The following is a 130,932-nucleotide window of genomic DNA, read 5'->3' as shown; positions in this document are numbered from 1 at the left end:
CTCTCCAACCCAACAATATATCAAACGGCATTTTAGTGTTATTCTCTTTTTTTGATACAGTGTCACATCATATTTGGTGCAACACTATTGCAGACATCAAAATTTCTTTTTGTTTGTTAAAACTGTTTATTTATGTATTATTTAATTATATTTAATTACATTTGATTTGTATGATTAGTTTACAATTGAATGAAATTTTTTAATTATATCACCATTGTTTTGTTATATTTTAATTGTTATAAAATATTAGGTTTTATAAAACAAATATAAAATTAATTTTAAAATACATAACAAAGTCTAATTCAAACATTTGTAGTTGGAATATTATAACATTTATATCTAAATATGTTATAATTTAACTTTTTCATGTGTGTTTAATTAATTAATATAACATTATGTATTAATAATAATGTTATTATATAATGTAAATACATTTAAATATAATTATTATTTTCGTTAGAATTTTAATATTAGTTAATATATTTTAGTTAATATATTTTAGTCATAAAATTATTAATATTTATCAAAACTATTAAAAATAAAAGAATTTGATTAATAGTAAAATAATGAAAATATTCCTTTTTAGTTTAACATTTGGTGTTGTGGTTGGAGACACACAAAAAAAATTACACTAAAATAATGTGATTTTTGACACTAAAATGGTGTCATAGGTTGGAGATGCCCGAACTTCTCCCAGTTTACAAAAATAATAATAATAATGAAAAATATTAGATGAGTTTGTCATGTTTTGAGATAAAATTTTTTTTGTTATTTATTCATCTATCAAGACAATTATACTCATATCCCCTGTTCGGGAACGCGCTAGGTGCTAATCGGGCGGTCGGCTTGAGCCTAGCGTCTAGAGAGAAAATCAGGGACTAAGCGGAAATTATGCAGGGCATAATTTTTAGATTGTTCAATATGTTATAAAACATTTTAATCTTTAATTGTATATAACATTAATACATTTTCATGTTTAGGACTGTATAAACACATAAATAGAATATATAAACTTAATATAGTGTAATTTCATCAAAATTATAAATATAAATTATATTTATCAAATTTAAGTAAAATAAATAAATAAAAATATTATTAAAAAAAAAGATTAGGCGGCCGCCTAGATGGTTAGGCGGTCATCTAGGCGGATAAAAATTGAACATCCGATTTTTCAAACCGATTTGGTATAAATCAAAGTGGATGAATGACACCTAGCGACTAGGCGGCCACCTAGGCCGCTAGGCGCCGATTTTTAGAACATGGCTCATATCCAAATGAGGTTGTTCTTAGGCTCAGTGCATGTATATCCTTTAATTTTTTGTTTTCTTAGTTCTTTAGAGGTCTCAAAATATTTATCATGTCAACGGTCATTTATAAGTTGATCGCTTGGTTTGACCGTCGAATATAGTAAAATATTATCTACAATCATGTTATATAGATTTCTTTATAATCATGTAAACATCTTATTGAAACACACGATGTAGTATGGTAAAAGAATAAAACAAAAAAAATGTCGACGCTGTAGGTCAATTGGTTAAGGTGCCCCCATCAGTTCTCGTGGACATAGGTTCGATTCTTCTAAATTCCATATTTTACTAAGTTCAAAAAAAAAAAAAAAAAGAATAAAACAAAATCAAATGTTATTTTCGTTTTTGCTCAACAGTCAAATGTGTTTTATGTCAAAATCGGGGATAGACTTTCTCTGCATGCACAAAATTCTACATGATTAACTTATGTGGCAACTCAATCCCTAATTGTAAGCTAAATAATTGGCGCATAGAGGTTTTACAGAAATTTTAATATTTATAACATTAGATCTTGCATAGAGGTTTTACAGAAATTGTAAGATCATTTTTAACTCCATGCTTAGACTTTTCTCTCCTTTTTTCAATACTTTTCTGTCAATGATGTTCTCTTACATGCCACCGATGATTACGATGATTACGATGATAGAACACATTTCACATATTTGTAGCCATATGCTCGTGTGGGTTTGGTTTCGAGTTATTTTCAAGAATCATGTCACTAATTTTATTTCAATTTACATAATCATATCGGCCAATATGAGTCTTACTTCACACGCATAAACTTTATAATAATTATTGATTTACAAGTTTTCTTTTAATATCTAGTTAAGACTCGAGAAATACCATAGCTGACTCACTACAAAGTTCCTACTTCAATTTTTTCTTACTGTTGTGTATATAGAGTGTAAAGGATTATTTGTATTGATCATACAATGTACATATTTATACAGAGAGCGTATGTGTAAGAGTGGAAACAGAATCAGGAGTAATCACAATGAATTGATACACACGTGATATGCAAGTAATGCATAATAGACTCCTTTCCTTAATATTCCCCCTCAAGATGGAGGTGCTTGTGCAACACCAATCTTATCGGACTGTGTCTTGAACGGTGATCGTGATAGTGGCTTGGTAAGGGCATCAGCTAGTTGATCTTTAGTGGAAACATGGACAACCCGAAGTGAGCCAGAAGTAATCTGATTCCTGATGAAGTGATAATCCAATGCCAAATGCTTCATTCTTGAATGAAAGATAGGATTGGCGCATAAATAAGTAGCTCCCACATTGTCACAATAGATCACTGGTGGGGCTGGAATCTTGATGCCAAGTTCAACAAGGAGCGAACAAATCCATATTATCTCAGCGGAAGTGTTAGCAACAGAGCGGTACTCTGCTTCGGTAGAGGAGCGTGCAACTCCCTTCTGCTTCTTCGAGGACCAAGAAATTGGATGTTTGCCAAGATAGATGATATAGGCATTCGTTGAAACAAAATCATCAGAATCACCAGCCCAATCTGCATCTGAGAAAGCATGTAGAGAGGAGGGATTGTTGCGACTGAAAAACAGACCATGAGATGCGGTGCCTGCAAGGTAACGTAGCAAACGCTTAGCGGCTTGCCAGTGCTCGGAAGTCGGCTGATGCATATACTGAGAGAGTCGGTTAACTGCATATGAGATGTCAGGTCGTGTGAAAGCAAGATATTGAAGACTACCAACTGTTGACCGATATTCTGATGGATCGGCTAGACGAGTTCCTGATTGAGCGGTGAGCTTAGGCGTGGTAGCCATTGGTGTCGTCACAGGCTTTGCATCCGACATTTTACACTTGTGTAGAAGATCCAAGATATAACGTCGTTGTGTGAGATGCATTCCCGATGAGGTTCTGCAAGCCTCGATGCCAAGAAAATAATTCAAATCTTCTGGATCCTTGACTGAGAACCGAGTTGCAAGTAACTGCAATGTCTGATCCAAAAGAGCCTGATCATTCCCAGTGACAATAATGTCATCAACATACACCAAAATATAAATAAGACTATTCTGACGTCGGAGAATAAATAAGGACGTATCAGCAAGAGAGTTGGTAAAACCAGACTTGAGAAGATGATTGCTGAGTTCTCGGTACCAGGCGCGAGGTGCTTGCTTCAGACCATACAACGCTTTGTGTAAGCGACAGACATGATGAGGATGATCTGCATCGACAAAACCAGGAGGTTGTGTGGTGTACACTTCTTCAGTAAGAGTTCCTTGTAGAAAAGCGTTGTTCACATCTAGTTGTTTGATTGGCCAAGATAGGCTGACAGCAATGTTAAGCACAAGGCGTATGGTGGTTGACTTGATCACAGGACTGAAGGTTTCAGTATAGTCAACACCAGGAACCTGCGTGTAACCACGAGCAACCAGTCGCGCCTTATTCCTGCGCACAGACCCATCAGGATTATATTTTATAGTAAAAATCCAACGACAGCTCACAGTGTTCTGATTCAACGTGGGTGGAACCAATGAATAAGTCCCATTCTGTATAACAGAGTTGAACTCGTCAGTTACTGCCTTTCGCCAACGTGGATCAGCTAGAGCCTGAGCAATTGTCGTTGGAATGAAGTGAGTCTGTCGCTGAAGTTGAGCATTGTTAGCGTATTTGATGTTGGGTTTTGATATCCCCTTTTTAGCACGAGTGGTCATCGCATGTTGATTGGGCGCAGCTTCAGGAACAATTTGTGCCGGTGGCGGTTGAGAGGTTTGAGAAGAGCTGTTCGTAGTAGTGTTGTCGTTGTTGACTGATGCACTACGAGAGCTCGGAGAAGTGGCAGACGGTGAGAGCTGTTGTTGATGAGTTGAAGTAGCCACCGGGGTTCCTGTCCTTGGAGACAATGGTTGTACCGTCTCCTGTGAGACCGTAGGCAACATAGTAGTAGGAGAAGAAATTACCTCATCATTTGTAGGCGAAAGACCAGTGCTCAGGGGTGCCGATTGTGTTGAAGATGATGGCGATGTGAGAGGAGAGTTGACTACTGTGACTGGTGTAGTCCAGGTAGTTGATGATGCTGCAGCAGTAGGTATTGGAGCAGACAAAGATGGGAATGGAAAGGTCTGTTCATCAAAACGCACATGACGTGAAACAAAGAGACGATTTGTGGAGGGATCAAAGCAGAGATAGGCACTTTGGGTTAATGAATAACCAAGAAACACACAAGGTGTGGAGCGAGTTTGGAGTTTGTGAGTCCGATATGGACGAAGCCATGGGAAACATTGGCAGCCAAATATTTTAAGCTTAGTGTAGTTGGGTTGGTTTCTGAAAAGAAGAAAGTATGGCGAGTTAAGGGATAGAACAGGTGTGGGCATTCTGTTTATGAGATAAACTGCAGTAGAGAAAGCATAAGACCAGAAGGTGTTTGGGATTTTAGCATGATGAAGAAGAGAGAGACCTGTTTCAACAATATGTCTGTGTTTTATTTCAGACAGACCATTGTGTTCAGGAGTATGAGGAGGAGAGGTAAGGTGAGTGATTCCAGAAGCTGAGAGGAAGTCTCTTAAGGCAATGAATTCACCACCATTGTCTGAAAACAGAGTTCCTAGTTTTGTTTGGAACTTATTCTCAGTAAGAGCTTTGAAACGAATAAAAGTTTCTTTGACATGAGATTTGAGTTGAAGAGGATAAAACCATGTATAATGGGTAAAGTGATCAACAAGAATAAGGTAGTGTTTGTATTTGTCGACTGAGACAACAGGTGAGGTCCATAAGTCTGTAAACACATATTCAAGTGGTCGTGTGGAAGTGATTGAAGTGCGAGAAAAAGAAAGCTTATGACTTTTATTAGAAAGGCAATCAACACAAGAGTATGAATTTGAAACAGAATCTGAAAGCGGTAATGAAAAAGAAGATAAGATAGTTTTAAGGATAGAGGGAGAAGGATGGCCAAGTCTTGAATGCCAATCAGAGAAAGTGGTTTTGACTGTGGGTGTGGCGAAATAGGAGGCTGGTGCAGCATTCACGATCGGCCATTCATACAACTCCTTATTGGTATGACCTTGGAGTAACCGGACCCCCGAGCTCAGATCTTTCACCTGAAAATAAGAGGGAAAGAATTCTACTGAGACTTTGTTGTTGTTGCACAAACGATACACAGATACAAGGTTCTTATGTATAGTAGGAACATGAAGAACATTAGAAAGAGTAAGAGGGCGTGAGTAGGAGGACAGAGATGTTGAACCCGTATGTGAAATAGGAAGCCCACTGCCATCACCGATGAGAACTTCTTCACCGCCAGTGTACGGTTGATGAAGGGCAAGGTTGTTCAAGTCAGAGGTGATGTGGTGAGTTGCTCCGGAGTCCATGACCCACGGATGAGAGCCAGATGCAAGAGTGAGGTTTGCACGTGGGTTCCATGCTGCTGGAGGAAACGTAGGAGTAGGCAAGAGACCTTGCTGATTGTTTTGTTGAAACTTCTGCAGCTGATTGCATTGTTTCGCTGAGTGTCCTTGGATCCCACAGATTTGGCATCTCCCTTGATAGCCCTTTGAAAATCGTTGCTGATTGTTATTGTTGTTGTTGTAGTTCGGATGCGGTGCAGAGGAGCGCTTGTGGTGTTTTTGTTGGTAGCGTGAGGCACTGGTGTAGTTCGCAGAGATGGGAAGCGAGACTGCAGGTGCAGCTGTCACAAGCTTAGCTTCATGATTTATGAGCTTCTCATGAAGTTCAGTGAGAGAGGGAGGTGAATCACGGCCTTCAGTTTGCTCAATAACTGATTTGTAATCCTCTGGTAGCCCCTGAAGCACGTAATCAAGCTTGTCTTCATGATCAAGAATCTTTCCAAGCAGCGCCAGTTGATCAAATCTGGATGTGAGACCTTGCACATATTCATCAATGGTCTTGGTGTCTTTGGTCCAGTTCTTTAACTGCTGTAGCAGTTGCTTGATATGACCTCGGGTGGGCTTGGCATATGTAGAGGCTAGCGTGAGCCAGACATTCGCAGCTGTGGCCGCAAGAGAGACAAGCGGCTGGATTGTGGGAGAAAGAGCTCCAAGGAGAGCACTGAAGATGAGCTTGTCCTGTCTTTTCCAAAGGGTGAATGCAGGATTTGGTGAGGTGACGTCATCAACGGTGATCGTCGGTTCTGGTTGTGGTGTAGACTCATCAAGATGCGAGGCTAACTCATATCCATCCAGAAGCGCATGAACTTGACGGCTCCAGACAAGGTAGTTGGTCGCCGTGAGTTTGACAATGTTTGTCATGTTGATGTTGAGAAGAGCGGAGGAGTTAAGCGGAATCACGTCGATAGCAGAGGTAACAGCAGGATTAGCCGAGCTATTGTTTGATGTGGACATGTTAAGGGAGGAGAAGATCGAGAGAGGTATGAAGAAGAAAAGAAAATAAGGGTTGACGGCTAGGTTAAATTAAACCTGCTCTGATACCATATAGAGTGTAAAGGATTATTTGTATTGATCATACAATGTACATATTTATACAGAGAGCGTATGTGTAAGAATGGAAACAGAATCAAGAGTAATCACAATGAATTGATACACACGTGATATGCAAGTAATGCATAATAGACTCCTTTCCTTAATAGTGTATTTATGTATAGGAACATGAAAATTATACTTTCGTTCACAGAAAATGATACTCATGCTTAGAAGTGTTGTGATTAAACCTCATTCGTAGCATTTCTAAATCCTTTGGGCGTCACTAAACTTAAGAAGTGTTGTGATTAAACTAATTTTGAAGCAAAGAGACTAAAATCAATTAAATTAGTTTAATTGTGATTAAACTAAAATAATTTTGAAGCAAAGAGACATAACTAGTACCAAATTGTAGTTCATCATTTTTATAAAACACGCTTATAAAATCGATTCTAGTTGATTGTACACTACTTGAACACCATGGTGGCAATAAGTATGAATTTTAATATAAGCGGCTACAGCCTACAGACGCCGCAACTATTTAAGATAGTATGGATTAAAGAGAAGGTAAACAAAAAAAGTGGTTGTATTCAGCTTTTCTGCTCGCCAGAACAACGTATAAATATACAAGTAGTCACAACCAAAATAACAAGCAAGAAAATGGTTTAGTGGCATGTTATCCCCTTGGGATGGACCAGTTCTCCAAAAAAGAAAAAAATACAGAATCTAAACCTCGTCCTAGGAAGTTGTGTCAACGGATCCAAAACCTTCTAATCACTAAAAAAATCATTCAAATGGCAGAAGAATATATTGATGAAGAGTTAAATAGATGACCAAAGCAATCTATAATGGGATTGGTTGTAGTGGCATCATAAATCAACTTGGTTGGATCCGGAGTATCTGCCATAAGATTTTCTTTATTTCAAAATGTCCCCAATCTTTAGTCAGTTCATAATTAGGGACATCATTAGTATTCAGTTGACTAATTAAACCTAATTCAAACAAGACGCATTCAATCAACCACTCAACGTGGGTCATATAATGATTCTAATCCACTCCTTTTAATATAGTCGATAGCCTGCATTGGCCAAGTTGGATTATATATATATATATATATATATATATTCTCTCAATCTCAATTATTGATGATTAAAGAAATGAAAATGTTCCAAATGATTACGACTTTGGCCAATATAGGAAATGATGATCTAGTAAAGTCATATAAATTACATTAACAAACAGAAGTCAAATCAGTCCGTAATAAGGAGGTTACATGCTAAATTATTTCTAAAAATGAAATAAATCAGTCAAACGTTATGGATAATTGTATTGTACCGCATAACTAGCTAATGCATTTTCCTTGCGAATAGATTAGAAACATAGAGTAAATAGATCGAATATACAAACTAGAGATTTGATTAGAGGTGAAATTCGGTTGATCTATGCAGAGCCGCCCAACACGAAATGATGCATAAGCTTATAAAAATTATGCACCGGTACTCTTCTAAAATATTGTGTTTTCTGAAAAAACACACATAGAAATTCAGTATTCCGTGCTACACCAGTTTCTCATTATTTATGCCCTCAAATTTTTGAAATTTTTTTGCATCTAAAACCCTTGCTCATTGAGATAGATATATGTCAGGGACGGATCTGAATATACATATATATATATATATATATGTATGCGGAATATAACATAAAATTTTTTTATAAAATATGCAGATAATGATGACATGAATCACAGCATGTTAAAGCGATATGAATCTTGGGAATGAAACAAGAGCGGGCATTCGGCAATAGTTCCCATGTGTGCTTATGAAACCAACAATGTTGTAGTAAGGGCCATACTTAATTGAATGTAGGGATGCTTATTAGATAAACCCGACCAACTATATAAAGGATCACCAAGGAGCTGCCAGGGAAATATATAAATAATTCATAATTTGGATATTTTTGTGCGTGAGACATAAACACAAAATGGGTATGAAAAGAAAATTTGATTGGTGGATAGGAAAACAAATTTCATATGTCTAAAATGATTGTTGGATTCAACCCTTTCCCCTTTGCAACAAAGTGGAAATGCATGTCCTACACATCACATGTCTCATTCATGTGTGTCCTAAAATGATAATAGCAAACTTGTGGGATATCTGTAAAAACAATGTTTATTTTGTTTTCGGTTACTTAAATACATGTGTAGTCCGATTAAAGTCTAATCGATCGAGATAAATAAATGAAAGTAGCTACAGTGATGAAATTTTGATTATTGAATACTTTCAAATAACTTGGTAGATGTATAGACCTGAGGATTAATTTTAGTGTGTATTTAACATCATACAGTCTGATCAATAGGACAAGGAAAAAATGTAAAGAAACAACATGTTTGGTAGAATTTGTTATTTCTGACAAACAATAATATTTTAAGGAATACTATGCATATATATATCTATAAGATCATTATTATCGCGGGAGATTAGTAGATTTCTTAACAAATTTTTTGGTTTAGGCTCCACAAAAATCTCTAAAATCGGTTTTAGAAATCGTGAAATAAAAATCGATTTTGGTCTGTTTCTTGCACTATTCGCAGGCCCCACTGATACGTGGCGACCCACGATTAGTGAATTTTTTTGTTTTTAGTCAGATAAATAAATAATAACAAAATTGAGCCTAGGAAACCGTACACTACGGTTATAGCGATAATGATGGTCTAATCTAATACCATTCACCTTGTTTAACCCCAAAAACTTGCATAAGATTATGTCAAGGATTTTATATAAATAAATAAGAAATGCAGAATGTCGGCTCCTTTGTGTCATCACTGTCATGTACTTGGTTTCATTGTTTTGCCATATCCATATACAAAGTTCGATCCAAGCTTTCGAACCCACAACCATAAATGCCATAAGCTAAAAATGATATACAAACCCAGCAGAAAAATTATGTAGGGTCATAAGTTGTGAAATTTAAAAAAAAAATAATAGAAGGGGTTGTAAAAAAAGTAATAGAAGGGGTTGTTAGAAAGGATTGAACCTAGTATTTGTGAGTTCAATACAGAATTTTTCTATCACTGCGCCACAATTACTTAATAAACAATATGATACAAACTGAAATCTATAATATTTTTGTGTTGTCAGTTGATCCCACATCCTCTCAAGTGGGTTCACCTCTGACAAGCCGTATTGTGTTTAGTTATTCTATATATACATATGATACAAACATTGGAAAACAAAAGATACAAACACTGAAAACAACACTTAAAAAATATGTTGTTACATTTCCTTTAAAAAATACCAAACAGTTAAAAGGATTATTCATATTAATCAATACTAAAATACACGAGTTAAGTATCTGTAATTTTAATAAGTAATTATGGTTTATTTTTCTTTTAGAGACTATTCTATATTACAATATACAAATACAATATATTTATATATGAAAGTGCAAGATAGATATGATACATAGAGTAACACGTACAATTACTATGCTTTATTTATTTAAAAAGGTATTATAGTAGAAAAATAGTAAGGCTTTGAATGTGACACAGACCAAAAGCAGTATAAACGAAGGCCATTTCTAATACAAATTGAATTGTAATTTTTGTTGCCATTCAACTTTGCAAATGCAGAACATAAGAAAATCATAAAATAAAAAATAAACTGCATGCATGTTAAATTTGGTTATTAAATTAGTGATCTGCGAGAGAGAAAAATAAATGTATCAACAACTTGTTGAGGGCCAATGGGATTAATTTGTTTTGTTTGTTACCTATAAATACACTTGTTTGGTATGTTTCTTTCAGTTTTAAATCAAATAGTATATTTCATCTCAAAAGTATATTTAATATATTGTTTCAGGTTTTCATTTTTATTAATAATTTTATAATTAAAAAAATTATTAAATTTTATATATTATCTTCTACCAATACATTAATAGAAAATTATGTATACGTAGATTACATATTCACAATTTTATAATTTCCTTATAATAAATAGTTATGCATGTTATTTTTATATAATCTAACAATACATACATATATATATATGTTATATTTTTTATAACTAATAATAATTAACATAAATAAAATAATACTGATTTTATGGTTGAGGCAAATGATATGAAAAACAAAAATTAGAAAACCCCTCTTTTTATCTTGTGTATAATTAATTTCTATATTTTAAAGGTGTCTCACATATCTACATTTATTAAAAACAATTCAAAAATCAATGTATGTTTTAAAACAAATATTACACTCTTTCATTTTCAGCTTTCACAAATTTAAAAATCCTCTGAGGATTTAAGTTTTGTTTTGTTTTCTTTTTCTTTTTATATATAATTTAAAGATTATATTTTTGATAAAATGTATACCATGATATATCGTTTCTTTATATATATATATATATATATATATAAGTTCTCTAAAATTTCATAAGCACTTAAATATATATATTCATAAATTTTATGTATTTTTCTGTAATAATTATTTATACAATTTGTTTTTGTATGATATGAAATATATATAAATACACTAAATAATCATACGTAATATTTAGGTAAACTGAAAAATTAATTAGATAATAATTTGTACTTTTGTTTTAGATATTTAGCTTACAAAATTGTTTTAACATTTAGTCAAATATGTTAATTTGTAAATTAGTTTAACTAGTTAGATATGCATTTGTTCTACTTGATCTACTAGATTTGCATTTGTTCTCTTTGATCTGTATATTTTTGTTTTGCATACCATTCGAAGCCTACCGAGAGTTTCTCTTACAAAAAAAAATTGTATTACTAAAACTTTTTTTCAAGTTGATTTACATGTCACACTCAAACAAAAATAGTAACCTAACACGTTCAAGGATCTATTCTTAACCCAGGAACCCCTCAAGATCCTAGCCCTTATGTGTTGTGTTCAAACACATTGAACACCAAAAATCTTATGATTTGATCTTTTTGAAGTGGTACATAATACAAAGCACAAGTCTTTTACTTATACTAGTAGATTTTGTGGCTCGAGAGGTGTTTGAAGATGTTTAAGCTCCGCCTTTGCTTTCTCATGTTCAGAGGTTTCTGCTGCCCTTTGGTTTTCTTGCTGCATATCTCTCAAACTATTTCAGTGAATCATGACTGGAGTCAGGAGCTAAATATCCGCCTATGTTGTCCCTGAGATCCTCATGTTCTTAGTTGGTAGCAATGGTTTTTTGTTTTGGTGGATTCCCAAAGTCTCTCTGATGGGTTTCAGGATAAAGAATGTTAGGAGTAGACTCTTCTGCAAGGACTGGAGTTGGGAGCTAAAACTCCACTTGTTTTTAGTTGGAGCCTCTTTTGGGTTTGTTTCTTTTGAATTTTGTCCAATAGCTAGTCGATATGCAGGTTTTACCGGCGTTAAAGATTGAATTATTGGAGTCCATTGCTATGATGCTTTATATAATCTTTGTTTAATTTCTTCTTTATGTCGCAAGTAATTGGAAGAACTTAGATCTTGTGCAAATAGTCTTTTTAGCTTTTTGGGGTTTTTTTTGTTACTATTGTCTATGGTAATTTTTGATTGGATTTGTATTAACTATTTCAGCTGCACATTCTCATGAATAAAATTCCTTCTTTATGTCGCAAGGAATTGGAAAAACTTATATAGCTCTTCTGCATAGAGTCTATTTAGCTTTATGGAGTTTTTTGTTACTATTGTCTATGATAATCTTTGATTGGAGTTTGTATTAACTATTTCAGCTGCACATTCTCATGAATAAAATTCCTTTTTTATATCGCAAGAAATTTGAATAACTTAGCTCTTGTGCAAAGAGTCTTTTTAACTTTTTGGAGTTTTTACGTTACTATTTGCTTATGGTAATCTTTGATTGGGTTTGTGTTAACTGTTTTAGCTGCACATTCTCATGAATAAATTTCACATATAAGTTCACATATTTATTAAAAGAAAAAAAGCAGCTTTAGTTTGTTCCTTGTGAAATAGAATATAATAACCAAAAATAAAATTCACGTGAACTATGCATGTGGGTTTGTCTTTGCATGTATGCGATGTGTAAACGGTTTGTCTTTGCATGTATGGGTAAGTGCCGTAAACCCTCGATCGCCAAAATAATTTAAATGTCCACATTAAAATAAATAGTCTCTGCTCCACCATGTGAATTAACCAATAAGGCGCCACTCTTAGATTGACATATCAAGTTGGATTTTGCGAGACCAAATAGGTCCCACTTTATGAGTGGCAGAGTCGTATCTACCAAAGTAACATATTGACGTAATGTATATGTCAATTGTCAAATACTCAAATATGATGCATTAAAACTTGTCAGAGAAAGACGTACGTAGCTTATTTGATCGATCGTATTCGACTGGGCACGGTTTGATTGTGGTTTAAACCGAACCGTTTAATCTTGGGCCCTTTTCTTAATAAATAGTTCTACTCCCTTTGAAGTTTTTGAAACAATCTATACTATTATTTGCGAAGTAAATTTTCGCAATAGAGCTCTCACGTTGAAAGTTAGAGTGGTTAATATCGTTTATACCCTTAATGAATAAAATGTATAAATAAATTAAAAAATAAAAATGAAATTTTAATTGATTTTGATTAGATAATTGATTAATATTAAGAATAGTAAGAATTATCCAAAATCTGAAAATATAATTTAAAAAAGAGATAACTTTTGTATATATTGTATTGTTATCTGAAAAAATATTTTAGTAAAAAGTTAAAACATAAATTATATAATTAAATATTAATCAAATAATTTTTTTTAATTATATAATTAAAATATAATATTAGGTTATTTTAAGATTTTTTTTAGTAATGAATATAGTGTACAAAAAATCTTTCAAAAAATTATGAAAATGTAAGCCCGCGTCGCGGGTAAAACACCTAGTAATGAATATAAACAAGAGAAAAAGACTAGAATAGCACTAAACCAAGTTTTTGTTCCTAAACTAGTACTCAAGGCTCAAAGTCACAAAAATAGGTTTCATTAAAGAAGTAAATATACACTTATACCCTTTGGGTTAATTAATCTAACCTTAGGGTTTAGAGTTAAGGGGGTGCAGTTTTGGAATTAGGGTTTAAAATTTTATAAAATAAAAATAAATACTAAAAAATTAAAAATAAAAATTAAAAAACAGTTTCAAAAAGTATTTTTGAATTATAAAAAAAATTTGGAAAAAAAAATAAAAAAAAGTTCGAAAAAAAAATTCAAAAAAATTAAAAAAAAAAATTGAATCTGAAAACATATAATCTGAAACTATAAAAAAGTTTTTTTTTTAATTTTAATTTTATTTGTTTTTATTTATTTTTGTTTGTTTATTTAATTTTAAATCAAGAATATTAGAGATATTTTACCCTTTAATGAATGTCGTTTTTGTGACTTTCTCTTTTTAGTACTATTTTTGAGACAAAAACTCAAAATGTGCTATTAATAACAATTGCCCTATAAACAATCTTGGGCTTTAATTTTATCCATTTAAGGACCAAGCACAATAAGTTCGGGATCCACAATGGCAATAGCCTGCTCTCGACCGGGCTTAGGCTTTATAAATACGGCCACACGACATATTAAAAACAAAATTAGATTAATCTCAAGATACTATTTGCGTAGATATTTGTTTATGGCACCATATTCATTTCAACCAAAAATGACATATATTTAGAAAAATGTGATATATAATTTCCTTTATAAAAATTATTTTTGCGAGATTTTCTATATACAATAATGACAAAAAACTTCTATATCACTATTAAAGTAATTTTTCTATACAAATACTAGAAGTTAATCCGCGCTACGCGCAGAGCAATTTTGATTTTCAAATATTAACTATATATAGTTATTATTTTGGACATTGTATTCTGAACAACAACAAAATTCTGAATTGTATGTGTGAATATATATTTTCTTAAAAAAACAATAAAATTATACATTTTTCAAATATATGTTTGATATAGTTTTCCATTTCTTATATTATATATTTACTTATTATATATTTATTTTATATTGTAAGGCAATTCTCTCAAAAATAAATATTTTTAAGTTTTTGTCACAAAAATAACTTTCAATAAGAAAAATGACCAAAAATAGTTCCTTTTAATTTTAAAAATCAAATGGCTATCCTAGGAAATTTCTCTATATTGTATATTTATTTATTCTAATTTTCTTGCTTTTATATCAGATGGTAATATTATGATAGATGTTTAATGTAATATTTTTATTTCTTATATTGGACATTTGCTTATTATTTATTTAACTATACATTTTCCATTTAGCTATACATTTTTCAGATATATGTTTATTTAGTATTTTCATTTATATTGTAAATATCTTGATATATCAATTATAATGTTATGATATATATTTGATGTAATATTTTTATTTCTTATATATTATATTTACTTATTATTTTTTTATTTTATTTTATATTTACTTATTATAACATGTAACATTTCTATTTTTATATTGTATATTTACTTATTATTTATTTCTTCCTATATTGTATATATATTTAATTATAAAAAGATTCGTAAATAATAAAAATGTAAAACAATATATTTTTCAGATAGATATTTAATGTAGTTTTTCTATTTCTTATATTGTATATTTATTTATTCTAATATTATGATATATGTTTAATGTAGCTAGTATTTGTGTTTCTTATACTCTATATTTACTTATTACTAGGTATTTGCCAGCAATTTTGCAGGTAGTTATATTATATAAAGAAATATATATTATCTTTACACTGTTATAATTTTTGAATAATAATTATAAATTTTAATTTTAATTTTTAATTTCAAATATTTAGATAATTAAAAATTTCAGTATATATTTTTAAAAGATATGTGAGATTTAAAATAGTTCAAAAATATAAACCTTAGTCATTAAAATCTTTCTCTTCCAGAAAGAATATTATAATTAATTCAGATAATTGGTTATATAATTACTTTATATTTTATTTTAACACATGAAAAACTGAAATACTCTCGCTCTCAAGAAGAAAAAAAAAGTGTGTTTTTTTGTGTAACTCCAATATGACCAATACAATTATCGGAGGCTTTTATCATAGAAGATCTTTTGTAAACAGTTTTGTGTGGGCTTTAAAAACATAAAAGTTATAATAATTCCTTATTTGCAAATATAATTCTTTTATATAGTAATATATAACCATTAAATTTATTTCTATAAGAAATGCTAAAGTATTTTATTTAATTATATATAACTAGCCGATAAAAATAAAGAAATTGATAAAACATATATATTTTTTCTCTAATTCTACAATTAGTTACAATAAATCATTATTTGTAATATCATTTGTGTTATTTGGTAATGTGTATTAATTATTCTAGAGTTAATTTTTATTTTTAGATCTGATTAAAATAATAACTATTAAATGTTAACAAACAATCAAATTATAACTATTTTTTAAAACTTAACCTTTTAAAGACACATAATCAAAAGTCAATTAAGTGGCTTCTAAATTAATATATATTAGGATTTATATCTTGGGAAATTGCCACAAATACCACATTCATAGTACCACTTTTCATGTTTACACTAACAACTTTTACCTTCATTTTTAATGAAGGGTAAAATACAATTACACACTTAGGATTAACTAATCTAGACTTAAGGTTTAGAGTTGAGGGATGGGGTAGGGTTTTTGGAATGTGAAATTTATTATTCTAATAAATATATAAATACTTAAAAAATAGTTTCAAACATAATTTTTCGTTTTTCAAAAAGAAATTTGAAAAAAAAAATTTGAAAAAAAATTCAAAAAATTTTATTTATCAAAAAGTTCGAATTTGAAAAAGTATAATTCAAAAACATAAAAAAGAAATTTACATTTTTTTAATTTTTTAATTTTTTAATTTTTAGTTTTTTTATTATTATTTTTTTTTATTTTTTTATTTAAATAATAATTTATTATATATATAAATAACAATGGCATAAAAGTCTTTTGCCACTTAATGAAGAAGGTATTTTTGAAAATGTCTCATTAGTGGTAAAAATGAAAAGTGGTACTATGAAAGTGGTAAACATGTAATTTTCCCTTATCTCTTTAAAACTAAGGATAAATTTGGTTAAAGTAAACATCAAAACATATATTAGGAAAATGGTAGTTTAAGCAATTTTTCTCATAATTTGTTCCAAATCACATTTTTCACTCTTTTTCTTTTATAATGTTTAACATAAAACTCAAATGGGTTAAGCAATAAATTCTTCCTTAAATTATCTCTTATCATCACACTATTTTATCAAACACTAACTCATTCAACCAAATGTTTTTAATTAAAACTAATCATAATTTACATATCTTTTAAAATTATTGTTTTAATTTATTTTAAATTAAATTAAAACATACCTATATTAATTAAATCTGATAAACTAATCAGAAAAAATAATATTTCAATTTTTAAATAACCAAATATCGTTATTTTAGGCATATATACTTAATATTAATGTGAGATCCAATATTATATGAAATAAAATGTTTTTATTTGTATAAATCTTGTTAAACTTTTATTATAGTACATTTTAAAATTTTATTATAGCGTAAAAATACACCTCATTAATTTTTAAATAATTTTTTCTTACTTTCAATTTACATTATATTTTCCATCTTTAACTTTAAAAATTGTAGAGATGGTCATTTTTATTGAACTTCCTTACTAAATTTATCTTAACATTTTAAAAACACATAAAACTAATTTGTTCACATTTATAGTAACACAAAAAGTACATAAACTTCGACAAACAAATAAAAATTAAATACATATGAATATAAAAATACCAAGAACACAACAAACATATTTTATCATTCTTCCCTCTTGTTCTTTTATTTATGTCTGTCTTTTTTCCTATTAAAAATAAGCATTCTAATTTTATTATAAGCCAAGCTATATGAATTATATTAATAGAGTATTAACTCTAAAAAATACTTTGATTAATATAATTAAGTAACTTACCCTCTAATAAATTAAATGAATTACCAAATAATATAATTTTAAGTGACTTACCATATAATAATGTTAATTTATCTGCTTATAGTAATAGATGGATTAAATAAACTTTTTAAATAACTTACCATATAATTTTTATATTTTATATTTTAAAATATAAAAATATTTTAATCATTTCTAAAAATGATAACGCATATATGATATCACATTGTCACTGGAAATGATTGGAATTTTTTAGAATTATATATTTGACTGTTTTGCATTCATTTGATACATTTTTGTACTATATATATAGTGAATGAGTGAATTTAATTAATATTATTAAGTTTTGATTAATTAGTTTTCTAAAATCTATGATTTATTTTATGGAGAATTTGCCAAAACTAACCCACAACTTGATTTTAACCCCAAACCTATACTCAAACTTGAAACAAATGCAAAACTAACCTAAAAGCTTTGTGAAATTACAGCGCAGCCCCTTGTGACCAAACAAAAAAACATAAGCTATTTTTACGAATATAGCCCTAGTAAGTCATCTGAGTCGTCTGAGATGTTGAAAGTCGTCTGGACAACTTCAAAGTAAGTCTTCTGATGTAGTTGATCTTAAAAATAATTTTTAAATTTTTAAAAAAATATTTTGATAAGCGAAAAATTAAAATCATGTAATTATAGATAGTTTTAAGTGATATAAATTAAAATATAACAACTTTGAATTGTTTTCAACATAGATGAGTGTATGTAGTGAATCATGGTATTCTTTGGCCTAGAGTTTGGCAACATATGTTGTAGTATTGTATGTATTCTTAGGGTTAGATTTTGGAAAGCTTGAATTTATTTTTGAAAAATTAATTTTTTACATATACGTGTTTATTTTTGTGTATAGTAAACACTTTTGCAGTTTAATTTGATTTCATGAAGTGTTTAGTTAGTTAATTAAGTTTGGGGGTTATGTTTAGGGACTAGACGACTTACATTTCAGTCGTCTGGTGAAGAAATTAAAACAGACGACTTACATGTAAGTCGTCCAAATATTCCCGCCTAAACTTTTTTTAAAAAATTATTTTCCCGCTTAAATAATTTAAACCAGACGACTTCTGGACGACTTACTTGTAAGTCGTCTGGAAAGTCTTCTATTTTAGTTTCCCGCTAAAAATATTTTAATTTTGCGCTAAAAATATTAAACTCTTCTGGACGACTTACAATTAAGTCGTCCAGAAGTCGTCTGAATCAAAAATATTTAACCTAATTGGATTTTTTGTCTCTCTATATAAAGAAAAATTTACATATTCTCTCTCCTCCTCTCAAATGGCTGCAACAAAAATGTAATGTTCATCATTCTAAAACTCTCCAACCTCTCTCTAATATTTTTGACTTGAAAACACCAAACTTTATATGAATTTTTCAGTTTTGTCTCATGTATTTCTTACTAATCTATCTCTTTTGCAGGTTTTTAATCAAATGGTACTCATCTTCCACTAATTTAAAGGTAGATCTATTAATTTTAGATATGTATTTTTGTGTGTTCTATAAATGTAGATTTATCTAATCTTCCACTCATTTTCTCTATTTTTAAATCATTTGAACGTTTTTGGATATGCAGGTTTTTCAGATCTGGATCTGGAAGTCATCTGGACTTCATGGAAGTCTTCTAACGAAGTCTCCCTTTCATAATAGATCTGAGCGTTTTGGTAAGTTTTTATGTCTGATTTTTCTTCACTTAGTAACTTTTTGTTGTATAAAGTTCTTACTTCTGAAATAATTCAGTCAAATGCAAAACTAACCTATGACCACTGAAATGTAAGTCATCTAGGTTCTTTGGAAATTTTTTTGTAACCAAACAAAATCAGACGACTTAACTTTCAGTCGTCTCAGAAAACAGATTTCAAAGTCAATTGCAAAAATAACCTCTGCGTTGACCAGACGACTTCCAGGTAAGTCGTCTACTGCCAGACGACTTCCCATGTAAGTCGTCTGACGAACAGATCTGGAAAAAAATTCGATTTCATACCTTAAATTGGTGAGATAACTTCCTTAGCACACATAAGGCTTCTCCAAGCACACAAAATCTCAAACGAAAGTGACCCACCCATAATCATTAGCTTCTATGACTTTCTGAACCATAAAAAATGTAAAATCAAAACCTTGGGTTTTTTTAGCTCAATGTGGAGAGAAAGTGAGAGATATGTTGTGTTTAGTTCATAAGAATGGAAAAAGAAGAAGGGTAACTCGATTTTGGGAGCATTAAGAGCTTCAAATTGGTTGTTCATGGTGGTTAGGGTATTGATGACAATGGTAATCTTGTAATTACTTGAAGATGATGAGGGTGAGAGAGCAAAAATGTCATTTTCGAAAAGAAAAAAAATAATTTGATGGCATTTTCCTAAATTATATGAACTTGTGGGGTGAATAGGGCAAAACCAATTTTCAAAAAAAAAAAAGGTTAGTTTTGTGTTTGACTTTAAGTTATAGGTCAATTCTGCAAAAAACCCTTATTTTATTCACTACTAATTTAAACATAATAAAACTCTTTTTATAATTGTTTCTATAGTATCATATGTTTTTATATGTATCTTATCAATTTATATAATAAGTAATCTAGATATTAAGTTATTTCTATAAACAAATATATTAATTAATCTATATTTAATATGCTTAATTGTATGTATGGAAACATAGATTAGATTACGTAATTCTATGAATAGTTTTCTTTTAAAAACTTTAATTAAATAAATAAAAAATGAAAAACCATCAACCAATCAAATTATATCAATTAATTGAAGAGTTTTTATATGAGCAACACGTCATCATAAATCACTAAAGTGACTCATCAATTAATATATAAGAGGATTTATTTTACTATACCTTTTACAGATAGATGTCTAATTTAATTTTTCTAGTTATGATATTGTATATTTACTTATTGTGTATTTTTTCTTATATTGTATATTTACTTATTCTAATATTACAGTAGATTTTTAATATAATATTTATATTTCTTATATTGTATATTTATTTCTTATTTATTTTACTATACACTTTTGAGAGAGATGTTTAATTTTTTGTTTCATTTCTTAATTGTATTTTACCTATTGCGATAGATGACCAAATTAGCTCTTTTTAATTTTGAAAATTTTAATTTTAATTGTTTATTTTTATAATTTGAATTATATCTTTAAAACTCCATCCATTAACTCTAAACCCTAAGTTTAAATTAGTTAATCCTAGGGTATAAAAGTATTTTTACTTTTTAAATAAAACTTCTTTTGGTAATTTTTCTTATTGAAGGCTATTTTAGGACAAAGAAAAATTAAAATGGCTATCCTAGAAAATTTCTCTATATTGTCTATTAATTTACTCTAATTTTCTTTCTCTTATATCAAATGGTAATATTATGATAGATTTTTAATGTAGTATTTATATTTCCTATATTGTATATTTGTTTATTATTTATTTAACTATACATTTTCCATTTTTTTTTTGTCTGGTTAGTTATGCTATTACAAATTATGAGAAACATTATATAGACAATATTACAGCCGACAATTCTACCTGCTTTATGAGGATTCACGCCTGACTGCATCACCCTGAGTAGCTCTATGAGATCAATTCCTGACGGTACTCCTTGCGCCATGCTGAAGATCTCTTGTAAGCATTTTCTCTAATTTTCTACATAATTCGCTTTTTCCGGGAATTGAAACTCAGACCTCTTCTTGTAGAAATTGTATTGTCTGGTGTTTGAACCCCAGACCTAGATACATTTTCCATTTAACTATATCTTTTCAGATACATGTTTAATTTAGTTTTTCTATTTTTATATTGTATATGTACTTACTGTTTATCTTTTTTTATTTTATATATTTATTTATTCTAAATTTCTTGTTATATCAATTATAATATTATGATATATATTTAATGTAATATTTTCATTTTTATATATTATATTTACTTATTATTATTTTTTCTTTTTTATATTAAATTATTATAATATGTCATAGTTGTCTAATTTAATATTTTAATATTGTATATTTACTTATTATTTATTTAACTATACATTTTTCAGATATATTTTTAATTTTGTTTTTTCTTTTTTATATTATATATTTACTTATTGTTTATCTTTTCTTATTTTGTAAATTTATTTATTCTTTTTTTTTTGCTTTTATATCAATGATAATATGCTTTTATATCAATGATAATATTATTACAATATATATTTAATGTAACATTTTTATTTCTTATTTACTATATTTACTTATTATTAATTTCTTATATTTTATATTTACTTATTCTAATATTATGATAAATGTTTAATATAATATTTATATTTATTATATTGTGTATTTCGTTATTATTTATTTTACTATACATTTTTCCGATACATGTTTAATTAGTTTTTTTCATTTTTAACTGTATATTTACTTATTTTATTTTTCTTGCTTTTATATCAAATGATAATATTATGATAGATGTTTAGTGTAATATTTATATTTTTTATATTGTATATTGTATATTTACTTATTATTTATTTTCTCTTATAATGTATATTTATTTATTATTGATTAATGTAATATTTCTATTTCTTATATTGTATATTTACTTATTATTTATTTTTCCTTATATGTACATTTACTTATATATATTTTTTAATAATAATAACATGTGTCATCTTTCAGAAGAAGTATTTTTCGCTGATGTGGACGCTCTATGAAGCCTAAAAAGATCCTTTTTATTAGTATAGACAAGAGATTTTGCCAGGGCTACGCCCGGGCTTATACAAATATTATTATATATGTTAAATATATATATTTAATGTATGTTATAAAAATAGTAAATTGAATTAAATAAGAGTGAAATTTTATTCTGTATTTATATGAGTTGATGTCAGTTACTACGATGTCTTCATGACTGATGCCCGTTGTAAAACAACCTTCAAAAACTGACATCAATATTTGTTTAATACAAAATTTAAAATGTTTATAAACTTAAAATACCATTATTTTTAAAAGTAATAATTATAAAACAGATTCTATAATTTATTTTCACACATGTTGGTTCATTACCAGAGTTATTATTTTGATTACGTTCTTAGGAGTTTGTTTTATATTTTTGTGTACCACCATCTCACCATCTTAAATTTCTAATATATCACCCAACATGTATATTTTCTAAAATATTCCAATTTGTTTTGTGTGGAAACAGTTTATTTAAAATCTCAGTATTAAAACTAAATTGTAGAGAATTTATATTTATTTAAATATATTCTAACCGACTGTATATTTCAAGAAGATTCTATTTATTATTTTACATAGTGATAAGTAACTGAATATTTTTTTAAACCAAAATGCATGACTAAATTATTATTTAGTTTCTTACAATAATATCTACAAATAATAAGAGTAAACTTTAAATAATTAAAGAATTTAAATTTTTATTTCTGTATATTCTGAAAATAAAAACACATTCAATATCTACCTAATCGCATAAAAATTAAAAACAATCATCAAAAATTAAAAACTTCATCTAGAATATGAGCGCTCAAGAAAATACATACTAAGTATCCCTTAAACGTTGGTTATTTAAATGTTTATTTTAATTAGATGGAGTTTGTTTCTTTAAATCAAATCTTCACTTTATATTTTTAAACTATGCATTTTCTTATATTTTTAATATAATTTCTTAATAATATAAAAATAGAGATTTACAAAATTAGATTGATCAAGTTATCTATATAACACAAAAAAATAGATTTAACTTCGTATATTTGACTGTAGTTATATATAACTGTTTATTAGAAAAGATTTTCATTGTTTTTATTTTATTTTTACATAAATATTAAAACAAGATCATTAAATAAAAATATTAGAATAGTAAAATATATAATTCACTAAATGAAAGAAGAATTTGTAAAGTTTTTTTCATTTTTAAAACACAATTTAATTAAAACTCACAGTTTATATATAGTTTATAAGCTTTAAAATGGATATATTTTGATGATAATTAAGCAATAAATTTGTTGATAAAACTCATAAAAATAACAAAAAAATTACAATTATTACTATATTTTTGATATAAATTATTTTTAATCATAAATAATAATAAATTTAGTATGAAATTTTGATCAAAAAATGCCCCTTCGTACTGGAAGCCCTAAGCGGTGGCTTGAGTCGATTGCGCTCCGGACCGGCCCTGAGCCAAACAGAATTTAGTTGTTATAATCAAAACTTGGAATCATATAAAATAATATTTATTCATATATGTAATGTAAATGGTTTTGCACACATTTATCTTAAAAGATCCCAATGAAAATTTATCTTGTTATTAGTTAATAATATATCTTGTTATATACATAACGTAAATGAGACTGCAGCTAAGCTTTGAGTAACTAATTTTGAACTGAAGTATATCATTCTGTCTCTCTGTTTGTATTTTACTAAGTGCACCATGCTTATACAATTTTGGTAATGAAAACCAAACTGAACCCTCGGGGACACACAAAACCCATAGATACTTTTTTAATCTTCCCATTGCAAATTTTTTTAGTTTTTTTTTCTTTTTGACAAAGTACTTCTTTAGTTTTCTTCTTACATTGTAGTCAACTCTTATATTTACTTCTGTGGTGTATGAATCTTGTGATTTACTTCTTCTGTGGTGTTTAAGACCTTCCTTTCATGTTCAATGGTTGGAGTCAACCATAAACACAGATTAGTATACAGTTCGGCAACCACTTTAATTACTTATCCCCACCTTACGTGGTAGCTTCATTACTTAGTACAGAACTCTCATAATTAGCTATGTAAACAACTGGATCTCACATGAAGATTGCCAAGTTACATTAGCCAGAGACCCATCATACTTAGATCTATTTGTACATTAGAATTAGAGCACTTATATAATCTACTTATATATCTTCACTCTGTGTCATTTTTAATGGTTATACACAAATACAACAAATCCTTGCCGTGACGGCCTGATAAAAGAAGTAAATTAATGAAAAAGAAGCAAAGATGGATCTGCAAGTTTGAAGAATCAGTTCTATGAATTTCTTTTGCTACGTAATGCGTCCAAAAAAACTGGGGAACATAATCAAATGTCTAATACTTTTTGTTCATGTTCTTTGGAAGGCTACCCACCCACCTTCTAGTTTTGCATATGGGTAAAACCCAGGTCTGTAGCCTTACTTGGTTTTGGTTTTTAATCGACTTTCATCATTTGCATAAAGTTGTATTAGGGCCCGCTAGTTACCTTTTTTTGATCAGCAAAACACGCAAAAGTCTATTAGCTTCCATTAGATTTGATTTGCTTACTTACCTTTCTAAAGATAGGCCAAACAAAAGTGATTTGTAAATAGCCACAAAGCGGCAAACCTGTCACACATAGTACCTAGCGACATGGTCGGAGATTCTCCCAATAGTAAATAGCCACATATCACAGTTATTCTAGATATATAGTAGAACTAAATGTAATCTACGTTACCTTGTTTGTAAACAGTGCTCTGATTTTCCGGTCTGTTTGAAGGGTTAAGCTCTGAAACAACAGTATACTCGAGTATATATCTTTAATCTGAACCAGGCTAAAAGTTTTCAGAGTTGCAAGCAGGCTGTTAGGAAGAAGAACTAACCCAGATTGGTCAGACATGCTCAAGGTAGTAAGGTAGTGTGTGGAGAAGCATATACATTAATGGACAAGATTCTCATTCGCCTTCTGTTTCAAGTAGTTGTTTATCATGTTTGGCGGGAGAGAAACCTCCGACGACACCAACACGGATTTAAGGGAACAGATCAGTTGATCTGTATGGTAAGCAAGGTTGTCAAGAATCGGATCTCATCGCTGGGTCATAAGGGACATCATAGACTTGAAAGGCTCATGAGAAGGTGGTTTGATGAGGTTTTTGGATATGAAAGGATATTCACTCAATTTATATTTTTTAGTTATATAGTTCCTCATTCTTTTAGGAAATCATTCTTTGTAAATTCTTCCCAAATGATGATCAATAAATTCAAAATTTCATCAAAAAAAAAAGTTTCCAGAGTTGCTTCCACCTTATATGCTAAAAAAAAAAGAATGCTTATCTTTTTCTAGTGTTTTTTGCGCCAGTGAGCTTCACCAATTCCTGAAGAAAAGAAATACAATAAAGTTGTAAATTCAAAAGTTGTGAAGCCATCACAGAATCAATGTCGATGTTGATGGTGGAGCCATTTTTTTTTTTTGCTGGAGTTTTCATTGAAGTCTCCTTTAATCGGTGCCGATGTTGCTAATATATTGAGTTTCAAAGCAATGTATTTTTTAGGATATTCGTATAAAAATATATTTAAATTAAAAAGGTAAAATTATATATTTTATATAAATGTTTAATATAATATTTCCATTTTTATACGTATATTAATATGTAAAATTATACATTTTATATAAATATTTAATGTAGTATTTCTATTGTTTATATTGTATATTAATTTAAAAATGTATAATGTCACGTGTCTTCTTCTAGGATAATTTTTTTCCGCTGATGTGGACGCTCTATGGAGCCTCAAAAAGTACATTTTATTAGTATAGATGTTGATGGTGGAGCCATTGTTTTTTTTGCTGGAGTTTCGTTGAAGTCTCCTTTAATCGGTGTCGATGTTGCTAAGATATTGAGTTTTATAGCAATGTATTTTTTAGGATATTCGTATAAAAATATATTTAAATTAAAAAATGTAAATTTATACATTTTATATAAATGTTTAATGTAATATTTCTATTTTTTATATTTTATATTAATTTAAAAATGTATAATGCCAAGTGTCTTCTTCTAGGAGAATTTTATTTCGCTGATGGAGACGCTCTATGGAGCCTCAAAAAGTCTCTTTTATAATAACTCATATATCATCACTAAGATAATTATATATCTATATATATCACATTAATAAAAAATAAAATTGATACAAATATATTTTTTCGTCAACTTATCTCTATACTATTATTTAAAAATTTAGTTCTATATGTGTCGATCTCAAGTTAATTATTAGAACGATTGATTATAATGGTTTCCTTAATGAATCAAAGATATTATATGTAATGTTATTATTGAACTTTTTCTGTTTTCAGTTTCTCATTCTCTTTAATATTGTGTTAAAATAATTTGTAAATATATATTTCCTTTTTTGTTATAATACTTCCAAATCAGATATAACAAGACAAATATCCCCAAAATAAAATTTAAAATTGGTGTTTCCTTTGTTGTCCAAACCAAATAAAGTAGATTAATTTATATTAAAATATATAAATGATTTATTATTATATGACTTTTTGAAATCACGTATATATATATATATATATATTGTCGCTTTTTATCTTTATAAATAACAATATGTTTCTTTTTTTTAGATAAAAATAATATAATTATAATAAAAGGGAGACACAAACTTAAAATTTAATATTAAAAACTGTGATCGATGGATTCATAATTGTCACAATCGTCAATACTTACTTCTTTTTTCTTACAAGTGAAAACTCAAATCATCTTTATATATAAAGTACAGTTTCTCTCTCTCCTGGGCGTGCCACATCAGCGTCCACCTAGGAAAGTCGAGCTCTGGCGTTGCGACATGTGTCATGTCTATACAAAACGAATCGTTGCATTAAAACTACAGTCTGATGAGCTTATATCGTTTTGTGTATATATAATGTTTTGGGCTAATAGTTGGGCTTAAACTTAATGTTTTGGGCTGACAAAAAAATAGAAGCTTATCCCAATTGTCGTATTCTCTTTCTTCAACAACAGCGACCTTTGATTTCTAGGGTTCATCTCATCATGTTCTTCTTGATGTAATTAGGTCAACCGACTATGCAGTTTGTTGGGCTTTGAGCAAACAAAACTCATCGTCATTGGCTATGCGATTAGACTTCTTCTACTCGGGAATCTTTTTCAGAACCGTTACAGAAATCAACCTGATTCATGCATCTTCATTAACATTCACATTAACACCAATCCTCCACTTCTCACATGATCTCCATTCAATGAATCTCACATTCATTCCTTTGTGTGAATCCTCCCCTATAAATATCAAAATTTTCTTCTCAAAAAAGCATTCGTTCATTCTTCTCAGTAAAAACACAAGAAGAAGAAGTTCGAAGCAGCAAAAAAGAGTAATATGTGAGCTAAATTCGTCAATCGCCGATGGGTCGGACATGCCGCTTGGTCACACGGCGGAGGCTCAGGTACAAACAGTTATCGTTTAAAGATATGCACAGCTAAACCTGGAAATTCCGGCATATTTAAAGGGAACGCCTCACCGTCATCGCTCGACGATGACTGGAGCACATTCATCAACCAAAAGATAGTAATCGCTGGTGACTTAATCGTTTTCCTCCACTTCGATTTCGGCAACCACTGCGTCAGGACTAGCGCGGTTGTCTCAGATCCAATAACAAAAACTTATTCTGGCTTCATCCGCGACCATGAGACAATACCATCGAAGCTAATGAAGATGAAACGCAATGCAACAGAAGTGAGCGCACCAGGGAGAAGAGTTAAGGTGGAGGCAGTGGCTGAAGCAGTGGGGCTTGCAGCATGAAGACAAGTGATCTTCAAGGAGAAAGAGAGGTAAAGCTTCTAACTTTCACATCTATGCTCTTTGGTTTCTGCAGAATCGATCATTTATTTATGATTCTCAGAAAGTTGATTGAGAATAATGATGATTATGATGATGATGACCTTCTCTTTTCTTGATTCAAGTGAGTTCTTTTTATATTTCTTGATTATAAAAGTCTTAAGACTTTGACCCAATCTTTATGGGTAAGCTTCCTTCAAGTGTATGAAATAGGTGCATGAAGCTTTTCTCCATGACGAGAATGCTTGGAACTGTTAGTGATATAGGAGTAAACCGTGCGCAAACTCTAGCATTCGGAACGTTACAAGGAGAATGTAAAGTTGAATGATATCTTACAAAAAAAATTCATGGTGAGAACTATGAAAAGACTCAAACCAGCTGATGAATTAAGAGGCTTCTTCCGTTTTTGAACTGTTAACTTTCTTTATGCCATATGTTTCTTTCCACATGATACTTAGTGATTCTACGTACCAGCAGGAACAAAAAGAAAGTGATACCGTCACATTAACTTTAACCTTTGAAAATCACTGAAAGTTTTTGATAATTCCCTTACATGATAATGTTTTCTATAGATACAGGAAGACAAGCGCTAGGATCACAAACAATAAACTCAAAACCTAATCAGTAAGTGATTCTCCATTTCTCTGCTTTCTACCTTTTAAGCAAATACAAACTTCACTAAAAACTATTAATTAATTGTCAATTCACTATGATTTGTGCAGCTAATCCAAGCCACATTTTCCTACCTGAACAAATAGGCAGACAAGTCAAAACCAACTTTTGGTTCTTGGGTCAAGACGGCTGGGAGGCATAGCAGAGAGGAACAAGATAAACAATTCTTCACCTAGAAAATAGACAACATTCAAAGTAATATAAAAATCTTGCTTTGTGGTGTGCCTCTTTTTGGTCTGTTAATATAAAAGCTAAGATATTTTTTGATTGTTTTGTTCCATTTAATTATATATATATATATATATATATATATTACGATGTTGTCGTTTTTACTATGTTAAAACTGAGAAAGGAATATTTGATGAGATATGAGTAACATGCTTTCACTGAATACAATCAAGTGCATCTACAATAAAAAAAGTTACGTAATAGTTACTTCTTCAAGCTTTAGTTGACGAAGAGAGAAATGAATTTCATAGAACATTTATATGCGGTTTGGTTTATCTTAATTTCCATAATTTGTGTAATTTACACTACATTTAAGTTTTTTTTTGTTTAGTTACGGTATGGTTCACTCTAATTTCTTCAACTAAATGATATGATATGGAGTGTATATAATTAAAGTAAAAATCTGCTGAAATTTCATATTTTATTAATTTATAAAATAATAATTTAAGAAAATAATCTAAAATAGAATTAAAAAAATTCAAACAAATAATTTTGTTTTAAACAAAGTTCAACGAAAGCTATAATAATTTGCAAAAAGAAAATCAGTTAAACACTGAAAATTACTTAAAATTTCATTCAAAATATAGTTATGATCTGAAACAAACAGATATTCTAAAACATCATTTTCTGTAAAATAAGAAAACATTAAATAATAATTATGATATTTATGAAACTATTTATATAGCATTTAAAAAATAAATTTATTAAATTTATCAAATTTTATTATAATTAATTAATTTAGCTTGGAGGTGAATAAAATTATTGTCATCAAAAAACTGATTAGCGTCAAACAGTATTAAAATTCGAAGCTTCTTGAAATAATAAAGTATTATATATTCCTACTTTAGTTTCCTTCTATTATGTCAGAGAAAACTTTTATTATTTCTTTATATATATCATTAAATTTTTGAATTTATGATTACTGTATTATCTATACAATATAAAATAGTGAATGGTAATGTTATTTTTAGCTCAAAACCAAAAAATATTTATTAATAATAACAATATTATCTCAAAATTATATTTATTATCTGTTTGTTAATAGTATTTCTTTCAGATTAGAATAAATATTACAAAGCTAAAATATATGTTTATATAAAACAATTTTCTATATATTCCCGCCCGTCGGGCGGGCCGGTTCTAGTATATCAATGAAGAAGTCATAAGCTATTGGTGTACGAGAGGCAAAGAAAAGACTTATGAGTTTTACTTTTTACAGAGAATATTGAAACTAACGAGACTACTAATATTAACTTAGTAAAATCCTAATCAAGATTACAAAATAATCATCACATATGTGATTATTTTGTAAAATCGGGTTTTAGTGTTAACATGGATCCCCGATTTTTCGGTTTTGAGCTGGATTATTTGGTTGTGGCCGTTTAACCGGCCGGTCAGGTTTTCAAAACCTTGAAAATAACAGTCAACTCATTAACAAAGAAAATTCAGTATATTTATTTTAAATAGCCAAGTAGTCAACTAGTAAACCCTTTATAGCCTTATATTTTTACATTTTTATGTATCAAAAGAAATGGATGGTTCATTCATAATAATTAGGCTCTTTGAAATACTTCTAAGTTATATCACATTTTCTCTCATAACGAGAGAGAAAAATAGAGAAAGTAAAACACCATGTTCTAATATATTGCTTGTTTCTCTACAACATCACTTCCACACCCTATTCAAAAACCCGCCATCTAGAACCGAAAAATCACCAGAAAAGCGTTACTCGGCCATCAAGCGTGGTCTATGAATCGCTTAATATGCATATGGTCTATGAATCGCTTAATATGCATACGATCTATGAAATTTGCATGAAAACAGCAAAAAAACAGAGGAAGTTGATCTTAAATACGTCAAAATCAAAGAGCCATCGTTCTTGAAACTTCATAAAACCTAATATTGCAAAGAGGAAGACGACCCAGGTTGCTTGCTAGTCATGGATAGTCACAACCGCTACACAATATGATCCTTGATGTATTTTAAACAAATTATTATATACACTACAAGAAAACGTAATTTTAACGAGGAAGTTTAACGAGGAAAAATAATCCTCTTAAAAAAACGTTGATTTTGCGAGGAAAGTACGTTGAGAAAGAAAAGCATCGTTATTTCGTCGTAAGCTAACGACAAAAAATATTCGTCGTAAAGACGATGTAAATTAACGTGGCTTTTACGAGGAAACAGTTTTTCCTCGTAAAAGCCACGTAAATTTCGCGAGTGCTTTACGACGAAATATTTTACGTGTACTTAACGAGGAAATTTTGAATCCACAAACTTGGTAGGTGGCTCACGTTTTTTTTAGGCCATACAATTAATTTTCGTCGTAATTTCATAGTAAAATTACAACTACCAGATTCGAAATTTTCTATAAATATGGATGTTGGAACATCATTTTAAACACACCAACAACAAAAAACGTGAAAGAAAAAAAAATGGCTGGCTCTGGGACTATTTACGAGTTGCGGAATTGGATGTATATGCATAGAGATGCTAACGGGAGAGTGACGAAAGAATACCTTGCGGGGCTGGAGACATTTATGCACCAAGCAGATTCAACACCGCTCGCCCAAGAAAGTGGTAAGATGTTCTGTCCTTGTCGGAAATGCAACAATTCGAAATTGGCAAACCGTGAAAATGTTTGGAAGCATTTAATAAATAGAGGTTTCACGCCAAATTACTATATCTGGTTTCAACATGGGGAAGGTTATAATTATGATCAGAATGAAGCTAGTAGTAGTAATAGCAATTTTCAGGAAGAACCGGTTAATCATCATTTGCATAATGAACATAGTTACCATCAGGAGGAGATGGTAGATTATGATAGGGTTCATGATATGGTAGCTGATGCATTCGTAGCTCATGATGAAGATGAAGAACCTAATATAGATGCAAAAAAGTTTTACGGAATGTTAAACGCGGCGAATCAACCACTTTACAGTGGTTGTAGAGAAGGTCTCTCTAAATTGTCGTTGGCTGCTAGAATGATGAATATTAAAACTGATCACAATCTACCTGAAAGTTGCATGAACGAATGGGCGGACTTGTTTAAAGAGTATTTGCCGGAAGACAATGTGTCTGCTGATTCTTATTATGAGATTCAGAAATTAGTTTATAGTCTTGGGTTGCCTTCGGAGATGATAGATGTCTGCATCGACAACTGCATGATCTATTGGGGAGATGATGAGAAGCTAGAAGTATGTCGATTCTGCAAGAAGCCACGATTCAAGCCGCAAGGACGGGGACGTAATAGGGTACCGTACCAAAGGATGTGGTACCTACCAATTACAGACAGATTGAAAAGATTGTATCAATCAGAGCAGACTGCTGCAAAGATGAGATGGCATGCCGAGCATACTCAGACGGATGGTGAGATGACTCATCCATCAGATGCAAGAGCCTGGAAACATTTCAACAAAGTACATCCGGATTTTGCTAGCAATAGCCGGAATGTGTATCTCGGATTATGCACAGATGGATTTAGTCCGTTCGGAATGTCAGGGAGACAATATTCATTGTGGCCAGTCTTTCTTACGCCATACAACCTGCCACCGGAGATGTGCATGCAACGGGAGTTGCTATTCTTGACGATATTGATACCTGGTCCGAACCATCCAAAAAGGTCCCTGGATGTTTTCCTACAACCACTGATAAAAGAGTTGAAGGATTTGTGGTCAACAGGGGTGAGGACGTATGATTGTTCAACGAAGACGAATTTTACGATGCGAGCTATGCTTTTGTGGACCATAAGTGACTTTCCTGCATATGGGATGTTGTCTGGATGGACTACACATGAGAGATTAGCTTGTCCATATTGTAATGGAACGACAGATGCGTTTCAACTGAAGAATGGTAGGAAGACAAGTTGGTTTGATTGTCATCGTCGATTTCATCCCATTGGCCATCCTTACCGAAGAAACAAGAATTTGTTTAGGCACAAAAGGGTTGTGAGAGACACTTCTCCACCATATCTAACTGGAGAACAAATTGAAGCACAAATCGACTACTACGGAGCTAACGAAACAGTTCGTTGGGGTGGTAATTGGCATGTCCCTCGTAATATGCCTGATTCTTACGGTGTTCATCACAACTGGCACAAGAAGAGTATATTTTGGGAGTTGCCATATTGGAAGGATCTTCTTCTGCGCCACAACCTCGATGTGATGCATATAGAGAAGAATTTCTTTGAGAACATCATGAATACAATATTGAATGTCCCAGGGAAGACAAAAGACAACATAAAATCGAGGTTGGACTTGCCGGATATTTGCTCAAGAAGCGAGTTACATATTAAAAGCAATGGACAAGTTTCCGTTCCGATATTCAGACTTTCTTCAGAAAAAAAGTCGGTGTTGTTCAACTGGGTGGCATCAGAAGTGAAGTTTCCCGATGGGTATGTTTCAAATCTCTCTAGATGTGTTGAAAAGGGTCAAAAGTTCTCTGGGATGAAGAGTCATGATTGTCATGTCTTTATGCAACGACTACTGCCCTTTGCATTTGCGGAGCTACTTCCAACAAACGTACATGAAGCACTTGCAGGTTCGTAGTGTTTTATATCACAATAATTTTAAGTCGAGGAACCTGAACAAGAAGTTGATGACATCCTTCTCATTGATCCGCATAATCACGAATACGAAGATCTTACCGATGATGCCACAGACGAAGCTGTAGAAGACGAGTTTAATGAAAATGATGATATTTCTAGTGATGACGAGAATGTCGATGTATCCGATTGATGTATTTGATTTTGTGTAGTTTGTTTTATGAATAAGGTAATGTGAGAGTTTGTTTTATGAATAAGGTAATGTGGGAGTTTGTTTTATGAATAAGAAATTGTGGGAGTTTGTTTTATAAATAAGTAAATGTGGGAATTTTGGTTTGGAATGGAAATAAACATGGGGTTTGGAATATATGAAGTAGAAGATAAGGAATATGGGGTTTTGGGGTTTGGGGTTTCGGATTTTAGGGATTTAAACGTACTGCTCGTTAATTCCTCGTAATTTGACGTCGAATGTACGACGTAATCGTCGTTTATTCCACGTAGGACAGAATCGTCGTAAAGACCTCGTAAGGTAAATTGACGTAAATACCACGTAAAGTAAATGACGAAGGAGGCATTCTTTAATTCCACGTAGGATGATTTCGTCGTAAACACCTCGTAAGGCCACGAGGTTTTACGACGAAATTAAAAAAGCGGGGCACGCTAATTCCACGTAAGCCAGAATCGTCGTAAAAGAGTCGTAAACTAACGACGATATTACGACGAAAATATTAAAAATACTAAAAAAAAGAAGAGAAGAAAGATGCTTGAATCACATTTGGCGAGACTTACGTAAGTCTCGACCACATGAGTTCCAAATATCTTCTTCTCTTCTTTTTTTTCCAAATTTTCTAAATTGGTGAAAAGCGGGACTTGCTACTTCCTCATAGTATAAAAACTAGAAAAAAAAGAAAAAAAGAAAGATACTAGAATTATATGTGGCGAGACTTAAGTCTCACCCACATAAATTCTAATATCTTCTTTTCTTCTTTTTTTTTTCAAATATTTCTAATTTGAAAAGTATTTTGGTGAGGAGTGTGACTTGTGTGTGTGGGACTTGTGTGTGTGGTTTGAGAAGAAAAGTTGTGGGTATTTATAGAAAATAAAGGCTCGCTAATTCCTCGTAACTGGTTTACTCGTTAATTCCACGTAACCCTTTTCGTCGTAAAAACGTCGTTAACGAAAACGCGGGCCTTTGTATTTCGTCGCTATTTCGTCGTAACTGAAAACGCGGGCCTCTGTAATTCCTCGTAAGTTTACGAGGAAATTACGAGGACAAGTAATCTTATATATATCCCGAGCGAGCTCGCTCCGTCTTTCCTCTCCACTTCCTCTCCACTTCCTCCCTAATTCGTAGCAATGGTAAGTCTCTCTAATTCCTCTCTAGTTTGATTAGTTTAGGATAGATTAGGTGGTTAGTATAGGGAATTTAGATAGGTTTACGGATCTTATGTTATTTAGTGTTGATTAGGTGGATAATGTTGGGAAGTATATGTTTACGAAAATTTAAAAAATTAAATTTTTTTCTCAGGTTCGAAAAGGTAGACTTACTGCCCATTACAGAGAGATGTTCGGAGAGCCGGGTAGTCGTTTAGACCCGTCGTCTTCTTCAGCTCCCGGTTCTTCGGGTCAGGAGACTGTCCCCGAGACTCAGTACACTCAGAGAGTCATTGGATCTCCTTCTTCTAGTGCACCATCGGTTCTTCACGTGCCTCCCCAGATGCCTCCTCCTCCTGTGCCTCCTACGATGCCGGCACCTCCGATGCCCGCGGCCGAGATTCATCCCGATTTGATGGTGCCTCCGAGTGCTCCTTACTCGCAGTACACCGTAGAGGACATTCTCCGTCTGCCAGGCAGAGAAGGTTTACCAGTCATCGACCCCGACCGACCGGACGGAACTTTATGGTATGTTTCATTATTTTTTTATTCTTTTTAAATTATTTTATAACTTTAAAAAATAATTTATATTTTAAATTTGTATTTTTCAGGTGGGGGATTGACGGATGTCTTGCATCGGACGTAACCGACACGATAAAAGGTTACTTCTCCATGGCACATCCGAACTGGAAAATGACGCCCCACTACGTCAGAAAGACGTGGTTCAAAATTTACGCTGTAAGTTCTATTAATTAAATATATATCTTTAAATTTTTTTATTATTTATATATATATTTTTTTCTGAAAAACTAATTATAAATTATTTTTTCCAACAGCAAAAATATAATTGGGCCTTCGGGATCACTGAGAGGGTGAGGAAGAAGTTTGAAGCGAAGGCGAAAGTTCGCTTGTTGGACACGGTCTCCAACTGGAAGGGTGACTGGATCGTGAAGGGGTATGAGCGTGGCAAACCCGCTGAGCTCACCACGGATGTCTGGGATGGCCTCATCCGATATTGGCGTCTTCCTGATTCCATTAGAATCGCCCAGTCTTGCTCTAACTCCCGTAACACAGTCGATGAGCACGGGAACGGGCCGATGCTTCACACTACGGGCCAAAAACCCCACGCTGGTGTCCGTTTGGAAATGGTAATTAAAAATTTAATTATATTAAATTTTTAGTATATTTTTATATATATTTAATTAACAACTTTCTTAAATGTTTTTTTAGGCCAAAGAGACGGGAGAATTCCCGTCTCTTATGCAACTTTACGAGAGGACCCACAAGAACAAGGCGGGCCGATTTATAGATGGCAAGTCCGAGCAAATCTACAACGATTTGGCTGCTCGGGTTGAAGAACGCCAGACCCAGCTGACCCAACAGTCCACCGATGGATTACCCGTCACCTTATCCACACCTGAAGTGGATAAGCTTTACGAGGAGGTAAATTTTCTAAAATTTTAATTTTTTTAAATATTCATTTAATTTAACTTTAAATTTTTACTAACAAAATTTATTTTTTGTTTTTAAGGTTGTCCCTAAAAAAAAGGGACGGACGTTGGGGATTGGTTCCGTCAACGATGTTCCGAGAGCGACATCGTCTTATGTTCAGCGACGGGATGATGAAGTCTCTCAGCTGCGTAGGGAGTCCGAAGAGCTGCGTAGAGAGTCTACTCAGCTGCGTAGAGATTCTACTCAGCTGCGATCTCGTATGGGTGGACTCGAGGGCTTCTTGGACGTTGTAGCGGCCACAAATCCGGAATGGGCGACTTTGTTGAGGACCATGCGACAAGAAAATCCTATCCCAGGCCAGTCACCGACCGACGACTCACATGCCGAGGCGGATGTTCAGGCGAGGAGTGATGAATTCTACGAGGCGATTAATTAACGACCACCCAAGTTCTTTTTAATTTCGGTTCTTGTATTATGAATTCAAAACTTATTTATATATAAAATATTTTGGTTTTGATTTTTTTAGAATTTTAATTTTATTAATAATTTAAATAATTTAAATTATATTTATAATTATAATTTTTTATATTTCTATAAAATAATGAAACGAAGTAAATTCGTAGCTAATTTTGCGGCTTCTTTACGTGGAAGCTTAACGTGGTTTTTACGAGGAAACATTTACAAGGAAATAACGTGGAAATCTATCAAGGTTTTTACGTTTTCTTTACGTGGAAAGCTGTCAAGGTATTTACGTTAATTTTACGAGTATTTATTTACGTGGGTTTTACGAGGAAAGTTTTTCGTGGTAATTACGAGGAAACTTAGCGACGTCCTTACGAGGAATCTTTACGTGGTCTTTACGAGGAAAATTAGCGACGTCCTTACGAGGAATCTTTACGTGGTCTTTACGACGAAATATCCTCCTTCGCTTTTACGACGAAATTATTTCCTCGCTAACTTACGACGAATTAGCGAGGATATATGCGTTACGACAAACGTATAACGACGAAACGGGTTTCCTCGCTAATTCGTCGTAACACTGCTTTTACGACGAATTAGCGAGGAAAACTGCCCTCGTAAAACTTGTGTTTTCTTGTAGTGATATGCCCTAAATTAAATTGCCGATTAATTCCTATAAAATTCCCGATTTATTCATTCGGCGCTAGGTGTAACCCGAGCGTATGAGGAACAACTAGCGAGTTTCAAAACATGGTAGTTCCACGTAATTGCCGTTAACTATACTCACTCAATGTAACATAGATCTACATCAAAATGAATTTTGATTTCTGTGAATATTGTCAACCTAACAAAATATAGCTAATTAAAATAAAACATATGTTTTGGCAGATGTTTTGTCAACAAGAAAAGTAAAAACTCGTACATACAACTAAACTTGAATCTAATATATTTCGGAATTTTGTGATCTATATTATATATTTGCAACCACGTGCTTGTGATCGGGTGGTAGCATGGCGTGCCAGCATTGCAAAGTGAGTTGAGTTCGAATCCGACTACACTCAGATATCACTAATACGTGGCAACCTGTGATTTAACATTTCCTCGCCGAGGAGCGGTTTACCGTTTTTTTTAATATATTTGCCACAACTATTATCAGATGTTTTCTGTTGAGCTTCAAAAGATGTACATAGGGATCAAAACATGAAAATGTATACAGTATCTCTTTTTAAGAGGGGAGGAGAGATCAGAGATGTTTACATTTCTCTCTTGAACATCGCAAATGGAATTGTTGCATTAAGTATGGTTATGGTTATGCTCTCTAGTCTCTACTATCATTACAGATTTAAAGTAACTACTAAGAGCATCTCTAACTCATTGCTATTTTCACCTCTATAATAGCATTTGGAGGTGATATTGCTCCAACCCACCTCTATTTCTTCTTCTATAATAGAGATCTTTATTCTTTCCTCTATTTATAGAGGAAGAAATAGCATTCCTCTATTTTTTACTCTATATTTTAGAGATTGCTATTTTAGGGGAATACATTGGAGCATATCTCACCTCTATTATAGAGTTCCCCTATTTTAGAGATAAAAATAGCAAAATATATTGGAGATGGTCTAAGAGCATCTCCAACCCATTGCTATTTTCACCTCTATAATAGCGTTTAGAGGTGAAATTGCTCCAACCCACCTCTATTTCTTCCTCTATAATAGAAATCTCTATTTTTTCCTCTATTTATATAGGAAGAAATAGCATTCCTCTATTTTTTACTCTATATTTTAGAGATTGCTATTTTAGGAGAATACATTGGAGCATATCTCACCTCTATTATAGAGTTCCTCTATTTTAGAGGTGAAAATAGCAAAATACATTGGAGATGGTCTAAAGCAAAATATGCATATGATTATGCATGTAGACACATAATAATAATACACATAGATATAGACACCATCTCTGCCCCGAGCAAACAAAAAGCAATTAAACAAAATTTATATCTAACATGTTCATTTTCTTAATACTAGAACGTTTTATTTATTTTAGTCATGATCATAACATTTTTAAATTATCTCAATAAGCTTATTTCATTAAATGTCATTTTCCTCCGACATCATCTCCAGTGACCTGCATTCGCTGCTACAGAAGGCTCTATCTCCCCTGCAAAATTAAATCACCACAAAATTTGTTAATTAGCTATTCAAAATTCAATTACATAAAATATCATATAGCTTAAATTCATTTCTTGTATATGGTTAAAGTGTAAAGAAATATGAAGTTTACCTGTACATGAAAATGTCATCACGAGGTCCAAGATTCTTCTTACAGTTACAACAGGTACTGAGAAAGCTGTCGGATGGTAAACAATCCGATTCGTTAAGCGGGTCGGAGCTCCTGAAGAAAACGACACCGGGTTGGCTCTCAACGATACAGTTATCGAATATGTGGATCGTTCTCGGGTTAGGCCCGTGACACGTAACGCACGTGTAGTCTTCCGATAGTTCCATATCGCTGGTCGAGAAATAGCCGGTGAAGATACGGGGCGACGCAAGACCCGACCCGGAAACCGTTTTCTTCATCTCTTCCGGCGGAGGGGAGACCGGATGATTTTTCGTTTTGATCCCAAAATCCGAAGAAGAACGTGGAGGGTCCGGGACCCGGATCCGGAGCTGAGACCCGAATAGAATTGTCCCGGATCTTGGTCGGGAGAACCCGGGTTCTTGGTTTTCTTCTTGGACGAGAGAATCGACAATAGCGAGTCCGATTCTTTTGTGTTCGAGCTTGAGCCGGGTCTCGGGTTCGTGGGGTTTCGGGTAATCGGATCCAAAAGGGTTTTTCAAAACGGTGAAAGGTTTTGTGTCGAGGATGGAGGTGGGACTCGCCACGGCGTCGTTTTCAGTGAAGCTTTTAAAGCTGCTGAAAGCTGTGAAGAGCCGTGGAAACGGCGTTGGTTTACTCTGTTTCTGGTTGGTATCCGCCATCAACGAAGCTTGCTTGCTTCTTGATCTCTTCTTCAGCATAACTCACTGCTCAATCACGCAAAAGAAAATGAAAACATTAAGCTACAGTCTCTTCGTTATTTGCAAAATTGAGACAACACGAGAAAGAACATGAAACTAACCTCAAAGATCAGAAAAGTTTCAGACTTTGTGGAAACTTTCAGAGAAAATAAAAGTGATGGAGTTCGGTTGCCTCCATGATTGAGAAAATAAATTAAAGTTTGAAGAGAAAAAACAAAACAAATAAGAAAAAGAAATGAAAGTAACTGAAAAGAAGGGAGAGCCTTATTATTTACTCCCGACTTTCTAGCACTTTTAATGTAACATAAAACGTTCTGCTTGAGATTGAAGTAAGAAGAAGAAACAAACAAAAATAATAATATCAAAGAAAATTGATATTTTTTAATTTGTTGGGACTTAGTGGGTTATAGTTTCAATGACCTATGAGAGAACAAAAACAAAAACAAAAACAAACCAACCCCACTGATTCTCTTCCATATCCTCAAAATTCGTCATGAAGTTGCATTGCAGAAACAGAGCACTAAAGTAAAGAGTAAAAAGACACACTAACGCCTGTATGAAACTGATAATATATCTGTATTTAATTAATAGTATAAGTATGTGTAAAGGAATATTATGTATATATATATAGAGAAAGAGATGTCCAGTACTGTGGAAATCAGTGGGTGAAGAAAACCACTTAAAGCTTTAACTCCATCAGTGGAACTTCTCAAACTCGTTTCATTATTTCTTTTAAAAAATAACTGCATTATTATTTTTGGCTTTTATTCTTTATTAATTTAGGATTTTTTCTTGCTTTCTGGTGTGCCAAGGAACCACTCACGTCGTTTTCTACTGACCCTTTTGGATTTTATTATTTTTTTGGATTTTTCTTTTAGTTTTCTTTCCATATTCTTTTCTGTTTATTTATATAAAAAGGAAACTTTAGTAATTTAATAAAAAAAAGACGTTTGGAAATTCTCGTGTTGCATTCTTCCTTACATAGAAACGGATGCGGGTACGTGGAAACGGAAGCGTAAAAAAGCGCAGAAGCGAGATTTTTTAAAATATTAGAAAGCGGGTACGTGTTGGAAGCGTGTATCCATATATATCCATATATATATATATAAAGTTTTAAAAAAATTAGGACTAAAAATTATATGATTTAAATTTGAAATAAAGCATTTATTCATTTATAATATTTTTGAAATGATTTTATATTAAAACTGTAAAAATACACATAAATTAAGTTTAAAAAAAATATTATATTAATTATTTTTAGTACTTCATAAAAAATTGACACAATATATTTCAATATGTACTATATCTTTAATAAAAAATCAATATTCATAACTCAATACTTCGTAAAGATAATTTATAATATTATTTTTGATATTTGTATATTTATAACTCAATATTCATTGCTATTAATTTTATTTTATTTTATATAGAATAAAAATATGGTTTTATATTTTATTGATATACATTGTATTTTTTTTAAACGGAAGCGTGATTCCAAAACGGAATCGTAAGCTTCCAACAGGTTTTTAAATAGAATATTTTAGAAACGTTTTGGAAGCGAGATTCCGCAAGCTTCCACAAGGTTCCGATTCCGATTCCGGTTCCGAAGCGGGAAGCAGACGTCCGATGAAGCTTCCGTGCAATGCATATTGCTAGTTACAACTAATTCATCAATTGGAATATCATAAACCTTTAGTTCCTAGCGATAACATAATAATATACATATGATTAACAAACAAAAGAAAGATATGAAGTATACAAGTAAACCTTTAAAAGAAAAGTAATTACAACCTTTAAAATTAGAATTTTCCAAAGTTGTTTTATCTCTATAATCCGGTCGTCAAGCTTCAAAGCCGAAACAGTTTTGCGCAAACCGTTCACGAGTTTAGTGTTTGGGCTTGCTTAAGCTTAAAACTCCAAATAGCGCTAACAAAGCGACTTTGTTCTTAGTGGAAATCAAATTCAAACGCACTAAGACCAGAAAGATCCTGAAAAGCTACTATTCGGCCACTTTGTATGGGGACATTTGCTAAAACTAACCCAAATATTCAAGTCAAATGTAAAAGTGTACCCCACTTTCAGTCAATTGTAAAACCAACCTAAAGGAGTAATGAAAGTACTATTTAACCCTTATAACCAAACAAAAAACAGAAATGTATTTTACGTTTCTATCCTTTGGAAGTCTACATGTAATAAAAGAAGTCTACATATATATAGACTTCCTACGAAGTCTATTTTATAGACTTGTTTTGTAGTCTACACTCTAATTTGATCTAATAATTTAATTTTGAAAATGTATAAAAATAATTATTGTGATATTTTTAACTAATCATCAATATAATGGATAATATGAAATAAATAAATTAAAATTTCATATAATCGAACAATTTTGAAGAATATATACTAATTTGGTTATCATGTGTTAGATTATGTTCATAGTTTAGAAACAAAAGGTTCTAACATGTTATGTCTTTTAGTAGTTGATTTCATAGGGTTAGATTTTAGATTTTGTTTTTTTTTTGTTTTATTAACTTAAATCTGCATATTAATGTTTAGTAGTTTATATTTTGTATAAATGAGACTTTTTGATTATCAAGCAAAACATTTAGGGTTTGAGATTTGTGGTTTAGGGTTTCGTAGACCTACAATAAAGTCTATTTATCTGAAGACGTCTTTTTCAGTCTATATTTTTCAATTTGTTTTACAAAAAATTATTATATTTAAACTAAGTTAAGTTCCTTACGAATAAAAAAATGAAATCATATACTATAACTATTAAAAAATAAAGAAATAAATTTAATAAATCATATATTAAAATTACTAAAATAATAAAGAATAAATAACAATAATTAAATTATTATAGTAGACTTCCAAAAAGGTCTACTATGTTATAGTAAGATCTACTCCAAAATTTTAATTTTAGTAGACTTCAAACGAAGTCTACAGCATCGTAAATTTTAACCTAGTTACATTTTTGTCTCCCTATATAAACAAAATTTATACAATCTCTCTCTAAAGTGGCTGCACAAGTTTTTAAAACTCTCTCCCTTCTCTCTAAAATTTTCTCTCTTCTCTCTAAAATTCTCTCAATTGTTTCCAAATCTCTCTCATTATCTTCTTTCTCTCTAAAATTTTCTCAAGTCTTTCTCACAATATTATCTTGTCATTTTAGATATTATGATTCATGGTTTTCATCTTCTCCTTTAAAAAATGTATGTTTTAGATCTATAGCTTTTAAATGTGTATTTTTATGTTTATTTCTCACAATATTATCTTTTTTTGGTAGGTAATATCACTCATGGATTTCATCATCTCCTCTAAAAATGTAAGTTTTAGATTAATAGATTTTAAATATGTATTTACATGTTTATATTCAAATAAATTTATAGATCAAGCTCTCTACATTAATTTGCTACTAGTTTACCTTATAAATTCTATTATGTAAAGTATTTTCAGATTTAAAATTATTTTCACATTTCAAAATATATAGATTTTTTCAGATCTGAAAATTATCAGACAGTGTAGACTTCTAAAGAAGTTTACTAAAGCTTGCAGACTTCATATGAAGTTTACTAAACCACAAAGTTTAAGCATACTTCATTGGAAGTCTACAAAAATATGACTTTAATTTTTTTTCTATGATTTTTAATAATTTTATCTTATTTTGCAGGTATTTTCTTCCATAGTTGTTCTCTTCTCCTCCTAGAAATGTAAGGTTTACATTTATAGATTTAAAATATGTGTTCTAGTATTTATATTCAAATAAAGTTACATATTAAAATTCATATTAATATGTCTTTAATTTATAACTATTTTGTCTACTAAATCATATTTTTAAAAGTTTTTTAGATTTAAACTTATTTCATATTTTTAATGTATTTATTTTTCAGATCTATTTTTTTTTATAGAGTAGACTTCATTTGAAATCTACTTAAAACTTACGGCTGGTAGACTTCAAACGAAGTCTACTAGCCTTGACTTTTAAGCATATTTCATTAGAAGTTTACTCAAATATGATTTTAATTTTTATCTTATTTTTCATAATTCTATTTTATTTTGCAGGTATTCTCTTCTAATGTTTTCAAATCATCTTCCCAAAAATGTAAGCTTTCCATATATTCATTATAAGATATTTTGTGTTTATAATGAACTAAATTTATAGATTCATACATTATCTTTTTGCTTTGTTACAAGGATGACAAAAAACCATTTTTGAAATATTTTCCAGAACAAAGTATTTTCAAATTTTCTAAATGCACACTTTTAGATATGAAAATTTTCCATTAGTGTAGACTTCAACTAAAGTCCACTAAACAATAACTTTACGTAGACTTAATAAAAAGTCTACTAAAATATGATTTCATTTTTTATCTTATGTTTTTCTCATAACTCTATCTTATTTTGCAGGTACTTTTTCCAAGACTTTATTTGAAGCATCAAGATTATGAAAAATCAAACATACTCAAGAATACTTTTTAATATATTGCTCTGTAATAACTTTCATAATAAAATATTAATTTTTAAATAATTTTTTAATGCATAATCTATAAACATTGTATTCATTTTTAGTTGTTTTCACTTGTATGATATTATTAATTTTTTGTTAGATATTAATTTTTTCACAAGATCTAACCAACCAAACAAGTAAAACCACCATAAGCTAAAATAAAAACTAACACACATGTGAGAAGAAGAAAATCTATACAAAATTTTCCCAAATATTTTCAAGAATAACACTAATCAAAACAATTTGCAATAAGTATCAAGTGTATAATTATAACACATTAAATTGTGAAATTCATCCAAGACCATTAAAATTTTACTAACATACACTGTAAAATAATTAAATCATGAAAAAATATGATGAATAATACACAAATACACTTTTAATAGAATTTACGACGTAGACTTCAACTGCAGTCTACATTTGTAGATTTACAAAAACGTCTACACTTATTATCTAAAATATAGTCAATCCAAAAAATTTAGTGTATTTGGCGCAGGCTTGATACACAAAGCGTACAAAGTGTGTCTTAGATAACTCGATCAAGTTCCGTACTTGTCGATTATTCGTAACATGCATAAGAGGAGTATTTGCCTATTCGGAGTCATTTGTTTTAAATGATGTTTGGTAAGGAATAGGTTAGCACCATCTTCTGTCCAGATCATAATCTTCTTGTGTCATTTCAAGAAGTTTACCATGTGTACAGCCATCATGCACAAGGAACATTCTTCAACCTTTCCGATTCTTCATCCTTTTCGAATATTTTGTCACCCAAAATGTCTTTGGCCCATTCTTCACACTCGCTCTAAGTTTCCAACCACATCCTTGAACACGACACTTAGCCACATACAGAGTTTTCGTTGTCTTATATGCTGAGAATGTAAATTTATATTCCACAGTCACCGACTTCAGCTTTGAAACAAGTTCAGCCTTATTAGCAAAACTATAAACGAAGACTTACAAATACGTCTACAATTATTAGCTAACAACATTGTCAAATTAAATGAATTATACCTTCATAATTATAAAAAAAATTCTTTTCAAAATCACTCAAACCCATTAGGATTAACTAACACACACTGTCAAACAAAAAAACTAGAAAAAAATTAATGAATAATACACAAATTCACATTTTTATAGATTTTTCTATGCAGACTTAATATTCAGTCTCTGAAGATGTAGACGTTCTTTTCAGTTTACAGACGTAGACTGTCAAATAGGTCTACTCTTTGGGTTGGTTTTTGCAATTGACCATTTTACGGGTTGCTTTCTATAGTTGAATAAAAGTTGTGATTTTGTACATGTAGACTTTCATTTCAGTCTACAATTTAAAAATGTTACTTTTTGCAATTGACCAGAATTCATCCAAGATTTGACTTTCAGAACTAGACTTCATATGCAGTCTACATGTTTGAATTTTTTTGAAAGAGGTTAGTTTTGCAATTGACCAAGTTTGACTTCAAATCAGTAGATTAAAATGAACGTCTACGGGTGTGTAGACTTCTTGTGAAGTCTACTCTCAAATCCGACGGGTTGGTTTTGCATTTGACCAAAATAAAAAAGTAGACTTTATACGCAGTCTACATTTTTTTTTTAAGATAAGAAGACTGCATATGAAGTCTACAATTTAATAAATTTTTGATTGCTTTTTAAACTTTTTGGTCAAACACAAAACTAACCTATTCCACGAAGTCAAAGTTTTGGTCAAATGCAAAACTGACCTTTTATAGACTTCGTTGGCAGTCTACATTTTGTAGACTTCCGTTGAAGTCTATTTTGAAAAGTCAAAAGTTCGGTCAAATGAAAAACTAACCTCTTTTAGGTAGACGTCTTAGTAAGTCTACGAAAGTTTTATTTTTGTTGTCAAAGGTAAAGACGAGACTACTGGGGAAGTCTGCGTTAGAAAAAAAAATTGTCTGGTCAATTGCAAAACTAACCCGTGCGTTGACAAATAGACTGCATCGTAAGTCTCTACGGAGGCGTAGACATACAAAACAGTCTACCGTCGCGACACAGATCTGAAAAAGAACGAAAACCATGTAAATAGTTACCTTTTTCATGTGTAAAGCTCGTTTCCAACCTTTTCAACCGTCCAAACTCCAAATATGAGCAAAAAGAAGCATCTTTAACGATTCACTAATGAAGAAACTCGAAAATATGAAGTTTGTGATTATGAAAATGATAGTTATGAGAGTTTTTTAGATGGAAATGTAGAGGAGATGAGAGGAAATGAAGTTTTTTGGGTTAGAATGAGAAAAAAAAGTGGTTGAAAATTGAATTCTAGAGCTTTAGAGCTCAAAAATGGTGGTTCATGGTGGTTGGAAAAATTGATGATGATGGCATTTTTGTAAATAAGAAGAAATGGTTAGGGTGTATTTGGTTTTTTGTTAATTTCGAAATTAATAAAAAAATAAATAAAAATGGTAATTTTGTGAATAATTCAAAAACATAAGGATAATATGGAAATTTTATTGATGAATAGTATGGACAAAAAAAAAAGGGTTGGTTTTGGGTTTGACTTGAAAATATGGGTTGGTTTTGAAAAACACCCCTTTGTATGGGTTTCTTTTCTTTTTTTTTAGCTTGAGTTTATAAATGAATTAAAATAGATGTAATGTACTTCTTACTCAATCTTGATTAGGTGTTTGTTTATAAGTTATGGAGGAATCATACATAGTAAAAAGTAGGGAAAGAGGATTTCATGCCGACGTTTCTCAAAAACGGAAATGTAGAAATTAAATCAATTTATTTAATTTCATTTTGTATAAAATTATGGTTGAGAAACTAATCAGTATTTTTCCTATTATAACAAATCTATGACTTGTCTTCTGATGAATTTCCAATAAAATGTTGATAAATAAAATCTAAACTAATTTATATATAATCTTCTCTGATTTTTTGTACCCATTATATTTTCCTACAAAAACATTAATTTAAAATGTAGAAATTAAATGCTTCTTCTTTACCAAATCTAATTCAAGTTTACAAGGCTTTTGATTTGAGATGGCTTCATACTATCTAACTAACTACGTACATGTTAATTTTTATTTAAAGCTGCATATATTTTGTTATTATTGAACTTGAGAATCACATCATGACTAGAAATGGGTATACAGTTTGTTCTCACCGTCACATTATAATATGTTTCGATAATTATTTCATTGATACAAAATATAAGTTTCATAACGTAAGTCGATTTACGGAATTTGTAATAAAATCAAACCAAATCGTAACGAGAAAAAAGGAGTAACTAACTCGAAGAAAGACGCATGTAGTTTTGTCAACGGGGAACACATCCAGACGATGATCACTAGAACTTTTAGTTAATTTTGTAAATCAAATTATCTATGATCGAAAATTTTCTTTATGTAATGATTTATTGTACCTTTTCGGTGATGATGGTGGTTTTGTTAGCATGGGTGTGGGTGGACTTGGTCACTGATCAGCATCGGAATGGAATGAGATACGATCATACGTACTGAATATATTTCACAATCTTAACTGATTCCTTTTGCTTTCATCGCTGGCTCGTCTCTTTTGTGGGATATTGTCACACACTGATAAATAACTTAATCTATCTATAATAATAAAGGAGAGTTGTCTCTCACCTCAGCCCTCCACCTCAGCACAGAGCATGGGGCTAACAGTGACACGTGGCACTTTAACATTTTCAGATTTCATTTCTTATCTACGTTATTCAGCTAAATGGGCTTTCATTCCAAATAAGCTTTGAGGCCCATTAGGCTACTCTTCCTCTACGTTCACTACAAGAAAACACAAGTTTTACGAGGGCAGTTTTCCTCGTTACTTCGTCGTAAAAGCAGTGTTACGACGAATTAGCGAGAAAACTCGTTTCGTCGTTATACGTTTGTCGTAACGCATATATCCTCGCTAATTCGTCGTAAGTTAGCGAGGAAATAATTTCGTCGTAAAAGCGAAGGAGGATATTTCGTCGTAAAGACCACGTAAAGATTCCACGTAAGGACGTCGCTAAGTTTCCTCGTAAATACCACGAAAAGCTTTCCTCGTAAAACCCACGTAAATAAATACTCGTAAAATTAACGTAAATACCTTGAGAGCTTTCCACGTAAAGAAAACGTAAAAACCTTGATAGATTTCCACGTTATTTCCATGTAAATGTTTCCTCGTAAAAACCACGTTAAGCTTCCACGTAAAGAAGCCGCAAAATTAGCTACGAATTTACTTCGTTTCATTATTTTATAGAAATATAAAAAATTATAATTATAAATATAATTTAAATTATTTAAATTATTAATAAAATTAAAATTCTAAAAAAATCAAAACCAAAATATTTTATATATAAATAAGTTTTGAATTCATAATACAATAACCGAAATTAAAAAGAACTAAGGGTGGTCGTTAATTAATCGCCTCGTAGAATTCATCACTCCTCGCCTGAACATCCGCCTCGGCATGTGAGTCGTCGGTCGGTGACTGGCCTGGGATAGGATTTTGTTGTCGCATGGTCCTCAACAAAGTCGCCCATTCCGGATTTGTGGCCGCTACAACGTCCAAGAAGCCCTCGAGTCCACCCATACGAGATCGCAGCTGAGTAGACTCTATACGCAGCTGAGTAGACTCTCTACGCAGCTCTTCGGACTCCCTACGCAGCTGAGAGACTTCCTCATCCCGTCGCTGAACATAAGACGATGTCGCTCTCGGAACATCGTTGACGGAACCAATCCCCAACGTCCGTCCCTTTTTTTTAGGGACAACCTTAAAAACAAAAAATAAATTTTGTTAGTAAAAATTTAAAGTTAAATTAAATGAATATTTAAAAAAATTAAAATTTTAGAAAATTTACCTCCTCGTAAAGCTTATCCACTTCAGGTGTGGATAAGGTGACGGGTAATCCATCGGTGGACTGTTGGGTCAGCTGGGTCTGGCGTTCTTCAACCCGAGCAGCCAAATCGTTGTAGATTTGCTCGGACTTGCCATCTATAAATCGGCCCGCCTTGTTCTTGTGGGTCCTCTCGTAAAGTTGCATAAGAGACGGGATCCCGTCTCTTTGGCCTAAAAAAACATTTAAGAAAGTTGTTAATTAGAATATATATAAAAATATACTAAAAATTTAATATAATTAAATTTTTAATTACCATTTCCAAACGGACACCGGCGTGGGGTTTTTGGCCCGTAGTGTGAAGCATCGGCCCGTTCCCGTGCTCATCGACTGTGTTACGGGAGTTAGAGTAAGACTGGGCGATTCTAATGGAATCAGGAAGACGCCAATATCGGATGAGGCCATCCCAGACATCCGTGGTGAGCTCAGCGGGTTTGCCACGCTCATACCCCTTCACGATCCAGTCACCCTTCCAGTTGGAGACCGTGTCCAACAAGCGAACTTTCGCCTTCGCTTCAAACTTCTTTCTCACCCTCTCAGTGATCCCCAAGGCCCAATTATATTTTTGCTGTTGGAAAAAATAATTTATAATTAGTTTTTCAGAAAAAAAAATATATATAAATAATAAAAAAATTTAAAGATATATATTTAATTAATAGAACTTACAGCGTAAATTTTGAACCACGTCTTTCTGACGTAGTGGGGCGTCATTTTCCAGTTCGGATGTGCCATGGAGAAGTAACCTTTTATCGTATCGGTTACGTCCGATGCAAGACATTGTCAATCCCCCACCTGAAAAATACAAATTTAAAATATAAATTATTTTTTAAAGTTATAAAAGAATTTAAAAAGAATAAAAAAATAATGAAACATACCATAAAGTTCCGTCCGGTCGGTCGGGGTCGATGACTGGTAAACCTTCTCTGCCTGGCAGACGGAGAATGTCCTCTACGGTGTACTGCGAGTAAGGAGCACTCGGAGGCACCATCAAATCGGGATGAATCTCGGCCGCGGGCATCGGAGGTGCCGGCATCGTAGGAGGCACAGGAGGAGGAGGCATCTGGGGAGGCACGTGAAGAACCGATGGTGCACTAGAAGAAGGAGATCCAATGACTCTCTGAGTGTACTGAGTCTCGGGGACAGTCTCCTGACCCGAAGAACCGGGAGCTGAAGAAGACGACGGGTCTAAACGACTACCCGGCTCACCGAACATCTCTCTGTAATGGGCAGTAAGTCTACCTTTTCGAACCTGAGAAAAAAATTTAATTTTTTAAATTTTCGTGAACATATACTTCCCAACATTATCCACCTAATCAACACTAAATAACATAAGATCCGTAAACCTATCTAAATTCCCTATACTAACCACCTAATCTATCCTAAACTAATCAAACTAGAGAGGAATTAGAGAGACTTACCATTGCTACGAATTAGGGAGGAAGTGGAGAGGAAGTAGAGAGGAAAGACGGAGCGAGCTCGCTCGGGATATATATAAGATTACTTGTCCTCGTAAATTCCTCGTAAACTTACGAGGAATTACAGAGGCCCGCGTTTTCAGTTACGACGAAATAGCGACGAAATACAAAGGCCCGCGTTTTTGTTAACGACGTTTTTACGACGAAAAGGGTTACGTGGAATTAACGAGTTAACCAGTTACGAGGAATTAGCGAGCCTTTATTTTCTATAAATACCCACAACTTTCCTTCTCAAACCACACACACAAACTCCCAAAATACTTTTCAAATTAGAAATATTTGAAAAAAAAAGAAGAAAAGAAGATATTAGAATTTATGTGGGTGAGACTTAAGTCTCGCCACATATAATTCCAGTATCTTTCTTTTTTTCTTTTTTTCTAGTTTTTATACTATGAGGAAGTAGCAAGTCCCGCTTTTCACCAATTTAGAAAATTTGGAAAAAAAAAGAAGAGAAGAAGATATTTGGAACTCATGTGGTCGAGACTTACGTAAGTCTCGCCAAATGTGATTCAAGCATCTTTCTTCTCTTCTTTTTTTTAGTATTTTTAATATTTTCGTCGTAATATCGTCGTTAGTTTACGACTCTTTTACGACGATTTTGGCTTACGTGGAATTAGCGTGCCCCGCTTTTTTAATTTCGTCGTAAAGTCCTCGTGGCCTTACGAGGTGTTTACGACGAAATCATCCTACGTGGAATTAAAGAGTGCCTCCTTCGTCATTTACTTTACGTGGTATTTACGTCAATTTACCTTACGAGGTCTTTACGACGATTCTGTCCTACGTGGAATAAACGAGTGCCACCTTCGTCATTTACTTTACGTGGCATTAAAATACAAATCATGTATGAAAAAATAGTTTGAGTTATAATACCTGATTCCGCAACCACTTAATGAAGTGCTGATCTTTCCTTTTGTCTACGTCACTTGTGGATATACCAGGAAATGTTTCTTCGACTTGAGAAACAAATAGGCTGTAAAATTAATCACATTTCATAGGAATGAATCTCTTGCAATTATATAATTAATTATATGTGTTTTGAAGTGTCCATATATGTTACCTTTCAAAATAACGCATCAATGGATCCTCGCAATTGAGTAGAATATAGGTGTGTGCACTATGAGCGTCTTGTTCACTCGACCACCAAACCTCTTTAGACTTCCCACCGAGTCGTCCAATCTGGCTAAAGATGTCTGGAACACCAGCAACTGCATATGTTGGCGCAACTCCACCATCATCATATCTTCTTGGAGCTCTTCTACGGGTACGTACTTTTGACGCAAAGTAGTACGATGTGAAGTGAGAAACTTCTTCCGTCAAACTTCCAGCAATTATAGAACCTTCAACTTTGGCGAGGTTCTTTGCTTTTCCCTTCAAATATTTCATGGCTCGCTCATACTGATACATCCATCCGTAATGTACAGGTCCACGAAGCAATGCTTCATATGGGAGGTGGACAGCTAGATGCTCCATGACGTCAAAAAATCCAGGAGGAAATATCTTCTCCAAGTTGCACAATAAGATGGGAATGTTCTCCTGAAGCTGTTCTACAACTTCTTCTTTAAGAGTGCGTGTGCTCAGATCCCTGAAAAATGCTCCAATGCCTTTTATATTCCAAAAACAATTAAACACATTGTTAGTCGTATATTATTTTGCAAACTAGACCGTTATAAAATTATTGTGATATAAAACACTACGAACCTGCAAGTGCTTCATGTACGTTTGTTGGAAGTAGCTCCGCAAATGCAAAGGGCAGTAGTCGTTGCATAAAGACATGACAATCATGACTCTTCATCCCAGAGAACTTTTGACCCTTTTCAACACATCTAGAGAGATTTGAAACATACCCATCGGGGAACTTCACTTCTGATGCCACCCAGTTGAACAACACCGACTTTTTTTCTGAAGGCAGTCTGAATATCGGAACGGGAACTTGTCCATTGCTTTTAATATGTAACTCGCTTCTTGAGCAAATATCCGGCAAGTCTAACCTCGATTTTATGTTGTCTTTTGTCTTCCCTGGGACATTCAATATTGTATTCATGATGTTCTCAAAGAAATTATTCTCTATATGCATCACATCGAGGTTGTGTCGCAGAAGAAGATCCTTCCAATATGGCAACTCCCAAAATATACTCTTCTTGTGCCAGTTGTGATGAACACCGTAAGAATCAGGCATATTACGAGGGACATGCCAATTACCACCCCAACGAACTGTTTCGTTAGCTTCGTAGTAGTCGATTTGTGCTTCAATTTGTTCTCCAGTTAGATATGGTGGAGAAGTGTCTCTCACAACCCTTTTGTGCCTAAACAAATTCTTGTTTCTTCGGTAAGGATGGCCAATGGGAAGAAATCGACGATGACAATCAAACCAACTTGTCTTCCTACCATTCTTCAGTTGAAACGCATCTGTCGTTCCATTACAACATGGACAAGCTAATCTTCCATGTGTAGTCCATCCAGACAACATCCCATATGCAGGAAAGTCACTTATGGTCCACAAAAGCATAGCTCGCATCGTAAAATTCGTCTTCGTTGAACAGTCATACGTCCTCACCCCTGTTGACCACAAATCCTTCAACTCTTTTATCAGTGGTTGTAGAAAAACATCCAGGGACCTTTTTGGATGGTTCGGACCAGGTATCAATATCGTCAAGAATAGCAACTCCCGTTGCATGCACATCTCCGGTGGCAGGTTGTATGGCGTAAGAAAGACTGGCCACAATGAATATTGTCTCCCTGACATTCCGAACGGACTAAATCCATCTGTGCATAATCCGAGATACACATTCCGGCTATTGCTAGCAAAATCCGGATGTACTTTGTTGAAATGTTTCCAGGCTCTTGCATCTGATGGATGAGTCATCTCACCATCCGTCTGAGTATGCTCGGCATGCCATCTCATCTTTGCAGCAGTCTGCTCTGATTGATACAATCTTTTCAATCTGTCTGTAATTGGTAGGTACCACATCCTTTGGTACGGTACCCTATTACGTCCCCGTCCTTGCGGCTTGAATCGTGGCTTCTTGCAGAATCGACATACTTCTAGCTTCTCATCATCTCCCCAATAGATCATGCAGTTGTCGATGCAGACATCTATCATCTCCGAAGGCAACCCAAGACTATAAACTAATTTCTGAATCTCATAATAAGAATCAGCAGACACATTGTCTTCCGGCAAATACTCTTTAAACAAGTCTGCCCATTCGTTCATGCAACTTTCAGGTAGATTGTGATCAGTTTTAATATTCATCATTCTAGCAGCCAACGACAATTTAGAGAGACCTTCTCTACAACCACTGTAAAGTGGTTGATTCGCCGCGTTTAACATTCCGTAAAACTTTTTTGCATCTATATTAGGTTCTTCATCTTCATCATGAGCTACAAATGCATCAGCTACCATATCATGAACCCTATCATAATCTACCATCTCCTCCTGATGGTAACTATGTTCATTATGCAAATGATGATTAACCGGTTCTTCCTGAAAATTGCTATTACTACTACTAGCTTCATTCTGATCATAATTATAACCTTCCCCATGTTGAAACCAGATATAGTAATTTGGCGTGAAACCTCTATTTATTAAATGCTTCCAAACATTTTCACGGTTTGCCAATTTCGAATTGTTGCATTTCCGACAAGGACAGAACATCTTACCACTTTCTTGGGCGAGCGGTGTTGAATCTGCTTGGTGCATAAATGTCTCCAGCCCCGCAAGGTATTCTTTCGTCACTCTCCCGTTAGCATCTCTATGCATATACATCCAATTCCGCAACTCGTAAATAGTCCCAGAGCCAGCCATTTTTTTTTCTTTCACGTTTTTTGTTGTTGGTGTGTTTAAAATGATGTTCCAACATCCATATTTATAGAAAATTTCGAATCTGGTAGTTGTAATTTTACTATGAAATTACGACGAAAATTAATTGTATGGCCAAAAAAAAAAACGTGAGCCACCTACCAAGTTGGTGGATTCAAAATTTCCTCGTTAAGTACACGTAAAATATTTCGTCGTAAAGCACTCGCGAAATTTACGTGGCTTTTACGAGGAAAAACTATTTCCTCGTAAAAGCCACGTCAATTTACATCGTCTTTACGACGAATATTTTTTGTCGTTACCTTACAACGAAATAACGATGCTTTTCTTTCTCAACGTACTTTCCTCGCAAAATCAACGTTTTTTTACGAGGATTATTTTTCCTCGTTAAACTTCCTCGGTAAAGATACGTTTTCTTGTAGTGGTTCTTCAAAATTCACAGCCACCACCTTTTATTTGTAACAGTAAACGTTAAGCTTAGCCTCCACTCACGTCGATTAATAACCCGATGTTATTGATGGCAGTCAATAAAAGCAATCCAAGGCTTCGTAATCCTTCTACCTTCCTACCTCTGTCACAGATTTCACACAATATATATATATATATATATATGGAATCGAAGGCAGGAATCCGCAAATCTCATTGGTCCTCACTTTCTCCACTCCAAAACTCTCTGTAAGAGCGGTTCGAGTATGGCTATTCCTCAACTGCTTCTGTCTGATTTGAAGGCTGGTGGTGTCGGGAGACTGTTTTCACGAGTGTCCTCCGTTGTTAGCAAGGAATGTGAAGGAAGGTGGAGAGCTTATGGGAATTGATATGGTCATGGTTCATGAAAAGATAATTTCTGCCGATTGAATCTTACATATCTTGAAATTATTGGCAAATGGCGTGTTGTTAGTGGCTGTGTGTTTTCACCAGGTATCGTCAATTGAACTGCCGCATTTAGATCTAATTCGACAATCCTTGAGAAGAAAGAGAAGAAAAACATGGCAGGCAGGAGGTGCTGTCTCTGCTCAATATCGAAGGTTGTGTTACCATCTGGCGTGACTACCACGGTGATGTCTTCGCCGCTAAAGCTGAACGCTTCTTCTCCAAGCTCATCGAGAAAGAGGTTTTTGTTTTCCGATTTCATCTGTGGCCTTCTGAGAAAGTCGTGTCTGTGACTTGAAAACATGGAATTTGTGTATGAGAAAGTTCCCAAGTGAAACTGAAACCTTTCAAAGCAATGGACTCACTTGGTCTGAATTTGAAACTGTTGTAAGTAACGAACAAGTTTGATTAGGGACCTTAGGTTATATAGTTTGGAAACATAACAAAATAATGCTCCAACAAATCACAGTCTACAAAGCAAACCGAAGTTCATAATAAGTCGTCATGACAACAAAACCCCTTAGCTAGCTGCCACAGGAAAGACCTAGACAACATATACATGCAGATGTGAAAATCTGTTGCTTTCATATAAAAATATCTACAAACATATTAACGTCGTGCACATCAGTTTTCTTTAACACCTCTTTTAATAAAATTCATACCCCGAATAACTATTAGTTACAAACGCATCAAAATAATAAATAGTGGACCCATAATTTTTCCGCACATGAACATGAACCAAAATTTGATTACTGCTCATAACACTAACACACCTCCATAAATAAAAACATCAAACACACGAACTCAACCTCTGTTGGAAACAAAAGCCCAAATCAAAGTATCCCAAACCATGCAAACCAAACGACCAAACGGGTGACATCAACACATAGCTTGCCCCCATTAAAATAAAAAGGTCCTTAAAACACCCCCAAAATATAAGACTCCAGTCCGAGGCTTAAACAAAAGTCCACCTGAAAGTATGATGAAACCAGCGGAGACAAATGGAATAAATTAACCTCAAAACAATTGCAGCACCTGATAGAACAGAAAAATAAATAACCATCAGTGCTTTATTTGAACCAGTGATAAAAATTAGAAACAACTGCCGTGTGGTTTAAACAAAAGAAACAACTGCCGTAACGATTTTCAAGAAGAAAAAAAATAAAGTGGGAACAGACGCCAGTAATCAAACCATATCGTTACCAATCAACTGACTATCAATTAGTTATTCCGAGTAGGAGCAACTTATTCAGACAATAGGAGATTTACATTATTAATCAACATATCTCATGCATCACTCAACAGTTTTCATCTACTTTACTTTATGTTTTAAGTTCAACTATATTTACTCTAATACAATTATCAGCTATTTATTTTATTTTTATTGTATTAATCTATGAAAACTATTTGTGCTATTCATTTTTGACCTAAGCAACTACAAAACAAAATAACACACAACTATTATTAACCACTATCAAATGGATAAAAAAAATATTTTGAACACATTAGAAAACAAAACATACAAATCCGACGCGTAGCGCCGGAATACCACTAGTAGTTTTATATAACACACTTGCTACGTATAAAACGAAAACTTTTGACGTTATTCTAGAGAAAACCCTTTTCATACTGCATGGAATTATTAATATTTTTTTTGACTAAAGGCTTTCATATGGAATTATTAATATCTCATATACAAGAAACATATTTTAACTCTTTCTTTTGTTTGGTGGAAAAAGTTGTGTTGGGTTGACAGTATTTGTACATGTGTATCCGACGATCACTATTGTTATGAACCACAATATTTTGCGCCTATCAATACCGGCGACCGGAATCCTCCGTCTAATAAATTTCTGTAACTATCCTTTTACATGTTTCTCAACCAACGTACGTGTGGATTTCAGTCTCTTTGCTTCATCTCTCTTAAATTGCTGCTCACAATCTAGACCACCAAATGGTATCCCTGAAAGGAAAACTAAAAAGTTAACAGTAAAAATGTAATACTAATTTGTGGTGATAAAAGATTGAAAAATTAAGTCAATTACCTGACAACTATTCCAACCAGAATTACATTTTCAGTTTTGGTTACTTAACTTTTCTGAATAGTTAATTTTCATTTTATTTTCATCGTTCATTTTATCTCGTTTATTATTTTCATATTCCCTTGGTTTTTTATAATTCCACCAGATATTTCTACATGCACACCAGCCGAATTAATTTCCATCACAGTGACTATAAACGATCCTCTAATCTCCAGTGCGTCCAACTCCTCAACCGCTTTGGCGTTTTTATCACCAACAAACGTTTGAAAACATTTGAAATTTCTGATGATTTTTTCGCAATTGTATTTCATCAACATCTCCTTGCGAGAAAGAAGCTCTAGCATTATGACTCTAAAGGTAATATGTCCCATATTTTTTTTTTTTTTATCAGCAAACAAAGCAGATTCATGTAGACTTGAGTGACGATTATTGGCCTTTGTAATTCCATATGTCTCACTCTTGGAATATGAGAGTTATAATGTATAATAACCTACATTTTTGATCCGTTTGAATATATATATATATATTTTTTTTTTTTTGAATTCCGATTTGTGTTGGAATGAGATTAAGAAATGGTGAATTAAAAACACATTGACTCCATCAACTTTTTGAAACCACTATAGAGGGGACTTAACCGTGTAAAATATATACACTGCACATCCACCTAAAACTCTATACTATTTGTATGGATTTGGTTACAGTGTTTTCCACTAGATAATTTGATGTAACCAATTAACAATCTAATTGAATTACCAATCATAGATTAGGGACAAGAAATCATGAATGGCTTTAAGCAGTGTTTCTTTGCAAAGCTTGATAATCATCAATTTGACTATAATAGTGTGAATGCACATTAGAGAACTAATGAAGCATCACGAGTCGTGTCATGGCTCGTCAACACAATCCATCATATCATCGTGACCGTCCGTGAGAGCAGAATCTAATCTCTTTGTTACTGTCAGAAGAAGGAGCCCACTCTTTTAAGAATCATAGATGGGTCCCAATAATAACCCTATGAAAGCACTAAGAGTCGGTTCCACTTAAATTAAATGGACGCCACGTGAGCTCACATCAGCATTCACTGCTTCATGTTGCATCATGTCGGATCATGTTTCCTCCCCGCTTATGGCGGAAGCCCTAGCGTTTAGAGCAGCCATTGAGCATGCTACTTCACTCAACTTTGATTACATCTGGCTACGATCAGATTGCAAAGGACTCATCCAGTCTATCAGCGCGAGACAACGATGGAGTTCTAGCTGACATTGAATCGCTCATCCTATCTTCTTCGTTTTCTTCGTTTCAAGCTTCTTTCATTCCTAGATCGTTTAATGGGCCTGCAAATTCTTATGCTAAGGCTTCTTTTTGTACCAAACTCTTTCTGTTGGGCCTAATTTCACACTAATCCCCTTTTTAATTAATGAATTATTCAGTTGATCAAAAAAAAAAAGAGGTAATATTTTATAAAGCACAGACTGAAACATGTGAAATCAAAAGGCATTATTTGAATGCTACTGCGGGTACATGCGAAGAAATGATCAAAATAGTTGTATTTGCCAGAGAGAATTTTGATATCCTCAAAAATGAGAAATGGAAAACAGCTTCACATTACAAGTGAGGAAGCCACCGGTGACCGGCTCAATGACCAGGAATGCCTGCGAACGGTATAATCAGGAATAAGGAGAGCAAGCGGTAAACAAACGAGTGCGAAGGGAGCAAATCGATTTTTTTCTTTTTAAAGAAGTGTAGTCTCGCTTTATAATGTTTTAATAACAGCTCATGCTTTTTTAATGATTTTCATGGTTATGCTAGCGGTAATAGGTGGATTTGGTAATTGGTTGGTTTCGATTCTTGTGAGAAGCGAAAAAACCATTAAAAAAACGACGATTGTTCGTAAAGGTTTCCAAAGAAACCCTTGGTTCTGGTAAACAGATCACAATTACATGTACCTGGAAGCATACCGATGGAATGAATGAAATACAAACAATTAAGTGTGTCCACACCCTCCAAACAGACTTGACGAGGAATCCATTCTAAGGCGAGCTCGAGCAGAAGGGGTTCCTCTTCCTCCGACACGTCTAGCCCTACTTCTGTTATGGAAGAAGCGTAACCACACGAATTTTGAACTTACTCAGTTGATTATTTGGATGTATAGAATTACACCAATTTATAGGCCCAATATGATGTGTTTGTGTGACTATCACCGATTATTTCTTCTTTATTTGGAGTTAAAAAATGTCTATCAGTCTTCTGGTTGATAATAATCAACATTGGAGTCTGTTTTGAAATGACAAACACAAATCAAGGAAAATAGATGGAATTTTTTAAATAATAAACAAAACATGGTGACCAATATATATAATGACATGTCATTTCCAGTGAAGTTCTTGTATCCTTTATATCATGCGGTTATATAAAAGCAGGGATCATGTATTATGTATATATTACTTGCAAGTTGGTGTTTTTATAGTCAAACTTGGTTGGTGGAATAAAGAACTCTGGTGCCGTTAAGTTACAGCTTCTACATTCATTTCTCATTCAACCTGAATCATTAGTAAAATATAGTAGATAGCTTAATACAAGTCTCGTGTCAACAAATTTTAGCAAACGCATACATCAGACAATTAGAATTTATGCATAGTTTAAGGATATATAATATACAGATGGAATTTGTATAAAATAAGTATAAATGTAAGTATCTGAATATGAATTTGACACAATATTAAATATTGATAGGACAAGAAATGTAAAACATCATATTGACGACACTATGCATGACTTCTGTTCAAGATGCATGCGTGCTCCTTGATGATACTTCTCAAAGACTTTTCACTATCTTTTTTCTTGCAAATTTTCATGAAGATTTAAATACATGTAACCAACTATGACGTTTCAAATATTATAATTTTCAATATATGATCCACCATCAGAAATGTATAATGCCAAATATTTAATATTTAATACAAATTTCACTATTTATGGTGTTTAGATGCTGCCATGTTAGTGACGTATTAATATTTGTGTGTAAATCCAGAGAAGGAAACGCTTAACAATTAAAAATACTATGGATTTTTCCGGGCTACGCCCGGAATATTCGTATAATTTTAAGTTAACTTAAAAAGGTTTATATTTATGAACATAAGCCGTGTATATATATTACAATCGACTATAACGTTAAATTCATAAAAAAATAAATAAAATTTGGTTGTATGTACGTATTCATTGTCTTGTATATAACAAATTTAAAATCATATATATAGGATAATAAGTAAGATGAGTAAAATCTAACAAAATATGGTTATCATTTAAATACATTTTGTTTTTTTTTGCATAAAACAATTGTAATATTTACAACTGATTTAAACTTTGTTTCACTATATAATCATTGAGTTCTAATACCAAATTGAACAGTTTCTTAATATAAATAAATTGAATCAAAAAAATTGATCCAAACGTAAAATAATATCATTGTCCAAACCAGACCAAACTAAAGAACAAAATTTTTAAACGAACCATTACCAAAACTTGATATTTAAATCATATTAAACCAACAATGACGCTTAGTCTTTTTTCTTATGTTGGTTTGCAGTTTTAATGATTCTTTGTTATAATAACTCCAGTGACTGGATTAAGATATGATTTTGGAGCTGACTGGGATTAAGAGATCTAAGGACGTTGCAGGCAAAAAAACTGAGACATACCCTTGCTTGCAGTCTCCGTACTGAGAATATCGTTCAAGAAGGGAAGCCATGAAACAAAGCATATTACGGAGATCATATTTAATTGTTTAGCTAAGAAAACTAAATAATAAAAATGGTGGTTGATTGTTTTGTACAATTTATTGTTTTAATTGGTAATCATGTTGAAGGAAAAAAATTAAACAGATGAATTCTACTATTTTCTTTTAAATTCTTCATGGAACCTAAATAAGAAAGAGTACTCAATAAGAAAAACATAAATTAAGAGAAAGTACATATATTTTATAATTGCATGTAAAAAGAGTTTAGCATAATTAAAGATTAAGAATAATAGTTATAACTTTATTAGATTAGAGTGTATACAATATTTCTCGTTCCTTCCAAGTTTTATTTTGGTAGTAGTTGAAAATTATAGTTATAGAGATGTCCGTCAGAAAAATTTAAGACAATGCATATACTTGTATGAACTTATAATCTTACGTGTGACAATGATTTGACCCCACTTCTTCTCACCACGCCTGGCTTCTTTCTTCTTCTTCCTGCCAGCTCCAACATCTTTCGTTTTCTCTCTTCTCTGCCGTCAACAACTTCTTTCTTCTTCTAGCCACCCTCTGTTTTCTTCTCTCCAACTTCCCTTCCTTCTTTGTCTCTTTCTCCTGCAGCCGAGACTTCTTTCTTTAAGGCGGGAGGGGTGGCACAGTCTTTGACCAGAAGAAGAGATTGATGGTTCATTGAGTTTTTGGCCAGTAAAAGCACAAGTTCTTTAACATCCATTGTTCCTTTGACAGTACCATGTCTTTGGCTGCATCAATAGCCACCGTTTCGATCCCTAACTCAAATATGTAATATACATTTATTAGCATTAGAAGTTACTTTTAGATTTCACTTGGATTAGAATAATCTTAAATAGTGATGCTTCCTTTCATGAGCACAATTCTTCTACATATTCAGACAGAGAGACTCACTCATCAACACCACTCTCCAAACTAAAATTAAGCAGATAAGGAAGCCAATTAATATAGAGCTCTTACATTTTCTGACGGACGATTCCTTCTGCATAAAAAGGATCCAGCAAAAGGCTTTTTCCTTCCATTTTCTATGGTCAATAGAAACAGAACAATAAAAAAAAAATTTATCTTGAAGTTTAAACGGGGAACTTGAAGATGTAGTATAAGTGAGTACCAGATGTTGGGGTTGTCAAAGAGGATTGTTAACTTTCGCTTGTCCAGACTAATAGTTTTAGATTGTCCTCCAGTCACTCATGAGGGAGTGAGGAAAGTTTCCACCTTGTGATGCTCATAAATAACTCACTGTGGAGACATAACGTGTAATGTAAGGCAGCTATCCTGGAAGAGAAGAACTAAACACAGATTTCAAGTCAGAGAAATGCTTGATCACAACTTTGGAGCATAGAAAGGGAAAAGAATCAGACCTTACATGGAGCTAGATCCTTGTTCTATTGGCAATAAGAGTTTCATATTCGCTGGAGTACAACTACCATCTAAGAAGAACATTCTTTTATTGTTTGAGTTGTTCTCGCTAGCCATAGTTTCATGCTTGGCTCTCTTCACACGAAGTCTCGTAAACCTGTTCACAGCCTTATCCTTTCTACAAACATAGAGAAGTATAAAACATTAATGATTGATCCTACAATCATGACTTGAAGCACCATTAGAGCCAGTATTCTACCTGCCTGAATCCACCTTTGTATCTCAGTCCATCTATTCCCAAACACTCGTTGTGCTTAAAAATCACACATAAGTTCAAATGTCACATATAAACCCAAACACCAAATCTGGAATCTTATCCATGTAATATAAAGTTTGTAAGTGAATTATATACCTCGCACACGCACACAAAAGCATAGTTCTTCAGAAGACCAATCACTTTTTTGATTACAGGAAACAGATTGACCAACCTTCTTCACGATCTCTCCATCAACGGGAACTGATTTTTTTTACAGTAGATTCTCGATGGATCGACAAAGGTGAGAGACGTCACAAGGTAAGAACCTGGATGATGATGATTCAGCGGTGACGGAACTACGACCGTGACTGAGCTTTTACCGGAGGAATTGCATTTTCAATTTGACGGTCGCAGAGTAGAAGTAGAGATCGTGCAGATAGGTTTAGACTAAAGTGTCGATGGATGTAACTTCTTCAGAGTAGGTTTTGATTTTGGGTGGATTTAGGTTTGTACATAGAGATTTATATAGGAGAAGGATCAAGGGGAAGTGGATAGAACTGATAAAGTTTGGCAAAGCAAACAAATCTATACATGGGAGAAGATGAAGTGGAAGAGTCGGAGGAGAAAGCGTGAAACGATAAAAGGTTTCTCCGTCTGTTCTCTACATGGGCTGGGATGGGTCAGAGTGATAATTTTCATAAAACCCATACAAAAATTCACTATATTTCAGCCATATATGACACGTCAAAAAGAAAGGTCCTTATTGGATAATTTTTCTAATCTACGTGGACCATCTATCTGTTGAGATTATCTCCCTTTTAGTATTGTGATATTTTTTGGTCATTTACACTATTAGTTAAGAAATATTAATCGGTTGAAACGCAATAAGAAGTAGAAACAACATATATCGTAAAAAGAATAATTCTTATGTGTTCTTGCTCGGCAGAAATAGAACTTTTCTGTGTAAGCACATTGGTTTTGATTGGTTTATTAAATTTACCATCAAAATTGAACCGTATATAGTGGATTATGGCAAACCCACCGGCAAAACTTTTTTCCTGAATTAATGACGCTAAGATCATAACTTCATTTATATAGTTTTTTTTTTTTGAAAAAAGACATTCTATTTAAAACATAAAGCAAATTACAAAAGACTTCGGTCCAGCGGACAGTTTCGTGGACCTTGTCCATTAATACAAACACAAATCCATAGTTCCATATAATTGAACCACAATTTAGAAAAGCTCAAGTGGGAAATATTTTGATCCAGTAGGAAGTCAGAAAGATAGAGATCACCGATACCAGAATTGGAAGATTGAAGATGATCGCCGCTATTTTTGTTTTGATGTAAGCTGCAATGGAGGAGATGATTGAGTCTGGAGGCTGATAGATGCTTATATGCAACCGAGCGTTCCTTTCTGACCAGATGAGATAGATGGTGCACTGCCACGCGAAGAGAACTAGGAGTTTTGCATGTCTCGGTCCCGACAGATGTTGAAGAGCAGAGAGAGTCTGGTCCCACAAAGGAGATGCATAAAGAACTGATCTAGTTCCAATTATGTTCCAGATCTGTCAAAATAACAACAGTAAAAAAAGAGATGATTACGGCTTTTGTCAGCGGAGTTGCAGAGAAGGCAGGAAGAGAGTGTATTAAGCCCCCAGGATAGCAGGCGGTCTCTAGTGGGGCAGCGGTTCAGGACAAACAGCCACGCAAGGAAGCTGTGTTTAGGGGTACCCCTTGGACACCATACTGTCTTGCTCCAACTCACCACCGGATTGTGATGTTTAAGCTCTCTGTAGACTGCTCCTGTCGAAAAAGTAGTGCTCCTTGAACCATCGATTATCCACTCATACTGGTCTTCCTCCTCCGAGAGAAAGATAGTTGATAAGTATCTTGATAAGTATACTTGAATCTGAACTTGCTCCTCCGATCTTGCTGCATGAAGCAGCCAATTTCCATTCTCATTCAGGTCTGACAGAGTAGCGGTTCTTGAGATTCCCAGACGAGAGGATGGAGGAAGGTTCAAGAAGTCAGAGATGCAACCAAACGGACTCCAATTATCGCTCCAAAACCGACAGGTTTGGCCATTTCCAATTCTCAAACATAACCAAGGGTAGACAGTGGACCTTAATATAGTTACTTCATCCTTTTCATGCAAACGAACAAGAAAACACTAAGACCAGCGTACCTCCGCCTCTGACTAAGACTAAGAAAAAGTCGCGATAGATCATAATTCATATGGCACGATGTGAACACCTTATGACATTATGATAACATAACCAAAGGGGGCCCATCACTCGTTGCCGTAAACATCTTTTTCTTTGCAAACCAAAGAGCATTTATTAAGTTTTTCCGGAACAATTAAACCTTATTAAGTGGGGGTTATTGGTTGGTGTATTTTGATGGATTTGAAAATTCAAATTAAATCTAGTGTTATTGGTTCTATGATTTTAAAATACATATTGAAATCATGTGTTATTCGTTTAATGATTTATAAATTCTAATTCAAATCAAGTGTTATTCAATCATACGGATTTATTAATAGATTTGATTTCATAATGTATTTGAATGGATTTGCATGGATTTCTTTGTTAAAAATACAAAGGCCCAAATCCGAGGGAAAACCTCCGGATTTGTAAATACTAATCCGTGAGAATTTGAAAATTTGTATATTTTACTTGGATTTATAAATACTGTATGGATTTCTAAATCAAGCAAAATATATAAACCAATAACACCTCCTAAGATACTTCCGTTTTTTTTCTTTCTTTTCAACTGGCTCCTACTTACAACTAGTAAATATTTCGAATTTAAAAGTATACTAGGATAAGACCCGCGCCTTGCGCGGAATTTAGTTATTATTTTTATTATATTTTGGAGAATGAAACAATAGTTTGGCTTCATTTGGATTACGGGTATTCAATCCGGATATCGGGTTGGTTTCGGTTCGGTTCAGTTTTTTTTGGTATTTGGTTAGTAAAATATAACTACTATTCTAAATCCATATTTACTTTGACTTTAGTCTTTCACATACTTTTGAAAGATTTCAACTGGACGACTAAATTGATCAGCCAATCTTGTTGCTTTAAATCATTAGTGTTTATATATATATATATATATATATAATTTAGTTTGAATATTTATTAAATAAAAATTCATATGCGTTATATTTTATGATCATTTGTAACTTATTATAACAAAAAAATAATCTATTGATCACAAAATTTTCAGAGTGGGAATATTCAAATTTCTAATAATATATAGACGTTTTGAAAAATTCAAATATAACATATAAGAAAAAATATAAATGTTTTTATTATATATTTAATGTGATTTTTAATATCTTTCAATAATATAAAATTAAAAAAAAAGAACTAAGATACCAAAATTGTTATCAAATATTTATTATTCATAATAATTAATTTTCATATATACGTTAATCATATTAGGTAATTTTGTAGCTTCTAATTAAGGAAAGTGCAAAAAAAATTTTGGTAGATTATTTATCAATTCGATAGTTAGTTTAATAAAAAATATAATGTAAGTCAAGATGGACCAACCTATTTTTCTAAGAATAGTATATTTTATATAGTCATTTATTAAATGAGAATTTATAATCATACAGTTCTATGATCATTCATATCATTTTATAACTGAATATTTAAATCATCGATAACAAAATTTTCAATGTGAAATCTTTAATAAGTTTATAATTTATAAATGTTTTTGAAAATTCATTGAAAGTTTTAATATTAAAATATTTATGCAATCTTATGGTATATAGTATAATCTATATATATATATATAAATATATATGTTTTATTATTAAATGATATTTTTTACTCATATGGTTTTAAAATAATGTGTATTTTCTTATAATATTAAATAAAAGTTCATATTAATACAATTTTATGATCATTTGTAACTTATTATGATAAAAAAAATAATCTATTGATCACAAAATTTTCAGAGTGGGGATCTTCAAATTTCTAATAATTTATAGACGTTTTGAAAAATTCAAAATATAACATATAAGAAAAATTATAAATGTTTTATTATATATTTAATGTGATTTTTAAATATATTTTAATAATATAAAATTAAAAAAAGAACTAAGATACAAAAATTGTTATCAAATATTTATTATTCATTATAATTAATTTTCACATATAAGTTAATCATATTAGGTAATTTCGTAGCTTTTATTTAAGGAAAGTGCAAAACATTTTTTGGTACGTTATTTATCAATTCGATAGTTAGTTTAATAAAAAGTATAATATAAGTTAAGATGGACCAACCTATTTTTTTAGGAATAGTATATTTTATATAGTTATTTATTAAATAAAAATTTATAATCATACGGTTCTATGATCGTTCATATCGTTTTATAACAAAATATTTAAATCATCGATAACAAAATTTTCAATCTGAAATCTTTAATAAGTTTATAATTTATAAATGTTCTTGAAAATTCATTGAAAGTTTTAATATTAAAATATTTATGTAATCTTATGGTATATAGTGTTTAATATATATATATATATATATATATATATATATATTTTTTATTATTAAATGATATTTTTTACTCATATGGTTTTAAAATCATGTGTATCTTCTTATAATAAAAATGTTAAACCATTGATCATTAATTTTTAACATAATAATTTTAATAGTTTTAGTCATTTATTGTCGTTTTTAAAAATTCAAAATATAACATATACGAAAAAATCTAAATTTTATTTTTATTGCTAATTTGATTGTTTAATTTATTTTAATAATATAAAATTAAACAAAAAATGATGGAGGAGATATACATTGTTATCAAATCTTTATTATTAAACTCATTAATTGTCATATATATATTAGTCATTTATGGTAATTCCGTAGGTTTTATTTAAGGAAAGAAAATATCATATCATATCATTATATCATATAGTTTGACCAACTTATGTATCTAACAACATATAAAAATCGAATGTGGACCTACTTATTTTTCAATTGAATGTAATTGACTACCTAATTGAGTGCCACCTATGCATTGGGACCTCTTTTAATTAATACAAAATTGAGGTTACATCTTTTCAAATGTTCCTCAATCAATATATAAGGGATACCAGTTTATTTCTGTCAAGTTCGCTTATTGTTATTGTTCTAAGCTTTATTTTGAACATTATCGCAGCCGTTTCCGTAAGGATGCAATATCCTTTTTAAGGAAAAATTAGAAATATAGGACACTTTAAACTTTGATTTGTCACAATAAGATTTTGTCTAAGTTTTTGTCCTATTAAGATTTTAATTAATGTTAATACGATTATACCCTTAGATTATTGAAATTTTAATTTAATTAAAATATAGAATGTTTATTAATTATATTTATTTATAATTGTTTTTACATTAGAGATGGAAAGAAAAATCAAAAGCATTATCAGTTACGTAATTGTGTCTGTTTCATTCTTTCTTCTTCCACAATTCAAAGCACGATATTTTTTCACAAATACCTTTATGAGGTTTCTGTTCTCATCTTCTTCTTTATCTTCTCAGATTATTGTCTTCATCTTTACTTGATATCCTTCTTAGCCTCTTTGATTTCGCATTGTGTCATGTGAAGATGGTTTATAGCATCTTCGATTTTATTTCGTATTTGATTTGATGGGTGATTTTCTTTTGTTCTTGATTAGATCCTTTGTTAAAGGCGGCCATTAAATCGGAGTCACCAAAATTATTCACGTTTTTAAGTTTTGAAAGCTTGAAATTGGAAGATACATGCTAAATCTACAAATTTAAACCATACCCAGCAAAAAAAATGCAAAAATAATGGACGAAATCAATCAAAGAATGCATGGTGGCTCTGTAAAAATATCTCTGTAACCCTAAAAACTGTCAAGAAAGATGATGACTTATTTACGGTTATGCCATTAATGAAAATAAACACTAAAAAGAACAAAATGCGCTTCTTGGGGATCGAACCTGACAACCATGCAACATAAACCTACCCAATTCCCAGTAGGCCCCATCAATAAATAATGTTCTCTATACAAATCACTATGCAATATAAACAATTTTCTGAAAATTGAAAAACGGTGTTTAAAATTAATCCCCGATTAATCGGTATTTAGTAAAGATATTTAAAAAAAATATGGAACTTCCAGATTTTTGGTTTAGACTAAATTTATTAAAGATATTAAATAAAATATTCTTTGAGAGATTTATGATGTTATATAGTTTAGATTCAGGAAACATCTTCAATTGAATATGAAAGTTTCCATATTTTCCGGATTTACCTAGAATATGTATACTAGCTACGCAGAACAAAATATAGTAGGCGAGAAACATATTCTTCTTTAAGGCGTCATATAAGGTAAAAGGCAGAACAAGTTATGTCACGTAATATAACCGACATATATCATTGAATTGTGGCTATATATCGTTATCAAACTGTAGGTAGACCGAAGACATCTTTCTTGATTATAACGTAATCAATTCTATCTGTGCTAGATTATACAAGAAATGTTAGTTTACAGTATATACCCTAGATATATCTATGTTTAAAACTTAGAATCACACATATAAACTAGGTAGATTACTAAAATGAATTTTCTAACTGTACCTAGAAGATAAAATAAAATATGATTCCAATTTTTTTTTAAAGTTTAAACATATATATTGTCATACTTATGTTTCCAACACTTTTTATATTTTTTTACATTTTTAAAATTCAATTTACTATTTTTCTCATTAAAAAAGGGTAAAACATGTCCAAAATTGTCAAAAGTATGAGAAGTCTTATTGTGACAGACAAAAGTTCAAAGTGTCCAATTTTTTCAGTTTTCCCTTTTTTTAATTTGTGTTCTATAAGGCTGCATCTAAATTATTGTTTTTTGTAACTTTTTACTGCATTTAGCATTACATTGAGTTTAGTTGGATCTTTTGTATCAACATTCGTTCGATTTCTGTCTTTTAGGGCTTTCATTTTTTCTAGGGATTTTTGCCGATAAGGAACAAAAAAAGCATATCTTTGTCCCCTTACAATAAAAAACCCAAACTTTGTCCCTTTAGAACAAAAAAAAATGAAAAACCTGTTTTGTCCTTTTTAATAAAATAGGTTAATAGTAAGAAGTAAAAAACAAACGGATTCAGTGAAAAATTGCTTCACTTTCTTTGTCTCCGACTCCCGTTTCATAAGGAACAAAAGGCGATTCCGCCGTCGACTCTCTCTTTATTTTATCCGTTCAAGTTCGTCGGAGACGACGATATCGTCGTCACATCTCTCCTTCGTCCTCCTTCTGTCGTCTTTACTCTTTTTGAATCATCGATTACAGAGAATTGAAGGTTAGGGTTTGGAAATCCCCTTTCTGATTTTTTTCCGTTTTTGTTTACGTGCATGTAGTATAAAGAGCATGAATTGTTTAAAAATACAAATCGAATCGCATTTTGATTTTCGTTTGTGGGTTGAGTTGATTGTGAGGTCATCGTAGTTCTTGTTCTATACGATTCTGAGTTATATTTTGTTTGGTATTGAATTTGCTTTGTGTTTTGAATTCGTAATGGACTTAAAAGGCTAATGAGTTGATGTTTTGATTTCATGTTTTATAGGAATGGATTACCAGTTTCCAAAACGCTTTATTGAAGAAGGAGCTGAGACCAAGATTGATAAGATTAACAACACCTGTAGGCGCACGATTCTGGGGACGCTGAAGGTGGTTCTCAGGGATGAGTATCAAGAAGTTTTGAAAGACCCTGTCTTCGGTCCGATTCTGGCAATCGTAGAGAACAAGCTTATTTACTCAGGAAAGGTTATTCACAGTTTCATATTCAAGCAGCTCAAGGTTTCCAAGCTTCACGAGTTGTGGTTTCTATTTGCAAAGAGGCCTCTCAGGTTTTCTATGCAAGAGTTTTATGCTGTGACTGGATTGAAGTTCAAAGAAGAACCCGACGTAGACTTCAATAACTGGAAGAGTGATAAGGGGTTCTGGAGCACGGTGCTGAAGGAAAATAAGAAGATCAACTTATTGGTTATAAGGGATGAGCTCCTTAAAGTCTGTAAGGAGTGGACGTATGTGGACAGGGTGCGACTAGTGTATCTGTGTATAATACATGGATTCGTCATTGCGAAGGATTTGAGAGTGTTTATCCCTCACGAGTTCATCCGTTTGGTGATGGATTTTGAGAAAATGAGGATGTATCCTTGGGGTCTTCGCGCCTATGATGAGCTGCTTGCATCAATATTCAAAGCAAGGGAAGATGTGCATCTGAAGAACAGCTATGTATTGGATGGATTCTCATATGCGTTTCAGATATGGATTATGGAGGCAATCCCAGACATCGGTTCTATGGTGGGTAAAAAGATCAAAAACAACTTGACGAAAGTGAGATGTAGGAATTGGAAAGGAAGTGGAAAAGTATCATATCAAGATATCACCAGCCTAGAGTCCAACTTTGATAAGGTAGTTATCTTTCTTATATTAAAGTTGAGTTCAATAATCGAACAACTGAAGCTTATTGTTTCATTTTTTTCAGGGAGAGCTGTTCCCGTTTATATCATCTACTGGAAGCTTGGATGCAACTGATAATGCTGAGTTCTTTAGGGAAGATGAGAAGAATGACGAAAGAGTCAATCGCATTGTTGCTCTGATCAGTGCCAAACAAGACTGGAAGCAATTCACTTGGGAAGTTGAGACTCTGCCTCCAAATATGGAGTTATCTGACGCAGAAGAGGATGTCGAAGTTGAAAATGTCACAGAAACACCTGTGGAGGAACCGGCTGTTGTTGAAGAGGAACCAGCTGTTGTTACAAAAAGGGGGAAGCGTAAGCTAATTGATCCTGGTGTCGAGTCTCGAAAGAAACAACTTCTTTGTCAAAGAGCGGCTGAACATAACAGTGTTGTCTCCGGTGATATGAAGACCTTCATTGAAGGTTTGTTCAACTCTTCTTTCAATTCTTTTAAGGAGCTGCTGCAGAAGGACATACAAGAGCGTTTTGACAAGGTCGACAATGAGATGGCTCAACTGAAGGCAACAGTGTCGCAGATTACGGGTCCTTCAGTTGCAGTGGGACGAGACATAGCATCTGAGATTCTCTGTCCTTCTGCAACACTTGGGAAAGAGCAAGAGAAATCATCACAGAGTCCGGGTCCTTCAGGAGCAAAGGGAAAAGGCAAAGGCAAGGCATCTGTGAGTGTTGATCCTCCTCCGCTTCGTCGTAGCCCTCGGCCAGTAAGAAAGGTAACCAAAACATGAAGCTTTGAATTATGTAGGACGAAACATCTTCCGTTGTAAGTGTTTATGTGGTTTGACTATTTTGTAATGTCCTTGTATTGTGCTATGTTGCATATCGGCTTGTAATGTATCTTTTTGTTTGCTATGAAGTGAACTGATAACTATGACATGTTAGCTTGGCTATTTTGTAATGTAATTTTGTGAATATGTTGACTCTATTTCCTATTAATGTTGTTATGCTTCGCTTTATTTACAGGAAGTTAAAACTGATGACGATGACATGTTTGATTTTTTGAAGAATTTGTCACAATCATCGACCTATGTAGATAAGGGGACACAAGAATTTTTACAAGACGCCGTGGGAAACCTTTCTCAAGCATCACATGTTAAAGGCTTTGATCCCTCACAAAAAATCAAGGACGACGAACCAGCAGAATGGGTTACTCCACTGTCTTCATTTAAGCCTCCGAATTGGAAACCACCTACTCTAAAAGATGAGGAATTACTTGAGGACCGGGTGCATGACATTGATCACTCACTAGTGTTTGTCCCTGAGGATGGATGGGCCAAAATAATTGAGTGGTCCTCAACTTCCAAGTAAGTTTATATTGTTTCTCAAAACGTTAGAATAGTATCATTTTTAACTGAATTTTGCATTGCAGTGAACTGAAAATTGGACCTTCTATGTTAACAAGTGTGTTAGCAGCACGCGTCATGGGACCTACAGAGTGGCTTTTGAATCACGTAAGTCTAAATGTGTTCCTTGATATTTTCAGTACATGAGTTACAATCTATTATAAAACTTTCAGGAAATTGATGCTATGATGTACTTATTCACTGAGAGGACTACTTTGCGACGATGGGAACCAACAAAAGTAGCATTCATGAGCTGCATGTTCAGTAATCAAATGAAGACCTCTTTCGATGAGTTTCGGAAGGACAAGAAGAAATTCAAAGTATCTGAATTGCTTCACCGGTACGGCATTGGTGAACTTCCACCACACGGACGAACAGGACTGACGTGGGATCTTGACGTCACACGCATGTATGTGCCTCTAAATGTCGGTAAACACTGGATCTCTATGTGTGTCAACTTTGTTTCTCGGTCGATAGAGGTCTTTGACTGTGAGGGATTGAAATACAACAAGGAAGTAGAGCCATTTGCCATTCTCATCCCTAGGATTGTCAAATCTGTTCACTCATCAAAGAATCGGCAGCAACTCAAGGTCAAGCAATATACTGTCAGTTACGCCCCAATGCCCTACTTATTAAACAAGAGTAGCAGTGATTGTGGAGTGTATGCCTTGAAGCACATTGAATGTCATCTTCTAGGCTTGGATTTCGCCCTGGTGAATGACAACAACATTCGAGAAGCGCGCCAAAAGATTGTTTACGACCTATGGGAAGCTGCCAATGATCCTGAGCTTATTTTGAGAATGGCACAATACACTCCTCCAAAGACGATCACAAATCCTCTAGTGGAACTTGATTGAAGTTCTTTCGTTTATTACTTGTTAAGGAAATAGGTTGTTATTGGCTCTCTTATTTGACTCTTGAATTTGATTCTTGTAGTTACTCTTTAGTTTTTACTTTATTTGAAACATTTAGTTGTTCGATTTATGTGTTGTGACAATGCTTATTAACCCCTAAATATTCCCTAAATGAGTGGTATGCGAAGACAATCCTTATCAACCACTAAATATTTCCTATTTGACACTAAAGTAAGACAATTCATTTGAAACCTTATTTATGCTCTAAATGCCACTAAAGAATGACAATTCTTATCAACCCCTAAATATTCCCTATTTGACATTAAAGTAAGACAAACCATTTCAACCCCTATCTATGCCCTAAACGCCACTAAAGAATGACAAACATTATTCAACCCCTATGTATACCCTAAATGCTACTGAAGTATGACAAACGATCTCAACCCATTGAATCCACACAAACCTTTTAAATCAGAAAAAGATCTTACTAATCAAGACAAATCTTAATAATCAAAACACATACAACTTTACCCTAACTTCCAACCCGAGAGGAAGATTGTTTGACCTAAAAAAATCTTATATAAGACCATCAAATGGCCTGAAACCCTATATATTCCATCGTTTGTTTCTCCTACATCTCGAAAAAAACATCTCGTTCCTCCTCAACAAAGAATGACGAACATGAATCACAATGAAGGGATCCCTTCCAGATGCTGGTGTGGGAAGGGGATTGTCACATATGTTTCAAAAACAGAAGAGAACCCATATCGACGGTTCTTCAGATGCGAGATTGGGATACAGGTAAATCTGTAATTACTTATTCATCATTATTCAATATGATCAGAGAATGAACATATGTGAGATTGACTTGTTTTTGTGTTTTCAAACAGAGAAAGAACGAAATCCATCTTTTTAAGTGGGTAGACGAGGCTCTGTTAGATGAGATTCAGAGGATGGATGAGCATCAAACGAGAATTGGCGAGGAAATTGAAGATCTGAGAAGTTCCATGAAGAAGACAGTTGAGGAGGAAGTTATGAAACATAAGAATTCGATTGTACGTGCCTATGACTTCGTTTCCCAGGAAATCCGTGCAATGTAGGTTGTTTAGGATCCATTCTCACTATTTTATGTCTCTGGTCCAAACGTGATTGATAATGTAATGGTTCTCTGTTTAATGTTAAAATAAAACTTCTATAGAATTCTAATGTTTAGACCTAAACGATTTCCAGTTGGATCATTTGACATGAACAAACTGAAACATAACTTCCAATCATCATCTGAAGAAGAAAACACATAGTCTATTAGATCTAAAATTCAACATGAAAATTCTGAAACATAACTTGCATAAAACATGAAGAACACATAGTCTCTCAATCATAACTTGCATAAAACGAAATAAAAAGAAAAACATAGTCTCTGAAACATAACTTGCATTGAACAAATTGAGAATCTTATATTGCTAAATCACATGTTCTCCTGTTGTGACCTTCAATCCCACATCGACTGCATTTCCGAACTGTAGAGCGTTGAGTTCCTTGTGACGAACGGATCTTATCTTCGGCTGTCTCGTATCTGCGTTTCTTTCTCCTACCCGCAGCTCGTCTACTCTCTGGAGGAAGCATTTTTGACTTCTCCACATGAGATGGGAGTTTCCATGCATCTTCAGGGACGCTAATAGGATTTATGCTTTCTTCATAAGCCGAGCGCCATGAGGCAGTAGTGTACATGTCGTCTGTGAGTGTGTGTGGTCTTATTCCAACACTGAAGCCTGCTTTTATGGCGTGCCTGCATGGGATTTTCATCAGATCGAATTTCCCACATGAACACGTGCGTCTGACCAAGTCTACCGAGCAGTCGAAAGTGTCACCTTGAACTAAAAACCTATGATCGCTAACGGGAAACACCTTAAATGTCTTACCCTTCTCAATCCTTCTGTCAATCTTCTTCTCCACAGCAATGGTTAGTGGCTTCGAATGCTTAGAACTTAAAGTTCTACGTTTAAAAAACCATCGAGTCATCATTTCCCTAATGCTGTCCAACAAAGGTATCACTGGAAACTCTCTAGGCGTACGCAAAGCTGCATTTATCGACTCCGCAGGGTTAGTAGTCCTAATATCATATCTGTAACCCGGAAACTGACAACGAGCCCACTTCCTCACATCGGCATCTATGAGATACTGTCCAATTTCAGGACTAATAGCGAAAATAGCAGTGAAGACCTTACGAAAATCAGCAGCTCGATAAGCTTTAGAAGCCTTAGCAACCAAACCAGCCACACCTTTCCCGCTGAAATATGTTACAACATTATTCAGCAAGTGGTGAATGCAAATTCCATGATGAGCTTGCGGGTACACTCTCGCAATAGCTTTAGCAATTGAGGAATTCCTATCAGACACAAAAGCTAAACTATGGTCGTCAGCAATGACCATATTAAGTTGTCTCATAAACCAGTTCCACGCGAGGTCATTCTCTGAGTCGACAACTCCAAAGGCAATAGGATATAAACTCGAGTTTCCATCTAATGCTGTAGCAACTAGTAATACTCCTTTGTATTTGCTCTTCAAAAAAGTCCCATCCACCACAATAACTTTTCTAATTGCAGCATAGAAACCGCGAACACTCTGACCAAACGAGATGAAGAGGTATTTGAATCTCCCTTTTGTATCCCTTTCATAAAATGTGTGTGACCCTGGATTAGCTTCCTTCATCATATGCAAGTATTTAGGAATTTTTTCATAACCTTTCTCCGGAATACCTTTAACTGCGTTGATTGCATATTCACGTGCATCCCACGCCAAAGAATAGGATATCTCAACTCCATATACCATACGCATATACTGGATTATATCATCCGATCTCGGTCCTTCTTTAGCAGTTTCATACTTATGCATGATCAGAGTACCCACTGTTTTTGCTGAAACTGTCCTAACAGAACCCTTCCTATTGGAGGCAGCACATGAATGATCAGGTACATACTTTTTGATGATAAAATACGATGAGCCTGTTAAACCCTCTGCACGAACACGCCATGTGCAGTCATCATCTGAGCAACGAATGTACCATACTTTTTTATCCGATCTGACAACCACGTAGTCGAAATTATTTTTCATTGCACATATTTCGAATGCTGCCTTCAAAAGTGTTTTGGAAGTAAAAGATTGACCCTTCTTCACAACATCCACCAAAGAAAAGCGAACACCATCTTCATTGATCTTTTCTTTGTCACACTTTTTGTCATCTTCACTGTCAGGTACCTCAACATCTTGTTCTGAATCCATATCACTTGAATCGTCAGACTCCATAAGCGCTTCCTCTCTGTTAGGCGACTCACTACCTTCTTCCGCTATGTTAGAGGCTTGAGTACTCACACACAACTGCGTCGAAGCTTTGTTCTTTACATATGTAAGAAAATTTCGAACTTGTCTTTCACTGGTGATGATAACAGGGGGTGAGTAGATGCTATTGATCAAATCGGAAGGTAAATAACTCAGCTCTATATTGACCATGTTTACATCAATTCCAAAGTCTTCACACACCATAGCCTTTAGGTTTTCAAAGCTTGAACTTGTGTCCAAAGTAAGTAACCTGCCTCCTTTTTCTTCATCAACAAGAAATCCCCATCCATTGTTCATCGACGATTTCCACAAACCACATGAAGCATATATGTTAATCTTCATATTTTAGAATGACAAAAGTTTGAAAGAACTAAAAAATGAAGAAAACTTCCACGTTGAATTTCAGAAATCGTGGTATGTTGAACAAGAAAACAAGATTTTAGGAAAGACAATTAAAAAAGGAAATTCAAAACATTTAAAAGATTTTCTGAATATTTCCTAACCGTTTTTGGCTAGATTTCCGGATTTTGTAATTTTATTAGGTAGAATTTGCATTCTATCTATTTAGAAATTAGAAGACCTGGTAGAATACTGTATACCACTGGTGTAGACAAAAATACAATCCGAATAATGCATTTCCTACCTTAGTAGGTTAATTAGTTTTTGTAGCGCATCAAATCTACCAGTTACGTAGAGCATAGAGGGAATGAGGAATTTATATTCTTCTCCAGTAGTTGTTTATGTTTTCGGTGTATTGTGCATGCTACGACTAGTAGATCACTATGTCTTTGTTAGATTATATATTCTAAACCTCCGTAGATGGTAGATCTGATTTTCTAACCCCTTTACCCCATTTTTGAAATTATTATTCAAACATTTTTTGAATCCAAATTTATTTTTCTTATATGCAGTTGTTTATCTACATCTAATATACAATTTTTTCAGAATTTTTTGCCTTCTAAAAAAATTAATATGAATTTTTATATACAAAAAGGGTAGTGAATGTCCAAAAGTGACAAAAGTTTATTTTGTTCTAAAGGGACAATACCTTAATTTACTTGTTCTATTTTCCCAATTTTCCCTTTTTTCTACGGTTATCTTTTTCTTTCTAAAAATAATAGTGACACAAACTTTTAGCAAAGAACTCTGCGTGTAGCGTGCATATCGGTCTAGCTACCTTATATGGTGTTATAAGTTAGTGACTATCTATTGTATGAACTATAATGTTTTCGGATAATACTTCTAATGACGTTTAAACTACTATGGTTCTTTCAGTCTTTTCGTGGAGGCAATTGAACAAGAAAGACAATGAGGAAGAAACAAAAAGTCACCAACAACAGATCCTTAATTCATTTTTTTCTTGGATATCTAGGATCTTCGACCGGAGAAGCACGAAAATCACAATATAATATGTAATATTAGTTTTATCATAAATATCACCAAGTCTTATAATCTCTAAACTATTTATAGTAACTTTTTAGCTGAGATAACAATACTTGGTAGACCCATAATTCATATGACACCACTTTACCAAAAAAAAAACTTATAAGAAGATGGAGAGTTGGAGACAAAAGGCACCACACTCGTTTTTTTTTTTGTAACTTAGGCTTTCGTATATTAAAACAGAAGAAGAAAAACGTTTTCAAGTCATTAGGCTTTAGTTACAGGGCCAAACACAATTAAAATAGGAATTCATATATAGTAGTTACGGCACCATCACTCGTTACCGTAAACATTTTTTCAAAACATTTTTTCTTCTCTACCATTTCGGTAAGAGCCTGATATTATAACATTATTACTTCCCTATTTCTCCCATTTCCTCCTTAAGGACCTTAACAAAACTATACAAAAACATATCTCTAATACCTCCTTTGCAAAAACCATACTTTTTAAGCAAACCCTCCTTTTCAAACCCAGCTTTCTCCAAAACTTTCCGAGACGCTTCATTCTCCACCTCAACCACCGCTTGTAGCCTCACCACGTCCGGAAAAATCTCAAAAGCTTGTTCCACGGCCATCCTCACCGCCGCCGTGGCTATCCCCCGTCCCCAAAACTGTCTAGAGACGGCGTATCCAAGGTCAGCTCGGCACCTACCATCGCCAGTATCAGGCCTGACGGAGACGCAACCTATCGAACGGCCGTCTTTGAGAAGACAAATGGAACGGCGCCACGGGTGTGGTATGGCCGTTTGAAGGATGTGTTGTCGGGCTTCTTCCACGGTTTTAACGGAGGTCCATCGAAGGTAACGTGTGACGTCATCATCACCGGCCCATTTAAGAACGTCTTCGGCGTCTGAGAGATCAAACGGACGGAGGAAGATACTTGGTGACGTTTCCATGGTTATGGTTATAAAAGCTGTGTAACTTGTATCGCAATTAAATACTCTAAAACGAGCTATACCAGAAAATCTACAGAAATAGTTATATTGGGTTTAAAAGCCCATTAACAGTTTGGGCCTATATTTTCATATTTACCTTGTAAATTATTAATTTACATTCTTATTATTTTCCTCACGAAGCTTCGGAGTTCGTAGCATAAACCCGCAAAGAATGTTATCGGGCTTACTGTGGGCCTACTAATTTACTTCCTTACACTTCTCTCCTCACAATGCTTGAGCATAAACCCTAAGATAAACTCTCTATTGGCTCGGAAAGGACCTCAAAATAAAAATTTCCAAAATTGTATAAATTATCCTCCTGATTGGTTAATCAATCCATACTTTCTATTCAGAGACCTTATTATCATCCTAATAAAATTTATAATTTGCCGTTTAAGAAAGAAAAAAAACTCTAATGAGCGTAAAAGCCCATTATATTATGGGCCTATAACTCCAAAATCACTAGTTCACCGTCTTCCTCTTCATCTTTTCCTTTTTTCCTCACGAATCTCTGTGAGCTTCATCTTAGCATAAACCCTAAGATCGAACTCAGCCTCTCTCTCTATCTATCCCATATTACCGGATCCTCACATCTCAAAATTACTAATTTACTCCTCACGAAGATCGAAATCATAATCTCTCTCTCTCGCAATGGATCCGTTATCGGTGCTCAAGGACTTCACGACGCGCGGAGACCTGGATAAAATCGAGCGGGTCGGAGCCAATTACCGATTCGGATCGGGTTACTCCTTCCCCTGCGCGACGGAGACGGCGTACAGATCCAAAGGCGGAAGCCTCTACACTCTAGAAGCCTTAGTCCACTACGTGAAGAACCACCACCTCAAACTCGGCGAGTACATGCAATCCACCGTCAAAAACTCCGTCCCCGCCGTAACCTTACCGGATCGGAAGCCTCTCCTCGACTACCTCACCGGGAGAGTAGCCTCCTCCGACTCGATCGACTACCTCCTGCTCCAGCAGCAGAACGCGCAGAGCCAGAAGCAGAACGAAGAGTACAGACCCGATCAAGACAACTCGGCCTTCGTCTCCCGAGAAAACGCAATCGAAGAGGCCGACGGTTACGGCAAATCGTCCGGCGGAGAGGACGTTGATTACATTATGCTGATTCGGTCCAACGAGAGGCCGTTGAAGAGTCGAGACGCGATCCTCGAGTGCAAGAACAGAGATTTCCACAGCGTGTTGGTGAATTCGACCAAGAGGGAAGAGGAGAGGCAGAGGATCGAGTCTCACCAGAGGAAAGACGGTTTGGTCGCGAAGAGTAGGTTGATGGGTGCTGAAGAGAGAGGCATTGTAGGGTTCACCGGCGGCGGGGGAGATGATTCTGGTTATGATGCTAACCCTAAGTCTAAGCTTAGGAAGATTGGGGAAGGTGTGCCGATTATTCTTGTCCCGAGTGCGTTTCAGACGCTGATTACTATTTACAATGTGAAGGAGTTTCTTGAGGATGGGGTTTATATACCGAATGATGTTAAGGCTAAGGAGATGAAAGGGGTGAAGCCGGATTGTATTACGGTTCAGAAGAAGTTTAGTAGAGATAGGGAGAGGGTTGTGACTGCTTATGAGGTTAGGGATAAGCCTTCTGCTTTGAAGCCTGATGATTGGGACCGTGTTGTTGCGGTTTTCGTGTTGGGGAAGGATTGGCAGTTCAAGGATTGGCCTTTCAAGGACCATGTTGAGATTTTCAATAAGAGTAAGTGATAATGATTCTAAAGTTCAAATCTTTTTTTGGTTTTCTTGGGATTGAAATTTGAATGACTTGAGGTTTTAATGGTTATTTCTTTTGTTTGCAGTAATTGGGTTCTTCTTGCGGTTTGAAGATGATAGTATTGAATCAGCCAAGACGGTGAAGCAGTGGAATGTGAAGATTATCTCGGTGAGAAATTTTTAAAGCTTTATCTGCTTTTATGTTGATACTCGTATTGAGATATGATTTACTGAATCGAGGAACTTCTGTGTGTTTTCAGATTAGTAAGAACAAGAGGCATCAAGACAGGGCTGCAGCATTAGAAGTGTGGGAAAAACTTGAGGAGTTTGTTCGGTCTCGGTCACATTCTTAGCATCTAGCAGCTGTAGAAAGCCACTTTATGTATCAATTTTCATTCTTGTTTTTGATTATTTTTATACCTTCTGTAACATTAGCAAGATAAACATGTTATGCAGTGCAGTTGTTTCCATTACTGGTGAGTTAAATTGTTCGTCGGCTTTGTTTGAAGTGTCTTGGTCTCTTCTAAAGGTTGATATCTATTAATACATTTTGATGTATTATTATTATCATATTTCTAGAGCCTGCAATGCAAATATAACATTCACAAGATTCAGAGACTTGAAACTTTCTTGTTAACGTATATGGGCGTAACACAAGCCCTCGTGGTCATATCTTCGTCTCATCTTGTTTGTTACAGGTTGAAGTTCTATGTTTCAAGAATATTAGCCATTGAATGGGTGAGGAAGTTTCTACTTTCCGCTTAGCTTGAGCTGTGAAGACTCCAGCGATATGTGAACGGTATGTAATGTATACAGGGTTCCTATCTACATACTTATTATCTTCTGCTGTTTATTAAAGTCTGTCATATTCTATAGGATGTTCTCTTTGATGTGAACCTGACACAGTTTTTCCTTCCGTTTAGGATAACTTGTTTTGTATATGCCATTTCTGGACCTTGAGTTTGAATTTAGAACATTTAGATTTCCAATTTATGTTCATGAAGCTAATGGTCTGTTCTTAAAACTGTGTTCTGAAAAGTAGTGTTTATTATAAAAAGGTAAAGAGATCCAATATCACCCGGAGAGTAGGGACTCACGGAGCACAGAATAAATACATCACACGAAGTCACAAGGAAATGTGAACAAGTAGGGAAAAATAAAGAATGCAATCTGAGTGGTATAAAAGCTTCATAGGTTTCAGGAGAACCGTGCATGGGGAAACTCAGTATTTCAAGAAGATTGCCATGTAGGAAGCAACGGAAAGGAAGGCAAGAAGAGGATATGAGAACTTGATAGAGCTTCCGTCTGACGATGGTCCTTCCCCTTCTCCTTCTCCTACAGGTACAGTTTTCGATCCATTTCCTGGTCCTAACCAAAAAAAAAAACCCAACATGGATGCATTAGATAACTGAGAATATATAAATTGAGATTGGTGTATGCTATGTTCATCTGCTTAAAGTCATTTTACCTGAAGAGTTTGGTGAGTCTGCAGGAGAGTCAGCAGTAGAACCACCACCTGCAAAAATTGAACAATACTGCATAAGAGTCGCACGTTTCGGAACAATCTTTATAAAGTTCTTTCTGCTTCAAAACTCTTACCGTTGTTACAGCGACTGACAGGAGGAGTCTGAACATTACAAGCTCTAGGCAAAGCAAGAGCCTGTGTTTGGTTAACGTTGATACCGAGCTGAGAGCCACCACCGTTGAGGACTTGACACAAACAATCAGGAGAAGACCTGACTACGTTACCCAGCTGACTGCAGCATTGCTGAGAAGGTGTGGTTGTGTTTCCGGTTATGTAGTTGAGACACGGCGACATGCTGATCAAAGCGGATGTGCAAGTCGACTGAGCAAGGACTCTTGTAGAAGACATCACAGCCATAAAAACTGTAAGTAACATTAAACCCATTCCCATTTTCATGTTTCCTTGAGATGTGTTTAGAATCCTTTTTGAGGTTTTGTTTTGTTGTATTTTGTGTTTGTTTGTTTGATTTGTGAAGTATTTGGAGATTAAATGAAGAATATAAATAAGGAATTGAGGGAGTAGAAAAGTGACAAAAGGTGGCTTAATACCGGTTACCAACTTTCCTACTTTTATAACAGTTTCTGTGAAGTATTTGCGTTTGTTTGGACACGAAGTGTTGTTCTTGTCTTGTGAACAAGAACTGATTCCCTTTTGTTTATTTTGGGTCGGTCGTATATGTGACGGTCTAAGGCTGAGTTGTTGAACTACTACTTGTAGTTTTTGCTAATTACTCTATGATACAGTGATTGTTTTGTATTCTTGTTATTTTTTTCTTTAGAATGACCCATTTGTTTGACTTGACCTACATGTCTCAGTTAGGACATGACTGTCTTTTAACGTTATAAATTGAATTATGTTTCAAAGATTGCTTTAGATCCAATGGTGAGCCATTTGAATCTTATGGTTGCGGTAGTTTAAACTATATACCGTTTAGAAAGATAAGATTAAAAATACAAGAAACTAAAGAAAATTAGTAGCCTCGAACGGCATGTTGTGTTTATATTGGGATGGATAATATAACATATAGTATCATACAAATGACATATTGTGTTCATATAGGAATGGGTAAAATTACATATAGTATCCTACGATGACAGCATGTGTTCGTATGGTTGATTTTGTTTTATTTATTATGGTGTATTTATGTTTGTTGAATGCATTTGGCCGACACCTATGAATTGACATGATGCATTTCAGTGGACGATGGCCTAGGGTACTTCGGGAGTCTTTTCATCGGCCATAAAAAAGTCTGCAGAGAACTAGAGGAGGCCCTCCTCAGGAGGGCAACCTACTGGTCCTCAATCAAGCGCTGATGCTGATCAATCAACCCACCTCGATCACAGGAAAATGTTTTAACTGTGACAAGTTAGCTATATATAAAAATGTATTGTCATACAAGACGTTACTTAAGCTACTTTATCATTTTATCTAACGCACCCCCAAAAACTTTTTAGTTGTTGACAACATGAGAATTTTGTTACTTCCGTAAGTCGATCTATTAATGGGATTAGGTTAAAATGGAATCTCTTGCTTAGTTACCAAAACAGAACAACCATCGAAGAGTAGTTCAACTAATACAATCCAAGACGAACTAGACATATCTACCACCCTCCTTTGTACAAGTGAACCCATCCCATTGGCCAATTGATAGACTTTAGATATACGATCCCAAAGACTATGAATACTCTTTCGATTAACAATGTAAAGAACGGTTACACTTTGTAGTATGAATCAAGCTCACTCTCATGTCGAGATCGCCTTCATCATCAGTCTCATAGCGACTGGAAACAGAGGACTCATATCGTCTCTCAAATTACACATACAAAGCATGAATTATACAAATGAACAAACGATACTTATTTATACTATCTTCACTTCACTTCTCAGCTCATAACTGCAAACCCTCTTCCCGACTCAGAGGCTTTCAACTCCCTCTTCATTCAAACTACCTTCAACGTCACTTATTCCTTCATCCTCCACTACTTTACCTCCTTTCTTCCGGTAATACACTCTTTTATACCTATCAATACTTCTAACAACGAAATCCAGCTTGCCCTCAAGCTGGTAATTTGGAAAACAATCCACGAATTCCTGAAAAGCCATCCAAGTATTCTCCAAGTCCTCCTTCCCCTGCCACTTTACTAATAACTCCAACTCATCCGTAGAATTATAACGTTTGGTCAAGACATCCTCTGGTACTGTGACCACATCAACGTCATTAAGACACCCCGGTGGAAGTTCTTCGCATTGTACCTGTTGACCTACAGCCAATTTCAATTGTGATATATGGAAAACATGATGTATACGTGCCTCCGGCGGTAGCTGAAGCTTATATGCCGTTTGACCAATACGCTCCACCACACGATACGGTCCATAGAATTTAGCAGCCAATTTTTGACAAACCCGTCTAACAACCGTTTTCTGGCGATACGGTTGAAGCTTCAAATACACCATATCACCCACTGCAAGCACCACGTCCCAGCGTGACTTATCTGCCTGAGATTTCATAATATCTTGAGCACGCTCCAAATTCTGTTTCAGAGTAACCAAAACCTCATCTCTTTCTCGCAACGCTTTATCCAGCTCAAAGTTCGACCGTAGACCCTATTTCAAAACGCAACAATTGAGGAGGATCTCGGCCGTACATTACTTTAAATGGTGAAGTCTGAAGAGACTTGTGATAAGTGGTATTATACCACAATTCAGACCAAGCCAGATAAGAATGCCAAGTACGAGGATGTGTAGAGGAGAAACACCTCAAGTAAGTCTCCAAACATCTATTCAACACCTCTGACTGTCCGTCAGTCTGAGGATGAAAAGCTGTGCTGTACTTCAACGTTGTACCCGCCAAACGAAAGACTTCAGACCAGAAAGAACTCAAGAAGATTCTATCACGATCTGACACAATACTCCTTGGAAAGCCGTGGAGTTTCACTACCTCATTTATAAACTTCTTCGCCACGTCCAAAGCAGAAAAAGGATGCTTCAGAGCCACAAAATGCACATATTTGCTTAAACGGTCAATCACCATGAGAATGACATTGAATCCATTTGAAGCAGGTAAACCCTCAATGAAATCCATATTAATATCATCCCAGACCTTCTCCGGAATTGGTAACGGTTGCAGTAAACCTGTTGGAGATAGAGTCGAGTGTTTATGAGTTTGGCAGACTGCGCAAGCAGCAACATAATGCTGAATCTGTTTGTACATCCCTTTCCAAAAAATGATCCTTGAACGCGTTTAACTGTCTTCAAAACTCCAGAATGACCCCTACCTTGCCGTCATGAGCCTCCTGTAATATCACTGATATAAAACGAGACTGCTTAGGTACCACCAATCGCTTTTTGGACCATAGATTCCCATCGATCACCTGATACTTCTTAGACAGTAGCTCACCCTTCTGCAATTTCAAAATCTTGTTCTGAATATCCGTATCTTCCTTGATTTCTTTGAACAAGTCTTCCCATTGCAGCGCAGTAGGTACTGTCAGAGCGAGTAGTAGTGTAGACACAGACATAGAACGAGATAAGCCATCCGCTGCTTTATTCTCTGGCCCCGGTTTGTAGAAGATGTCGAAATCAAACCCCAACAACTTTGTTAACCATCTCTGATACTCGAGATTGACCTCTTTCTGCTCCAATAAGAACTTTAAGCTTCTTTGGTCTGTGTGGACATGAAATTTCCGTCCTATCAGATAATGCTTCCACTTCCGTACTGCCATGACTATAGCCATTAGCTCACGTTCATAAGCAGGTTTCAACTGTTCCCGCGGCGTGAGAGCATGACTAAAGAAAGCTATGGGTCGTTTATTCTGCATTAAGACTGCTCCTAATCCAAAACCTGAAGCATCGGATTCCACTACAAAATTCTGCTCAAAGTCCAGTAATGCCAGCACCGGAGCATTGACCATGGCATATTTCAGCCTATCAAACGCCATGTGAGCCTTAGACGGCCAGCAAAACTGATCCTTCTTAAGTAAAACTGTCAAAGGGCGAGCAATGCTTCCATAGTCTTTAACGAATTTTCTGTAATAACCTGTTAGCCCAAGGAAACCCCTCAGCTGTCTCACTGTTTTTGGAATAGGCCATTCATTCATTGCATCTGTCTTAGCTGAATCAGCAGCTACTCCATTCTCTGATATCATGTGACCCAATATTCCACAGTCTTGACCCCAAACGTACACTTCTTCTGATTTGCGAACAGATGCTGCTCTCTTAATACTGCCAATACCATCCGCAAATGTTCTTCATGTGATTCTTGATCAGGGCTGTATATAAGAATATCATCGAAAAACACCAACACAAATCGTCGAAGAAACGGTTTGAACACTCTATTCATCAAAGCTTGGAATGTGGCTGGGGCATTGGTGAGGCCAAAGGGCATCACTAAGAACTCATATTGACCCTCCACTGTTCTGAAAGCTGTCTTTGGAATATCAGCTTCTACCATTCGAATTTGATGATATCCCGATCGTAGATCCAATTTAGAAAAGACTGAAGCTCCATGGAGTTCATCTAATAACTGATCAATGACGGGTGTAGGATACTTGTCCAATATTGTAGCGCGGTTTAAGGCTCTATAATCCACACAAAAGCGCAGAGAACCGTCTTTCTTTTTAACCAACAATACTGGACTTGAGAATGAACTTGTACTAGGTCGTATGATCCCAGTCGCAAGCATCTCGGTCACCATCTGTTCCATTGCTACCTTGCTGGCATGAGGATACCTAGACTGCTGAGACTCCTGGTTTCAAGTTGATTGCATGTTCCTTGCCTCGGAATAGAGGTAGTGTTGTCGGAATTGCAAACGCATCATTGAATTCTTGGAGTAGCAGTGAGAGTTTTGGTGATATCTCTGGACTAGTCGATGTTGCTATAGAGTTAGCAAGCAGCACTTCCCTTCCTGGCTTACCACTTGTATAGACCGGCATCAATGATTTGAAAGAGAATTTGGTACCGTGCAAGGACTTATCGCCGAGCAACGTAACCTTGTTCCCTTCTATGTTTGGTCTTCTTTTTGAACAGCCAATATTGCTCCAGCTGCTGCTCCTGGTAATTAAGCAATTAATTATATCCTTATCTCAGCTAATCACATAATCAGTTTGCAACAACTAATTATGAGAGTCTGTATTGCTTGGGACAGGACCTGCTGGTACATTTGGCCCGGCGATGTCTCGAGGTCCAGCAACAACTCCAATTGTCCCAGAACCGACCCCAGCAGCTCAGACACCACAGTCCGATGCAACTCAGCCTTTTACACCAACCGTCGACACTGCGGGTCCTACGGCTGGCGACGGAGGAAGCACCAGTCGACCTTCTCTCACTCCTTCATCCGCCTACGCCCTCTCACCTTCGCTTCTCTTCTTTGGCATCAGCCTCGTAGTTCTCAAATTCTATTGATTTCATTGTTCATTTGCTTTTTCAATGTGATTTGATTAATGCGGTGCAGAATTATAAGTTTATATTTGTTCTCGTTTGCTTGATGATTAATGTTGATTCTCAAACTAAATAAAATGTCAAAACACACAAATCTCCCAACAAAAGCAAATGTCACAGCTGAGGAAACATAAATTCTGGAACCAAACACAACAACTCAGACAGCCGCAGTTGTGACGTCCTGTACGGACTGACGCCAGGCGTAATCACGAGCTCCATCTTTGTCAACAATCTTGATCACAAAGTTTGGTGGCGCAACGACCAGTCTTGACCGGATCTCAAGTATGCACTTGTCCACCAGTTCAATGGCTTCTTCCACAGACATATCCTCGCGGTAATGCCTGTCCATGGTGGAGAGGGAGAAGTAAGAGCCGTAACCAAAAGCTCCCTTGTCAACTTTGTGAAGGGTTGCAATGTAGTCGATGTAGTAAAGGGAGGCACCGCTCTCTTCATCGTAGCCAGCCATCAGGATATTCACAGAATACGGGTTCTGATCAAAGAGAAGCAAAACAAAAACAAAAACAATTGAGTTATCTTAAACTTGTTAACATCAATGATTAGAGGCCAAATCAAAATAAAACAAGGAAATAGAGAACGAAAGGCCATATGGGTCTCTTAAACTTGTTAACAATACAATGAAGCTGCAACTCTTGGATATCACAAAAAGCATGGTAGATGGTGGCCTATTGCCAACCGATCAGTGCAGGAGAATCACGTGCATCTAAATCACCTTTGGCTAAGATCAATGTAGTCGTATGAAACCGGTGTTTTAGTAAGAGTCTTGTCGTGATCAATTGGCAATAGGAGAGACCATCTACCATGCTTTTATATGACACTCAAGCACAGAACAGCAGAAACATACACATCTTCTTCAATCAGGCCTTCTAAAAATGAATCAAACCTAACTAAAACAGTTCAAACATACAGTGACTTCAGAACCAGTTTAACCACAACAAAACACAACACTACCATATAGAACAAGGAATTAGCAACCTTAACATTATTATAAGCAGAGGAATCACAGAACTCTTCACTCAAAAACTGAATCAAATCAAGACGAACATAAACCTCTAATAGCAGAACTCACCTTCCTCAAACTTACATAGTAATCTTATAATCACTTGAATCAAACAACAAACAAGGAATCAAAAATCCTAGAGAGACAGTTGAGCTTACGAAACAGCTATCATCAACCTTAACATTAACACTGCAAAGGATCCAAAGAAGTAGCAAACCTTCCTCAAGGCGGTGGCGAGCTCACCGCGAGTGAAGTTGGCAGCGGCGGCGGTAGTCAAAGGGATGCCGTTGCGGAACTTGTACAGCGACACGTTCTTCTGAACGTACTCCGTGAACTGAACCCTATCAATTTTCGAAAGTATTATACTAATTTAACTTCTAAATCGAGAGAGGGAAAAGGAAGAGGGATTGTACCGATCACCAGGCTCGCCGCTGGCAGCGACGAGCTTGTGGGAGTCAAGGAGCATGATCTTGTCCTCGTTGTTTTTGTGGAGAAGGATACTGTGCACCGCCGATGTATCTGCCGCCACGATGGCGAATCCCTTCCCGACTAGACCGAATACGCACTCCATCTTCTTCTTTGCTTTAAGATCTGTTCGATTCCGATTTTGCTTTTCTCCGGCGTCTTGCCGAACAAGACTTCTTTCAGTATTATTTATTATATTGTCTACGGGGAGAAGAAGGGTGTTTTAGTAAATTCTTCTATAGGCTTTCATTATTAGGCCCATTATTCTCTTTATATCCGGCCTTAGCCCACAAATATATTAGTGTGGTCAAAGTTCAAGAATACCTGTATTAATGAATAAAGGATTCAGGTTCGACAAAGAAACATGAACACGGAATTGGAAGCTGCTTTGCTGTTGAAAAGCCAAATCAGAATCTATATTGGTGGATTCTTCTAAAAAAATAGAGAGGGCTTGAGTTTGACTTCAAATCCATGCCATAAAACTTCAATAATCATCTTTTAATTAGTTAAAATCATATTTGTTCAATGATGAATTTTCGAAGAAGAAACACCTTGCCACCTCTAGGTTCTTTGAAAACACGTTGAGCTTTGTTGATTCAAGTAATCATTAGTACAACACTTTTAACTAAAAATATATTGGTCCGAAGACCTTACAAAAATTCAAAGAAACATTCTCTCAAAACATAATCCAAGATGACAAAATAGTTTGTAGTGATGAAACTGTAGATGAGTTTAGATAACCAAACCTTGTTTATCTCTTCTGTCTCTTGTTTCCACCAGCTTTGCCTCCACGAAACCCTCCTTTGAAATCATTAGTCGTCTCTGCAGTGTTCTGCTTACTCAACCCTTTCCTTCCACCATGACCAAACTTGGAGTCCCTAAACTCCCTCTTCTTATTGTTCATCCTCGAAGTAGGCTTCCCTTTACCTCCTGACCGATCACCAGGAGACACACCTGGTCTCTTCTTACCACCTCCTCTCTGGAAACTCTTTCCATTTCCAAACTCAAGATCAAGCTCTCCAGCTCCTTTCTCACTAAACCCACTCTGCTGTCTCTGTTTCCTCCACTTCTTGACAGACTCAATCTCATCCTTCTTCTGCTTAGCGCGCTCCTTCATCTTCTGAGACTGTACTTCCTTGGCCATCTTCTTGTTATCCCTAGCTTTCCTCCTCTCTTCAGCCTCCTCCATCTGTTTCTTCTCGTACAGAAGCTTAGACTTCACCTTCTCCATGTGCGTATCTGACTTCACCATCTCCGCGTAGTAATCAGCCGGCCTTAGGAAAGGCAGTCCCATCTCCTGGAGCTTCTCGAAAGCCTGCCTCGTCCCTTCGAGTGCTTGAGTGTAGAAGGCCATCTCTCTAGCGAGGTCGTCGTTTACATCAACGGCTTGTCCTTGCTCGATCTCAACGGTGAGCTTATGAGTCCAGTCAACATCTTCTGGCCAGCTAATGTCTTGAAGCTTATCAAGAAGCCCATCTCTGTTGTAGACAGCAGTCTTCGTCGGCTCAGCTAGCTTCTCAGTGATCTCGTTTTCTGAATCGGAATCTGACAGAGATTCTGCTTCGGAGTCAGATGCTACGTCTTCATCAATCATGTTCATCTCATCATCTTCCACAAAATCATCTTCAAATGACATCTGCTCCAAATTTGATAAAAACAACAATCAGGTTCAGAATCAGGACAGGAACATAACAACAACAATAAATCAATCAAAGTCAAGCTACTCCACATATTCAGACTCTTAATCAATAAAGGTTCAATCTTTGAACTAGGGTTTTGACATTCAGACTCTTAACCAACTGGTAGAAGCTGAAAACTCAATAAAGGACCAATCTTTGAATTAGGGTTTGTATCTAACAGAAGCAATGCCTCCATAACTGGTTCTGTGACCTTCATTCAATATCTAAGGACGAAAGCTTATAGCTTTATTAACCTATGTGAGGTCTATTTACAGTCTATTACTAAGAAGGTAATACTCTGAGATTGACATCAAGGAGTAGAAGAAAGCTTACAGTTAACAACGAAACGAAGAAGATTGAACAACTTTGCTTGAGAGGGGTTTTAGAGAGAATGAACGACGGCGCGAGAGGAAGAAGAAGAAACAAGTTAAAAAGGGTTAAGGCTTGCTGGTTTACGTCGGGTTAAATCCGGTTTATCGGTTTACTTTAATTCAATTTCAATTTTGGATTTTTGGTTACCTCACGCAACACAACTGACAACAACAAGTGACGTTTTAACTGACACGTGTACAAGTTATCCCTCTTCGTCTTCTTCCCTTAAAATCCCTAGTTTTAACGGTGCCGTCGTAGTACGTTCTCAGATAATCTCACTGCTCGTCTGGGACCATGCAGAGTGACGTGACTATGAATCCACGAGCATCAGACGACTCTAGCTCCTCTGACGTCGAAGCTGAGATCAGCGACGGCGATGGCTTTTTGCCGATCGATAGACCTCATACAGTCGCCGAAGACGAAGGTAATGTGATTCATTGTCTCTCCTTTACCATAACTCCTGACCCAAAAAGTTTCAATCTTTTGCATCAGTTTCGCTGTTGATGAGAGCAGAGGCGTATCAAGGCTACATGAAGGAGCTTCCTCTTCCGACAAGCCGCGGTTCTTTGATTCCGTTCACGAGCTGGGTTGGGTTAGGCATGTCGATCAAGGAGCTTTATGGTCAGCCTTTGCATTACCTCACGAACGTTCTATTACAGCGTTGGGATCAAGCAAGACTGGGTAGTGATTCTGAAGTTCAGAGCTTGGATTTGATCATTCATCCTTTGAAAGCTGAAGCTACCATTTGGCTTGTTGAAGAGATTCATCGGCTCACTTCTTCTCATCTTCAGATTGCTGAGCTTTGGGGTTCTGATCCTATGTATCACATGTTGATTGATCCAATCATTCCCAAGTTATCACAATCATAAACACCTTTTTTTGTATCTAAGTCATTCTCTGTTTAAATTTTAGACAATGTATTGTGAATGCTTTTTTTTTTCATCTCTGTAATCACCAGAAGTCATTACAAGAACACTTGCCTTGACTTATGAAATGAAACCTGTTATTGTCTCTTAGAACGATTTCTCTGTTATACACTTTGGATGCTGACTTTGCGAATGAATGACAATCAGAACATACTCTCAGGTTTTTTACTATTCTTATTCTTGTGCCTTTGTTTGAGCTGATGAGACCAAAGGCCATTGCAAGTTTCTCGCTGTGTCGACTAAGCATGAATCTCTTCTCTTGCTCATCTACATCCATCAGAACACTGCTGAGATCAGGTACATGGCCTAGCTCACGGCTAACTTCATCGAGCATTGCTTCTATTTGCGGCATCTCAGGGTGTGACTCATCCCCTGATGTGAACTCATGAGTCTTGCCTCGAATCTCTATTAAACTAGTTCCCGGTGGTTTGCGTAACCCTTTCTCCTTCATACTCAGCCTCACTTTTGCCACATCGTTCCATCTTCCAGCTGATGCGTAAACATTAGAGAGAAGCACATAACTCCCTGTTCTCTCTGGAGCCAAGACTTGTATCTTCCCAGCTGCATAAGCAGCCATCTCCACGTTGCCCTGAACACGACAAGCGGCTAAAAGAGAGTTCCAAATCACATCGTTTGGCTCCAAAGGCATGGACTTTATGAGTTGCAGAGCTTCCTCCAACAGTCCTGCTCGACCAAGTAGATCAACCATGCATCCATAGTGCACTTCTTCAGGAGAAACTCCGTGAACTTTCTCCATTGACTCGAAGATCTCCTTACCTTGTTGGACCAATCCACCATGGCTACAAGCTGTCAACGCTCCAACAAACACTACCCCATCTGGTTTCAAACCTTGTTCAATCATCTCATCGAAAAGCCCTATGGCCCTCTCAGCGTTTCCTGACATCGCCATTGCTCTTATAGCAGCTGTCCAAGCCGAGACATCTCTGTTAGCCAAACCATCGAATATAGACAGTGCGGTTTCGGGATCGCCACACCTGGAAAACATATCCACTAAAGTGGTACCAAGTTTGACATCAAGCTGAATCTTGTTCTTCTCAACGTAGTAATATATCCATTTTGCAAGATCAAGAGCTCCCAAGTGCCCACAAGCAGATGCAATGCTCATCATCGTCACTCCATCCGCATCAACACCCTCTTCGCTTTGCATAGACCGGAAAACTTCAATCGCTTCCTCGAACATGCCTTCTTGAACCAAACCGCCAATGATCGTGTTCCAAGAAACAATGTTCTTCTCAGGCATGGTGTTGAATGTTTCCCAAGCTGCATCCACATCACCATTCTCAATATATCCAGCGATTATTGAGTTCCACGTGACAACTGTCTTGTTCATCATCCGATCAAAGATCTTAACCGCAGTATCTTGCTTCCGACACTTCATGTACATATCAATCAGAGCATTACTTACGTTATCCCAACTTTCAAACCCATTCCTCAGTACATATCCATGACAACTCTTTCCCAGCAGAACGTTCTTCAGTTGTGAACAAGATGAAATCGCACTCAACGTTGAAATCCTATCAGGTCTAACACCAGAGTCCATCATTAGACTCAAGACATCTAAAGCCTCCTTCGTTAACCCTTGGCGTACGTAATTCGAGGCCATGGCGTTGCACAAATCCAAATTCCTCGCACCGTATTGCTCAAAAAGATGCTTTGCTGTATCATTATCATTACATTTCATATACATATCGACCAGAGCACTAACCATAACATCATTCACTTCAACGCCAGAACTTCTGATAAAAGCATGAACCTTTTCGCCTATTTCAAGATCCTCTAGCTTAGCACAAGCGGATATAACACACACCATTGTAACCGAGTTAGGCCTCACATCTTCACTTCTCATCATATCGAAAAACAAATCAACAGCTTCTTTAGCAAAACCACGCCTCGCGTAACCGCAAATCATACTCGTCCAAGAAACTACGTTTCTCTGAGGCATTTCATCGAACACCTTCCGCGCACAAGCAAGCTCTCCACACTCTGAGTAGAAATGAACCAGCGAGTTCTGCACGAACAGATCCTTAGCGTAATCCATCCTAACGATCAACCCATGAATCTGAACCCCGTCACGAATCGTTCTACTTTTGGCACACGCGCTCAATCCAAAGGGGAACGTGTACTTATCCGGAGAGACTCCGTCGATCATCATTCGGAGAAAGAGCAGTAACGCTTCTTCGCATAGCCCAGAGGACGCGTACCCACGGATCAAAGAGTTGTACATGTAACGAGACCCGTAGGAGACATCAAACAGCTGTCTCGCAAAGGTTAGGCTTTCGCGAGTGCCCAATTCGCAGCTTCGAGCTACGAGCTTGGTTATGGCGGAGACGTCGTTGTCGAGGCCTTGCTTCGCGAGGGAGTGGTGGAAGAGCTTAAGTTCGTCGATGGTTTTGCATTTCGTTAGCGAGGTGATTGGTGATGAGAGGCTATTCGTGGTGGGTTTGTTGCGGTGGGTCTGGTTTGGAAGAAATGGTCTTGAAGTTGAAGTGGCGAAGACCATAGGAGAGAGATGGAGAACAGTACCCAGTATCGCCATTGTTGGCTCTAGATGATTCAGTGTGGTTCAAAATTCAAAATTTTATCCACTTTTATAATCAAAGCTCCTATGTTCATTCTATTCTGGATTGTCCAACTAACTCCTATGTTCATTCTATTTTATCCCACCAATTAAAAACAATATAATTTTTAATATATTTTAATCAGAAACGTGGTAAATTATTCCCAAATACTAATAAACAGACTAGTAAGAAACAAATGCTAATATAATTTTTATTTGCTTCACAGGAGTGCCAACCACTGCCACCTGATGAGCTATGTTTCAAGAACACCGAGTTCACCCAGACGTGTAAGATACATAGCAAGTGCTATGTAACCGAGACGGTGAAGTTTCCGAAGAAAGTTAGGTTTAAGCCTGAGCTCGAGTGGTTTGAAAACCACCCTCAGTTTTGCCATTTTTTCCACATGCCCGATGAACCAAACTTGAAGCTGCAGGGTATGTGGATGCTTCTACTGCGCACTGTTCCTTTACACGAGTCAGAGGACACATCTTGGTTTGTTGTTAATGGAGTGTCCATTCGGTATTCAATGAGAGAGCATGCTCTCATCTCGGGATTGGACTGCCATGACTATCCGGCTAAGTATAAGAAGATTGGAAGCTTTGCGTTTGTAGACAGGCATTTCAAATCACATAAGGAGATCACTATGCTATCTGTGAGAGAGAAGTAGTTGAGTATGAGCGCGTGTGGGGATCGACTCAAAATGGCAGTGCTTTACTTCTTAGGCACGATTATCAGAGCGAAGGGAAGGTATAATGCTCCGTTCGACCCTTTCATATTAAGAATCATCAACGATGTGGAGGTTTGTAAAACCTTTCCTTGGAGTCGGTTGACGTTTGAAGATGCTCTCCGGTCCATCACTTGCGTGATGAAGCATCTTAAAGGGAAACCTAAGAATAATATCAACTTTTCCGGGTTCATAATTCCTTTGGAGGTAAATTTGATTTATCCTTATGATTTTTTTTTTCTTTCGAGTGTATTTTTTTTCTTATGATTTTTTTTCTTTTGACAATCAGATCCTGGCATTTGAATGTATTCCAGCTCTGAAAGCACGATTTAGAGAAGGTGTAGAAGGTTGTATTAGTAAGTGTCCGAGGATGTGTAAAAAGCGGTTCCAAAGTAACAGCATGAAGGGTTATCCTCTTGAGGATTTGTACGACATACTTGGAGAAATTAAGGTATGTGTTACGTGTTGTTTTGTTTTTATTAAGTGAGTGGAATACAATGTGTTTGATATTTTGTTTGGTATAAATTTTCAGGTTATTGAAAGTGTTCTTGTTCCTACTGTTGATGAGGAACCTCTCATGGCACGCATAATGGATGGGGAGCCAGACTATGAAAATGAAGAAGGCGTGAGTAATTTGTGGAGCACGTGGTTGACTGTTAAGGAGAAGCCTATCTTTTGGCAAGAACTCTATGAGTTAGATGTGGCTGCAAGGGAGTTTCCTCAGAAGAAAGACAAAAGGAAAGTGCATGAAGAAACATCCTCCTCTAATACAAGTTTGGAGGACGTTTTGAAAGGGTTTGAAGAGAGGTTGATGACATGTTTGAGTGAAGTGAATGGGAAGGTGGAAAAAATGAACAAGAGGCTTGGGAAGATTGAACGTTGCCAAGTTGTTTTAAAAAAGAGGTGTAAAAGGATGAAGGCAATGGAGAAGAAGCTTGAGAAGATTTAAGATTGCCAATATTATTTAAAAAAGAAGGCCAAGAAGGTGGAGACATTGGACGGGAGGATTGATGGCATTGAGAAAGAAATGAAGGAAATGAAAGAGAAGGAGGAGGATAAGGAGAACAATGACGGTTTCGACTACAAATGCATGAATTATGACTGGGGTGGGCAGCGGAATGACAGCAATGGAGCGGACGCAACAACCAAAGAACCTGAAGATGCATATATGGTTGAAAATACAGAGGTGGTAAAAGAGAAAGAGAGTGAAGAAGAGGCTCAGAAGGACGATAGAGGTTCTGAGGAAGAGACAGAACCTGAACCTGAAGCATAAGCTGAAGAAGACAAAGAAAAATAGGATGAGGAAGAGAGTGAAGAAGAGGCTCAGAAGGACGATACAGGTTCTGAGGAAGAGGTTGAGAATGAAAAAACACCTGAGAAAGAACCTGATGAGGTTCAAGATTAGGTTGAGATGAATGAAGCCAATGAGATTGAAGAAGAGGTTGAAACAGAGGGTCGGGTTGAAGTTGAAACCGAGAAAACTCCTACACCACCATGTGGTAGGACTAAGACAGCAGCCGCGAGGAGACAAATCTTAACAACACCAGAGAAGTTGTTCGGAAAGGCTGAAAAAATGGTGGAGGAAGAGGTGAAAGAACCTGAGGAAGAGGGTGAAAAAAAGGTGGAGGAAGAGGTGAAAGAACCTGATGAAGAGGGTGAAAACATGGTGGAGGAAGAGGTGGAAGAACCTGAGGAAGAGGGTGAAAAAATGGTGGAGGAAGATGTGGAAGAACCTGAGAAAGAGGGTGAAAAAATGGTGGAGGAAGAGCTGGAAGAACCTGAGGAAGAGGTGGAAGAACCCAAGAAAAAGACTGAAAAATATACTGAGGAAGAAAAGCAAGAGTGGTACATGGTTGTCTACGAGGGCAGTACTTGTGAAACGAAGGAAGCTGACAAGGGAGCAGCCAAGCTTCTGGAACTGGGGTCAAGCATAGGCCAAAACAAATGGTGTTGAGGAAGCACGCTACTAAGCAGGCTTCTAAGCCGAGGGGTAGACCGAGAAAGGATACTGAACCAAAGAAGTTCACAACGCCAGAACAGACAAAAAGGATACGTTCACGTTCACAGTGGGTTTCCAATCCTTTTACTGAAGCTAACACTGATGAGATTGAAGGGCGCAAGAAAAAGCCTAGAACAAAGGCGTAGAAGACAAGAAGCTTAAAATATTTTGGGTGTTTAGTATTTATCTCGGATTTGTTGTGAACTTATGTAAGAAGTTATGTTTTGTTGCTTGCTGGTCTGTAAAACTTGAATGCTATCTCTTATGTAGGATGCTCTGTGTTGTGTGATTGTCTTGCAGCAGGTTTGGCCCAATTGAAGACAAAATGATCTAAGTCTTAAAGAAAACACATTTGTACTACTAGATTTATTATGTATTACTAAGACAAAAAAAATTTGTCAACACTAAAAAAAAAATATAACATGATATATAATATTAAATGGCACATGACTAAAACGTGTAAAACGTGTAAAATATAAGAAAAAAAAAATGGCACATGTCTAAAACATTTAAAATATAATATTAAACAAAACATGTTTGAATACTCTTTGTAGTACTCAAGGAAGTAGTAATATTTCATTCTTCATAGTAATATTTTTGTACATTAGAACATTTTTTAGTAATACAACCTGAAGAAATTAAATTTATTAGTAATACAAATGTATTTAGACAATTTTAGATTATATATAACACATTGGCAAAAAAAATTTAAATAAAATACGTATTTTCTGAATTTCATCTCATTATGGCCTTCACATCAAGACATTAGTATAGAAGTAGAAGGATGTTTTCTATAGAAATGAGAGGTTTTCAACTAATTTCAGAATTAAGAGTATTCTATGTCTAATTTGGCAAATAAACACAAATATGACCATATAATCTCGTAATATATGAGATATTTTTTCTAAAAATAAATAATAAGACGAAAACAAAAGTTCTTTGAAACATGCATACTACATAGTAATTCAAAGTAGTTCAAGGTAATCCAAAATAGTACCTAGTAGTCTATATTACACATAGTAGTACCAGGTAGTCCATATTACACATCGTAGTTCACAGTAGTACCGAGTAGTGCAGTGTTACCTAGTACAAGAGTTCCATGTTACTCAGTGGGGGAAGAAGTACTTCCACATTCAAAATACTCATAAAAACGTCCGCCTCTCCTTCCCCTGCCCCTGCCTCTTCCCCTTCCGCGTCCTCTTCTTCGTCCACGAGATTCTCCGGCTGATGGAAACCTTTGCTTTTGAGTGGGTCATTTCTTTTTTCGTATACCGGGGGAAGAACTTTAAGTGCTCGAATCTCATCAGGTATGACCCATTCAGACATATGAGGAAATGGATAAATCGTCCTACAGTATGCCAATGCCCACAACTCCACCAAATAGTATTTTGAACAAAACTCTTGTAGATGAAGATCTCTTCCTACGCTCAAGAACTTGGCAGCAGCAGCAACATGAACACATGGGATTTTGTCTAGATCAAAACATCTGCAGGTGCACATTTTTCTTGCCAAATCAACCGTATAAATCTTTCCGTCACTACCATTGACATTGTACTCAAGGTGGAAGTTGTTTATCTCAACAACATCTAAACACCTCGCTTCCAAACATCTTTTTGACAACTCCTTTTCCACTGTTGGCACAAGCTTCTTTGTGACTGGTATTTCAGCTGCCTTCTTCCTATGTTTGTTAAACCAGTCAGTCATTTTCTTGATGATAACATCAATCATCGGTAGCATGAAGAATTTCCTCGCTTTCCGAAGAACACCATTAATGGATTCTGCTGCATTAGTTGTGTTAACATTGTATATGTCTCCTTCAAAGTAACATCTTGCCCATTTTCTCACTTCAACACTTTTCTCCAGATACGCCGCAGCAGAAGGATACCTTCTGGAAAAGGCATCGTAGAGATCATCGAACTCAGCCACTGTATAAGCATGTGCACACTCTGTAAACTTGTTTGCGCAAGCGTCTCTGTTGTTGAAAACATGTCCTTTGACATTTTGAGACAAATGCCAGATACAATACCCATGTGCAGCCATTGGGAACACCTCACGTATTGACTTGATCAAGCTTGCATTTCTATCCGAAAGAAACACCAATTCGCCTTCATCTGATATCACTGACCTCAACTTACTCATAAACCACATCCAGCTTTCATCTTTCTCACCATCAACTACACCAAATGCGATAGGGTAGTGGTGACGATCAGGATCTTGAGCCGTCGCAACAAGCAGAACTCCACCATAAACATGCTTAAGATGTGTTCCATCCGCAATGATAACTTTCCTCATCGCTGCGAATCCTTCTATGGAAGCTCCAAGTGCGAAAAATAGATACTTAAATCTTTTTGCCGCATCCACTTCAACATAACTTACTGAGTCAGGATTCTTCAACTTAAGCATGTACATGTAGGAGTGTATCATAGAAAAACTCTCTTCCGGAGTACCTCAGACTTCATTAGCAGCCATCCTTTTTCCTCTCCATGCTGTGGCATACGACACATCAACACCAACCTTGTGGGTAACCATACTGATCAGATCAGCTGGTGTTGGTGTGTCATATCTACCGGGATATTCTTCACTCAAAACAGATCCGACAACATGTGGTGTGCCTCTCCTTCTATTTCTAAGGGTACTTATAGTTACTACTGAGAATGTATGAGACTTGTTGTAAGTTCTAACCGTCCAAAGATCTGAATTCTTAAGCTTTACTACACGTAAATACCACTTGCAACCTTCTTTGGCTCCTCGACATTTTGCCACAAATCTCACAGTATCGGACTTCAATGTTTCATACTCAAAACCATTCTTATGTGCACCCCTCTGAACTAGAACTTGCATGGCTACCTTAGTTCTGAATTCTTGACCCTTAACCAAATCGAGACCATCATCCCATTCTTCTTCTACTGCTGTCGTGGCTTCAACTACTGCTCTTGCAGCTTCAACTCCTCCTCTTGCAGCAGCAACTCCTGCTCTTGCAGCTTCAACTTCCGCTCCTCCAGCTTCTTCTTCCACTCTTACTTATGTTCCTTCATACCCATGCTCTAAATTCTCATGCATCTCAATGTCTTCATGTTGTTCGGGTGTGTAAAACGCGACCACACCATCCATCTCATGATCCTGATCAGTTCCATCTTGCTCAGTGTCATCTTCCTCGGTCCCATCAGAAAGACCAACATAGCTATCATCAGTTTCATCATCATCTTCATCAGAAAGACCAACATAGCTATCATCAGTCTCATCATCATCTCCGAAAAGTGACATACCACCATATGTATCATCCATGTCGCTGCTGATCTCCACATGTAAAACACTTCTACATTTATCATGATTTACTTGCATGAGATAACCCAAAACGTCTTCATCACACCAAATATATGATGGCTTGTTCGAATACAATACCATTGGAAAGTAACTAATCTTCACCATCCCATCTCCATTTACCTTAATCTTTCTGCATATACTTTCAACCAATTTAGAATACGTAATCTCTTCCACAGTTGTCTTCATCACTAGAGTTTGAATTTCATCTTCTCCCGAGATCCATCTTCTCTCACCCCCATCTTTGATGTAACTTCCTCCGTAATCAAAACATATGATTGTAATAGGAGAGGCCCTAGATTTCCTGAAACAAAAATTATGATGAGTTAACCGTTTAAAGAATCTAAGTTGTCCAAGATCTTTGGTACATACTCTATTTAGTAATACAAGTAATACAAGTTATACAGATTGTAGCTTAGTAGTACTAGTAATTCCAGTATTTTCTATAAATTTTCATTTTTGTTGATTTAACCCTTTTAACTAACCAAGGGGGTATTATACAACCCACAATATCGTCTACCAATATTGTAATGTATTATTTTGGTTTAAAACAGTGAAAAATTAGCATAAATATACAAAATAGTCCTGAAAAAAACATCATTTTCATACCAATATACCTAAAACTTTAATCTTTCATCGGTTTAAGTATGTTTAATCAACAAATAGCATGTTACAAAACCCACATTATCGTCTAACACCATTTTTATGTTTTTTCCTATCAAACTCGTGTTAAAAGAATCGTGTTAAAAGAAGAGAACCTTCTTCAAATTTTATTTTCATTTTTCTTTGAAAACTTTTACGATTTTTACAACTAAGTTTTTATTTTTTTTCGTTACCCATAACACATAGAACATAAGTAGTATATTAGTATGAAAATTTCATGAAAAAATCGTACCAATTTTCGTCAAAATAACCTTCAAAAAACGCCAATGGAGCTTGAAGGGGAAGAAGAATTCGCTGGTGGTTGGAAAAAAGGGAGCAGGATCTGAAAAAAGGGAACAGATAGACACCTGTGGGAAGGAGAGAGGTAGATGAAATATGGGATCGCTTGTTAGGTGTCCATTAATTATGGACTTTATGTGGGAGGATGAGGGGTCCGCTTTCTATTTTTAAAATTAGAAAGTAAGGTGTGGGATCCGTGTTTTATTTTTAAAATTAGAAAGTAAGGTGTAGGGTCAGCAAGAAATAGATAATAATATAATAGTTGAAGGTAATAAAGAGAGGGAAAATATGATAAGATAGTTAGAAAAGAAATGGGGTATTGAGAATACAAAATTTCCAACTGGGTCAATATAGATTACTTTCCTCTTCAGACACACAGGATCAGGGGCTCTATTCAAAAAAAAACTTATTTTAACAAAAATCTCATTTAAATTATTAATTAACTTATTAATTAACTTTTTTTAATTTCTTATTATATTTATTCATCAAAATCTATTTATATAAAATTTATACCTAATGTACTTTTTATCTTCTTGTTTTTGTTTTATCTTTTTCATTTTATATAGAGAAATATCTTAAGATAGCAATAAAAAAATATCATTGTCACAAATATAGATTTTAAGGATCAAAATGACCACACTATTTCATTAAATAGGAAAATATACACTTATATTCTTTGGATTAAGTTTTAAAATTTTATAAAATTAAAAATAAATATTAACAGTTTAAAAATAAAAATTTGAAAAATAGTTTCAAAAAGTATTTCGAATTACAAAAAAAAAGACATATTCAAAAAAGAAATTTGTAAAAAAGTTCGAATTTGAAAACATATATTCTGAAAGTATAAAAAAATTATTTTATTATTTTATTATTTTATTATTTTATTATTTTATTTTTATTTACATATCTAGGGTATTAAGTTTTTTTTACCTATTAAATAAAATATTTTGGTCTTTTTTTTTAAGATCTATTTTGTGATAAAAACTTGAAAATGTCTATTTAGTATAATTTTCCTTTTATATAATTTTATAAATATCGGAAAATCGCATTTTAAACCCTAAGAGTGTCATATTCTCGCACTTTAAACACTGAACGTTTTTTTTCTAACCCTTAAAACCTTGAAAGTGACATTTTTATCATAACATTAGGCGACATGTACTGTTCATTTTCTTATGATGTGTCGATTTTTCTTTTATTTAAAAAAAAATACATAGAAAATTCGAAAAAAATTGAAAAAATAGAAACCATTTGAAAATTTCAAAAAAATATAAAAAAATATAAAAATTCGGAAAATATAAAAATAACATTTCAAAATTAAAAATAAAATAAATATTTTCAAAATAATCCAATTATAAACCAATAACTATATATAATATAATAACTTGAATGGTGATTCTAGATTCTGGTTTTTAGTTTTTGATTTTTTTTTTAAATTTTGATAGATTAATCTTTAATTTATTAAATTTTCAAAATTAATCCAATTATTGGTATTATTTATTTTAGTAACTATAAGTTTGTTTAAAAAGAAATTAAATTATAAGTGAAGTTCTTAAAAATAGTAAATAACTTTGAAATTAAATTACTTACTAATCAAACTTTAGAGAAATTAAAATATATGTTACTAATCTAAGAAGTTCCATTCACACCAAAACCTAACATATACAAATCTTGAGGCATACTTCGATATCTCGTAATTATATTTCAAACTAACTTACAATATTATAGTTAAGGTCAAAAACATTTTAAGTGGTTTATAAAAACATATTTAGTTTCGCAAAAAAATTAATAAGGTAAGTATTAATAAATGAATAATTAAAAAAAAATCAAAAACCAAAAAAAAAAACAGAATCTAGAATCACCATTCAAGTTATTATATTATATATATTTATTGGTTTATAACCGGATTAATTTTAAAAATATTTTATTTTATTTTTAATTTCCAAATGTTATTTTTTTAAATTTTTAAGTTTTTTTTTATTTTTTTGAATTTTCTATGTATTTTTTAATTTGTTTAGAAAAAACAGACACGTCATTACAAAATGAACAGTGATAGTTATAACTAATCTAACAAATAAAATTCTCATACGTGGATTTGATTTACAAAAACAAAAAATTATAATCGATTGAAATTCTTCTTCATCCCCTATTTTTTGCAATTCACACTATCTATTCCTACTTTTTTCTCAGAATTTAGATCCCACGTTTTGATCTACTTTTCCATTATCAAACTGCTTTATTTTCTATATAATCTGCAATCATCACCAAGCTCCACCATATTATTCTTCATTTTTCTCTATACATAGTTTCAAATATTGTGATTATCAATATATTTTTAATATTTTTTCAAAAAAATATATATATATTTTTAATGCATTTCCTTTGTGTTCTTATTATCACCGTTCCATACTAGGCCTACGTTGTACGAGAGCCTAAATACCAAGTATACTCTTGTGTCTAAAGTTATGAAATAATTGGAAACAAAAAATTCAACAACTAAGGTAACAAAGTATTTCTCAACTTCTTTTCTCTGTAAATTGTTTTGCATCTGTTTTATGACTTATCTTTAGGAAAACTTTGTTACCTATTTTACTAATTGTTACAGTGGAGAAAACGTTTTTGAAACAAAATATTTTAGCCATTAATAAGAAACAAAACATAAATGAAAGAATAAAAAGGAAAACTGGAAAAAAGAGACACTCTCAACTTGGAATTGTCTAATAGGACTTGCAGAGGATTACTTAGTTAAGTAGAATTTATATTTCCTTAATACCATTATACCCTTCAATTAACCAAATTAATCTTTATATTTCGTAATTGATTTAAACTTTTATTAATAAGAAAAGAGGTAAAAACAAAAACTGAAAAAGAGAAATCTACGTAAGAGGTTTTACGCTAATTTCTTTTTAACTTTACTCTTCTTCTTCTCTGTACTTTCAACCCGTATCAATGGCGATTTAGGGTGAGTGGAAAATCCTTGTTTCTTCATCGGAAATCATCAATTTTATCGTCTCTAATCTTGTTTTCGTCTTCCTTCTCTTTGTTGTCAGACACGAATCAACGAATTGAAGATTTGTTCTTCCTCTACGGGTTTATGATACTCATGAACCATAATATCTTCCTGAACCCTAATTTCTTCCCACACAGGAAACAAATTCGGTTCAGAGCTTCATTTATCGAAGAACGTGTGTGTGACCTTGCTCGTCAGTTTCTACATCGGATTCATAGGTTTTCTTTGATTCTTTTGCGGTTTTTATATTCATGTTAGTTCCAGGTTTAATTTTATTGCTCGTTCTATGCTGAATTTTATATACACGATTAGTCTCTATTTCGTTAAGCATAGTTAGTTTCCGAGTTATTGATTTATATAGGTGATGTTGCCTTGTTTAGAGGTTCGCTATCACTGAATTCATCTTTGAGTAACCTGCGTAGTTCATAAGTGTAGAGATTCGTCATCTCTCAGTCTCTTGTACTCACTGATTTTGAAATCTTCCGCTCTAACCGAAACTACTTGACCTCTTGATTCACCGTTGGTAAGAACAGAGGAAGCTTGGGTCAGATCGAAGGAAATCTCTTTGCTGGACCATTGTGGAAAACACTAACTCTACTGAATCTACTTCAAAAAGACCAAGAACTCCCGTCAAAACTCGACCTTCTATCATCAGAGAAGCTTTACTTTGAACGCCAACACTAGCGCTACAAGAACAGTAAATCTGATTCTCTTAGACATAGGTTCAGTTGAAACGATGAACAAAGATTCCGAACAAATAATTGACTGGATTAAAATGAACAGCTGTGAAAGGCTAAACTTTCTTGGATTTTATTTATGTTCAACCAAATCAAAGAAATATAGGATTGATAATCAGCTCTGAAATTGATTGAAATTATCACTACAAAATCGTCAACACGAAAGGAAAATCACCGAAGCGAAACAAAATCAATATAGATCGAAATATTATCTCCCTTAAGATTCAATTATAGAGTTGAATAGAGCAATATAAGGTGTTGTCTTGTCTCGATAACTCATACTGGAGTATTGAAAAGAGAGTGGAAATTGTTCCCAATTCAGTTTAAAGTGTGGTATTTTTGGATTAATATGAAGATTATCTCCCTTGTGATTCAACTATTACAGAAACAAATATTGAGGTTTCATATGCAAAATTTTTAGTCATCCATATGCAAGATAGATGTGTGTTAGTTTACTTTGGATCCCTATTGGTGTATCCATTTTCTATATTTGGTTTGCTAGTTCTTATTGTTTAGAATTCTTTGCCTAGAAGGCTTAATAATACAATCGACAAAAAAAAAGATCGAAGGTATTTACAGCCAAAAGACAAAACAAAAGTACGGTAACTGGCGGGAAGAGCCACCATGATCGTTAAAGGAACTGTTCTTGAGATAAGATTTTCCCAAGTTATTTTTTGGTTAATTACAATCTTCAAAATTTTAGGTTGCGTTAAAGTATACTTAAACTCAAAACAAATTCAGTTTTTTTTTCATGGAAATTGGACTGTATAACCACCAAAAAAATTATAATTCAATCTACAACTAAAAACCCTATTTTTTCACTGTATATGTGTCTTTTATGTAATATTGCCATATTGCCCTCTATTGTAACTATCAGAACCTGCAGAAAAAATAAATAAATTAATAATCATTGCATTTTAAAAATAATTCGTGTCCACTGGAAAGTCACACATCCACACATAATTTGTTTTCTTCTTCTTTGTTCTTCATATTCCTCTCTCTCTCTCTCTCTCTCTCTCTCTCTCTCTCTCTCTCTCTCTCTCTCTCTCTCTCTCTCTCTCAAATTTATGTTTTTTATACGACGAACACATAAATCTCTGTCACATAGCTTCAATCACCTCTATATGTACAACCAACACAGCCATCATCATTTGTTTCATAGTCGCCGCCATATTTGTTCTGTCATCATCTCCGTAATTTTTACCTTTCTTCTTTCTCGAGAAATTGAATCGTTTGATTCTCAAATTTGGGAGAGAGCAATGAGACGGACACAATTATCGGAGTTGATTTTTGCAGGAGTATAGCGTCTTCACATTCTCGGTGGGTGACTGAAGGGGAGGTTTCTCTGATTGAGAAATCGATGGTGTCTTGTCTGGCGGAAGAGGAGACCCGGCAACGTGAACTAACATCGGCCAATTCTTCTTCCAGATGTGTCTTGTTGTTTTCTACCTCTTTGTTACTATACTATTTTATCATGTTCCATTCAATTTGACGATTAATAAAGAGTGTTCTATTTTGTTTAGAAATATATTTTGTAATTTTCTTAATATATAACTATCATTACATATGTTTGAATCTGTAAAAATCGTACTATGATTTATATTGTATAGTTTAATATTATAAAATATGATTTAATATTGCATAATATTGTGTACATTTTTGTATTTTGATATTTGGATGTAGGGTTTAGTGATTATGGTTTATGGTTTACTAATTAGAAGGTGAGGGGTTATGGTTGGAGTCATCATTGACTTCTTTCATGCAATCATATATATTTCATAATTTCACCAGTATGTACTATGCTATTTATTTTGTTCCATTCTATTTGGGTTTATGGTTTATATTTGGGTTTATGGTTCACTGATTAGGGTTTAGGGTTTAGTATTTAGGGGTTGGGGTGGGGTTGAGATAAAGTTTAGTATCTAGATTGTAGGGGTTGAGATAGAGTTGATGTCCTATACTATTTTAAAATTATAAATATGTAGTAGTTTATATTTAGGTTTGGGTTTATTGATAATGGTTTAGGGTTTAGTATTTAAAAGTCAGGGTTGGGTTTAGTATTTAGGAGTTGTGTGTGGGGTTAGAGTTCTATTTTATTTCGGTGATGTCTGATGTGGAATACTTTCTTTATTGAAATCTACTCATTTTATATTTGATATATGGGTTTAAGGTTTAGGGTTTAGGGTTTATATTTGGGTTTATGATTTATATTTGGGTTCAGAGTTTAGTAATTAGGGCTTAATAATTAGGGTTTAGAGTTTCGTATTTATGAGTTGGGTTGGGGTAGTGTTTAGTGTTTAAGGATTGTAGATGTGGTTGTGTCGTCCTATACTATTTCGGCGAAGTAGAATAGAATACTGTGTATATATGTACGTGGTCATTAAATGTGTTACGTGGATGTGTATTTTTTTTCATATGACATAGTTTTAAGTCACTCCTCACCATATATTATTTGTGATACATCATGTTTACCGGGTAACTGCAAGTTGAAAGGGTATAACCGGCTAATTTTTGGTGTAAATGTTAGATTCTTCATTATGTCAAAATCAATGCTATCTACATAATTTCATTTTTAAATTTGGTTAGACCGCAAATAAACCCTTTTTAATTAAGTGGGTGCTGCGCGGACGAAAAAAAAAGGAGAATCTGCCCAGTAGCCAAATTTTGAATGGAAAGTAAGAAAATAGCATTGATTTTGACGTTATAAGTAACTAGCTTTTGTCTTGTATTTTATTTAGTTACTAGATTTTGATCCGCGCTTTGTTTTTGGATTATATTATAGTATAAAGTCTTATTATATCGAAAAATATAATTTTTAACAATTATATAATATACGAATTAGTTTATTTGAGATTTTATATGTACACTTTTACGTAAGTTTCTTTTAGGCATGAGAATTATATCCGGATAAAAAAAAAACTGAACCGACCCAAAAATATAGGTTTAGTTCAGGTCCATAGAAGATAATCTATTGGGTTTTTTTTTGGACCCGCAGGTTTTTGTTTGAGTCTGTGTCCTACCGTAGACCCGATCATAAATATGTTGTGTTTATTAGGTATATTTGGATATTTCCAATATGTTTCTTGTATTATGGATATTTTTTTGAAGTTTTTGGTTTACAATTATAGTTTTTGATTTCAAGTAAATTTTCAAATTAAAAAAAAATTGGGTATTTTTCATTTCATCGTGTCAGATTTTGAATTTTTAGGTATTTGAATTTTTTGGGTATTTGTTTGGAGTTTCGAATATTTTTTCAGATTTTTTAGATATTTCGATTTTTTTTAGGATCCTAAATACCCGAACATATGTGGACCCATTACGTCCATATCAGGTCCAACAACCTTTTGATATAGATTTTTAACGTTATTGTACAAAAACATGGTTGATAAAATATTTTTCTGAGTAAAAGTATCATAAGAAATAATATTAGGATATGTTAAAAAATATTTAAAATATTGTATGGTTAGAATGATTAATGGTATTACCAAAAAAAAAAGTTATACATGACTCCAACAACTTTTTTTTTTTATATTAAATTTTTTAAGACTATTTTTCTTTTAATAATATTGATTTGTTTTTAAGTGAAAGTATATAAAAGTATAATATCTAAACCAATAATTTTCAAAATCGTGAATAATCAATACTGATATCGCGAAGTCGGGTTAACTTTAACAGAACCAATGAATTTCTATATTTTTGTGAATATAACATGAATATTCAGAAAACTCATTTTTAAATATGAAAATATCTATCAAACTATAGACGGTTGAAATTTTAGTATATGATATGAGATTTTAGTGGAAATATTTATATATGATATGATTACTTTATTATAAAGGAAAGAGAAAGTTAGAATGTACACATATATGTGATTAAAAATCAAAATGGTAAATATAATAATAATAGTGATTATGATTTAGGAGTGAGATTTGAATAAATAAATGAATTGAATAAATTATTGTTAGAGAAATATATGGTAACATATTGTTAGTCTAAATATAAAGTAAGACCAAAAAATAATGAAATAAATAAAATGGTCCAAACAACTTTCATAGGTAGGTTTTTTAAGACTCTTTCCCTTTTAATAGTGTTGATATCCATTCATTAGCAACAGTCCGGTGAAAGAAAAAGAGAGTGCATCACGTCGTCATTATGGATAGGAGTGAAGCACTATTATTTCCAGTTCACGTAAATTAGTTACATCAAACAATTAGTTACTTCTAGAAACTTCTTAAATAAAGAATGTATTATGTATCACTCAAGTAGTATATGAATCTAACCCTTATATACTAAATTTATCTCAACCCCACCCGAATCCCTAAATACTAAACCCTAAACTTTAATCAATTAATTCTAAACTCAAATATAAACCATAAAACCAGATATAAATCATAAACCCAAACATAAACGATAAACTCATATATAAACCCTAAAACCAAATAGAATAGAATAAAATAAATAGCATAGTATGTATTAATGAAATTATGAAATGTCTACTATTCTATGGAATAAGTTAATGGTGACCCCAACCATATCCCCTCACCTTCTAAATACTAAGTGCTAAACTCTTATCACTAAACCCTAACTCCACATATAAACCCTAAACCCAAATATCAACTTAAGAAAATTACAAACTATATTTATAAACAAAATAGAATACTCTCTCTATTAACCGTCAAGTGGAATAGAACATGCTAAAATAGTATTGTCAAATGAAATGAAACATAATAAAATCGTCAAATGGAATGGAACAATATTGCAACCGTGACTTATAGTAGTTAAAAGTATCTTCCACAAAACGTACATGTGAAGTAGAATCGGAAAGAATTCAGTCATATCGGCACCGCACCTAGAATGGCTCATCACATATGTAGATTTTCAAATCTCCGATTCCCGTCCGTCACCGTCAAAGCCTTTGCAAACGGTCTTTTTTTTCACAAAGCTATTATGGATTTACCAAATAAATAATAATTTGCAAAAAGTGTGTGAATGTTGGAGGACCACGAGTTGCTTTTGTTTTTTACTGTTTTTGTTTGCAGGTTTTGCCGGTAGGCTAGAAAGATAAAATGACAATATTATATAAAAATCACGTGGTATATCGATAAGTTAGGATAATTAGTTATAGAATGAATTATAATTTTTTTGTATGCTATACAATGCAATTTCCCAAAAACAAAATATGATGAACGCGTATCAGCTCTTTTTCTCTTTTTTTCATCAACAATGAGAAAAAACTTCAAGAGATTTAAACATATTTCTAGTGGTGAGCTCAAAATCTTTCAATAAACAGTAATATTTTTTTGTAACACACCAATAAACAGTCTAACTAAAAATTAAGAAGTATCTGAAACAACATATAAAGTGAGATATCGTATGAGGAACCTAACAAAAAATGTGAGAGATTATATAAATGGTCTGAACTTTTAACTTTAAATTTTAATTATATAATAAAAGTATATTAATATTATACACTATAGGAAACATCATGATTTGTAAAGAAAATTATTTCTTCGCAAATCGTTTATTCACGAACAAAAATCCCAAATATTCACGTAAATTTACGTAGGAATTAAACTTTTTGAAAATTTACGAAGAATTTAAGTTCCTCACAAAATTATTCTAAACGCAAATCTCGGGTTCCACCCACATTAAGCATTGTTCTGTATCCCTCTTTTATAGATTTATTGAGGAATGAAATATTGCTCATACACAGAAGACAAGTAGAAGTTTATTCCATTACATCGCGTTTTACAGCACATATAGAAATATGCTTCTTTTACATCAACATTAAACCATCACTTATACCCCGTGATGAGACAATACTCTTATTATCATATCCGGCATTATAACCTACTATCATAGTTGACATTCTTCTAGCTGCGTCAAAAGACAAGGATATATATATATATATATAAGTTATCTAGTAACACAGAAAGAAACGTATTAGTATAAGATCATATGCGCCTATGTATATTCCAAACTCCTACCTGACACCACAAGCGCAGAAACTCCATCGTTGACAAGTCTTCTACCAGAATTTGAGTTTGGATGGTGCCGAAGACTCACATGAGAGAACATTAGTAATGGCTTTGATGGTGTTTGGAGTAGTCCGACAACACCCTCCAAATAGAGATGCTCCTTCTTCTCTCCATCTACTTACATACGACACAAAATCCTCCTCAGATTCTTCCTCTGACTTCTGCCATAAAATAAATCCCCCAAAAGTCAGATTTGTAACTTTGTTTTATAATTACCAGGTTTCTTTATAGAAACTCTCACAATCCATTTCTTGTTCAGACCGTCATAGACTTCTCCACTATTTGGGTAGACAATGATCGGTTTGTGAGTCACCTGGAATAAAAAGATAGTTGCTTCAGCCGCAAGGCATAAAACAGTGGGAAAACCCTAATCCCATAATTGCGTCTATTTACTATATATGTTAATTACCTGGCGCAAGGAGATAACCAAATCACTAATGTATCTTGGTGCAGTACAATTGATTCCAATGGCCACCAGTTTCTTGCAAGAATCTGCCACTTCCGCGCATTCTATAATAGACTCTCCACTTGGCACAGTGACTCCATCCTTGGAAGTGAACGCGAACCATGCTGGAATGTCTATGCCTTCCTCTTCAAGAAGATCCACGTAAGCCTATGTTTCATTGAAAATAATATATTTATATACAGTATGTAGAAATCTAAACCAAATCGTGTAACAACTATACTTATAGAATATAATCACAACGGCCAAACACAGCCACTACTAACGCTTAACTAATATGTAAGATATGTGAAGAATGGCCCACCACTAGGAAGACTCGTATACTGGTTCGTAACCCCCACAAATAGTCAAAATTTAACAGAAATTTATCTACCTCAGCTTCGAGCTTATTTGGAATGGTCTCAAACGCAATTAGATCGGCTCCCGATTTTGCTAGGATTTGGACTCTTCTTCTATGGAAGTCCTTCAATGACTCCTTGCTCACAGAATCTACATATACTCCGCTGCAAAGGCATTATGAAGGATGAAAAAAATTATATTATATTTACAAAGGGAACCAATACTTTTACATTAAAAAAAAAATATACTTTTACATATATATAGTTCTTTCATTGGGTTCAAGTCCAATTTGATACCTAGAATGTAGCAAAAATTACGATCAAGCATATCATTCAAAGAACCTGTATTCAGAGCCATCGGCGAGATAAGCTCCATAGCTACCAACGGAAGCTGCTACAAGAACCGGTCGCCGGGAAGCTTTTCCGGCGTGGTCAAAATCCCAAGAACCCTTGTTGCATCTGTTGTAGAAAATCTCACGTGCCTCACATGAGAGTTCTACGCTCCTCCGCAGCAAACTCTCCGCTTCTCCCACCGATAAACCCTTAGCTACAAATCCTTGGATAGTCGCCTGTATATATAAATTGATTTGTTTTAAACATAGAGTTTGAAAGTTATCACACATACTTAAATCACGTACAGCTAAATGAATATTATCAAGTTTTCTTCCATGTTTCTTGAAAATATAGGACACGTTAATTACCTGGTATGATGCGGTTATGATGATGTTTGCTCCAGACTCTAGGTAATCCAAGTGCACCTATTACACGAAACTAATATTATATAGCTAAAGTAATATTATATACTACACTACACAAAATTTTTGTGGCATTTTATCTTGAGCTGTAGTTCAAAAAAAATATAGAGAACTGATCAGAGATTGTATGGAGTCCCAGTCTAGTCTAGTAAACGGCGTGGTGGGGTGAGGGAGACAATAGTTGGAATGGAATGCGATGAAAAGGGCACGTAGCAGCACGGCCTTACAAGTTGTAACGTGACGGTTTACTGTTTACTTGTTATCTGCACTCTTGCACTAGAATGAATTAATTAGATGATTACTTTTTTTTTTAATTAGCTTAATTCTTTTTCTCTGAGGCTCATTTAAAATATAGAGGTTATGATCTTGTATAAGAAATGTATTCTAATAACGCTAAATGGTGTCAGATTTATATTGTCATTGGATCCAAATCCAGTATATCTACCATTGTTACTTTTACCTTAAAAGACTCGTTTGCATACGAATTGAGAGACATGTTTATAAAGTTAAAATCAAGAATAAACATGACAAATATATTTGGAGAAATAAGTTGATTTAATTTTTTTTTATCAAATCAACTCATTTGACTCTTGATAAAAAGCCAAGGTCATTTACTCAATTCATGAGAAATATAGCTAATGTTATCTAGTGTCTATGACTGTCCCTAGTTAATATATAAAAGATACGGAATCAGAATTCAATTTAAAACCTGAAGTTATAAATATAATTCCAACTACTAAAACATCTTAATTACGAGTTAGTAAACTTCCACTTAGATAGTAAATGTATAACCTTTGTGACGAGGTGAGGAGAAGTAATGAGGCACTTGGCACTCCAAAGTGGATCCTTGATGTGAGCTCCGTGTCGTTCTAGCTCTGTCGCAAACCCTCCATCAACCACCGCATAACCGCCGCACTTCTCTAAGAACTCGGTCATCAACGAAGATGACGTTCCCTTTTTCACTAATGATCCCATATAGCTCTATTTAGGTTAAATGAGCCAGATCAAGACGAACTAGATATGAAGATGAGATTTGATGTTTGATCCTGAGAATAGATGCATGAGCTTTCTATAGGCGGCCCGAGTTATGGGAACTTTAAAATGACATATACACCCTTTTAAGTAGTGTTGGTATATTGTTGAGGACCGACTTATGAGTTTGTAATGAGGAAAACGAGCGAAATAACTATGAATAGACGTTAAGTGGTATTAACTAAAAGTGGATAGTTGTGTTAACAAAATAAGAAAGTGGATATTTATGAACAAAATTGTATGATCAGACAGCCAGCAGACTCCTTTGCCTGCCGTGTGGGAAATCACCCACCCAACTCATGGACCACGTTGTACGTCTTTTTCTGAGCCACCCACGTTACTACTTAAAGCATGTTTATTGCTAACAACCTTTAGTGTTGCTTAGGTGGTTGTTAAAGAATATTTAAATATTAAAGTAAGGCTAAGAGATAATATTAAAAAACACTTAATGAAACTGGTTTATTGGTAGTTGCTTAACTTAAGTTGCTTAACAATAAAAAAATATTAAATTAATTTTTAAACATAATTTTTTTTAAGAAGATAAAATTTATTAATTAAATTAAACATAGTTAAACATAACATTTTAAACAACAATTTTAAAATACAAACATAAAAGCATTAACACAAAGATTACTAAAACAAACGATAATAATTTGAAAGAGACATCGAAACTCAGTTGGTATCTTGATCACGTCCAAATTTACGCCATAAATGTTCAACCAAATCATCCTTTAGTTGTTGATGTTTTTGTCTATCACGAATTCTTGTTCGAACACCCATCATATTGGCGATATTAGTAGGGATATCTGTTGAATATGTGAGATCGACATGTGAACTTCCGCTTCCTTCGCCTTGTTGAAAATCAGAAACATCGTGTAGACTGTAGTCACCTCGTTCATTTTCCACTATCATATTATGGAGTATGATACATGCTCTCATAATCTTTCCAATCTTGACTTTATCCCAAGAAAGTGCCGGATTTTTAATAATGGCAAATCGAGCTTGCAAGACTCCGAAAGCACGTTCGACGTCTTTTCGGGCAGCTTCTTGTCGTTGAGCAAATAAAACTGCTTTAGGCCCTTGTGGAATTGGAATAGATTGGATAAAGGTGGCCCATTTTGGATAAATGCCATCGGTGAGATAGTAAGCCAAATGATAATCTCTTCCGTTGACCGAGAAATTCACTTGCGGAGCTTGACCATTTATTATGTCATCAAAAACAGGTGAACGATCAAGAACATTGATATCATTTAAGGTACCTGGAGGTCCAAAAAATGCATGCCATATCCAAAGATCATATGAAGCCACCGCCTCTAAAACGATAGTTGATGATAAGAGTTTCAAGGCTCCTAATCAAATGTTGTAGTATAAAGGATGTCAAACCAGTTCTAAGTGATTATGATGCAAAGAGAATGCAAGACCTTGCTTAATCTAAGTGCTACCAGTTCTTGAGATGATTTTAAACTAGATTTCTACCTAAAATGCAATAAAGGACAAAGCTTTCTTTCTTATAAGATGGGAGAACTCATGGGTTATGGGAATTGATCTTGGGTGATCAAGATTCAACCTAAAGGTGTCAACTTTCAACCAATTTATATCTACCTTAGACCTAGACACAATCCTAAGCAAACTCTATCCCTAGATGAATGCTCATTTACCTAGATAACTCAAGCATCAAATTCCTTTGGTTGAATGTTATCTAAGTATTCATTAATCTCAAGTCTACTAGCCATCTTAACACCTTTAACAACAAATCCCTTTGGTAAAGAATGTTAAAAGCTCAGGAGAGTTGGTTCAGGCATTTCATCATACACCTTCCGGGTATGAAATGCCTAGAGCTCAACTTTAGAGAGGTCAACTCTAAAATTGCATTAAAAGCACTCTACTAGCAAGGAACAAGATTGATCTATACCTAAACACCTTAGATTTAGCTTAATCACCCTTAATCTCCCTAACCCATGAATCCAAAGATGACTACTCACTAATTGTCATGATAGACCCAAGAATCAATGATGATTTGGTGTTAATCATGATTAGTGATCAATATAATCTAAGAAATCACACTCAAAGTTCTTTGTGATTAGATAGAAAATAAGATAAGATCCTAACTTTAGGATTACAAGAGTATTTATATGTCTTTGGAAAACCTAATGGTTTCCATTAAAAAGTCTAAAAAGCCCTTTTAAAACATTAAAATTCGACTAAGATAAAGAATGCTCGGAGCGGGTGCATGACCTCGCTCCCGTAGGTCGCTCCAAAGATCACCTCCACTTCTTCAAATTGCGCGCGGGGTCATGACCTCGCTGCACCAGGTCGCTCCACATCTGGAAAGTTGTCGACGACATGTTGAGCTCGGAGCGGGTGCACTACCCCGGTGCAAGAGGTCGCTCTAGTACAGAGCGAGTGTCATACCTCGCTCCCGTGGGTCGCTCTACACTTCACTCATCCAGAGCGGGTGCATGACCTCGCTCCAGTAGGTCGCTCCAGCTCCTCTACTCGCCCAATGATCCTTTTCTACTTCTTTTTTGAATCACAATGCTCCCAAACATCTCCAATCACTCCATAGCACTCTCCAACATCTAATAAGGACAATGCATGCAACATAGACTCTAAAGATGCTTAATTCCTAATCTATATGATCAAAATGTACAAGATATGAAGGCTAAAAACATGTAAACATGCAAGATATCAACTCCCCCAAACTTGTCCTTTACTTGTCCTCAAGTAAACTTTTCAAAACACAAGAAGGAGATATTTTAAATTGGGAGATTATAACCAAAAGAAACACTTTCTAGCCTTCAATATGACATCCCAAAGAAAACATAGCAAATAGCATGAGCAACTCCCTTATTATACTCTAGCTTCTCTAGGCCTATCCATACTCTTATGCCTCTACTCAAGTTGCAATACTCATCAACTGACAAGTTCCTTCAACCAGCTCTCACATTGATTCACACACACACACAAAGTGAATTCTCACAAATGGGCACATGATCTCAATCATTTGGCTAGGTAAGCAATGGTCTAATATGAATGAAAAGAAGGATTTAAATGTTATTATTCCAAAGTGGTTATCACTCAAGAACAAGGAACTTGATCATTATGCAAAATTTATCTAAGATTAGAAGCAACTCATGCATACATAGATTAATTCTCATCATGCTACCCTTTTCCTAAGTGATTACCAGTTCTACCCTTTTATCATCATCTCAAACCAAAATAAAACACACTCTCATCACTCACCCAATGAACAACTCTCTTCTTCTTTTGACTCAACTAACTAGGGACTTTAATTCATTTTCTTTACAGCACTTAGCTCTAACTCTTTCTCATTTCCTTCCACACTTTCTCTTTGATTCTTTTTCTTTTTTTTCTATAAGGGGGAAGGTTCTTTCGTACATAATCTAAAGCTTCATACTTTCCCTTTTTTTTTTTTTTTTTTTGTCCCTAAAGTTTTCTTTTCTATTAACACTCTTTTATTCATCTCTCTCATCTTTCTCACTCCTCAAACCCAAGATATTGAAATTTAGGTTACACAAACCCCTCTCACTGTCCCTAAATGCTAGCTCATTATGCTAGCAAGAGATGAGAATAAACCTATGTCGCCTCCAATACTCTCAAGATTTTGTACATGACAAGCTATCAAAAGAGGCCTCACTCATGCAATTCAATTTTTGGTCTCAAAGAATGGTTAGGGTTGTAGGGTATGGAGTGCCATTTGGGTTCACAAAGATTGGTATATAAAGGAATAAGATAACCCAAATGTGTATGAGATCCATGATCAAGTATGCAAGTGCCCATATGCAAGAGAGATTAAGTTCGTTCAAGCCAAGTTTAGATTGGAGCTGATCTTAAGAACAATGCCAACATCAAGCAAGCAAACAAGTTTCAAGAAGAGTTTTCAAGGCTCAAAGCTTCCAAGCTTTTTCAAAAGATGCTTAAGCTACTTGATATGTTTAGCTAGGATGTCAAATTGAGTTCTAGACATGTGTTCTTTACAAGGTTTCTCCAATGCATGAATGCAATCTAAATGCTTCTAGACTCAATCCTAAAGATGCAAATGATGCAACTAAATGCTTATTTTTGTGATTTTCGAAATGTTTTTAATTTTTGTGGGTTTTCTATGCAAATAATTATTTACAATGCAATGCATGAGACTTAATGACAAGTAATCAAAACAAAACACAATGTGAGATAGTAGACTCTCCCCCAAACTTACTTCACACAGTCTCTTGTGTGAGAATAAGCTCAAAGAAGAGATCTAAGGGAAAGAGATAAACATGAAAACTAAAAATTTACAAGGGTGGAATGCACTTACTTGAAGTTGGCTGTCATAAGAGAAGGGAAATGAGGAGGGAGGACTTGTTGTCACCTTGGAATTTTTGACATGACCTTTGGGAATTTTTGAGAATTCCCCCAAACTTGTCCCTAAGCTTATTCAAACACACTAAAGCAAGAAAAAGATATATAAAGATATATACAAAGGATACCATGGGACTTCCTCCCAAGTGAGCTTGTTTTAAGTCTCTAGCTTGACTTTTCTTCCAATTGGCTAGTGAAGAGGAGGATCTTTCCCACCTTCAAGAGTGATTGTGAGAACTTGAGAGAGAAGCTCTTGAAGCTTGATTGGATCACTTTGGAGCTGAGGAGTGATGATGGCCCTTGCACTTGAGAATGGCTTAGACCTCCCCTTGCACTTGATTTTGTACTCAATGGCCCCATCCTTAAGCTTCATTGGGTGGAGAGTGAGAGTGTGAAGAGTCTTATCAAGAGGTGGAGGATGAGGTTCTTTGACAATCTTCTTCTTGTCATGAGCAACCTTTGTATTTCTACTCACCTCCTCTTTTGTAACACTTTCCAAGTGCTCATCACACAACTCTTTAGAAGACTCTCCAGCAAGACCTTCTTTCTTAATATCAACCCCTTCAGCCTTGGTCTTCTCAATGGAAGATGCTCCACAAGTAATTGTTCCACAATACTCAGCATTCATCTTTGGGGATTGTAGTGGATAGGAGACAGCTTTGTTCACATTTAGGAGTGTGACCTTTTTGTTGGCAAAGTCTATGCAAGCTCCCACTGTTGTAAGGAATGGAGTGCCAAGGATCAATGGGACTCTCTTCTCAGTTGCCATCTTCAGAACAGTGAGGTCTATAGGAATGGTGCATGCTCCAATCTTCAAAGGGAAGTCCTTGATGAGACCAATAGGAGTTGTAGAAGAGGAATCCCCAAACTGTAGGGAAGATGTGTTTGGCTCCATGCTCTCAATCCCTAGGCTCTTCATCATCTCCATTGAGATCACATTTACACTTGCACCAGAATCAACAAGAGCATCATCAAAAGTGAACTTACCAAGGTTGCAAGGCAAGGTGAACATCCCTTGAGACTCAATTTTAGGGAGAAACTTTGGAGGGATTGGTGGATCAATCTTCATAATGGAGATGTCCAAAAGCTCAGCCACTTCAGCTTGGTGGTCTAGAATGTCGTTGATGAGCATCATCTGGACATGAGCTTCACGCATACCCGAGATTTCTGGAAGCCTGACGCCAACATCAGTAAGATCTTTCCTGAACTTGGAGAGCACCTTCCTTTGAGCTTTGGTGAGAACTCTTTGGGGGAAAGGAGTTGATCATAGGGTGAAAGCTCAACCTTAGTTGTTTCTTCTAGCTTAACCTTTTTTAGCTTGTTGTCAGCTCTCTTCTCAACTTGTTTTTCAGCCTTGTGCTCAGCTCTTTGCAGATTCGTTGCTTCAACCTTGATGGCAGCGTCCATCACGATCTGTGCTTCAGCTGTGGCTACAACAAATCTCTCAACTTCCCCAAACTCAGTTCCAAATACCAGCCGTTCAATCTCATCCTCCTCTTCTTTCTCATGATCACTCAGCTCAATCTCTGGAGAAGTAGTAGAGAAGACAACATTGCAAGACTCCTTAAGGTTCTTTTCTGGTTTTCCTGGTAGAGATCCCATTGGCTGCTTGGAGGATGAAGGCATAGAAGCAACTTGACTCTCCAAAGCCTTGAGATGAGAGGCAAGTTGCATGTACTTGTTGTTGAGGTCAGAATAGTTCCCATCAATCTTTGCATGGATGTTCTTGAACTCATAAATCATGGTCTTCTCATTTCTGGCCTGAAATTCCAAGAGTTGTTTGAACATAGAATCCACACTTGAATCTGGAGCTTGAGCTTGAGAAGAGCTTCCTTGAGTCTGAGGAGACTGGTTGGTTTGGTAACCTCCTTGCTGATTGTTGTAAAGTGGTCTTTGCTGGTAGTTGTTTTGGTACTGAAAGTTGGGCTCTTTCTTGTACCATGTGCCATTAGCATTGATGAAGCACAGCTCCTCTTGGCCTTCTAAACCATCAACCTCATTGATCACTGGAGGTGCCTCTTGTTTCTGGTCACCAACAAAGTTCATCTTCTCCTGCTTAGCCTTTTCTGCAAGAAGTAGATCCAACTTGGCTTGAAGAGACTTCAGCTCTTTCTTTGTCTGCTGATCATCACTTCTGTTGATCCTATCATGCTCCTCACTGTAGACTGAGTCACTCTTGGCCATGTTCTCTACCAGTTCCTCTGCTTCTTCCTCAGTTCTTCCCAAGAAGAAACCATTGCTGGCAGTATCAAGTCTGTTTCTGCATTGTGGTAGAGCTCCTCTATAGAAGGTGCTCAGCAAACTCTCCTTGCTGAAACCATGATGAGGGCATTGAGACCAATAGCCCTTGAACCTCTCCCATGCTTCACTGAAGCTCTCTAGACCTTTCTGTTGAAACCCAGAGATTTCGTTCCTGATTTTAGCTGTCCTTGAAGTAGAGAAGAACTTGTCTAGGAAAGCTCTCTTGCACTCATCCCAAGTAGTGACAGTGTCACTTGGAAGAGTCTTCTCCCATTGGTGTGCCTTGTCTCCCAAAGAGAAAGGGAATAGCTTCAGCTTGAAAGCGTTTCAGAAACACCATTTATCTTGGACAAGCCACAATACTTATCAAACTTGTACAAGTGATCAAAAGGGTCTTCAGCAGCAAGACCATGATACTTGTTGTTCTCTATAGTGTTGAGCAGTCCTGACTTGATCTCAAAGTTGTTGTTCTCCACAGCTGGTGCTCTGATTCCCAACCTATGACCATGAATGTGAGGTTGATCATAGGCTCCAATGGCACGAGCTTGGCGCAATGGATGTTGTGGCTGGCGCTGTGGTCTAAAAGGATCAGCTCTTGGATCAATGCCTCCTTGGGCATCACCATCTTGAGGCAGATTCTCCATATCAAACCCCAACCTTTGCAAGTGAGCCTGTTGCTCTACTTCTCTTCTTTGTCTTGCAACTTCCCTCTCAAGTGCTCTAATGTCTTCAACTCTTGGAACTAGGTTTGTTGGACCTCTGCTCCTTGTGTTCATACACCTGAAATGCAAACAGAGAAGAACAAAGAGAAGCAATAACACAATTAAATAAAAATTGACTTAGTCTCAAGCAAATGACTAAATCTCAATGTCACAATCAACTTAGAATTTGGCAACGGCGCCAATTTGATTATAGGAGTTTTCAAGGCTCCTAATCAAATATTGTAGTATAAAGGATGTCAAACCAGTTCTAAGTGATTATGATGCAAAGAGAATGCAAGACCTTGCTTAATCTAAGTGCTACCAGTTCTTGAGATGATTTTAAACTAGATTTCTACCTAAAATGCAATAAAGGACAAAGCTTTCTTTCTTATAAGATGGGAGAACTCATGGGTTATGGGAATTGATCTTGGGTGATCAAGATTCAACCTAAAGGTGTCAACTTTCAACCAATTTATATCTACCTTAGACCTAGACACAATCCTAAGCAAACTCTATCCCTAGATGAATGCTCATTTACCTAGATAACTCAAGCATCAAATTCCTTTGGTTGAATGTTATCTAAGTAATCATTAATCTCAAGTCTACTAGCCATCTTAACACCTTTAACAACAAATCCCTTTGGTAAAGAATGTTAAAAGCTTAGGAGAGTTGGTTCAGGCATTTCATCATACACCTTCCGGGTATGAAATGCCTAGAGCTCAACTTTAGAGAGGTCAACTCTAAAATTGCATTAAAAGCACTCTACTAGCAAGGAACAAGATTGATCTATACCTAAACACCTTAGATTTAGCTTAATCACCCTTAATCTCCCTAACCCATGAATCCAAAGATGACTACTCACTAATTGTCATGATAGACCCAAGAATCAATGATGATTTGGTGTTAATCATGATTAGTGATCAATATAATCTAAGAAATCACACTCAAAGTTCTTTGTGATTAGATAGAAAATAAGATAAGATCCTAACTTTAGGATTACAAGAGTATTTATATGTCTTTGGAAAACCTAATGGTTTCCATTAAAAAGTCTAAAAAGCCCTTTTAAAACATTAAAATTCGACTAAGATAAAGAATGCTCGGAGCGGGTGCATGACCTCGCTCCCGTAGGTCGCTCCAAAGATCACCTCCACTTCTTCAAATTGCGCGCGGGGTCATGACCTCGCTGCACCAGGTCGCTCCACATCTGGAAAGTTGTCGACGACATGTTGAGCTCGGAGCGGGTGCACTACCCCGGTGCAAGAGGTCGCTCTAGTACAGAGCGAGTGTCATACCTCGCTCCCGTGGGTCGCTCTACACTTCACTCATCCAGAGCGGGTGCATGACCTCGCTCCAGTAGGTCGCTCCAGCTCCTCTACTCGCCCAATGATCCTTTTCTACTTCTTTTTTGAATCACAATGCTCCCAAACATCTCCAATCACTCCATAGCACTCTCCAACATCTAATAAGGACAATGCATGCAACATAGACTCTAAAGATGCTTAATTCCTAATCTATATGATCAAAATGTACAAGATATGAAGGCTAAAAACATGTAAACATGCAAGATATCAATAGTCGGTTTTCCAGAACCACGAGCATATTGCCCTTTCCAAGCGGTGGGACAATTCTTCCACTCCCAATGCATACAATCGATGCTTCCTATCATCCCGGGAAATCCACGAAGCTCTCCAATATGAAGTAGACGTTGAAGATCATCTTGTGTTGGTTTTCTTAGGTACTGATCGCCGAACAAATCTATTATTGCTTCCACAAAATTTTCCACACATAACCGAGTAGTGGTTGAACCGAGCCTGAGGTATTCGTCCACCGCATCAAGCGCAGAACCATATGCCAACACACGAATGGCTGCCGTACACTTCTGAAGTGTAGAGAGACCAAGCCTTCCGAGACCGTCTTTCTTTTGACGAAAGAATTCCACTTCGTTTGAGAGACGATCAACAATATGCATAAACAATGGTTTGTTCATGCGAAATCGTCGCCGGAATAGATTTTCTGGATATGTTGGAGTGTCACTAAAATAATCATTCCACAACCGGAAATGACCTTCTTCACGGTTTCTTTCGATAAAAACTCTTTTTTTTCTTGTCTTCTTTTGGCCTTCTTGATCACCGTTAGCAATGATTAAATTCTCGAATGTCTGATCCAAATATTGATCAAAAAATTGATCATATTCTTCATCAAACGAGTCATGAAAATTTTTGTGAGAAGAAGATGCCATGGGATAATTGAGAGAATGGAGAGAGATGTGAGAATAGAAAATAGACTTGGTTTAGAAAGACAATGGAGAGAATGGAGAGAGATGTGAGAATAGAAAATAGACTTGGTTTAGAAATACAATGGAGAGAATGGAGAGAGATGTGAGAATAGAAAATAGACTTGATTTAGAAATACAATGGAGAGAATGGAGAGAGATGTGAGAACTACGCTGCTACTCTTGCAATATATAATAGACCAACTAGTGCCCGTGACCAAAAATACAAAACCTTTCACTCTCATGACCACTACAAAAGCTTTCACTCTCGTGACCACTACAAAACAACATGACCATGTTTTATGACATGAAACATGACCACTACAAACGCTTCCACTCTCGTGACCACTAGAAAACAACATGACCACTACGAAAGCTTCCACTCTCGTGACCACTACAAGACAAGAAACAGCTCCACTCTCGTGACCAGTCATTGACAACAGCTCCACTCCCGTGAACTCTTTCCACCTGCAATAACAAGAACACAACATTTTAATTCATTAATAAAAGCGTGAGACCATAAGAAGAACAAGAACACAACATTTTAATTCATTAATAAAACAGAACAAGAACATTTTTGATACATGAAAAGCATGAGACCATTTAACCTACAAACTTAAAGAGACCCAAGCAACAAACGTAGAGAGACCCAAGCAACAAACTTAAAGCACCAAACAACAAACTAAAAGAGAACAAAGCAACAAACTTAAAGAACTTGAAACATACTTAAACTAATTAGACATCAAATCACCGATGAGCTTCTTCTTGAGGGCTTGTTCTTCATCATCTAGAGGTCCTGTTTTGTTAATTAAACTGTCTAGAAGCATGTTCTTAGACAAGCGATCTTTCAAGACCAAGTCTTGTTGTTTTAATGACGACATAGACTGAAACTCCTTGGCCGCATTCTCCTTCTGCGCATTCTCCTCAACCACCGTCTTCTTACCACGGGCCTTAGCGGCTTTAACTCCCTCTGGACGCATTGTTTCACTTGGTTGAGAGCTTGAACCGTCTGCCCCGTCCTCATCAACCCTTCTTTTTTTTGAGCTTCCTGCGTTTTTGGAAGATGAAAGCTCACACCACTTCTGATCGTTCCTCAGCTCCTTCCAAGCATGTTCAAGGAGAAATCTCTTATTATAGTTGTTGAAAAAAATTTCATGCGCACGTTTCACCACATCATTCTCGTTCTGGCCACTACTTCTCTCCCTTGTTGCAGCTTCATAGGCGCCACAGAACTTGCAAACTTGTTCATTTATCTTGTGCCATCGATGCTTACAATTATTTCCCTCTCTCTGTTCGCCTCCAGAGACCTGACTCGCTGAAAAATACGCTGCTACTCTTGACCAGAAAGCGCCTAATTTTTGCTCATTGTTAACCACTGCATCCTTGCTCGTGTTTAACCACGAGCTAATGAGCAACATATCATCCGAAGGCGTCCACTTCTTTCGTTCCTTACGGTCAGGAGGAGTGTTTCCAACGAAGTTCGAATCAGCTGTACCTTGAGTGGGAAGAAAAGGAACTTGGCTTGAAGATAGCTCGACACTATCTTCATAGGAACCAAAAGCCACATCTTGTTGACTATTTAGAAGATCAACAAAATTTGGATTATGTCTATATGGATTGGAATCCATATCCTAGGATGGAAAAGAAAAGATAAATTAAAGAACAAAGGAGAGGAAGTGGGGTTCGGGTTGTTCAAGAAAGAGGAGAAGGCCACAGTTTAATAGAAGGAAGAGAAGCATTGATCACAACCAAACTCGAGTGGACATATATCTAACACAATTATCACACTACACCATCCATATCTACCAAACCAAAACTTCAATTTATTATCTTAACACAACCGTACTTTTAATTTATTATCTTAACACAGCTCTAACCTAACGCATTCATTATAGTAAACCTCCTATCGTTCAAACATAACACAATTTATTACGGCTCAACAACAAGAACTCAAACAGAAAGTTAACCACAAAACACTAACCAATTCAAGACAGCAATAAAATTCTAATACAATCGCAACTGAACTCACACAACACCAACCAATAAAAACAACGGTTTAACCAATTCAACAGAGCAAAGATCAAGTATTTATCCAATTCAAAAGATCCAAGACAGAGGTTTTACCTTCATTAACTATCGTGGGTGTTTTGTCTGACAAAGAGAAAGTTCCAGCCTCGATCATGTCTCTTGATCAATTCACCTCAAGGCACAAAGACAAAAAAAAAATCAGAAGCATGAAATCGTTATGATTCAATATGACAGAAAACAATCTAATTGAATTTATTTAAGACATGCATAATTGAAATTTTCAAACATTAAAACTAACCTTTACCTTTCGATTTGTCTGAGCATCAGCAGTCACCGTTTTGCTTCCTCGGAGAAGAGCCACCACGAGGGGATCTCGCTGTTTTCCTTGGTCGAGGAGAGGAACCGACAGAAGAACGCCGTTTTCATTGGCCGACAAGCCCCACCGAGAGAGATACCGTTTCGGTGAGGAGAGCCACCGTCAAGAAGTGAAATCGCCATTTGATCGCCTCGGAGAAGAGAGAAGGAAGAAAGAAAGAAGAAAAAACGAAAAGAACAAAAGAGACGCAACCCGTGTCCTCTCTCTCTCCTCTATCCAATGAAGCTCCGACGCGTGGCACCGAGGGACGGACGCTTCATGGTACTAATTAGGCAACGCCCCTTTGCTTAATTCATGTTTTTCATTTATTTTTAATCCTAATTTACCTAAGCAACTCTCCTAAACAACCGCAATAAACATGCTCTTATATAAGTTGCCTATAATTAATTTATGTAATAATTAATTTCTCCCAGTCTGACTCTATGTATGTTGCGTAAATGTAAATTAAATAAACGCATTTCTCTGTAAAAATCCTTGGTAATTTTATTATTGCGTTTCTTGTTTCGTAAATATAACTTTTATAAGGAGCTTTCTGTGAGCCAACAAATACTGTATAATTTTATTATTGCGTTTCTTGAACCCAGAGTTTGGTGATGAACTGGCCTAACTCCTCAAAGTAGGGATCATTCTAAACCAAATCTAAACACTTATATTAAAGTAAAGCTACCGAGTGAAACCGAAGCTTCACATGACACAAAATTTTACAAAAGACATGTACGAATGGTTAAGTGGAACATGAGATGATTCGACGTTTGAATCAAGCAAGTAAAATCTACAAGAATACGAAACAATTCGTCCACTACCGATTATAACTCTCTATATGGATGCTATATTGAGTCTTTTCTCAAGGACTTGATATATTCTGATTTCTTTTCTGAACCTTTTATACAAATTTAAAGCATGTAGCTAAATAATTCTTCACTAAATAAAGCAAATAATTAAGCATCGACCTTTTAATCATACATTCCTCTTTTATTAATCTAATGTATATATACACATTAGAGCAAAGGAAAAGTTATCACCTGTTTTATCAAAAAATGTTAGTATTTGACATTTCAGCTGTATACTGAAAGCAAACGTCAATATTCATAAATTATATAATATATATTCTTCTCTTATAACGAAAACTTTTTTATCTGGACAGATTAGAGAAAAAAATAAAACAAAGCAATATAATGCTCCACAATGCAATGTAGAAAGTAAGAATAATAATAATATGGCCAAAGAGGGGTAAAAAAATGCAAATTCAAGGACCACGACCGGAGACAAAGCAGAAACAGCCAGGTCTCTGATCTTCCGGGATCATTCCGCCACCTTTGGAAGTGTCGACTCCTTCAAGCATCTTCACGACTTCCTCCATCTCTGGCCGTTTCACCGGATTTGCATCCCAACATCTCTTCATGATGTTCGATAATGATGTTGGACAGCATCTCGGTATGTCTGGTCTCAGATTCTGTATTAAACCGTTAATAAAAAACAAAACAATTAGTCTCAGTTCCCATTGACGTATTGGCATAAACAAAGCTAGGAAAAAAACAAACCAATAATTGTTATTCAACCAATTGGATTTCTCATTTTTTTAATCTAAAACACCCAAACTGATAGTATAGTACTATAACTACTCTAAACTGAATCTATCAATCATATTACATAAATATAATGTTAACTAAACTATTGTGTATTCATGTGAATTTAACGCTATTTTCTAACTAAACCGACTTAAATCCAACTCCAGTACCAAACCCAACACAAGTCAACATTTACAAATGGCTTTAGTAAATTTGACTAACCTGACGAACAACAGCAGAAGAAACATCAGCAAAGCTGAGATCAGGATAAGGCATAGCACAACAATAAATCTCCCACAAGCATATCCCGAAGCTGTAAACATCGCATCTTCTGTTGTATGGCTTACCATCAAGAACCTAACCACACATGTTTCATTATTACACAATAAATCATACTTTGAAACCATAATAATAAGCAATCTTGAACGTAAAAGTTATATTTTTTTGCTACCTCTGGAGCCATGTATCCAAGAGTACCAGTTTCTCCAGTCATGTCCTTTGGATTCTGAGCTTCAACTCTAGCCACTCCAAAATCAGCAATCTTTAGATTCCTCTGATAATCCAATAGCATGTTCTCTGTTTTCACGTCCCGATGAACGATTCTCTCTGAATGCAAATAACTTAGCCTGCAAGTCATCATTGTATATCACAAAAAGATTTATTTCTTTCATTCTTGAAGACATATATAATGGTATAGCTTACCCTCGGGAGAGATCTAGAGCGAGTTGAACCACAACTCTAATAGCGAGTTTCCTTCGCCTGTTACGGAACAAATATTGCTTAAGAGTTCCTCCAGGAAGATACTCCACAACCACACAACAAGCTCTCTGAGGCAAGGAGTTCTCCATCTCAGCTGATGAAGGTATCTTTAGATTTGTTGTCCCCATTGATGCTCCAACAAACTGTTTTTTTTTTAAAAATTTTTTTAACATTCATACATAAACATAAAAGAGAGATCAATAAGGAGAATTAATTTTCCAGAGTCCTAATCATTCATTTGAAAAGAAAAAAAAACATTAATAACAGGGTAAAGAGGTTATATCCATTACCTTTGTGACATTGGGATGGTTAAGTTTGTGCCAAACCCCAACTTCTTGTCGGAACGAAGCACGAAGAGCTGAAGTCTCAGCCGTTGTCGCGTAACCATCTTCTCCCCAATCAAGCACTTTCACTGAACCAAAACACTAAACAGTTAAACAGAAGCACAGATTATATATTCATAATGGAACAGTATATTTTGGTCACATGTTGTTGGACCTGCAACGTCTTGACCATCATAGATGCCTTTGTAGACAATACCATAAGCACCACGAGCAATGACATTGCTCATCTCCAATTTAGCCAACTCGATTTCCCACTCTTCCTTAGGCTTTGGATTCTTCTCGATGTTTCTTGACCAAACCCTACTCAGATGTTTCTCCAGCTGAATGTCCAAATTCTTCAGATCGATCCTGTCAGCTCGGAAAATCATGTCTTTCTTGCTGTCATTCCCAACAGCTCCTCTGTTTCTGAGGTTGTTCCCCGGTGAAGCTTTTATCTCGTTTGGTGTTTCCATTTTCTTTCTTTTATAACAATCTCAGACACAAACAACTGAAAGTAAAAGCTAAGTTCGATCAGATTCTCTGACATATACTTTTCAAAACTAAACAAAGTTTTCATCATCATCAAATTAGTTAGTTGATGTTTTAACAAATGATACATGAAAGTAAGCAATACTAAAGTTCAAAAGAAAAGAGGTAAAACAATACTATTGTGCAGAGAAGCTGAATTTAATTTTGTAAGAAAAACTATTACACCAACCTCGAGTTCACAGTTCTTCTGACATGCAAATTTTGATCATCTTTTTTTTTTTATTAAGAAAATCTTTTACTTTTTCATAAATAACAAATTCCACAAGCTGAAATCCTCTGCAACAATAGCGTTGAAATTCAGTTAAAATAAAAAAACGAGGAAACTGAATTTAAAATGGAAAAGGCCAATATTTCAACAAAGACAATTAAAAAAAGTAAACCCTGAAAAGCCGACTCGTCCTCCACTATAATCATTGACCCAATATCTTTTTAATGAAATATAATTTTTTTTTTTTTTGTCAACATGAAATATAAAATTATATTCATCAAAAACCAATTGATACATCAAATGCAACAAGAATAAATGATCTCATATGTTTGCACCAAAAGTTAAACTCTGCTACCAAACCAATACTTGAGAATGTCTTGATAAATGACCCAACATTTTCTACAATATCATGAACCCCAGAAAAGTCAATAAATTTAAGAAATCAGACGTTACCAATCATCCACTAAGCCATGCAAAGAAAAAAAAATTACCCAGAAAAAAAGATCGACGAGATCGCTAGAAGAAAATATTTCTTCCTCCAGAGAAACACCCCCAGAGAAAAGAAATAGAGGATGGTTTGGGAGAGAGAAGAGATCTGAGAAAAAATAATCTAAGAAAGCGAAATGGGTTTAGGAAACGATGAATGAGAGGCGGATAATGAAAGACGGAAGGAAAGAATGGCTTGTTTGTTTTAAGGAGACGTATTTGCTATTTGGCAACAAAAGGCCAAAAATATTAAACAAGAATTAATCTTATATTTATACTTTTTTAAATAAGAAATTATTTTATCCGTTGAAAATTGACAATTTAGCCCAAATAGATCAGGCAGTGGAAGGTTGCCAAAAAGGTCAGGTAGTATACAATACATTGAATGATAAGAATTTAATATAAACATTTGTTCAAAAAAAAAAAAACATCTAATGATAAGAAAGAACTTTGCTTCTTTTTTACTTTTACTAAATGATAATTTATATCTATTATTTGTAAGAATTAGAACATAAGGTGGAAGAAAACAAATATTGTAACTAAGCTTACTTTGATAAGATATTTGTTGTAGACAAAAAAAAATTAAGATATTTGTTAAACAAATATGTTTTTTT

At 34.7% G+C, this 130,932-nt stretch overlaps 13 protein-coding genes, 5 long non-coding RNA genes and 1 other non-coding gene across 26 annotated transcripts; 9 read left to right on the top strand and 10 right to left on the bottom strand.

Annotated features, from left to right (window-relative positions):
* Positions 1-22,163: 22,163 nt before the first annotated feature.
* On the top strand, positions 22,164-29,290 carry LOC108871944. 2 transcript variants are annotated; one of them, XR_001958623.2, is made up of 3 exons: positions 22,164-28,599; positions 28,822-28,873; positions 28,972-29,290. It is a non-coding gene; the product is annotated as an uncharacterized LOC108871944 (long non-coding RNA). The 2 variants fall into 2 exon arrangements; XR_001958622.2 differs by having other exon boundaries at positions 22,168-28,873.
* Positions 29,291-38,857: 9,567 nt separating this feature from the next.
* LOC103869027 (FCS-Like Zinc finger 8) lies at positions 38,858-40,592 on the bottom strand. 2 transcript variants are annotated; one of them, XM_009147066.3, is made up of 3 exons: positions 40,096-40,592; positions 39,258-40,003; positions 38,858-39,134 (listed from the first exon to the last, which is right to left on the bottom strand). In XM_009147066.3, exons 2-3 carry the CDS (start codon positions 39,992-39,994, stop codon positions 39,065-39,067), a joined length of 807 nt encoding a protein of 268 aa, XP_009145314.1. In that variant the 5' UTR covers positions 39,995-40,003; positions 40,096-40,592; the 3' UTR covers positions 38,858-39,064. The 2 variants fall into 2 exon arrangements, with proteins under 2 accessions (XP_009145314.1, XP_009145313.1); XM_009147065.3 differs by having other exon boundaries at positions 39,258-40,000; positions 40,096-40,586.
* A 17,355-nt stretch (positions 40,593-57,947) lies between these two features.
* LOC117134014 lies at positions 57,948-65,567 on the bottom strand. Its single transcript, XR_004458117.1, has 2 exons — positions 62,287-65,567; positions 57,948-62,084 (listed from the first exon to the last, which is right to left on the bottom strand). It is a non-coding gene; the product is annotated as an uncharacterized LOC117134014 (long non-coding RNA).
* A 2,262-nt stretch (positions 65,568-67,829) lies between these two features.
* LOC103868987 lies at positions 67,830-74,847 on the top strand. Of its 2 annotated transcripts, none has more exons than XR_004458108.1 (6): positions 67,830-71,389; positions 71,463-72,167; positions 72,418-72,758; positions 72,824-72,905; positions 72,971-74,452; positions 74,542-74,847. XR_004458108.1 is itself a non-coding variant. In XM_033291376.1 (6 exons), the coding sequence occupies exons 2-6, from the start codon at positions 70,541-70,543 to the stop codon at positions 73,652-73,654; spliced, it is 2,661 nt and encodes an 886-aa protein (XP_033147267.1). In that variant the 5' UTR covers positions 67,830-70,274; positions 70,539-70,540; the 3' UTR covers positions 73,655-74,291. The 2 variants fall into 2 exon arrangements, 1 of the variants encoding a protein (XP_033147267.1); XM_033291376.1 differs by lacking the exon at positions 74,542-74,847 and having other exon boundaries at positions 67,830-70,274; positions 70,539-71,389; positions 72,971-74,291.
* LOC103833954 (uncharacterized protein At4g04775-like) lies at positions 74,333-74,751 on the top strand. Its single transcript, XM_009110001.1, has 2 exons — positions 74,333-74,452; positions 74,542-74,751. The coding sequence occupies exons 1-2, from the start codon at positions 74,333-74,335 to the stop codon at positions 74,749-74,751; spliced, it is 330 nt and encodes a 109-aa protein (XP_009108249.1).
* A 256-nt stretch (positions 74,848-75,103) lies between the features above and the next one.
* Positions 75,104-77,284, bottom strand: LOC103833953. The gene has a single exon (XM_009110000.2). The coding sequence runs from the start codon at positions 77,282-77,284 to the stop codon at positions 75,104-75,106; it is 2,181 nt and encodes a 726-aa protein (XP_009108248.2).
* A 562-nt stretch (positions 77,285-77,846) lies between these two features.
* Positions 77,847-79,598, bottom strand: LOC103869025 (uncharacterized N-acetyltransferase p20). Its single transcript, XM_009147064.2, has one exon. The coding sequence runs from the start codon at positions 79,323-79,325 to the stop codon at positions 78,783-78,785; it is 543 nt and encodes a 180-aa protein (XP_009145312.1). The 5' UTR covers positions 79,326-79,598; the 3' UTR covers positions 77,847-78,782.
* A 232-nt stretch (positions 79,599-79,830) lies between these two features.
* On the top strand, positions 79,831-81,669 carry LOC103869024 (protein CDC73 homolog). Its single transcript, XM_009147063.2, has 3 exons — positions 79,831-81,075; positions 81,176-81,258; positions 81,350-81,669. The coding sequence occupies exons 1-3, from the start codon at positions 80,016-80,018 to the stop codon at positions 81,440-81,442; spliced, it is 1,236 nt and encodes a 411-aa protein (XP_009145311.1). The 5' UTR covers positions 79,831-80,015; the 3' UTR covers positions 81,443-81,669.
* Positions 81,670-82,116: 447 nt separating this feature from the next.
* On the bottom strand, positions 82,117-83,082 carry LOC103869023 (non-specific lipid-transfer protein-like protein At2g13820). 2 transcript variants are annotated; one of them, XM_009147061.1, is made up of 3 exons: positions 82,689-83,082; positions 82,558-82,605; positions 82,117-82,457 (listed from the first exon to the last, which is right to left on the bottom strand). In XM_009147061.1, exons 1-3 carry the CDS (start codon positions 83,008-83,010, stop codon positions 82,312-82,314), a joined length of 516 nt encoding a protein of 171 aa, XP_009145309.1. In that variant the 5' UTR covers positions 83,011-83,082; the 3' UTR covers positions 82,117-82,311. The 2 variants fall into 2 exon arrangements, with proteins under 2 accessions (XP_009145309.1, XP_009145310.1); XM_009147062.1 differs by having other exon boundaries at positions 82,117-82,451.
* Positions 83,083-87,334: 4,252 nt separating this feature from the next.
* LOC117134024 lies at positions 87,335-88,198 on the top strand. Its single transcript, XR_004458130.1, has 2 exons — positions 87,335-87,666; positions 87,758-88,198. It is a non-coding gene; the product is annotated as an uncharacterized LOC117134024 (long non-coding RNA).
* LOC103869021 (proteasome subunit beta type-2-A) lies at positions 88,062-89,733 on the bottom strand. The gene is made up of 3 exons (XM_009147060.3): positions 89,482-89,733; positions 89,286-89,409; positions 88,062-88,540 (listed from the first exon to the last, which is right to left on the bottom strand). The coding sequence occupies exons 1-3, from the start codon at positions 89,637-89,639 to the stop codon at positions 88,208-88,210; spliced, it is 615 nt and encodes a 204-aa protein (XP_009145308.1). The 5' UTR covers positions 89,640-89,733; the 3' UTR covers positions 88,062-88,207.
* A 366-nt stretch (positions 89,734-90,099) lies between these two features.
* LOC103869018 (probable rRNA-processing protein EBP2 homolog) lies at positions 90,100-91,793 on the bottom strand. The gene is made up of 2 exons (XM_009147058.3): positions 91,546-91,793; positions 90,100-91,169 (listed from the first exon to the last, which is right to left on the bottom strand). The coding sequence occupies exon 2, from the start codon at positions 91,167-91,169 to the stop codon at positions 90,285-90,287; it is 885 nt and encodes a 294-aa protein (XP_009145306.1). The 5' UTR covers positions 91,546-91,793; the 3' UTR covers positions 90,100-90,284.
* Positions 91,780-92,596, top strand: LOC103869016 (protein RDM1). The gene is made up of 2 exons (XM_009147056.3): positions 91,780-92,008; positions 92,077-92,596. The coding sequence occupies exons 1-2, from the start codon at positions 91,879-91,881 to the stop codon at positions 92,451-92,453; spliced, it is 507 nt and encodes a 168-aa protein (XP_009145304.1). The 5' UTR covers positions 91,780-91,878; the 3' UTR covers positions 92,454-92,596.
* LOC103869017 (pentatricopeptide repeat-containing protein At3g22690) lies at positions 92,501-95,130 on the bottom strand. The gene has a single exon (XM_009147057.3). It carries the CDS (start codon positions 95,065-95,067, stop codon positions 92,536-92,538), a length of 2,532 nt encoding a protein of 843 aa, XP_009145305.1. The 5' UTR covers positions 95,068-95,130; the 3' UTR covers positions 92,501-92,535.
* A 976-nt stretch (positions 95,131-96,106) lies between these two features.
* On the top strand, positions 96,107-102,792 carry LOC117134022. The gene is made up of 2 exons (XR_004458128.1): positions 96,107-96,264; positions 96,346-102,792. It is a non-coding gene; the product is annotated as an uncharacterized LOC117134022 (long non-coding RNA).
* Positions 102,793-104,344: 1,552 nt separating this feature from the next.
* On the top strand, positions 104,345-105,531 carry LOC103869015. Its single transcript, XR_633098.2, has 2 exons — positions 104,345-105,034; positions 105,123-105,531. It is a non-coding gene; the product is annotated as an uncharacterized LOC103869015 (long non-coding RNA).
* A 5,943-nt stretch (positions 105,532-111,474) lies between these two features.
* On the bottom strand, positions 111,475-114,576 carry LOC103869013 (homocysteine S-methyltransferase 3). Of its 2 annotated transcripts, none has more exons than XM_009147055.3 (8): positions 114,206-114,576; positions 113,360-113,416; positions 113,001-113,227; positions 112,694-112,823; positions 112,267-112,470; positions 112,099-112,170; positions 111,807-112,018; positions 111,475-111,739 (listed from the first exon to the last, which is right to left on the bottom strand). In XM_009147055.3, the coding sequence occupies exons 1-7, from the start codon at positions 114,386-114,388 to the stop codon at positions 111,848-111,850; spliced, it is 1,044 nt and encodes a 347-aa protein (XP_009145303.1). In that variant the 5' UTR covers positions 114,389-114,576; the 3' UTR covers positions 111,475-111,739; positions 111,807-111,847. The 2 variants fall into 2 exon arrangements, with proteins under 2 accessions (XP_009145303.1, XP_009145302.1); XM_009147054.3 differs by having other exon boundaries at positions 111,475-111,696; positions 114,206-114,567.
* A 6,545-nt stretch (positions 114,577-121,121) lies between these two features.
* LOC117134543 lies at positions 121,122-121,228 on the top strand. The gene has a single exon (XR_004458727.1). It is a non-coding gene; the product is annotated as a small nucleolar RNA R71 (small nucleolar RNA).
* Positions 121,229-127,494: 6,266 nt separating this feature from the next.
* Positions 127,495-130,526, bottom strand: LOC103868978 (serine/threonine-protein kinase STY13). 3 transcript variants are annotated; one of them, XM_018658814.2, is made up of 8 exons: positions 130,324-130,526; positions 129,794-129,900; positions 129,251-129,583; positions 129,043-129,164; positions 128,696-128,895; positions 128,445-128,619; positions 128,216-128,350; positions 127,495-127,878 (listed from the first exon to the last, which is right to left on the bottom strand). In XM_018658814.2, the coding sequence occupies exons 3-8, from the start codon at positions 129,546-129,548 to the stop codon at positions 127,672-127,674; spliced, it is 1,137 nt and encodes a 378-aa protein (XP_018514330.1). In that variant the 5' UTR covers positions 129,549-129,583; positions 129,794-129,900; positions 130,324-130,526; the 3' UTR covers positions 127,495-127,671. The 3 variants fall into 3 exon arrangements, with proteins under 3 accessions (XP_018514330.1, XP_009145271.1, XP_033147284.1); XM_009147023.3 differs by lacking the exon at positions 129,794-129,900 and having other exon boundaries at positions 130,324-130,515; XM_033291393.1 differs by lacking the exon at positions 129,794-129,900 and having other exon boundaries at positions 129,251-129,596; positions 130,324-130,481.
* Positions 130,527-130,932: the final 406 nt, after the last annotated feature.

Source organism: Brassica rapa, chromosome A05 (assembly GCF_000309985.2).
Source record: "Brassica rapa cultivar Chiifu-401-42 chromosome A05, CAAS_Brap_v3.01, whole genome shotgun sequence".
Lineage (NCBI taxonomy): Eukaryota > Viridiplantae > Streptophyta > Magnoliopsida > Brassicales > Brassicaceae > Brassica > Brassica rapa.
The sequence above is the reverse complement of the archived record's forward strand: the minus strand, read 5'-3'. Positions and strand labels throughout refer to the sequence as shown.

Coding starts and splice junctions, on each gene's coding strand:
- LOC103869027 (XM_009147066.3), bottom strand. CDS start 39,994: ATGCTGAAGAAGAGATCAAGAAGCAAGCAAGCTTCGTTGATGGCGGAT. Junction 39,135..39,257: donor GATGACATTTTCATGTACAG/GTAAACTTCATA, acceptor TTAATTTTGCAG/GGGAGATAGAGCCTTCTGTA.
- LOC103868987 (XM_033291376.1), top strand. CDS start 70,541: ATGGATTACCAGTTTCCAAAACGCTTTATTGAAGAAGGAGCTGAGACC. Junction 72,168..72,417: donor GCCCTCGGCCAGTAAGAAAG/GTAACCAAAACA, acceptor CTTTATTTACAG/GAAGTTAAAACTGATGACGA. Junction 72,759..72,823: donor GAGTGGTCCTCAACTTCCAA/GTAAGTTTATAT, acceptor TTTGCATTGCAG/TGAACTGAAAATTGGACCTT.
- LOC103833954 (XM_009110001.1), top strand. CDS start 74,333: ATGAATCACAATGAAGGGATCCCTTCCAGATGCTGGTGTGGGAAGGGG. Junction 74,453..74,541: donor GATGCGAGATTGGGATACAG/GTAAATCTGTAA, acceptor GTTTTCAAACAG/AGAAAGAACGAAATCCATCT.
- LOC103833953 (XM_009110000.2), bottom strand. CDS start 77,284: ATGAACAATGGATGGGGATTTCTTGTTGATGAAGAAAAAGGAGGCAGG.
- LOC103869025 (XM_009147064.2), bottom strand. CDS start 79,325: ATGGAAACGTCACCAAGTATCTTCCTCCGTCCGTTTGATCTCTCAGAC.
- LOC103869024 (XM_009147063.2), top strand. CDS start 80,016: ATGGATCCGTTATCGGTGCTCAAGGACTTCACGACGCGCGGAGACCTG. Junction 81,076..81,175: donor TGTTGAGATTTTCAATAAGA/GTAAGTGATAAT, acceptor TTTTGTTTGCAG/TAATTGGGTTCTTCTTGCGG. Junction 81,259..81,349: donor GGAATGTGAAGATTATCTCG/GTGAGAAATTTT, acceptor GTGTGTTTTCAG/ATTAGTAAGAACAAGAGGCA.
- LOC103869023 (XM_009147061.1), bottom strand. CDS start 83,010: ATGAAAATGGGAATGGGTTTAATGTTACTTACAGTTTTTATGGCTGTG. Junction 82,606..82,688: donor TGTCAGTCGCTGTAACAACG/GTAAGAGTTTTG, acceptor CAATTTTTGCAG/GTGGTGGTTCTACTGCTGAC. Junction 82,458..82,557: donor AGACTCACCAAACTCTTCAG/GTAAAATGACTT, acceptor TTTTTTGGTTAG/GACCAGGAAATGGATCGAAA.
- LOC103869021 (XM_009147060.3), bottom strand. CDS start 89,639: ATGGAGTGCGTATTCGGTCTAGTCGGGAAGGGATTCGCCATCGTGGCG. Junction 89,410..89,481: donor AGCGGCGAGCCTGGTGATCG/GTACAATCCCTC, acceptor GAAAATTGATAG/GGTTCAGTTCACGGAGTACG. Junction 88,541..89,285: donor TCGCCACCGCCTTGAGGAAG/GTTTGCTACTTC, acceptor CTCTTTGATCAG/AACCCGTATTCTGTGAATAT.
- LOC103869018 (XM_009147058.3), bottom strand. CDS start 91,169: ATGTCATTTGAAGATGATTTTGTGGAAGATGATGAGATGAACATGATT.
- LOC103869016 (XM_009147056.3), top strand. CDS start 91,879: ATGCAGAGTGACGTGACTATGAATCCACGAGCATCAGACGACTCTAGC. Junction 92,009..92,076: donor TACAGTCGCCGAAGACGAAG/GTAATGTGATTC, acceptor CTTTTGCATCAG/TTTCGCTGTTGATGAGAGCA.
- LOC103869017 (XM_009147057.3), bottom strand. CDS start 95,067: ATGGCGATACTGGGTACTGTTCTCCATCTCTCTCCTATGGTCTTCGCC.
- LOC103869013 (XM_009147055.3), bottom strand. CDS start 114,388: ATGGGATCATTAGTGAAAAAGGGAACGTCATCTTCGTTGATGACCGAG. Junction 113,417..114,205: donor CTCCTCACCTCGTCACAAAG/GTTATACATTTA, acceptor TTCGTGTAATAG/GTGCACTTGGATTACCTAGA. Junction 112,171..112,266: donor TGGTTATCTCCTTGCGCCAG/GTAATTAACATA, acceptor TTTTTATTCCAG/GTGACTCACAAACCGATCAT.
- LOC103868978 (XM_018658814.2), bottom strand. CDS start 129,548: ATGGAAACACCAAACGAGATAAAAGCTTCACCGGGGAACAACCTCAGA. Junction 129,165..129,250: donor TGATGGTCAAGACGTTGCAG/GTCCAACAACAT, acceptor GTTTTGGTTCAG/TGAAAGTGCTTGATTGGGGA. Junction 128,896..129,042: donor ACCATCCCAATGTCACAAAG/GTAATGGATATA, acceptor AAAAAAAAACAG/TTTGTTGGAGCATCAATGGG.